Source organism: Dama dama, chromosome 22 (assembly GCF_033118175.1).
Source record: "Dama dama isolate Ldn47 chromosome 22, ASM3311817v1, whole genome shotgun sequence".
In the NCBI taxonomy this organism is placed as follows: Eukaryota; Metazoa; Chordata; class Mammalia; order Artiodactyla; family Cervidae; genus Dama; species Dama dama.
In genome coordinates, this window is record NC_083702.1 from 59,483,076 (window position 1) to 59,627,254 (window position 144,179).

Below are 144,179 nucleotides of genomic sequence, written 5' to 3' on the forward strand. Positions count from 1 at the left end.
TTAAACTATCTTTCTTTCACAAAGGTTACTGAGAGCCAGGTAAGATATTATATTTCTAGATTAGTTTGAGCTTGCTCCTTCGGAACTAAGAGCTTCACTTTATTAACCAGAAAATCATATACCTTTATCCTCTTTATTTGCCTGTTTCACCGAAGTGACTACTGCTCTGATCCCACTTTCTTCTTTTCCTTTCCCTTTTTCTATCGTCTATTTAGTTTTCTGAGAGTCTGACCCACATTCCAGGAAATCTTGGTCTCTAGTTCTGCTGTGCAACTAGTTAAACACTTAGAACAAAGGTACGTTTCTCTGCTACCTTCTCCCATTTCTAGCGCTTCTAACCTAAACAACAAGCCAGTACCAGAGACACTCTTACTCAGTGAAAAAAATCTCACAGTACTACCCGAGTCTCATCCTTTCAGACTCAACATGAATTGACTACGTGGGACTGCCACAGAACCTCTGCCACCGTGTCACCAACCCTCTCCTGAGCGACCTCTTGAACTCTTTGCTTGTCTTCTGGGTGTAACACCTTCTACCAGCACCTGGGACTATGTCACTTTTCTGTTAGGGCCTCATCAACCTCAGGAATAAATTTTCTGCTGGATTTGTCCTTCAGTATGTTCATCTCACTCTACACAACCAGAATAATACTGCCAAATTCCACAAACACACTATGTAAGTATGTCATTGCATAGGAAAATCAAAGCCAGAAACAAACATGTTGAGACGTCTATAAAACACTCCATAAGTAAAGATTCCACACCAACACTCAAATTAAAGCAACAGATTACTTGGGTTTGAACAGTCAAATTGCTACCACATGGGATTATATAATTTAAGTATATTTTTCTCTTCTCACTTCATTTATTTTTCCCATTTTCTAATCAATTTATACTTAGATTAATTAACTTTGCTTGTAAGAATCTATTCTTAAAAGTAATAGATCATTGTTTAACTCAGAAAATAAAAACCTTAGGTTCTGAGTTTGTTTATTTAGGAATATATGCATATTAATTTTTATGACTCTGATCTTTTGGTAAGTTATTAATTATGTAGCCAGAATGACATGAACATTTAAAAATATGGAAAATAACTCTTAAAGACAAATTTCACAATGTTTCATTTTCTGAAAAATCATTATATATGTGGTGATTTAATGAACATTAGAACATTCTATAATATTTTATGTAACTTTTTTACCCATACGATCAAACTCTGAAAAGAAAGTTAACTACATGTGATAAACATATTTTTCTTATACAAACATGATTATTAGTCCTTTCAAGGGACTCACTCAATATTAAAAGGAGAATGATCTAATGATGTAAGTTTTCTAGTCATGGCTTAGACTTGGTTTCAAAAGTGGTGGTAACACTAAGTGGCTAATTTATTGATCCATTATATTATACATTTCTTAAACAAGCAGAGGTTAGAAAAAAGGAATCCTATACTCACTAAATCATGTTTCATGTTTGTATTTACAGACCAGGAAAAAGTAAGCAATAAGAAATGAAAAATCACACCTCTGTGAAAGCATTCATTCTTCTGGGATTAACAGATGATCCAGAGCTAAATGTTTTGATTTTTCTATTTCTATTTTGTACATACATACTGAGCATAAGTGGAAACTTGAAAATAATCACCTTTACTCTGGTAGACTCATAGCTCAAAACACCCATGTATTTCTTCCTTTGGAATTTCTCTTTACTAGAAATCTCATTCATGAAGTTTGTATTCCTAGATTTCTGGTCAGAATTGTAACAGGGGATATGACCATTTCGTATAATTCTTGCATGGCCCAGGACAGTTTCTTCATATTCCTTGGTTCAACAGAATTTTTCCTTTTGACTGTCATGCCCTATGATTGTTATGTGGCTATCTGTAAGCCATTGCATTACACAACAATAATGAACAACAGGCTTTCTTATCTCTCCTAGCTAACAGAAGCAGAAGATATTAAGAAGAGGTGGCAAGAATACACAGAAGAACTGTACAAAAAAGATCTTCATGACCCAGTTAATCACAGTGGTGTGATCACCCACCTAGAGCCAGACATCCTGGAATGTGAAGTCAAGTGGGCCTTAGAAAGCATCACTACGAACAAAGCTACTGGAGGTGCTGGAATTCCAGTTGAGCTATTTTAAATCCTAAAAGATGATGCTGTGAAAGTGCTGCACTCAATATGCCAGCAAATTTGGAAACCTCAGTAGTGGCCACAGGACTGGGAAAGGTCAGTTTTCATTGCAATCCCAGAGAAAGGCAATCTCAAAGAATGCTCAAACTACCACAAGATTGCACTCACCTCACATGCTAGTAAAGTATTGCTCAAAATTCTCCAAGCCAGGCTTCAGCAATACATGAAACATGAACTTCCAGATGTTCAAGCTGGATTTAGAAAAGGCAGAGGAACCAGAGATCAAATTGGCATCTGCTGGATCATTGAAAAAGCAAGAGAATTCCAGAAAAACATCTATTTCTGCTTTATTGACTATGCCAAAGCCTTTGACTGTATGGATCACAATAAACTGTGGAAAATTCTGAAAGAGATGGAAATACGAGACCACCTGATCTGCCTCTTGAGATACCTATATGCAAGTCAGGAAGCAACAGTTAGAACTGGATGTGGAACAGCAGACTGGTTACAAATAGGAAAAGGAGTACATCAAAGCTGTATATTGTCACCCTGCTTATTTAACTTATATGCAGAGTACATCATGAGAAACACTGGGCTGGAAGAAGCACAAACTGGAATCAAGATGTCTGGGAGAAATATCAATAACCTCAGATATGCAGATGACACCACCCTTATGACAGAAAGTGAAGAATAACTAAGTGCCTCTTGATAAAAGTTCAAGAGGAGAGTGAAAAAGTTGGCTTAAAGCTCAACATTCAGAAAACTAAGATCATGGCATCTGGTCCTCTCACTTCATGGCAAATAGATGGGGAAACAATGGAAACAGTGGCTGACTTTATTTTTCTGGGGCTCCAAAACATGGCAGATGGTGACTGCAGCCATGAAATTAAAAGACTTTTGCTCCTTGGAAGAAAAGCTATGACAAGCCTAGACAGCAGGTCAAAAAGCAGAGACATTTCTTTGCCAACAAAGATCTGTCTAGTCAAGGCTATGGTTTTTCCAGTAGTCACGTATGATATGAGAGTTGGACTATAAAGAAAGCTGAGTACCAAAGAATTGATGCTTCTGAACTGTGGTGTTGGAGGACTCTTGAGAGTCCCTTGGACTGCAAGGAGATCCAACCAATCCATTCTAAAGGAGATCAGTCCTGAGTGTTCATTGGAAGGACTGATGCTGAAGCTGAAACTTCAATACTTTGGTCAGCTGATGTGAAAAGCTGACTCATTTGAAAAGAGCATCCCCTGATGCTGGGGAAAATTGAAGGTGGGAGAAGAAGGGGATGACAGAGGATGAAATGGTTGAATGGCATTCCAGACTCAGTGGACATGAGTTTGAATAAACTCCAGGAGTTGGTGATGGACAGGGAAGCCTGGCGTGCTGCAGTCCATGGGGTCATAGAGTTGGACACAACTGAGTAACTGATTTGAACTGAACTGAACTCCTCCAGATAGAGTCATGCTATTAGGTGTTATCTTTGCTTTACCTCTGCCTGATAATATAGCCCTATTTACCATAATCATTACATTCAGCCCTACAAATACTCCTTATCATGCAAAGTAAACAGCTATTATTTTAGCTTGGTAGAGCATAGACCATGTGGTCTGGCATCCTCATGACACCATTAATGAAGCCTAGAAAACATTATGTTAATTAATTTTAACTAAGATTAAAATTAAAACTCCCAATCTTTGGTGACACATTTTATCTGTTCCATTCTAAATTCAAGAATGCAAAATATTACTTTTACAAATCTGGAATACTTTATTAAATCTCTCATTAAAAATGTATGACCTTTTCCAAAGATAACATCAGCTGTATTTGAAAAAGAAAGGAAAAACAAAAACAAAAAACACCTTTTCACCATTATTTGTACTATAGAATCACATAGGTAAGTGATTTCTTCCAGCCTCCACATGAATTTTGACCTCATATTCACTTTTTTTATAGAAATTTGCAAGAGAGTCAATGAGAGTCTCTCTTCTTTTAAAATGATGATCAGAAAAATATTTGAAAAATAACCAAGAAATAATTTTTTTGTCAATTTTTCCTTTTGTTCCAGGCAAACTCCAATATTATAGATAGAATTCTGTAGTCCTTCAATACCTAATGGCTCCCAAAAGAACCTTATTAAAAATTGTAGCTAAAATTAATTGCATTGTAGATGAACTGGCTTTTCTTTCTCCAGAGAAGTTTTCTTTATGTTTCCTTCAAAACAAAACAAACAAAAAACCTCTTCTATAACAGTATACTCAAAATATATTAAATGGGTCAGTTTCTTTTGGAGAAAAGTTTTTTGGAAAACCTATATCATTGAGCAATATCAGAAAAATCATAAAACATATGACATTTAAATTGCAAAAAATATTTTGGAAGTTTGCTTACTGGATTTTCTCATCATCACACATTGGGTATTTGACTGAGAAATGGTTGGTTTATGACTAGGAAAATGCAAACCAAAGATTTAAATTTTTAATAATGAGTGCACAAATGTGAATTATTTTTATAAAATATGTCAAAGTGAAGGAAGTCTTTTCTACCTAAAACATCATGTTTCTATTATAGATAATCAGAACAATATTCAGGTTTAAACCATGACTGGGCTCCATCAACAACTATCATAAAAGTGAGTGTGTTTTTTCTTGCTACATCATTAATTACCTTTTTGAAATCATGTATCTCTAAAAATTACTCTCTTTTTAGAATGCAGCATGAAGGCACTCTGTCAATACTTGCATTATTTTCTCTGCCTATAGCTTTGTAAATTTGTCAGAGTTGAACTCATAAATATGTCACACTTGCCTGAGGAGGGAGTCAGGTAGTATTTTTTCAGCCAATTCCCTCATCTGCATAATGAATCTCTCAAAAGGACCAATCAAAAGCATTTTGGCACAGAGTAAAAGGCTGTTTACATCTTTGTTATAATATGAATAATATTGATAATAACACTAATAATAAAACTCATTATACTTTGTTGCATGATTAATTACTGTTATCATTGCTGTTACTATCTTCCTTCTAATATACTTTCTTTCCCTATTACATCCTCTAAAACTAGTTTAATAAACAATACAGTTATCAAATTATTATTTTTGAAAGCAGAATTTGATAAAGGTTGTCATGCAATAACTTTCTTAAATAAGTATATAATCTTATAGGAAATAATATGATCCCTTTCATTGTTTAATGATTGACTACATTTAAGGAGTCCAACAGGAAATTTTACCCTGTGACTTTGTTTATGGGCTCACATTGGGCTAACAAAGGGCTAATATTGCGCTTGCATCACCTTTAATTAAAAAGGAGTGAATAGAGTTAATTTTGCATAAAGGCAAAAGAGAATTGATTTCAATGAATTGCTCATAAATACAATATTTTCTCTTTAACTTTTTACTATGACTAGACCACAACTTATTTAGAAAAAGAATGCATTCCAAATCAAAAATAAATTTTTGAATAGCAAAATTAGCATGTAGAATTTTACGCACATTATGTTTTCAGAAATACTATATACTCAGTAACTTGTTTAACCTTCCCAATGACCTACTTCCCAATGAAATACCCTAAGCATTTATCATTATTACTCATTTTTATGACTGTGAAAAACAACTTTCTGTGTGTTAATAAGTAATCAAAAATATACAACAGGGAATTATCAAAAGCTGAGATAAACTCTAAGGTTTTTAAACACAGAATAATTTTTTCCTTACTAGACAAATTCTAATATGAATTTGCATTATTCTGATGGATAAAATTTTGTCACTTCTTATTAATGCTTGTTTTATTGTTCTTTGCACAGAATAAGAGCTCTATAAATGTATTTGAAATCACATATGGAGTTGATATCCACTCTTATTTTTACCTACGGAAATGCAGGATTCAGAGTTTAGTCATGCCAAATAAAACATCAATCAGAGAATTCATTCTTCTGGGACATAAAGATGACCCAGAGTTACAAGTTGTAATATTCTTCTTTATGTTGTTCACCTACTTACTGAGTGTAAGTGGAAACATGAACATCATCATGTCAACACTATTCAGTGTTTGTTTGAAGACACCTATGTATTTCTTCCTCAGGAATTTCTCTTTCTTAGAAATTTCATTCACCATGGTCTATATTCCTAGGTTTCTGAGCAGCCCTGCTACAGGAGACACAATCATTTCCTATAATGCTTGCATGACACAAGTGTTTTTTTTTTTTAAACAATGGCCTCCACAGAGTTTTTTCTTCTGGCAGTGATGTCCTATGATCGCAATGTGGCTATCTGCAAACCTCTACATTACACAACCATAATGAGTAACAGAGTCTGCAACCAACTTGTAAGCAGCTCCTGGCTGGCTGGTTTCCTAATTATCTTCCCTTCCCCGGCCCACCCTGATTATGGGCCTCCAGCTGTATTTCTCTGATTCCAACATCATTGATCACTTCACTTGTGACTCTTCTCCTATGCTACTGATTGCTTGCACAGACACAAAGTGTCTAGAACTTATGGCATTTCTCTTAGCAGCATTCACACTCATGGTAACTTTAGCCTTGGTGATTCTCTTTTACACACTTATCCTTTGAACAATTCTGAAGATCCCTTCTGCCCAGCAAAGGAAAAAGGCCTTCTCTACTTGTTCATATGATTGTGGTTCCATTTCTCACAGGAGTTGTGTTTTCATGTACGTCAAGACATCTGTCAAAGAAGGTGTCGCTTTGAGTAAAGGGGTAGCCGTAATTAATACCTCTGTTGCTCCCATGCTGAATCCCTTTATATACACCTTAAAGAAGGTAAGCTAAGCTAAGTCACATCAGTCGTGTCTGACTCTGTGCGACCCCATAGACGGCAGCCCACCAGGCTCCCCCGTCCCTGGGATTCTCCAGGCAAGAACACTGGAGTGGGTTGCCATTTCCTTCTCCAATGCATGAAAGAGAAAAGTGAAAGTGAAGTCTCTCGGTCGTGTCTGACTCTTAGCGACCCCATGGACCGCAGCCTACCAGGCTCCTCCATCCATGGGATTTTCCAGGCAAGAGTACCGGAGTGTGGTGCCATTGCCTTCTCCACACCTTAAGGAATCAGTAGGTAAAACAAGTCCTGAAGGACTTCACCAAAAAAATATTATTATTAATCAAGCACTAATCATTATGAAATCTGTAGCTGAAACCACAAATAAACCACACATAAACACAAACAGTTGATCTAGATGATTGATATACAGAAGGGAACAAAGCAGACAAAACCTCTTGATATTGCAGAGCTTACTTCTAGTGCAGGAACAGACTTCAAACAGCCAACATAATTGAAAATTAAATTATTTTGTGTTTTAGTAAGTAAAAATAATATGAACAAAACTGATATACTGTAAGGAGAGAAGGACATAATTCAAATTAAATAGGGTGGTCAAAGATTTCATAGTTACTTTATAGCTCCTTTTTTATTTCACTTTTCTACTTCCAAAAGTATTTCTCTGTATTTGTTACTTTTTTCCCCCTATTTGTTCCCAGCTCCATGTATTATTTATTCCACAGCTGGCAAATATAGGGAGACTCTGAGGTGTGATTTTAATATTGGTCTTTAATTTCAAAAGACAAGTAGAAAGCTCTAGATAGCTATTCAAATCCTACATGAGGAATAAATGATTCAAGATAAAATTCACAATAACCCACAGTTAATGAATGGAATGGAACCTAAATTCAAGGCTTAGAAAACCATGCTTTATGATTATTTCTACCAAAGCACTCTGTCTCCTCCCTACTCTTATTTCCTTTTCTATTGAGTCAGATATTCAAAATCTGTAAAGGGTGAAAAACGTATTGTAGATACTGTTTGGGATGGACATGTACACACTGCTATGTTTAAAGAAGATAACCACCAAAGACCTACTGTGTACCATAGTGAACTCTGCTCAGTATTCTGCAGTAACCTAAATGGGAAAATAATTTGAAAAAGAATAGATTCATGTATACGTATAACTGAATCACTGTGATGTACACCTGAAACTAACAGAACATTGTTAATCAACTATACTCCAATATAAAATAAAAATTAAAAATAAATTGAATAAACACAAATAAGTTTTGTTAAAAATATTTGATAAAAAAGTATCCCGTACTGTGAAAATGGATTATTTTATGTTGTCCATATCACTTTCTCCCAGCTCTGCTTCATCAGAACTATTTATCTATATTTTTCCAAGTTATGCTGTTCTTGTTAGGCAATAAACTGGAATTGTGAGAGACTGCAGCTGTTTGCTGGGTGATTTCTTCCAATGAGAGATGTCAACAGAAATTATGACTAATATTAAATATTAATTATTAATGAAATTATTATTGCTAAATTTTAGGGATCACTGTTTTTACATCACATGCAGTGTCCTTTGTTTGGCCATATCATAACATCAGAAAATTTTTAACATTGAATAGTCAGAAGTAGGTAATCATAAAAAGCTTAGCCCATAAAATTACTGAAAATCAGTGCAAGATGCTTGCACACCTATTTAACATGCATATGTAAAGATCAGAGAACACAATTATTGGTCCTCAAATAAGGGAAATTCAAAGATAAATCACACACCTTTACTGTTTTCAGTCACTAAGTAGCTCACACCATTTATTAGAAGGAATGGAAATATTGAAATTAAATGTGAAGTTTAATTAAAGATTAAAATTAAAAAAAAAAATCAAATGTGAAACACCAGACCCAGGGTTCGAAGCCAACCCAGGGACTGAACCTATGCCTCCTACATTGGCAGGCATATTCTTTACCACTGAGCTACCAGGGAAGCCCATAGCCAATGGTTAACTATTGCCTAAAATGAAAATTTCCTGTTAATTATCAAGTGCTTGAAGTAACGTACATATCACATGAAGACAAATTCTTTAAAATGGAAAAACATAATTTTGCATTTCTATAATTATATTTATACTTACAGTGGTGATAAAATATCTAATAATTCAACTATTAATTAAGGTTCTGCTTTGAAGTATCATTATTGGTTGCACAAAAGTAATTTAAGTATCTTAGTTTTCACTTATATGATGTATTCAACAACAAGATGCTGTTTTGAAGAAGTTATCTTTTTCCACTTTGTATTTACTCACTGTGGAATGAACTGTGCCCCATTTGCTCATTAGTGAGAGCAGTTTTGGTACACATTAAAGTGTATCTTGGATTCTATACCAGTACATGGGAAATAATACAGAAACATAAAGGTGAAATTCCGGTTGTTTCTAATTTTGGTCTATACTAGTTATTTAGCTCAATTGATGAAAGTAGAAGTACTTCTTAAGGAAATATAGGTGAAATGATGCAACTCAAAGATTTAATAATTTTAAAGTTGTTTTATACACAATGAGACCATGTCTTTCTTCATTAATAGTCTTCTGTTTTGCTTTCATATTTTAAACATATACCATATAGTGTGAAGAAGGATATATCCATCATAAGAATATAGTCAGAAAATGTTAGTTTATTTTCATTACACTTCCCACCTTACCAAATACTTGATCATCACTCTGCTGGATAATTATCTCAATCTTCTCCTGGGACACAGGCCCCATAATATCAATTAAAAGATACCCACCAAAGCTAATCTTGTGCATGATTCATCAGTGCCCTATTGTTATTTTCCCAGAAGTCATTAAGGAATTATCTCAAAGATTATTTCTGAAGCCAAAAAAATATATATGTATTTCTGTAACAAAACACTTTAAATGGGCTAGGTTTACTTTTTTCCTAAGAAAAATAAATGGAAATGGCCTTCTGTGAAATATCAGAAGAGCTTATTGAAAAGCGTTCTCAAATGTTCTTCCTTTTTAGCCTTCACGTGAAAATGTTGCTGCTAAGATGGGATAAGGTGGGATATGTTCAGGATTCCATATTTGGGAAAAATGGTGAAGAAAAGTATGAGAAAACTATTCCATTAGCTGTTTAGCTCCTGAAACTTGAAGGGTTTTATGGAAGAAAAGAGAGATTTATGGAAAGACAGGGAAAATAGTTATTTCTCCATGAAGCATTAGACCACTACTTATCTTTTGATTTATGATAATTGAGCACATTAGTTTGTACTCAATATGTCACATAAATCATCAGTCTTTTCACCATATGTAAGTATTGTTTATTTTAATCTGATGCTTCTATTTATTACAAAGCATTGATTATAACTCTCTGTTGTGATTCTCTTCTTCTTTAATACATATAATTACATACAGTGTATATAATATTATTATAGTATATTATCTTAACATATATATTTAGTAGTTAAACCAATAAATTGAAATGCAAAGATATTTGAAATGGTGATTTCTATCAATTAACAGAAATGTGTAGAACACACCACATTTTCCTTAATTTTCGTATAATCACACTTTACAGAGACTTGATACATATTCTTGGCCTGGATGTCCAAGATAGTTCTAAATGATATATATAAAGTGTTTACATATTTCATATCTTAATTTTATATAAGAGTATTTCTGATCTTCATTAACATATTTGTAAATATATTGTTTAAGCTATTAACTCAATCTGTAAAACTTATTAGAAGCTTTTAAACAATCTATTAAAAATCACTACATTAATTGCATATCATGACAAGTTATATTTTTAGGAAATCAAGAATAAAGGTAAGGGTTAAGAGACTCTAACTTCTGGAAATTGAACGGACTTCTGGGTTTTAAAATATGGATAATATTATATAAACCATAGTTTAATATAAATACAAGTTTATAATATATTACTATGACCTGGTCTCTGTATTTTTTAAAAAGGGCAATAAATAAATTAACAGAGGTAGTAGTCACTACTTCTCCAAAAGAATATTCAGAATTTTCCCTAGGAAATATTAATTAAGTTTAGACTGATAACTGAGTTCCATTATCAGTCAGAATTTTATGCCTGGAAAAGATAACTTGAGAACATAATTTCCTCTATATTTTAGCTTAACAATGAAGCATGAGAAGAGTTCATGTTCAGTCACTAGATTTTCCAGGTAACAGTAGTAATAAATAAAGACGCAATAGATATGCAGTAAGGATCAGAGGACATTACATCCTACAGATGAGACTAATATTAAACAAAAGAAGCACTCCTAAGATGTATAAAAGTCCAGAAAGTTTTTGTGAACATAAAATTATTACTTGAAAAACAGGTGCAGACATTTGTGCGTATCTAATCAATTTATTACTGTCTTGTATCTGCCAGTAAGATTTGTCAAAAATCAGCCTCCAGAAATGAGAAACAGAACATCAGTGACAGAGTTCATCCTTCTAGGTCTGACTGATGATCCCAAAATACAAGCTGTGATTTTTTTCTTTTTGTTTCTCACATATGTGCTGAGTGTTGCTGGAAATCTGACTATCATCATTCTTACACTGCTGGATTCCCATCTGAAGACTCCCATGTATTTTTTCCTCAGGAATTTCTCCTTCTTAGAAATCTCATTTACTTCTGTCTGTAATCCTAGATTTTTGATGAGCATTCTAACTGGAGACAAATCTATTTCCTATAATGCTTGTGCAGCTCAGCTCTTTTTCTTTATCCTTCTTGGTTCAACAGAGTTCTTTCTCCTGGCATCTATGTCCTATGATCGTTACGTGGCTATCTGCAAACCTCTGCATTATACGACCATCATGAATAACAAGATCTGCTACCAGCTTGTAGGTGGCTCTTGGCTGGCTGGATTCTTGGTGATCTTTCCTCCACTGACCATAGGGCTGCGGCTGGATTTCTGTGACTCTAATGTCATTGACCACTTCACCTGTGATTCTGCCCCTTTACTGCAAATCTCCTGCACAGACACCAGCACGCTAGAGCTCATGAGCTTTGTTTTAGCTGTGCTGACTCTCATGTCCACCTTGATGTTAGTAATCCTCTCTTACTCCTACATCCTCAGAACAATTTTGAGAATCCCTTGTGCTCAACAAAGAAAAAAGGCCTTTTCAACCTGCTCCTCCCATATGACTGTTGTCTCAATCTCTTATGGAAGCTGCATCTTCATGTATGTGAAAACCTCAGCGAAGGAAGGGGTTGCTTTGACAAAGGGAGTAGCTATGCTCAACACCTCTGTGGCTCCTATGCTCAATCCGTTTATTTACACCTTACGGAACCGGCAGGTGAAACAAGCGGTTAAGGATGTAGTGAGAAAGATGCTGTTCTCAAAACACTGACCTGACTTAAATTTTAACTAAAACAAATACAATTTTAACTAACGGACCAATGAATAATATCTTTTCTGATATAGCTTCTGCCTTATTCTGTTTCTTTACAGAAACAGCATTATTTAGGCTATTTTGAATTTAATGTTCTTATTGTAAATCTCCCTTGTATGAACTTTACCACAGTAACATTTCAGAATGTTCTTATGCAATTTCATATTATAAACTTAAATTTAGAACTGAAGGCCCTTCATATATTAACATATGTGTGAGTGCTAAGTCGCTTCACTCACGTCCGACTCTTTGCATCCCAGCAAACTGTAGCCCGCCAGACTTCTCTGTTCATGGGATTCTCCATAAAGAATACTGGAGTGGGTTGTCATGCCCTCTTCCAAGGGATCTTCCTGACCCAGGGTTCGAACCCACATCTCTTAAGACTCCTGCATTGGCAGGCAGGTTTTTTTTTTATCACTAGTGGCACATGGGAAGCTCCATTTATTAACTTCAAATAATATGCATGACATTAAACACCACCTAATGGAGAAGGAAATGGCAACCCACTCCAGTGTTCTTGCCTAGAGAATCCCAGGGACGGGGGAGCCTGGTGGGCTGCCGTCCATTGGGTCGCCCAGAGTTGGACATGACTGCTAAGCGACTTAGCAGCAGCAGCAAACACCACCTAAAATACTTGAGCAGAATAAAATTACTATTAATTCATATATGTCTAAATTCAGAAGTACATACTTATGTCTCTAGAAGCCTGCATATATGTATATATGTGTTCTATGTGTATACAATCATATATATGTGTATATATATATATACATATATTTACACATACTTTACATTTAATGGTTTTTATCAAGTGAAATAGAGGAAACTCAGTCATATAGGTGTAGAAATAACTAAGTAATATAGGAGTTAGACAATGTGGAAAAATAATACTTTGAGCACGAAATTTAACTTACTTTTTACTTACATTCTACATAAAAATTTTTAAGTATTCTATGTATTTGTCATCAGGACAACAGATTAGTTATGGAAAAATACTTTTCTATATTTATATTTGTTTTTCGCAATTCATTGTATGAGAATTTAAATAAGAAAAATAATGCAGAAACTATTTATTTAATAAAAATTTCTTGAATACAGAACTTTTATAAAGCTAATACTTAAAGAAATGGCAATACCATGTAAACAGATTTCTAGAAGGTAGTTATATACAGAGATGGCAGTATTTGGCTTGGAAATATTTTCCATTATGAGGATCTTACTTCACACATACAAATACTAGCTAATACATGCAAATACTAGCTTATAGTAATTTTTCTCTATTGGTATCTCTAATAAACTTTGATAAGATTTGGCCAATATATTACATAAGATTATATTGCTTGCCAAATAAACATTAAAAGTAAAATCAGGTTAAGGGGGAAATAGAATTAGAACAAAAAACTCAGGAAGATTTGTAGGATCCCAGAAAATTCTGCTTAACTCAGGAACTGGAAAGATAGAATTGCTTATCCCATGACTATTTATTACTCGTCATTTCTCTCAAATGCTTCCCTTTTTCTCTGTTAAAGATTTTGATCTATCTTCGTATGATTCAGTTTTGTTTCCTTCTTCCAGAATAGATTGTTCTTCATCACATAATAGATAGTACAGTCCCTTGTAGACTTCAGTTCATCCTTTCAGTTCATGATGAAAAGCAAGACTACCTGTCACTCACTTCAATAAAGTATCAGTTGAAAGTTGATTGATGCCCCTATGAGTAGATGTTGGTCAAAGAATCATCTCTTTGATCCCTGACCATGAACTATGTTTCATAGCCATAGGATGCTGCTTAAATATATATATATATATATATAAGCTAGAATTATGTTGTCTAGATTTGCCTCTAGTTTTCCCATTTGTAGCTTGAGTTCTCTTGGTTGCAAATTTTTCACATGCAAAGAAAAGTCAATAATTCTGTTTACTCATAGATTTGTTATGTTACATATAGTTCAAGCATCTAAAACTGCTAGCAAATGAGTAGTGATGCGATAATGTTAACATTTATTATTATTATTGTTATAGTGATTAATTTCAGTCACATAGTCTAGGTCATATTGTCAATTGAGATGTAGGTGCAGATGGCAGAAAATCCTGCTTGACAATGAGAAGGAAGTAGTTTTGGAGTAACTACTCGATTTTATTTCAGCCAACTTCATTTTGCCAGTTTGGTTGTATGGAAAACATGTTTACCTCCAGAGATAGAAGCACTTCCTAAGGTAACAGCCACCAACAGATACTCTTAAAAGGATTAAATAGACCAGATAGATTTATGAAAGCAAAGAATTGGCCCTGTGCCTTGTCCAAGTGTCACGTTTCATCAGACTTGCAATCTTACCAGAGTCAAAAGATATCATGTAGTAAAAGCCAGTGCGAATGAATCCCTTTAAAAAGGTTTCAGGGACTTTCCTGGTGTTCCATTGTTTAAAAATCCATCTGTCAATGCAGAGGACACAGGTTCGAATCCTGGTTCAGGAAGATCCCACTTGCCCTGGAGCCACTAAGCCCCTGCACCACAGCTACTGAGCCCGGGGGCAGTAGCTACTGAAACTCAAGTGCCTAAGGCCTGTGCTCTGTTCAAGAGAAAACATCGTGGTAAGAAGCCGGGACACTGCAACAAAGAGTATTCCCCGCCTGCCCCAGCTAGAGAAAAGCCCACGCTCAGCAACAAAGACCCAGCACAGTCAAAAATAAATAAAAATAAATTAAATTAATTAAAAAAAGTTTTCAGTGGCTGAAATTTTCTTGTAGAGGTAGCCACATTCTTAGCAACCATATCCTAATGAAACTAAGTACTTTTGAAAACAGATTGGTATAGGAAATGAGTATCATTGCTTGTCAGGAAGCATTTAACAAGAGGCTTCCTGTGTGCTGTTTTGGACCTGTCAGGAACCCTCTGGCCCTTATTGATTCCTGAATATTCAGGAATTAAGAGGAGAGGCATGCCTTTCCCGGGGCTGAGGAATCAGGCATTTCTCATTACAGTGATAAGTACCCTCCTCCTTCTTATGAAAAGGTGATTGTTTGCAACTCTCTCTTTGATAGGGATCATCTTATGTTTTGTAAGTCTGGAATTTTAATCTTTGTCTTTGCTGAGAATAACCACCTTTAAGACAGTATATATGCCCACGCCATGTTGATTAAAACACCTTTGCTCCATCAGAGCTTGAGTCCCCGTGTCTTTCTTTCTTTCTCTTCTTTCTTTCTATCTTTCTCTCTCTCTCTCTCTCCTCTATTTCTGGCTAATTCCTTGGAGCGCGGAGGCCCGCTGAGCTCCCTTTCTTGCCCAAGCTTCTAAGACCCTCTGGAGAAGGCGCACTGTGCCTTTACCCACTCGAGAGGGCGCCTGGTGCCTACGTGCAGCAGAGCCAGCCCTAAGAACAGGACTCTATTGGCTTTCCGCGTAAACCAGGAGTTATCAGCCTCTTTGTCTCTCTTACTTTCTTATGGTGGACTCCGAACCACCAGGTTCCGGTCCATTAAAGGACCAACAATTGCTTTTTTTTTTTTTTTTTGCTGCTATGGTTTGCTTTTAACCAGAGAAGTAGATAATATGATGAGGCTGTCCTTCCCCTAAAACCAGCTCTGGCTAACCGATGATGAGCACAAATTTATCTAACTTCTCAATGTCTTGATTTTTATTGAAGAACTACATTTATTTCTTCTCTCTTCCCTTATTTAGTGCTTTATTTCTCAGTTTACCCCTTAGAACTAAATGTTTACGATATTTCTCTTTTTCTGTGTATCTCTTTTTTATCATTTTTTTTCTCAGATTACCATAAAATTCTATTTTACAATAACGAGCTCTAACAGTATGAATAAGCCACTTCTACCAAGTACTTGGGGCCTTATATTTCATATTCTAATTTCATCATGAAGACATGGCTTGGGTAAGCATCACACTGAAGGGTAAACAACCTTAATTAAAATTATGAAATCAATAATATATTACCAAAATAGAATATACATTCAGGAACAAACACCCAGATATTTTTTTTCTTTACAACATTGATATGAATTTAAACTGTCCTGTAGCATTGAGCTTATGGTAAAATAATCATTTTTATAAATATATGAGATAAACACAAACAGTTGTATAGAAATGTGTATGAAAATTTTAAGGAGGAAAAGTAATTTCATTTGCAGAATCTACATACAAAACGAAATAGAACAATTACATGAAAATGTATGTGTGTGGCTTACTCTAATATATGATTTAATTTTAGAAATTTTTGATCATTCATAATACCCCAAAGTAATAATTTGATTGATTATGGAGTTTGAGCAAGTTCCAGGAGATGGTGAAGGACAGGGAAACCTGGCATGCTGCAGTTGCTGGGGTCACAGAGACCAACACAACTGAGCAACTGAACATAAAATGGTTTTCAACTATGTAACTGATATCAATGCGTATGCTCACTTTGAGTGCTTAAATATTACTTTGTGACAAGGGAACTAACAATATATTACTAAGTGCCAAGGGCAAATTTCCAAAATTAGATGTGTTTAAAGATGTATCAACAATTTGTATTATAATTTGTTAAGAGTACTTACCAGTGAAGGTAAATATTTCAAAATAAATATACACTTCAAGATCACATGAAAGCAACAAAAGTTCTTTGAAGTGAAAAGATACACGTTGTGATGTTTTTATTTGTTATATTTGACACTGTGACTGTGATATATTTTAATTACTTATATCGATTAGACTTCTAATACTAAAATGCTATTATTGATTGTAAAAAAAGTTATTGAAATAGATTTTACTTATGTGATATGTTCATTAAGAAGATATCACACTGATGCATATTTCTAACACTGAATTTGGTCACTGTGGGATAAACTCCACTTCATGTGCTCACCTGGAAAGAATAGCGATGTGTCTGTGTGATTACTCACTCAGTGCTGTTCAACTCTTTGTGACCCCGTGAAGAATAGTTTTGATATACATTACATATATATTCTTTATATAAATGTGTCTTGGATTTCATACTCAGAAGTCAGAAGGAATAAGTAAATGTAAAAGTGAAATCTGATGTGCTTCTAATTTTAGTGACTTTGCTCAAGTATTGAATGGCAAATTCATTCTAAAGAAATATTTGCTAGAATGCTCTATCTCAAAAAGTCCTTGTAATTTTAACATTTCACAGCCCATGGAACTTTGTGTTTTTCTTTAATCATTCTGTGCCTTATTTTTTTCACATTAAACAGATTTCTGCACACCATTTAAGAATCATGCTTAGATTATATGAAAATAAAAATCAGAGAATGCCGGTTTGCTCAGCCTCAGTTCTCCTCAAATATTGGCTAACATTCAGCTGCATGATTTCCTCAAACTTCCCCTGCACCATAGGTCCCATGACCAATCAATTAAAACACGATTGCCAAAGCAGATCTTGTATGTTATTCATTAGTGCCCTATTACTGTTTATCCCAAAAGTCATTAAAAATTTGCCTCAAGGAATATTTATGAAGTTATATGTAGCAAAGCACATTAAAGGTGGTAAGTTTACTCCTTTTCAAAGGAAAATAAATGGATATGTCCACTTACCTCAAAATATCAGAGAGGCCTATTAAAGAAATATTCTCAAAGATTTATTTCATTAGTAGAAGCAAACTTCTTTCATCTAGAGATTTATGTCAATATGACAGGTGAAATATTTCAAGATTCCAGGTTTTTGGACAACGTTGGGAAAAGATATGTGGAAAATATTTCATTAGGTATTTGGAGATGGAATAAAAAGATATTTATGAGGGATTTATAGCTCTGTTGGAGGGAAGGAAATATATCTATCACTTCTGATTTAACAGAATCAAATATATCACTTTTAATATCTAAGTCTAACCATCAAGCATTTGAAAATAAGTATTCTCAACTTTTATATTTTATATACCATTGATTCTCTGCTATCTCTCATATGCATGAATATATATGTATACACATATATATACATACATATTAATACCTATATTGATAATCTAAATAGTTGAGAACTTTAAATGGTGATTTATGATCAATTAGTAGAAATAGGTGCAGCATAGGTTGCTTTTCTTAATTTATATTTATACTTTAGAAAGACATGTGCATACTCTTGGTGTGGGTGTCTGGGGTAGGTTTAGACTCTACACATAAACTATTTGTGTATTTCGCATCTAAATGCATTGTTGAAGGATTCTTATATCACTATAATATTTTGTGAAGTGTTGCTTGATGTCCCCATCATTTTGGTATATTTACAAAATAAATTGTTAGGCATTTTGAAACAATCAAGTAAAAAACACTAAATTGAATTTTCATGTTAATGTAATGAACAAGGTAATTTAGCAGTTCAGAAGCCTCATTAATATGTGATAATGAAATAACTATTTGGTTACAAAATATGTTATGCTATTTATATAAGTCATTTTAATATACATAAATATTTGAACACAACACTTGGATAACTCTAATTTTATAAGAAACAGGTAATATTGAACAATTAAGTGTATGATTGGCTATTTTCTCAGAGAGAATTCAGAATGTCGCTGAGAAATATTAATTAGGCTTAGGTTGACCAGTCCTTTACATCATCAGTCAGTACTTTTAATCCTAAAAACTTGAATAAAAAAGAGAGTAATATTCTCTATATATTAGCTCAACATTGAAGCATGAGAAGAGCTCACGTCAGTCACTAGATTTCCCAACTAACAATTGTAAGCAGCAAAGGCAGAGTGAACACGTATCAAGGAATCAGAGGACATATGCAGAGTGATACGACTGAAATTAAACAGAAGACATACCCGTTATGTGTATAATGAAACTGGAAGAAGTGTAGAATGTACATGTAGAATCTCAGGTACTTTTCATTGCCACAAGATTTGTCAAATCAACAAAACGAGAAACAGTTCATCAGTGACAGAGTTCATCCTCCTGGGTTTGACTGATAATCCAGAAATGCAAGTGGTGATTTTCTGCTTTTTACTTCTCACATATGTGCTGAGTGTTAGTGGAAATCTGACTATCATCATTCTTACACTGCTAGATTCCCACTTGAAGACTCCGGTGTATTTTTTCCTCAGGAATTTCTCCTTCTTAGAAATCTCTTTTACTTCTGTCTGTATCTCAGGATTTTTGATGAGCAGTCTAACTGGAGACAAATCTATTTCCTATAATGCTTATGCAGTTCAGCTCTTTTTCTTGATCCTATTTGGATCAACGCAGTTTTTTCTCCTATTGATAGCTTACGGTGAATGGTGTTGTATTCGTGATCTCCAGAAGAGAAGATTTAGCTTCAGGACCAGAGACCAGGCTTGATCACTGAAGAGCTTTTGTGTAGCAGAGTTTTATTAAAGTGAAAAGGACAGAGAAAGTTTCTGACATAGACATCAGAAGGGGGACAGAGAGTGGCCCCCTGCTAGTTTTAGCAAGCTGTTTCATGTCTGTTAGAGAGTTATTAATCAGACAAGGCTGAAGGAGTTTCACCAGGCCCCTCTCCGACAGTATGCATATTTTAGATGGGATGGTACAAGGTGCGTCATCCCCCAGCCATAAAACAATTGATGTGAACACTGATTTGTTGAGCTGCTATTAGCCCAGGGTCTGAGAAAAGAAAAAAAAAGTTTAGTCTTAGGTGGAACCATTTTGAAGAAAGGCAAATTCCAAAGCAAATACATAGTTTCATTAGCATAGCTTAAGAAAACCATTTCCATAAGAACAATGCATTGGTTAGCTCAAGGTTTGAGAAAAGTTAAATTCAGGTGGAACCAGGTGTCATCATAGCAACACAGAATTTTAAGAGACACTTGCAGCCTATTTCCTCCCTTTGGAGACCCTGGCCTTCCTGCCTGTTACCCTCTCACTATCATCTATGTCCTGTGATGGTTTTTTGGCTATCTGCGAAACTCTGCATTATACAACCATCATGAGTTAACAAGATCTGCTACCAGCCTGTAGGCAGCTCTTGGCTGGCTGGATTCCTGGTGATCTTTCCACCACTGATCATGGGGCAGCAGCGGGATTTCTGTGACTCCAATGTCATTGACCACTTCCCCTGTGATTCTGCCCCTTTACTGCAAATCTCCTGCACAGACACTAGCACTCTGGAGCTCGTGAGCTTTGTTTACGCTGTGCTGACTCTAATGTCCACCTTGATGCTAATAATCGTCTCCTACTCCTATATCCTCAGAACAATTCTGAGAATCCCCTCGGCTCAATAAAGAAAAAAAGGCCTTTTCAACCTGCTCCTCTCATGTGATTGTTGTCTCTATGTCTTATGGAAGCTGCATCCTCATGTATGTGAAAACCTCAGCTAAAGAAGAGGTTGCTTTGACAAAAACGGTAACTGCGTTCAGTACTTCTGTAGCTCCTATGCTGAATCCATTTATTTACACCTTAAGGAACCAGCAAGTGAACCAAGCACTTAAAGATGCTGTGAGAAAAATTCTTTCCTCAAAAACATTGATACAACTACAATTTTAACTAAAATATACATGACTTTAACCTGAGAATCAATGAATAATTCAGCATTAAAATCTCTGTCCTGTATTTCTTCTCAGAAATGCAATTGTTTAGGCTATATTATTTAATATTCTTATATTGCAATTATTTCTTTTTTAAAATTTATTTATTTTAATTTGAGGCTAATTACTTTACAGCATTGCAGTGGTTTTCGCCATACACTGACATGAATCAGCCATGGATTTACATGTGTTCCCCATCCCGATCCCCCCTCCCACCTCCCTCCCCATCCCATCCCTCTGGGTCGTCCCAGTGCACCAGCCCTGAGCACCCGTCTCATGCATCCAACCTGGACTGGCGATCTGTTTCACATATAATATATTTGTTTCAATGCTATGCTCTCGGATCATCCCACCCTCGCCTTCTCCCACAGAGTCCAAAATTCTGTTCTACATATCTGTGTCTCTTTTTCTGTCTCGCATATAGGGTTATCGTTGACATCTTTCTAAATTCCATATATATGTGTTAGTGTGCTGTATTGGTGTTTTTCTTTTGATTTATTTCACTCTGTATAATAGGCTCCAGTTTCATTCATCTCATTAGAACTGATTCAAATGTATTCTTTTTAATGGCTGAGTAATATTCCATTGTGTATATGTATCATAGCTTTCTTATCCATTCATCTGCTGATGGGCATCTAGGTTGCTTCCATGTCCTGGCTATTATAAACAGTGCTGCGATGAACATTGAGGTGCACGTGTCTCTTTCAGATCTGGTTTCCTCGGTGTGTATGCCCAGGAGTGGGATTGCTGGGTCATATGGCAGTTCTGGTTCCAGTTTTTTAAGGAATCTCCACACTGTTCTCCATAGTGGCTGTACTAGTTTGCATCCCCACCAACAGTGTAAGAGGGTTCCCTTTTCTCCACAGCTATGGTACATATACACAATGGAATATTACTCAGCCATTAAAAAGAATACATTTGAATCAGTTCTAATGAGATGGATAAAACTGGAGCCCATTATACAGAGTGAAGTAAGCCAGAAAGATAAACACCAATACAGTATACTAATGCATATATATGGAATTTAGAAAGATAGTAACAATAACCCTATATGCAAGGCAGAAAAAGAGATGCAGATGTATAGAACAGACTTTTGGACTCTATGGGAGAAGGCAGGAGTGGGATGATCTGAGAGAATAGCATTGAAACATGTATATTATCAAGTGTGAAACAGATCGCCAATCCAGGTTGGATGCATGAGACAAGTGCTTGGGGCTGGTGCACTGGGATGACCCAGAGGGATGGAATGGGGAGGGAGGTGGGAGGGGGATCAGGATGGGGAACACATGTAAATCCATGGCTGATTCAGGTCAATGTATGGTGAAAACCACTGCAATGCTGTAAAGTAATTAGCCTCCAACTAATAAAAATAAATGAAAAAAAAAATAGCATTTTTATTTGGACCATTTTTTTTTTCTCCTTGAGTTTTAATCATGCTTTACCAATACCTATTGAACATTGTTCCTCTGAGGTGTCCAGAGGCACATCCAATACATTTGCCAGCCCTTCAAACACTATATAGTTGACTCTTTGAACTCATCCTTTAAAAACAATAAATAAATAAACGAGCGAAAGCTGCAGTGGCGCTTGCAGAATACAGCCCTGGTCCCCTGCGGTGAAGGCAGATGGCAGTCGCCGTGGCTTCGATTATGCCCAGGATGCGCTTGGTGCCTTGTCAGTTAATCATGAATTGAATAGTGGATATCTCACATTACTGGGCTGCTCTTGATCTCTAGCTATAAATTGAAGGATAGGTTGCTTGCCTCTGCCAGCTGCCTGCTGTTTTCGCGGATGTTTTCCTAAGCAAGGCCGTTCCCTGCTTTATCTGCCCTCTGTGGTTTGAGGCCTGAGCAGCCCCTTTCTGGATGGTTGAGCTCTGATGTCATGCGTGCTCTCAGCCTCGTGGGTTTGGGGGCTCCCCCCGGCGCCCGGGAAGCGGCCTGTGTGCTGCAGAGCATTCCACTGCCGCGAGACCCAAGCCACCTCATGCTTTGCGGCTGGCGTGACTTGGGGCTGCTTGGAGATGATTTAAAAGGAAGGTTATGGGCGCCTGAAGTGTAGGGTAAAGAAAATGTATCCACTTGGCTCTAGCTTGGACTTTTAACTTTTTTTTCAACATGGAAATTGTTGGCTGAGCTAGCTCACGGGATTTTCCCCATTTTTTGCTCTTTTATTGCTTAGAGCAAAAGAGCTATACTGTCTGTTTCTTATTGGCCTGACCTCAGCATTATTCCTTAAACATGATCGTTTTCATGCTTCAGAAAGCAGGGGACATATGATTTCTCTGCGGGGCTCCTCACGGGGTGGACACGTTGTCTGAGAAGAGGCTTGGCTCTCTCTGATGAGGAGGGAGGCGCCCCGTGTCAAGTGTGGGGGCCGTCAGGGAGGAAAGGGGCAGGTCTAGGTAGCCCTGGGGCCCCACGGGCCGGTGGTCGCAGTGGCAGAACGCACGCTCCCTGGGGAGAGTGCGGAGCTGGCGCCGGCCCACCTGCCAAGGGCGCCTCACCTCCTGATCAGCCGAGGGGCGTGGACGCCCTTTCCAGGCTCCAGCAGCGGTGGGGTGGGCGCGTAGAGCCCTCGGAGGTCCATGCGTCATCCCCGGGGCCCGGCTGCCGTCTCCTGCCTCTCCTCTGTGCCTGCACAAGCTGGCAAGTGAGCCAGCTCTTGTGGCTGAGCGAGTTCCCAACTCTGTCCAGTGTGAGCTTGGAGGAGCCAGTATCTGTTACTTAGCTTGGTGACTCACCCCCGACCTCTTCCAGTGGTCAGGGTACAGGCTGTGGCCCACCGGTCCTCTACAGACCAGCAAGCAGCGCCCGCAGCACCCAGCCTGGGCCGCAGCGGCGGGAGGGCTCCGGGGAAAGGGCGTCCCGGCCCGGGCAGCTCTGGGTCCAGGTCAGAGGGCCATGACCCCGAGGCGGTGGAAGGCTGCGCTTCCTCCAAGCTGGTCTGTTTGAATCTGCACCGAGGGGCTTAAAGGAACGCTTGTGGAGATCAAATTAGTGTGGTTTATGAGAAGAAACAACCAGAGCCCTGGCGAAGCGTCAAGAAGGCAGCAGCGTGTGACGAGACTCACACGACAGCGTTCAGCCAGGGCCACCTTGAGCAAACCGCTTCACGTTGATGGAGCAGTTCGTGACGTCGCCCCGAGTCCTTCAGGGGTGTGCTGTCCTCGGCCTGCCAGGACGAGGCGGAGGCAGCAGGAGCAGAGCGGCCTTGCCCTTTCCTCACTCCAGGGCAAGCAGCGTGCGGCCGGTCCAGTCTGGTCAGACACAGAGCGCCTAGCTTCAAAGCTTGTGCTCCTTCCACGGCTGCAAGTGGACCCCAGACTCTTAACCTCCATGGACTGCACTCTCCTTACTTGCAAAATGAGACATTTGGCCTGGAATATAACGGTCCATTCCAGCTTCAATTCTAGATCTGGTGAATCACTGGCTGGAAGGGACCCTAAGAAGTCACCTAGTCATATTGCTTGCTTCCAGCACGACTCAGTCTAAACTATTTTGAAAAGAAAACATGCCCCCCCACCTCGCTTTATTATTATTATTTTTAACAGTCCCAGAGCCGGAGAGTGTGAGTGCGTTCTGGAGAGAAGGAAGATGAGGGACGACGGCCCAGTGTCGAGGCCCAGGGCTGTGTGTCCGGCCTCTGCTGACAGGAGAGTCCCATCCCGGGGGAGGAGGTGGAACAGGAGAGGTGAGTCCTGGACAGGCTCTGGGCCTGGGGGGCGTCCGGTGGGGAGAGCTCAGCAGGGGTCATTGTGCCAAGAGGCAGAAAGAGCAGAGTGGCTCAGGAAAGACCCTCCAGTCCACTTGGGGCTAGGGAGAGCCGTGACCGCGACTCGGGGCCCGGGGCTCTGCTCAGAGACAGCACAGGCGTGCTCTTTGTCTGTGCGTGTGAGAACTGGCCGCTCGCGCCGCCCTTTACGTGGGGCTGGGAGGACAGGCTCGTCCCTGGGACAGCGCCTGCCGGCCCGCCCGGAGGAGCCCAGCCTGTTCGCCTTCCCAGTGCCAGGTGGGTTCTGGCGGGCTTCCATGGCTCAGGGTCGTTGGAGGAATGACCAATTCAGTCTCCTGTTCCCAAATTACTCAGCTGACTCGGTTGTCACTTTAGAGGATGTGTACACCTCCCACTTTCTCCAGGTTTCTCTCCCGGGGACAGATGTTGGCAGGACAGGAGCAACTGCGGAGCCAGGAGCCTGAGTGATGGCGATCTCAGCTGCTCAGTTGAGGCTCAGCTGCCCTGCTCCTCAGTGTCCCCGCCCTGAAGTGGGGAAGTAACAGCACCCCCTCCTAGAAAGTTCGGCGCTCCCGGGATCTGAGGGAGGAGCGGGGAGAACTGTCCACGTCTGCAGAAGCAGCCCGGCATTAGGTCTTGTCCTTGAGCTGTGAGTCAGCTGTTTCTTTTTTCTCTGCCTTAATTCCATTCGCAGGCCCACCTCAGAATGATGGTAGTTTTTCTGTCCTTACGACGTGTCAGGCACATAATCATGTTTAATCCTCATGAAAATACCATGAAGTGTATCTGTTACCCCCATTTTATTAATTGGAAATGATGTTCTAATGGGGATAAGCATTTTGCCCAAGATCACAGGCTAATAAATAGCAGAAGGAAAACGGAAACCTGGGCAGCCCACCCAGTCCCGTGCGGAGACCCGGGGCCTTCCTTGCCGGGCACATCCCCACCCTTGTGTTCCAGCAGTGACCTGTCAGCTGCACCGGGTCCTCCTCTCTGCTGCTGCCCAACCACAGCCTCCTGCATCTCCAAGTCCAAGCTGGCTCCTTGGCCTCCCTGTGCTCCCTTCCATTTGGGTCTCCTCTCCCCTCCTCCCCCCACCCCAGAACCAGAGGACCCCCTGCAGGGCTGTGCAGCTGGTCTCCAAGCCCAGATCAGGTCCCCGCGCCCACTGCACGAGTCCTGTTTTTGCTTCCTTGGAAGGAAGATGTGTAACATGTTATGAACACAGATGCCACATTCCCCCTGGGCCCACAGAAGGTGACTTTTCACACTGAGGAGGGAGTACCTGGGAGGCTGTCTGGACCATGACCTTACTTTACAGATGTGGAAACGGGGGCCCAGAGAGGTTAACTGCTTGTCCCCAAGCCCAGCTCTGGGCCAGGGCTGATTCTGAAACCACTTGGCACCATCTTCCTTCCGGTTTTCACTGTGGTTTGAGTTGATGTTTCATCACCTCTGCCTGCCCAGGTTGGGCTGGACCCTGGGCCACTGTTGGGAAAGGGGTCTTTTCTTTGCCCTGCAAGCCTGACCACACTTGGGATGCTCATCACAAACCCTGTTTTCTTTTCCTTAACATATACCATCCTGCTGAACTGGCCTCCTCCTCAGGGTGTGCAGAGCCACGGTCACTCTGGATTCTGCCTCTCACCTTGGCTTCTCCTCTGGGTTAAGTGACACCAGATTGCTTTGCTTTTTGTCAGAGTCCTGCTCGCCAGCAGCTACATCATCTTTCTGTCTGTTGAGCTGTGTCCAGCGCCCCAGGCCTCTCAAGCCGTGAGAGGCGTTGCTTAGGGTGTGGCAGCGATCCCGGTCTGACACTGCCTTCCCCCTGGGCCTCGGGGGTACAGCCAGCTCCCCCGGGCTGTGAGTGGCAGCCCACCTCACTGTCGTCATGAGCCGTCTCCTCGCTTGTAGGACGTGGCTGAGCCTGTACATGATGACGATCATCTCCTCCAGTGGTCGTCTGGAGCCTCCCTATGGAGCCCTTCCTTCCTTTGCTCCTGACCACGTCTCCCATTCATCAGCTGCCCTGGGCCTCTGAACCTGCTCTTCCGCTTCTTAGCGCTTAACCCCAGCTACTGTCCCAAGGAGCTTAGCACATCAGATGTCCCTGGGATTCACCCGTGTGGGAGCCGACCCCTGAGACTATTGCCCCTCAAAGCCCTTCTCCCTCATGACTCCAGGATTTGAAAAGCATGGGTCCATCCCACAGCACAGGGCCTTCAAACCGACCACCAGCCAGAGTGGGAAGTGCTGGCTGAAGTGAGTCCTTTGGAGGGCCTTCCAGGAGACCCATAGCCAAGGATCGTCCTCCTTAGGGACATCAGTTCAGAGATAGTGACCGAAACCCGGAGCTGTGTCAGCTACGGGGCTGGAAGCCTGCAAGATTGTACTTGGGCTCAGAAACACGATAATCGCCAACCTTCGCACTGAGAGATTGCACTCTACTCTCCATCAGTTCAAGCACTGTCCTGTGAAGAAGTGCATTGTCCCCACTTTGCAGATGAAGAGCTGAGGCTCATGAAGTCCAGTGATTCCCAGGGTCACACGGCCATGCTTGTAATCAAGCAGGTTTCCTACCTTTAAATTCCTTGTGTTTGAACAGGCTTCAGTGGGCTTAAAGCTTTAGAATTCCTAAAAATCCCACGGTTGGGACATGGTGCAAGGGAGGGGTGTTGCTTGGCACAGACAGATTCCCAGGCTCTGAGTCCAAATGGTGTTGATTCCTGAAGCTCCAGGGGAGCTTTGGAATCTGTATTTCCCAAGCGCTCCTGAGGTGTTGTCTCATCAGAAGAGACTGTCCCTTAAACTCCTTTCTAGGCTTTTTTGGCCACGCCTCCCAGCTTGAGGGACTGTACTTTCTGGCCGTCCTGTTCCCTGCGACAAAGCTGGCACACAGAAGCCAGCCACGGACGCCATACCCTCGGGACCCGGTTGCAGCTCGCAGACTGGCCATCCAGCCCTGGTGCACCCTGCATTCAGGCCCTGCACTTTCCTCACTGAACTCCTGCCTCAAGGACCCTGCCTCAGTGCCCCACTCGGCTCCTGGGGAGCCGTGACCCCAGGTTCTGTCCGCCTCTGCGGCTCCTGATCAGAGAGCCCACCTCCCGGAGCCCGGCCAGGCGCAGACACACGGTGGGCCTGCTTCTGGGTCATCAGGGTCCTGTGATGACACTCCCCACACTGGTCCTTTGGGGACCCCTCCAGTCCTGGGCACCCACTCTGGACATCACTTACTGACCTCTCTGAGAGAAAGCCCAGCAGCTCCCTCAGAAAGAAAACTCCTGGGGTCTTGCCACTCAGAAAGCTCATGCCCTTGTTCCTTGAAAGCCTGGTGAGTCCAGTGGGCCAGCAGGTGACCAGGGAACAGTGTGGTCAGCATCTGCCAGGGCCACAGCCCGCCAGGCACGGCACTGGCACCTCTCCATGACGTGTGTCTCGTGACCCTTCCCTGATCAGACATCAGACGTCCATCTAAGTGGTTGCCCAGGAGTTCGTTTCCCCATGTCTGGGCCCTTGGATCCTCTGCTCATGGCCCTGTTCCTGCCCCCTGGAAGTCACTGAAGGCTTGCGGTTCCCCAATCTGTGGGGTTCCTCCCTAGATCTTTTCATGTGTGCTTAATCACGGAGGAAGAGCAGCCCTGGAGGAAAGGGTTTCTGGGGTCAAAGCAGACTCACTGCGTGGCTGACAGTTTCCATGGGCCCATGGCCTCCCAGGCTCGGGGCAGGGGGTACATGTTCCACTCACTGCCCCCTTCATGACAGGCTGGCTCTTTGCAGATTTCTTAAGAAACACAGAGATTGTGATAGTGACACAGGAAGGACTCAGACACTTTCACAGTCAAGGGCACAATGCAAAGACGGTGTTTTCCCCCAATTGATCCTGGCTGTTGTGTGAACCCCAGGAGGGAAATTTCCAAATAGAAGCTCCTGAGTGATTGTCAGGTGTGTACGTCACCTTGTTGTGAGCAGAGGTGAGAGCTTGTAAGGAGACAGCTCGGTGTTTGGGCTGCAGGGAGACGGAAGTTTGGACCTTCATGGAGTTCCGTTTGGAGCCTTGGAATAGTATCCAAACATGAGAGTCAAAGTTTTGCTGATATAAGCAGTTCCCTTTTATGTTATGTCTTGGCCAGCTATGAAGGAATACTTGTTAAAGGCTCTCAGAGCATTATCGCAGAGTTCTCTTCCCTGTCCTTAATTACGTCAAATTAAACTGAAAAGGAAACAGAGTCTGGTTTGCTAACCGCTGGGGAAGTATTGCTTTTGGGTTGAATTCATACCCAGATTGTCTGACTCGAGGACAATTCACAGGAAACAATTATTTTTTCTTTTGGTTGTGATGTGTAAGCAACCAACAACTTGGAATCCAGAAACTGGCGTTTGTGGTGTTAGTGGTGATGGTGGGGTGATGGCCGGAACGTCCCTGGTCAGGCTCTGGCTCTGTGCCTCGGCTCATTGCAGGCCTGGTCCGGTGTCCAACGCACTCATCCTGGTCATCATCACAGCATGAGGCTCTCCTGAGCCAGGCATCCAGGCCCCCAGCATCCTGCCAGGGCACTAGAAACTCTGTCTGCTGAAAAAGCAAAATTCCCTTCCATGAGCTAGCACATTTAGGAAAACAGACTGGTGAGGAGTGTCAGAGGCAGCCAGGTGACAGCTCAGGGAGGTGCCTGTGTGTAGACGGGAGTGATCTCGTGGAAATCGGGGGGCCGAGCAGAGTTCCCACTGGGCATCTCTGGGGGGTCTCCACTCCCGTGATCCAGTGTGCGCTGAGTCTGTCAGGAGCCGCTGTCCATGCGTCATCTCCCTTACTCTCCCGTGACTGAGGTGCTGTCAGCACCCCATCTGGCCACCGAGGGACCAGAGCTCCGAACTTGCTGACCCTCTGGAGGGAAGGACAGAGCCAGGCCCCCGCCCAGCAGAGCCCTCGCTGCTGGAGGCCAGTCTCCTTTCTGAACCATGTGGTGCCTTCGGAGAGGGTAGTGGTTACGTGAGGGCCGCTGTTGGCTCCCGGTGCTGGGCACGAGCTGGACGGGAGCTCTCTGGATGGTGGTGTCCTTTAGGCCTTGGTGGAGCACCGAGTCTGTCTTGGGGTTCAGACGGGGGGTCCTTGAATCCTCTCCATGGACAGGCTTTTCTGGTGGGTCACCTGTCCTCTCCCACCACCCAGCGTGGCCTCTGGCCATGGGGTGGACGAAGGCTGTTGGTGTTGCAGGACAGGGCTTGGCAGCGTGAGTCCACATGGGACTCCATGCTGGACACCCTTGCTCACGGTCACTCTCCATCACCCCCGGAGCGCTCCTTCTCTGTCACAGAGATAGTATTTCCTTCCGCCAGATAAGGAGTGTCACTCCCGGCGGCCTTGCTGGGGGGCTCCTGAGGAGAAGTGCTGTGGGGGGCCCTGACCACGAGCCCTTTGGTGCCAGAGGGGCCCCACAGTCCGCCACCCTGCAGGACTGCAGCGGGCGTGTGCCCAGGCCGTGGCACCCATGCCAGGAGCACAGGGCTGTCACTCTAAGGCGGTGGCCACCCGTCCCTCCGTGGCCCGTTACCATCCACCCCAAAATGTTCTTCTCTCCAGAGAGCCCCTGCTGACTCCGCAGAGAGATCTGCTTAGACTGGTCTTCAGGCATCACTGGTGAAGTGGTGGACACAGCCTTCCAAGGGTGAATCAAGATCTGGCCTCCGCCACCACGGTGCCAAAGGGCCCTGCTTTCCCCTGATGTCACGGGCATCAGACTGCTGTCCAGAGCTCCAGGCAGAGATTCGAGAAATGGCCACAAGATAAACAGTGTCTTAGCCTTGATGCTTGCAGTACAACATCTCAGGAGGTTAGGGTAATGTCTGCAGGAGTCTCATCATTCAAGAGTATAGTGCTCCATGACATGTAACGTGTATTACAATATAAAAATACAGATACCTTCTGTATATGATAGTCTAAATATGATAGGATCTTAATCCTCAAAAAAAATTGAAGGTATTTAGGTAAATATCACATAAAAGAATACCTATATGTAAAATATTATGAAAAAATAATCTGCTTCTCAATTTATGTAGTCAGAATAGTTTGGGAAAGAAAAAAAGAAACTGGAAAGGTCACCACTGAGAAGCTTGTGGTGTCAATTCTCTCTTGTGGACCCTCTTTTCTTCAGCCAGCTCAGAGGTGCTTTGCTGATCATAAGATATAAAAGGAACTGAACACTGGAGTAGGCTTTAAACATTTTTTAAAAATGTTATGTTGGAATATAGTTGATTAGCAATGTTGTGATAGTTACAGGTGGACTGCAAAGTGATTGTGTTACATATGTGTATGCACCTATTCTTTTTTTCAAATTCTTTTCCCATGTAGGTTATTATAGAATATTGAGCAGATTTACCTGTGCTATGTAGTAGGTCCTTGTGTGTTATCTATTTTATTTGTAGTAGTGTGTGTATGTTAACCCTACACTCCTAATTTATCCCTCCCCCCCAGCCTTTCCCCTTTGGTAGCCATATATATATATATATATATATATATATATATATTTTTTTTTTTTTTTTCCCCTAAGTCTGTGATCTGTTTCTGGTTCGTAAATAAATTCATTTGTATCTTTTTTTAGATTGTACATGTAGGCGGTATCATATGGTATTAGTCTTTGTCTGTCTGTCTTTACTTAGTATGATAATCTCCAGGTCTATCCATGTTGCTACAAATGGTATTATTTCATTCCTTTTATGGCTGAGTAGCATTCCATTGTATATATGTACCCCATCTTCTTTACCCATTCATCTATCGTTGAACTTAGGTTGCTTCCATGTCTTGGGTATCATAACTAGTGCTGCAGTGAACGTTGAGATGCATATATATATATATATGTATGTATGTATATATATTAATTTGTTGGAATATAATTGCTTTACACTGTTGTGTTTCTGCTGTACAACAGTTGTGGATTAACTACATGTATACATATATATGTATACACATATCCCATATATCTTGATCCCTGTACAGTGTCACAAACCTCTGTCCATAGTTCTTCAGGCACTCTGTCTATCAGATCTAATCCCTTGATTCTATTTGTCACTTCTACTGTATAATTGTAAGGGATTTGATTTAGGTCATACATGAATGGTCTAATAGTTTTTCCTACTTTCTTCAATTTAAGCCTGAATTTGGCAATAAGGAGTTCATGATCTGAGCCAGTCAACTCCCAGTCTTGTTTTTGCTGACTGTATGGAGCTTCTCCATCTTTGTCTGCAAAAAATATAATCAATCTGATTTTCATATTGACCATCTGGTGATGTCCATGTGTAGAGTCTTCTCTTGTGTTGTTGGAAGAGGGTGATTTTTGTATGATCAGTGTGTTATCTTGGCAAAACTCTACTAGCCTTTGCCCTGCTTCATTCTGTACCGCAAGGCCTTATTTGCCCATTACTCCAGGTATTTCTTGCCTTCCTACTTTTGCATTCCAGTCCCCCTATAATGAAAAGGACATCTATTTTGGGTGTTAGTTCTAGAAGGTCTTGTAGGTCTTCATAGAACCATTCAACTTCAGCTTCTTCAGCATTACTGTTTGGGGCATAGATTTGGATTAATGTGATATTGAACGGTTTGCCTTGGAAACAAACAGAGATCTTCTATACCTATATCTACTCCTATATCTAATTTAGATCTCCTGTTTGTTATGGTTATGTACAATTTACTCTTCAGGAGATAATTGGAAACATCAAGGGAACATTCCCCCCAAAGATGGGCACAAAAAGGAGAGCTAGAGACCTAGTAAATGCTGAAGAGATCAAGAAGAGATGGAAAGACTACATGGACGTACTGTATAAAAATATCTTAATGAACCAGATTGTGACGATGGTGTGGTTAGTCACCCAGAGCCAGACATTCTGCAGTGTGAAGTCAAATGGACCCTTAGAAGCATAGCTGCTAATAAAGCTAGTGAAATTCCAGCAGAACTAGTCAAATTCTTAAAGGAGGATGCCATCAATGTTTTGCATGCAGTATATCAGCAAATCTGGAAGACCCAGCAGTGGCACAGGCCTGGAAAAGGTCAATCCTCATCCAAATTCCCAAGAAGGGTATTACCAAACAAAGTTCTAACCATCAGATAATTGCACTCATCTCCCATGCTAGTAAGGTCATGGTTTAAGTCTTGCATGTTAGGTTTCAGCATTATGTGATCCAAGAACTTCCAGATGTCCAAGCTGTATTTAGAAAAGGAAGATGAACTAGAGATCAGATTGCCAACATTCACTGGATAATAGAGAAAGCAAGGAAATTTCAGAATTTCTCTCTCTGTTTCATTGACTATGCTAAAGTTTTTGACTGTGTGGATCATGACAAACTGTGGAAAGCTCTTAGAGAAACCTGGATGCGGGTCAAGAAACAACAGTTAGAACCCTGTATGGAGCAACTGATTGGCTCAAGATCAAGAAAGGAGTAGGACAGGGCTGTCTGCTCTCACCCTGTTTGTTTTACCTATACACTGAGCGCATCATGAGAAATGCCGGGCTGGCATTCTTTTTTTTTTTTTTTTTTTTTTAATTTATATTTTAATGTGGTGAGTTTGATGGCATTTTATGCCATTAGAGTGAAATTTAGTCAAGATTTTTCGGTTTTAATTTTTTATTTTATTTTATTTTATTTATTTATTTATTTTTTGAGTACATGCCAAGGCTCACGGGGTCTTAGTTCCTGGGCAATCAAAGTGCCAAGTCCTAACTACTGAACTGTCAGGGATACCAAACCTCAGGAGAAAGTTATAAAAAATTTTTTCTTTGACTCACTGCAAACAGGATCTCATTTCCCTGACCAGGGAGTAAATGTGGGCCTCCGTAGTGAAAATGCCAAATCCTAGACACTAGACCATCAGGGAACTCCCTAAAGTCAAGCTTTTAATGATGAAACTAAGTCGGTCTTACTCATTCTTTTACAAATTTTTAAAAACTCAGTATTTTGGAGTATACTGATACTTTGCCTTTCATTAAAATATGATGTATGAGTTAGTTTTATTTTAGCGTCTTTTGATCATTTATCCCAAGGAAAACTTTGCTTTGGGGTTGTTTAATTATCCTTCCCAGTAGGATCCCTTGTATGTGTAATTAATAAGATGCTAAAACACCTACTCCTTTTTAAAATATAAAATTAGCAGCTATATAGCTCCTCTTTTGGTTTTCCCTGGTGTCTCAGTGGTAAAGAATCTGCCTGCCAATGCAGAAAGGTTCAGGAAGATTCCCTGGAAAAGGAAATGCCAACCCACTCCACTGTTCTTGCCCAGAAAATCCCATGGACAGAGGAACCTGATGGGCTACAGTCCATGGTATTGCAAAAGAGTCAGACATGACTGAGCGACTGAACTGAACTTAGCAATAGAATATTACTCAGCCATAAAAAGAATGAAACAATGCCATTTGCAGCAATGTGAATGTGACTAGAAATTATCATAGTAAATAAGTAAGTAAGAGAAAGACACATACCATTTGATATTACTTAAATGTGGAATCTAAGATATGACCCAAATGAACTTATCTACAAAAGAGAAACAGACTCACAGACATGGGAATAGACTTGTGGTTTTCAAGAGGGGACATGTTGGGGGATGGATGAGTGGGAATTTGTGGTTAGCAGAGGCAAACTAGTGTATATAGAATGGATAAACAACAAGGTCCTACTGTATAGCACAGGGAAATATATTCAATCTCCTGTGATAAGCCATAATGGAAAATAATATAGAAGAGAGTGTGCATGTATTTATAACTGAGCCACTTTGCTGTACAGCAGAAATTAACATAACATTATAACTCAACTATACCTCAATTTTTTTTTTTTAAAAGAAAGGCCCATGAAATATGAAAGCCAAAGAATTATAAATATCTGGGAGGTATTTCTGAAAACTGTCAACAGTAAGTTATCTCCTTACCTTTTCTTTTGATAAAAGATTTTTTTCTCTATTATTATCTGAATAGTGATACAGACACCAACTATTAATCAAATTTTTGCAAAATTAATACATTGGAAAAATTGCCTTTATCATATTACAAATGCCTAACATAATGATGAAATAAGATAACAGAAGGTTGCCTTTTGTCTTGTAATCTGGTACTAATTATTACATTTCTGGCCTCTTCTGATGCTAATGTTATTTACAGGTGCCTCTCTGAAGACATTTTCCCGAGGTCTGTGCTCCCCTCTCTATCCCCAAAGTGCATTACACCAAAGATTCATTAGTAATGCTTAAGATAGGACCACCGAGGACATGTTTGTTTGTTTCACCTAATTAAAAATTAGGTCAATTTTTTAAAGGGGAAATTCTGTCAGTTTAGAAATATGTCCCTGAGCCAGAAATATAAGAATATCAACTTTTATGACTCTGTGCTCCTAAGAATGGACAGAAATCACCCTCTTTTCTCTCCACCACTAGACTCTTCTGGATGACTTTTTTCACCCTTTGCAACTTTGGGGGTCAGCGACCATCAGAGGTTACAACTATTAGAGAACTTTTGGCTTGTTTGTTTTTTTAATATCATTTTCTTTACCTTTTCTGAACTCCAGAATGATGCTTTCCTCTGAGGAAAGTATCTCTATCAAAGTAACTGATATGATTTGTTATTTTAATATTTTGTGACGGTTTCAACAACCACTTCTAAAGTGTGACTTCTCAATGCGAGTGGCAAGTATAGGGCGCTCATTGATAAGCTGTTTTCATGTATCAATGCAATGAAGTTCATGTAAATACAGTGGAATTTTAGACAGACCCTCTGACATATTCTCTGCCATAACTTCACCCTTATTTTAAGCAAAAAATGTGTATAAAATATGTGAATTGTAGGTCCACTGAGTGACTTATTAGCTTGTAATTTATCATTCAGTGACCCCATCCACTAATAGTGTTTCACATTTTAATGGAAACTCGCTTTTTAACAAATATATCAAGGTCAATGTCAGTTAATTTCATAAGTGAGTCCTTACGAAGGTGGAATATGAATGACTGAAGAAAATGGTGGCATTTCGGGAAGGTTAGTCTCCTCAGGACACCCGGGCTGATTGAGGTGCTTGGGGAGAGTTGGACACCTGGAGTTGTGGTGACAGGATTGGGGGGAGGCACCTGGGCCACAGAGACAATTCGTTCCTGTCCCACCACTGGAAACCTGTGCTGCCCCTATATGACCTTTAACCTGGCGTTGAGGTAGGGGAGCTAATGTTTAGGCAAAACACTCCCTGTACGTCCCTTGCTCAGTTTTTCTTTAATCACTTTAGGCTAAACGGTGGGACTAGGCACAGACTAGAAGCTAATATCTGTCTTTCTGAATGATTGCCATTGTTATTGTCTAGTTGCTAAGTCATATCTGACACTTTTTCAATGCCATGGGCTGTAACCCACCAAGTTTCCCTGTCCATGGGATTTTCCAGGCAAGAATACTGGAGTGGGTTGCCATTTCCTCCTCCGGGGGATCTTCCCAAACCAGGGATGGAACCCACGTCTCCTGCATCGCCTGTATTGACAGCTGGATTCTTTACCATTGAGCCACCAGGGAAGCCACAGTCTTTCTTAGTGATTAGGAAGGGAATTTTTAAAGCAGCCAAGTGAAACTTCAAGTAACTGTTTCATTGAAGCCTCTAAGGCAAATGCCTTTTGGTTCAGCAACATATAAATATGACAGGGTATCCAGACAATGCTGGAAGGATAAGAAATATTTGACTTAGCTGTTATGTAAATAATCAGAGAAAAGACCAAATATATAATCTTTTTGATTGAATCAAAATTTTAATTTTTTTTTTCAGTCTAAGACTAAATATGAAAGGTAGCTTTTTAAAGAACTCATTTTTCAAATGAAGGAGAGTGGACAACAGAGATTATATATGGCATATATATTAAGTATGTTCATTTTTATGTCATTTATACCTCATTAAATCTAAAACACAAAAGAATCTAAGTGGCCCTTTGTAGAAGAAAATTGGGGATGCCCCTGTGGGATTACATACTAATATTAAAGAAATCCAAACACTTCCGGTCTTTTTACCATAAAAGAGAAGGAAAATTTCGCTCATTGAGAAAACGAACTGCTTCTTCTGAGTCACATGTACATATAAAATTAGTTAATTTTATAATTAACATATTTCTTGCACTCGCTAAACTTTGAATAGGGTTAGCTATTGTGGAATCTCAATGAACAAAAAGCCCAATGCTAACAAAATTAGACTCACATATTTAGAGGTAGCAAAGCAATAAGCAGAGTAGGCTAGAAAATTTTTTGCAGGAAGTGATAGTAAGCCAAAATGTAAAAATCTACAGGTATCAGTATCAGTTTAGTGAAGGGAAAAACAGCAGTGGGAAACTTGTAATGAACAGAGTTGTATCAGTAAAGAGACTCCACTCAAAGTTGTTGTTTTGGTTTCTGGAACATGAATGAGCCCTTTGGTGGAAATACACTGAAGAGCTCTCTCACAGGTAACATTCCTTTCTAAACATGAACATTCTCACCAGCAGTGTATTATCAGTGGGTAAAAAATTCCAAGTAACTTCAGATTTTATTCAGTTCAGTTCAGTTCAGTCATTCAGTCATGTCTGACTCTTTGTGACCCATGGACTGCAGCACCCCAGGCCTCCTTGTCCATTGCCAACTCCCGAGGTTTATTCAAACTCATGCCCATTGAATCAGTGATGCCATCCAACCATCTCATCCTCTGCCGTCCCCTTCTCCTCCTGTCTTCAATCTTTCCCAGCATTAGGGTCTTTTCCAAGGAGTCAGTTCTTTGGATCAGGTGGCCAAAGTATTGGAGTTTCAGCTTCAGCATCAGTCCTTCCAATGAACACCAGGACTGATCCCCTTTAGGATGGACTGGCTGGATCTCCTTGCAGTCTAAGGGACTCTCAACAGTCTCCTCCAACACCACAGTTCAAAAGCAACAATTTTTCGGTGCTCAGCTTTCTTTATAGTCCAACTCTCACATCCATACATGACTACTGGAAAAAACATAGTTTTGGCTAGATAGACCTTTGTTAGCAAAGTAACATCTCTGCTTTTTAATATGCTATCTAGGTTGGTCATAACTTTCCTTCCAAGGAGTAAGCGTCTTTTAATTTCATGGCTGCAGTCACCATCCGCAGTGATTTTGGAGAACAAGAAAATAAAGTCTATCACTGTTTCCACTGTCTCCCCATCTATTTGCCATAAAGTGATGAGACCAGATGCCATGATCTTCGTTTTCTGAATGTTGAGACCCAAGCCAACTTTTTCACTCTCCTCTTTCACTTTCTTCAAGAGGCTCTTTAGTTCTTCTTCACTTTCTGCCATAAGGGTGGTGTCATCTGAATTTTAGTTAATGCTAAAATTTTGGCTTTAAGTACAGATATAATCCATGCAATTCAGGTATTGCAAATTAATATTAAACTATAATATTAGCTGTAAATGTTGTTTTTAAATGATATCCTATTTACTTATGGAGAGAATAAAATGAATATCACCACAAAATACAGCTGAAGAAGCAGAAACCATTGGGAGAGAAAATATGTTGTACCAAATAAATAATTCATGTGAAGATGTTCCAGAACACTGCCTGACAGATAGAAAGTGCTCAGCCATTGCTGTTGCCTTGATTTGGCTTTCTTTTTTATTTCTATTTGGTAAATTTTTAATTATGAAATAATTTTGCACGGTTGTGTCCAACTCTTTGTGGGCTGCAGCATGCCAGTCTTCTCTGTCCTTCACCATCTCCCAGAGCTTCCTTAAATTTATGTCCGTTGAGTCGGTGATGCCATCCAACCATCTCATCCTCTATCAACCCTTTTCCTCCTGCCTTCAATCTTTCCCAGCATCAGGGTGTTTTCTAATGAATCAGTTCTTCACATAAGGTGGCCAAAGTATTGGACCTTCAGCTTCAGCATCAGTCCTTCCAATGAACATTCAGGACTGATTTCCTTTAGGGTTGACTGGGGTGATATCCTTGATGCCCAAGGGAATATCAAGAGTCTTCTGCAACACCACAGATCAAAAGCATCAATTTTTGGCCCTCAACTTTCTTTATGGTCCAACTCTCACATCGATACATGAGTACCAGAAAAATCATAGTTTTGACTCTACAGACCTTTGTCACCAAATTGATGTCTGTTTTTTAATATGATGTCTAGGTTTGTCACAGCTTTTCTTGCAAGGAGCAAGCGTCTTTTAATATCATGGCTGATTTTGGAGCCCAAAAAAGTAAAGTATGTCACTGTTTCCATTTTTTCCCCATCTATTTGCTGTGAAGTGATGGGACTGGATGCCATGATCTTAGTTTTCTGAATGTTGAGCCTCAAGCCAAGTTTTTCACTCTCCTCTTTCACCTTCATCAAGAGACTCTTTAGTTCCTCTTCACTTTCTGCCATAAGGGTGGTTCATCAGCATACCTGAAATTATTTACATTTCTCCTGGCAATCTTGATTCCTGCTTGTCCTTCATCCAGGCCAGCATTTAGCTTGATGTACTCTGCATATAAGTTAAATAAACAGGGTGACAATATAAAGGCTTAACATACTCCTTTCCCAATTTTGAACTAGTCTGTTTTTCCATGTCTGGTTGCAACTGTTGCTTCTTGACCAGCATACAGCTTTTTCAGGAGGCAAGTAAGGTATTCTAGTATTCCCATCTCTTGAAGAATTTTCCACAGTTTGTTGTGATCCCCACAGTCAAAGGCTTTAGCATAGTCAAGGAAGCAGAAGTAGACGGTTTTTGAAATTTTGCTTTTTTTCTATGATCCATTGGATATTGGTGATTTAATCTCTGGTTCCTCTGCCTTTTCTAAATACAGATTGAACATGTGAAAGTTCTCAGTTCACATACTGTTGAAGCCTGGTTTAGAGAATTTTGAGCGTTACTTTGCTAGCATGTGAAATGAGTGTAATTGTGTGGTAGTTTGAACATTCTTTGGCTTTGCCCTTCTTTGGGACTGGAATGAAAATTCATCTTTTCCAGTCCTGTGGCCACTGTCGAGTTTTCCAAATATGCTGACATATTGAGTGCAACACTTTAACAGCACTGTATACACTGTATACAAATGCTAATAATTAAAATGGAGATTTAAGGATGAATCTGGTTCATGGCCAGGCCAAGGTAGGCACCTAGGTTGCTGCTACTGTTATTGCAGGTCCCTTTTGCTTCCTGGTCACCCACTCCTGCTACCTAAAGCCGGAACTGCATGCCGGCTACTGACTCCTTGTCTGGGATCTCTCAGACTGAGCATGTGAAAAGTGCCTGCCTACCTCATTGGGGCCTGTGAGTCCCTAGAGGCACAGAAGGAGACTGATTAGGACTCAGGATTGCAGGGTCTCAGAGGAAAGAAGTATTACCTGGGAAATAATTTAAGGTAAATTAATAATTTATTTAGTTTGTTTGGGTTTTCCTAATTTTTCCACTGATGTCAATTTCTGTTGCAGGATCCAATGCAAATTACTATTTGAAAAGGAATTGTCATGTGTCCTTGGTCTTCTCCAATCTGTGTCTCATCCTGTCTCCTCTTGTCCTTCGTGACCTTGCAAGTACTAACAATTGAGGTTAAAGTTTTCAGGGTTTTTAGTTTTGGTATGTAATAGTTTCTTTAGCCAATACTTCAGCAGGTAACTTGTTTATGCAGTACTTAACAAACACTGTGTTCTCTCAGAGTGAAAAATGAGGGGAAAGTTGGATATTGATGTAGAAACATCAAGATAAATAGCAAGACTGGAAAGCAATGGGTGTTATTTGAATGACAATTCTGATACCAAAAGTAAAATATATAAAATGAAATAATTTCTTTGGTCATTGCAGTAACAGCAAGCATTCAAATACCGCACGCAAGACATCCAGGCTCTATAAAATGTTAAACTCAGCCATTTATTTGCATTTAACAGGAACCGCACTTCAAAAAAGCATGTACACTCATTCAAACTTGTGAATAGTGAAGAATTACTAGGAGCAAAAGAACATTATAAAATCCACAAAATCATATCACATGGATGACATTTCTAATTCTATAGCTTAATATATTTCAGAGAATGAAGGAAAGAGTTTTGATTAATTGAAAAGTAGAGATGTCAGGGCATGCAAGGTGGTATATGAACTCTAATACAAACTTACTTCAGAAAAACAGGATCATAAGGATTCCTATAAAGCACTTCAAAATAGCTGAGAATTCTGAAGTTTTGACTCATCATTAGCAACTCACAGAAGAAAATAACTACTCCTTGCAGTGACTGGATATTTTCACCCATTTCTGTGGCCTTATGACTTCATGCAAGTTTTCTCAATCCAATGCCACTTGAGTTTCTGAGGAGTTTGAGAAGTACAAGTCAATGATGAGAAACCATTCATCATTACTTACATTCATACTGCTGGGACTGAGAGATGATCTTCCAATGCAGGTTTTGATTTTTATATTTCTGTTTATATCCTACTTACTGAGTGTCACTGGGAATCTGACCATCATTATATTCACTTTAGTTGACTCTCGCCTTAAAAGTGCCATGTACTTTTTCCTCAAACACTTCTCCTTTTTAGAAACCTTATTCACCATGGTGTGCATTCCCAGATTCTTATACAGCTTATCTACTGGGGACAAGACTATTTCCTATAATGCTTGTGTTAGTCAACTATTTTTTGTCTTCCTTTTTGCAATGACAGAATATTTTCTGCTGGCCATCATGTCTTATGACCACTCTGCGGCCATCTGCAAAACCTTACATATGCAACCATGATGACCAGCAGAGTTTGTAGATGGCTTGTCGTCTGCTGTTGGATAGCAGGTTGCCTGGTCATATTTCCACCACTCTGCCTGGGCTTAAACATGGAATTCTGTGATTCTAATGTCATTGATCATTTTCTCTGTGATGCTTCTCCTATGATGAAAATCTCTTGTTCAGACACATGGTTCATAGAGCAGTGTTGACTATAATTGGGATGTTTCTTTCATATATATACATCATCAAGACCATCATAAAGTTCCATTCTGCCCAGCAAAAGATGAAGGCCTTTTCTACCTGTTCTTCTTACATGATTGTGGTTTCTATCAGCTATGGCAGTTGTATCTTCATCTATGTCAAACCTTCAGCAAAGGATGAAGTGACAATTAAAAGTGTGTGTTGTTGCTTACTACTTCAATAGCCCCCATGTTAAACCCATTTATTTACAGCTTGAGGAACAAACAAGTGAAACAAGCTTTTACAGAGTTAATCAAAAGAATTTCATTGATCTCAAAGAAGTAAAGAAATGTTGAAACTAAGCATAAAATATCAATTTAAAAAGAACAGTGGGCCTCAAGGTCACAATCTTCATTTATCAACTATTAAATCCTGGAAATCCTGGTATATTGTCTGTTCATATTAACATGCTCATACCACTGTTTTTATTGAATCTTGGACCAAAGTCATCTTTTCAATGCTTGATGAAGTAGACAACTTGTGTCATTTCAACTCTTGTTGAAAATAAACTTTATCCAAGATGGCATCTCATATGAAGGGAACGAAAAGGGCCTTACTGAAACTCTAACCTTGTTCTGATCAATAAAAGAACTATTAAATGTTACATGGAAAAAAATTGAATTATTGAACTGATAGGAAAATAGTGGAGTCATGGTATCTATTGCTTTTTTTAGTGCAAACATCCAAAACACATCTATAGGATTATAATTACTCTTCTTAAGCAGGAATTAATTATTCAAGATAAGAATGAGTTAGTTTGAGCAAAAAAGAATGCATTTTAACACTGGAAAGGAAAATATATGACTTTAGAACCTGGAAATCCACATCAGCCTTGTAAAAGAAACTTTAAAGCCCAAAGACTTGGAATTTAGATTTATTGGATTCTCTCTAAAGTAAAAGCACAACCTCTATGTTAATTTGTCACCCAGGTGGCCAAGACCTGGTAAAATCTGCTGACATAATAAATCAACTGAGTTCTGAAATATATAATACAATGCAAGTCCTAAATATAGTAAATTAGACCAACAGGAGCCAAAATCTCAGCAAATTAAAGTTCTTGAGATCAAGAAAATTAAGCTAGCAAAATAAAAGAAGCCCTGGGTTATAGACAAGGAATCCAATATGAAGGCATAATTGTTTCCTCAATGATTTTCTTTAACATTCCAAAAACATATGGTATGACCTTCGCTAATATTTTACAAAGGAAGATGTGTTCCTACAAGTATAGTGTGAAAATATCTATTTCAGATCCTTCTTTCAATTTTTTTTTTATATCTGCCCAGAAGACTGCTTGATCATATGGTGCATGCATGAGTAATAAGTTACTCAGTCATGTATGACTCTGTGCGACCCTATGGACTGTAGCTTGTCAGACTCCTCTATCCATGGATTTCTCCAGGCAAGAATACTGAAGTGGGTTGCCATATCCTCCTCCAAGGTATCTTCCAGACCCAGGGATTGAACCCATGTCTCTTATATCTCCTGCATTGGCTGGCAGGATCTTTACCACTAGCACCACCTGGAAAGCCCCTCCTTCTGCTCACCTCTGGGTAATCTGATAAGAAAGCTCAAGCATTCATTTCTTTGGTACTGCAGGATGTTGAAACCACATGCAGGTAATTTCATTCCATCCCTACCTTTTCTGCACCATAGAAACCCCAAGCCAGTTTTCTTTCTCTGTTCTCTCATGCCGTTTTCAGACCAGGTTGGAAAGCAGAGAACTTCTGGTCTTCTCAGAGAACTTCATTATGTGAATAAGTAACTTTACAAACCCTGTTCATGTGAGTATATTGTCGCCCATCTCCACATCCAAACCACATTTTGCATAAAGGCCCATCCTGTCCCTATGAGGGGTGAAGGATGGAGAGAAAACTACCACTTGGCTAAACACTACAGGAAATTCAAAATAATTGTCGTATGGTTCCTGTCTTCAAGAAATTGTCCCATCATGTTTCAAGATGTAATAGCGTCAATCAAGGTTCAGAGATACAAATGTTTTATGGTCACAGACTTAGGCATAATTCTTTATTAGGTCTTTAACTAACTTTTTGGCCTTAGCTAGGGGTCACTCATATCTAATATAAAAGATAAGTTTTCCTGAAGAACCAATCTCTCCTATTTCTCTCTATTCTCAAAGCTCCCAGATATTTTATAAATATGAATTATATTTTCAGCCAGATGCCAAGAGAGTTCCACTTCTATTAGGTCCTCAGAAAGTCATGTCAGAAGGAAGACCATCCTTGTTATAATAGTCAAGTTGCCATGAAATATTTTCAGTATCTTTTTAAAAATCCCATATTTGGCAATGTAGGAAGTGAGGGTGATTTGTTTTTGGTAGATTATTAGCGCCTTATTCTGAGTTCATTTGTCTTTTTTCAGGCATGCCATGCCAATCTTGGAAGGTTCTCTCATGTGGCGACATCCTCAGGAGATTTCAAGTAACAGTGCTCTGATCACCTTGGACATTTGAGTCAACAGTGATTGCTAGCTATCAACACTGTAGGCTAAAAATGGTTTTAAAATATGTAACCAGCAGCAGCCTAATTGAACTTTCTCTGTACCCTATTTGCATGTTGGAAAATCAGAAAACATCCCCAGGCAAGATTTTCTCTCTCTCTCTCTTTTTTTTTTCATTTATTTTTATTAGCTGGAGGCTAATTACAATATTGTAGTGATTTTTTCCATACATTGACATGAATCAGCCATGGATTTATATGTGTTCCCCATCCTGAACCCTCCTCCACCTCCCTCCCCATCCCATCCCTCTGGGTCATCCCGGCGCACCAGCCCCGAACACTTTATTAAACCCATGTTTGCTCAGTCACTTTAGTTGTGTCTGACTCTGTGAAACCCCATGGACTATAACCTGCTGAGCTACTTTGTCCATGGAATTATCCTGGCAAGAATACTGGAGTGGGTTGCTATTTCCTTCTCCAGGGATGAAATCCATGGTGTCCTGCAGCTCCTGCATTGGCAGACAGATTCTTTACTACTGAGCCACCTGGGCTTTGCTTATTAAGTACCACAATTGTCTTATAAAATTAAAGAAGAAAGCTGAGCCTGACTCTGTTTTGGCTTGGAGTCTACTAAATCACTGGCTTTTTTGCTCCCTGAAAATAGTACATGACTAAATAAGCTCTTGTCCTCCAGTAGATACTGATTTTAGAGCATGGGATGTTAGACCTAAATGGTTCTTTAGTTCTAACACAGCTCCCTTTGCTCATAGTTGAAATACGAGCCTGGGAGAGAAAAAGAAATTTGCCCAAAGATTTATTGATTAGAGCTGTTGGAAACTTGGGATGTGCCAACCCTGCCTGCTCAGATGTGTTTGTCTTGACATCATTGTTGTTCAGTCATGCAGTTGTGTCCAACTCTTTGTGATCCCGTGGACTGCAGGATGCCAGGCCTCCCTGTCCCCCACCATCTCCCAAGTTCATGTTCATTGCATTGATGATGCCATCCAGCCATCTCATCTTCTGATGCCCTCTTCTCCTTCTACCCTCCGTCTTTCCCAGCATCAGGGACTTTTCCAAATGAGTTGTCTATGCACATCAGATGACCAAACTACTGGAGCTTCAGCTTCAGCATCAGTCCTTCCAGTGAATATTCAGGGTTGATCTCCCTTAAGATTGACTAGTTTGATCTCCTTGCTGTCCAATTGACTTTCGGGAGTATTCTCCAACACCACAGTTCAAAGGCATCAATTATTTGGCATTCTGCCTTCTGTATGGTCCAGCTCTCACAACCATATGTGACCTCTGGGAAGACCATAGCTTTGACTATACGGACTTTTGCTGACAGAGTAATGTCTTTGCTTTTCAAAGCACTGTCTAGGGTTGTCATCTAGGTTTGTGTATGTCTTAGGTCTCCAAAACAAAACAAGTTTCTCCAAAACAAAACAAGTTACTTATAGATAGAGACCAAACATGTATATATGTATTATTAATAGTTTCTTAAGGCTGCCATACCAAAGTACTAAAAATTGGATGGCTTAAAACAATAAGAGTTTACTGTTTCACAATACTAGAGGCTAAAAGCCTGAAATCAAGGTCTTAGGTGAGCCATGCTCTCTCTGAGAGCTCTAGGGAAGAGCCCTCCTTGCTTCCTATATTTTCTGGTATTTTCCAGTAATCCTTGGCATTTCTTGGTTCATGGATGCATCTCTCTAATCACTGTCTGTCATCATATGCATGGCTTCTGCCTGTCTGTCATTACTTCATCTGTCCTCTATGCATGTCAGTGTCTATGTCCAAGTGTCTCTTCTTATCAGGGCACCAGATATTCTGAAATAGGGCTCATCACAATATCCAACATATTGTTTGGGGAAGCACAGTTCAATTCCTAACAGTGTGCCCAATGACCTCCAGTACTCATGTCTTTCCTATATGCAAAACTGTTCATGAAGTCTGGGGAAAGCATGGACAGACCTTTCTAAAGGAACAGAATATTCACTTACTTTTGTGGAAATTGTCAAGATAAATCTAAATTTTATTTGGAAAATTTAGGAGTGCACAGGACAATTTTGAAGATGACTAGCAAAGCTACAAGAAGGTGGTGCTAGTGGTAAAGAACCCTTCTGTCAATGAAGGAGACATAAGAGATGCAGGTTCTATCTCTGGACTGGGAACATCTCCTGTAAGACGGCATGGCAACACAGACCAGTATTCTTGCCTGGAGAATCCCATTGACAGAGAAGCCTGGAGGTCTACAGTCTGTATGGTCCCAAAGAATCAAACATGACTGACGTGACTTAGCGTGCACACATGGTTATGTACAAAAAAACAATACAAATGAGCAATATTTTCAGAAAAGCTGAAGCATCAGAAACATTGTTTTTTAACCTGGTTAATTTGGTTGTAGTAAACTACAACCAAAACTTGGTTTTGTTTTGGTTGTAGTTTACTACTTGTAGTTTCACCTAGTCAGTCAGTCAGTTAAGTCACTCAGTCATGTCCAATTCTTTGTGACCCCATGAACCACAGCATGCCAGGCCTCCCTGTCCATCACCAACTCCCAGAGTTTACCCAAACTCATGTCCATTGAGTTGGTGATGCCATCCAACCATCTTATCCTCTGTCCTCCCCTTCTCCTCCTGCCTTCAGTATTTCCCAGCATCAGAGTCTTTTCAAACGAGTCACTTCTTTGCATTAGGTGTCCAAAGTATTGGAGTTTCAGCTTCAGCATCAGTCCTTCCGATGAACACTCAGGACTGATCTCCTTTAGGATGGCCTGTTTGGGTCTCTGTGTAGTCTAAGGGACTCTAGAGTCTCCTCCAACACCACAGTTCAAAAGCATCAATTCTTCAGCGCTCAGCTTTCTTTATAGTCCAACTCTCACATCCATACATGACTACTGGAAAAACTATAGCCTTGACGAGATGGACCTTTGTTGGTAAAGTAATGTCTCTGCTTTTTAATATGCTGTCTATGTTCATCATAACTTTCCTTCCAAGGAGTAAGCTTCTTTTAATTTCATGGCTGCAGTCACCATCTATTAGGACATCATATACATTTTATGGATTAAATTCTGAAATATTTATTTATGAAATAAGTAAATACAAGAGAAAATCAGGGCTCTTTGATTTTCAAAATGATTTGGATAATATAAATATAAACATAAAATATTTAGAGCAGTGCATCATCTAATTTTTGTTCTCTATGCACCAATCTCTAAACTGTTTCATCTTCTCTCCTCTGAGGATACTACTCCTCAGAGTTGTATGTTGTAGGCTTTTTGCCAACATTATGACACTAAAGAGCCTATAGGGATTTTATTGAATCTGGGCCTCTAAGGACCCTTTTGTTTATTCATTATGCTGTAAATATGCTAAAGAAAGCAAATGTCAACTTTGTTAATGTGCAAACCTCTCTTTGCCATGAGAAGTCAGAATATAAAGATCTCCAAAGGCTAAGAAAATTCTTAGTAATTCTCAACTCTTGGAACTGCTTTTTATTTTAGGTATAGGCAGAAAGAGAAATTATCTCCTCGGTTTATAATAGCCAGAGTGATTTGTGAGGAAAATTTTTTAATTTTTGGTGATGAATAACAGAAAGACATGCAATAAGAAAACAGCATATAGAGTGAAATTATGAGCAGGAGAGAACAGAAAGGCACAAATGAATTTTAGCCTTAAGAACCAATGTTGCTAAGCAATTACCTGAAATTATGATTGCCTGGCAAAAAAGTAAGTATGATAAAGTTTTTATTTTCAGTGTTCTTTGTAAGAAATGGTCATAGATTACTATGTAAGAAATCCACTATATTTGTCTTTATCAAGTCAGAACTCTTAGTGTACATTTTGATATTTCTTAATGAAACCAAAAGTTGTTTATTATATGTCAGTTGTAAAATTTATTATCCTTCCAAAAATAAAATTATGCACAAATTATTTTAAGCATTAATTGTGATGTACAGTTTGAGATATATCAAGACAATAAGCATCTACCTTATCCTCGATCATAATATAAATAAAAAATATATACACATTAATACGTACAAATAAGATCATCTCTCCCATGGAAAAAGCTCATAAAGTCTGATAAGTTATCATGTATTTTGACACTCCTCTCTTTCTTTAAAAATACTGATTTATTAGAATGTTAAAAAAATGAGAAATTAATCAGTTACATCCTAAGTCAATTACTTTATCAAACTCTGATTTATAACATCTAGGAAAAACCGAGTTTCATGTAATGAACTGTATTCATGATCGAAAAAGACACCATATTGTTTTTTAGAACACTGATAAACTATTTGGAATGCGAAAGGCTGAGTTCAGTATCACAGTGATGTCTTAAGTGCTCACATCTCACTTTGAGCTGTCAAAGTGTTCACAGCATCTCAGATTTATCTGCCATGGTTGTACCCTGGGTAACCCCTCACTTGGAAAAGCTTTCAGCCTTCAAGCGAAGAATAAAGCAAAACTATTTCCTTCTGTATGACAGTAGCTGTAAACCCTGGCGTTTAGCTGGGAACACTATAAATTTGGGCAGAGAGTTGAACCTTACTCCTTGCATCATTAACAAGGAGTATATTTACTCTATTTTTTAAGACACATTTAAAATGTTTGCTGTAAAGACAGGGAAAAAAGTTAAATCACATAAAATAATTCCATTCTGCAGGGGAAATTTCTTAATTGTTGATTGACAAAGGGACATCCCAAGCCCTGGGGGCATGAATAAACCCTGAAAACAATTGAAGTTGGTATTTTTATAATTAATTGGTGAGAGTTGAAGAATAAGCTTAGAAAAAAAATTCCTAGTATTACAAAGTATTTTACCACTAGCTTTCATAATGTCTGGATAGACAGACTGAGCCAAAACTATTAGGAACAAAGATAAAATTATCTGATTGAAATATGAGGCAAGAATGAAAATACAATAGCTATCAACATATGTAAAATAAAATACTGCTCAGGGACAAGATACTCACTTCAAGACAGTCAAGTCAGTTTGCCTTTCATTTATAGCCAGTGTTGAGCACTTATTTAGACTTCATTACACTCTTTTCAAGTATCTCTGCATTTTTCCTGATGACTGGGCAAAAGCAGAAATCCTTGATGAGAAACCACACAATAACAACATTCATCCTGCTGGGACTGACTGATGACCCACGGATGAAAGTTCTAGCTTTCATCTTTCTTTTTTCATCTACATGTTGAGTGTAGCTGGGAACCTGACCATTATCTCCCTCACCCTCACGGATGGCCATCTCAGGACAGCCATGTACTTATTTCTCCAAAATTTCTCTTTCTTGGAAATCTCATTCACAACTGCCTGTATTCCCAGATTTCTGTACAACATACCAACTGGTGACAAGGTCATTACCTACACTGCTTGTGCTGTTCAAGTATTTTTTACTTACCTTTTTGGGATAACAGAATTTTTTCTTTTAGCCACTATGTCCTTTGACCGCTATGTGGCCATTTGCAAACCCCTGCATTATGTGACCATCATGAATAACAGAGTCTGCCACCGGCTTATCATCAGCTGCTGGATGGCTGGTTTGTTAATCATCATTCCCCCACTTAGCCTGGGCCTCAATCTGGAATTCTGTGACTCTAATGTCATTGACCATTTTTTTCTGTGATGCCACTCCCCTCCTAAAGATATCATGCTCAGACACATGGTTCATAGAGAGAATGATTCTGGTGTGTGCTGTCTTGACTTTCATCATGACTCTTGTGTGTGTGGTTCTGTCTTACATGTATATCATCATGACAATTCTAAGATTCTCTTCTTCTCAGCAAAGGAAAAAAGCCTTTTCAACTTGTTCTTCCCACATAGTTGTAGTTTTCATCACTTATGGCAGCTGCATCTTCATCTATATCAAACCTTCATCCAAGAAAGACATGGCTCTTAACAAAGGCGTTTCTCTGCTCATTTCTTCTATTTCACCAATGTTGAACCCATTTATTTATACTCTAAGAAATAAGCAAGTGAAGAAAGCCTTGCAGAACTTGATAAAAAAGATTGAATTCTTCTTAAAGAAGTAAGAAAAAAAAAGTAGTTGCCTGGTCATAATGAAAGAATAAATATTTTCTCAACTTTACTGTTAAAATTTTAATCATAATCAAATGTTCCCTTAATCCAAGTCTATGCCCCAACCACTAATGCTGAAGAAGATAAATTGACTGGTTTTATGAAGACCTATAAGATCTGCTATAACTAGCAACAACAACAACAACAAAAAGATTTTTTTTCATCATAGGGGATTGGAATGCAAAAGTACAAAATCAAGAGATACCTGCCTTGGAGGACAAAATTTCCTATGACAAAGGCTAACAGAGTTTCACAGAGAGAACACACTGGTTAGCACACACCTTCTTCCAACAACACAAGAGATGACTCTACACGTGGACACCACAAAATTATCAAAACTGAAATCAGATTGATTATATTCTTTGCAACTGAAGATTGAAAATGTCTACACAGTCAGAAAAACAAGACATGGAGCTGACTATGGCTCAGATTATCAGTTCCTTATTGGAAAATACAGGCTTAAATTGAAGAAAGTAGGGAAAACCACTAGACCATTCAGATTTTACCTAAATCAAATCCCTTATGATTGTATAGTGGAGGTGATGAATAGATTCAGGGGATTAGATCTGGTACACAAAATGCTTGAAGAACTATGGATAGAGGTTCATAACGTTGTACAGGGGGTGGTGACCAAAACTGTCCCAAAGGAAAAGAAATGCAAAATGGCAAAGTGGTTGTCTGAAGAGATCTTAAAAATAGCTGAGAAAAGAAGAGAAGTGAAAGGCAAAGGAGAAAAGGAAAAAGGTACCCAACTGAATGCAAAGTTCCAGAGAAGAGGGTGGAGAGATAAGAGATCCCTCTTAAGCGAAAAAGGCAAAGAAGTGGAGGAAAACAACAGAATGGGAAACACTAGAGATCTCTTAAGGAAAATTGGAGATGTCAAGGGCATATTTCACGCAAAGTTGGGCACAATAAAGGACAGAAATGGCAAGTACCTAACAAAAGCATAAAAGATTAAGGGGTGGCAAAAATCCACAGAACTCTGTGAATTTATGAGAAAAAAAAAAAGTTCTTAATGACCCAAATAATCACAATGGTGTGGTCACTCACCTACAGCCAAACATCCTGGACTGTGAATTCAAGTGTTCCCTAGGAAATGTTACTACAAACAAAGTTAGTGGAGTTGATGGAATTCCAGCCAAGCTTATTAAAATCCTAAAAGATGAATGTGTTAAAGTGCTCTACTCGATAAACCAGCAAATTTGGAAAACTCAGCAGTGACCACGAGAATGGAAAAGGTCAAGTTTCATTCCAATCCCAAAGAAAGGCAACGCCAAAGAATGTTCAAACTACCATACAATCACACTCATTTCACAGGCTAGCAAGGTAATGCTCAAAATCCTTCAAGCTAGCTTTCAGCAGTTTGTGAACAGAGAACCTGCAGCTGGATTTAGAAAAGGCAAGGAACCAGAGATCAAGTTGCCAAAGTCCATTAGATCATAGAAAAAGCAAGGGGTTCCAGAAAAGCATCTACTTCTGCTTCATTGACTACACTAAAGACTTTGACTCTGTGGATCACAACAAACTGGAAAATTATGAAATAGATAGGAATACCAGACCAGCTTACCTATCTCCTGAGAAACCTGTATGCACATCAAGAAGTAACAGTTAGAACTGGACACAGAACAGACTGTGTAATGCTGGCCTGGACGAATCACAAGCTGGAATTAAGATTGCCAGGAGAAATATAAACAACTACCAATATGCAAATGATACCAATCTAATGACAGAAAGCAAAGAGGAACTAAAGACCTTCTTGAGGTGATGAGAGTGAAAAAGATGGCTTAAAACTTAACATTTGAAAAACTAAGATCATGGCATCCAGTTCCATCACATTATGGCAAATAGATAGTGAAAAAGTAGAAATAGTGACAGTGAATTTTATTTTCCTGGGCTCCCAAATCACTCAGACAGTGATTGCAACCATGAAATGAAAATACACTTTCTCATTTGAAGGAAAGCTATGACAAACATAGTGTATTAGAAAACAGAGACATCACTTTGCTGACAAAGGTTCATATAGTAATACCTACAGATTTTTCTGGTAGTCATGTGGATGTGAGAGTTGGACCCTGAAGAGGCTGAGTGCCAAAGAATTGATGCTTTTGAATTGTGGTGCTAGAGAAGACTCTTGAGAGTCCCTTGGACAACAAGGAGGTCACACCAATCAATCCTAAAGGAAATTAACCCTGAATATATGTTAGAAGGACTGATGCTGATGCTGAAGCTCCAATACTTTGGCCAGCTGATGCAAAACTCTGATTCACTGGAAAAGACCCTGCTGGCTGGGAAAGATTGAGAGCGGGAGGAAAAACAAAACGGATGACAGAGGATGAGATGGAGGTATAGTATCACTGACTCAATGGACATGACTTTGAGAAAGCTCCAGGAGTTAGTGAAGGACAGGGAAACTTGGACTGCTGCAGTCTATAGGGTCACAAAGAGTCAGACATGGCTTAGCAACTGGACAACAGTAATCTCATTTTGAGTTTTTTGTTTGTTTGTTTTTTAACATTTTGCAACTTCTTTAACTTTACTGATTGGGTACTATTTCAGTTTGATTCCTCTGTTTCAAGTTTGTTTAATAATTCCATCCATATGAATATGTTTATAACAATATTTGGGTTAAAAGTTGTAAGTAAGGTGTAATGCAGTAATAAAAAGCAAAAGTTTCAGTTGTTCAGTTGCTGACTCATGTCCAACTCTTTGTGACCAGTGGACTGCATCATGCTAGGCTTCCCTGTCCTTCATTATCTCCCAGAGTTTGCTCAAACTCCTTTCCATTGAGTCAGTGATGCCATCCAACCATCTCATCCTTTGTCACCCCCTTCTCCTGCCCTCAATCTTTCCCAGCATCAGGGTCTTTTGCAGAGAGTCCGGCCTTTGCAACAGGTAACCAAAGTATTGGAGTTTCAGCATCAGCATCGGTCCTTCCAGTGAATATTCAGGGTTGGTTTCCTTTAGGATTGACTGGCTTGCTCTCCTTACTGTGCAAAGAACTCTCAAGAGTCTTCTCTAGCACCACAGTCTGAAAGCATCAATTCTGTGATGCTCAGTCTCCTTTATGGACCAACTCTCACATCTGTACATGACTACCGGAAAAAACCATAGCTTTGACTCTATGGATTTTTGTCAATGTGAATAGACAATTCAAAATATATTCAAACAAAATACATTTAAATACAACACAGAGATGGAATATAAGATCTCAATAGTTGCATGGTCAAAAGAGTTAGAAATGACACAATAACATGAAACTAAGATTACCAAACTGATATACAGTCAATGGAATGCAGAATTATAATTCAATCTATCCAACCACAAATTGAGATCAGTTTAAAAATAAAAAAAGAGAAACAGATTCTCTAATGTATTGAAAATTTGAACCTTGATTGTAAAGCATTGAAGTGGCATTTTAAAGTCTATAAATCAGACATAACATTTTAAATGTAAATATCTAAAATAAACAGTTTAAACCTAAGTACCCAACTTCAATAACAATTAAAAATTTGAGACAATTTAGGGCATACCTAGGGAACAATAGGGCTTCCCAGATGGCTCAGTGGTAAAGAATCTGCCTGCCACTGAAGGAGACCCAGGAGATGTGGTTTAGATCTCTGGGTCAGGAAGATCCCCTGATGTAGGAAGTGGCAACCAGCTCCAGTACTTTTGCCTGGAAAGTTCCATGGACAGAGTAATTTGGTGGGCTAATCCACGGGGTCACAAAAGTCAGCTAGAACTGAGTGACTGAACACAGCAAGCAATACATGATAAATATCTATAGGAAGCACACAGTTATAAAGTTTGTATGTCTAAGACATTTGCATGTATAAATTTGTACTTGACGGTAATTTATGTACTTATTAATCTTTGATAATAACATTTTTCAAAGTAGATTAAAAATAAAGTGGCATACTCACTTTAAGCAATTAGAAAAACTACACAATGAAGCCAGTAGAGTGAACGATGAAAGTTGAAGATAAAAAGCAAAAGCAATTAAGTGTTAAAGTTAAGGCAAATAATTCAGAGATTGATTCTCTGTAAAACTTAAGGGAAAATAATCTTACATACCCAAATACAGAGAAAAAAGACAGAAATTAGTATATTTGAGGTTAAGAATTAGAAACAAGATATAAATATCAATACACAGGAGATTCAAATATATATAAACACATACTTCATTCAATTTTACAATACATTTTACAGAAAAACTGAAAGATAAAAACTTCTTGGTAAAATATGAAAAAAGAAATTATGTATTTAAATATAGCAAAACTCATATAATTTATTGGATAAGTAAAAATTTCAGACTGTAAAGTGGAAAGAGAATAATTAAAAAAAATTCTCACTAACTAAATTAAATTTTCTAAATAATTTCAGCCTAAATGAATCCATTCCAATCCATAAAAAAAATTATTACTTCATTTAAGTGTATAAATAAAGATTTTCTCTATAAATATTTGTAAGTACATGTTAGGAACGTATTAAAAGAAAAAAGAACAAGACCAGCTAGAGTTTAATCTAAAAAGAAAAGCTATACCTCAGTAAAATCAATCTACTTTATCATATCAATTTTTAATGATACACATCAGAAGAGTAGATAAGCAGATGGTGAAAAAACTTTCATAAAATTTAATAATGAAAAATTCACAATTAAATGAGAACATGATAAAATAATTAATAAAACTGTTCATAAAAAATAAAATTTATTTTAAAGAATAAATTGCCAATAGATTATGAGTAGACTTGATCTTCCCTAGTGGCTCCGTTGTTAAAGAAACTGCCTGCAATTCAGGAGACCCAGGTTCCATCCCTGGGTTGGGAAGAAACCCTGGAAAAGGAATTGGCAACTCACTCCAGTACTCTTGCCTGGAGTATTCCATGGATAGAGGAGCGGGACAGTTTACAGTCCATGGGATTGCAAAATGTCGGACACAACTGTGCGACTTTCTTTTTTTTCTTTCAGACTATGAATACAAATCAAGAACCAAATATGGATGCCTAATTTCATCACACAATGAGGACCAGCAGGGACAGCCAGGGCACCAGGCATGTCATCCGGCTACATTGAGTGGCTGAAGGTCATGTCCCTGATAGCTAGGGCCTGACAAAATGTGGTCCACTGGAGATGGGAATGGCAAACCATTTCAGTATTCTTACCTTGAGAACCTCATGAACAGTATGAAAAGGCAAAAAGATATAACACTGAAAGATGAACCCCCCAGGTCAGTAGGTGTCCAATATACTACTGGGGAAGAGCAGAGAAATGACTACAGAAAGAATGAAGAGGCTGAGCCAAAGTGGGAGAGAAGCCAGTCATAACACTCTTCCAACAACACAAGAGATGACAACAATTTCATCCTTGTTATTCAACATTGTTTTATGGTCCTGAAACATCATAACAAAATAGAAGAACTATAATAGAATTCATTATAAATGCTAAGCAGAAGATATAAAAATATAGCTTTTAACAATTTAAAAATGAATATTTTATGCATCATTAACCTGAATATATAATATTTATAATTTATGATAACTTATCATCTATATCATAATATATTTAATTGGTAGCATTTTTTTCTGTATAGCAGTAAAATAAACCATGTCTGTGGATTAATGTTTTAAGTTCATATAAAGGGGTACATAGTAAGAGAAAAAAATATTATATGTTAACACATATATATGGAATCTAGAAAAATGGTACTGATGAACATATTTGTAACTTATAGATAATGGACTATATTATATATATATATTATATAATGGACTATATCCATATAGATAATGGACTTGTGGACACAATGAGGGAAAGAAAGGATAGGATGAGTCGAGAGAGCAGCGCTGACGTATACACTACCATGAGTAAATATTAATAGATAGCTAGTGGAAAACTGTTGTACAACACAGGGTGCTCAACTCAGTGCTCTGTGATCACCTAGATGGGGGGTATGGGAGGGAGGTTCAAGTGGGAAGGAATGTATGTATACTTAAAGCTTCAGCAGAAACTAACACAACACTGCAAAGCAACTGTCAGGAAGCATTTAACAAGAGGCTTCCTGTGTGCTGTTTTGGATCTGTCAGGAAGCCTCTGGCCCTTATTAATTCCTGAATATTCAGGAATTAAGAGGAGAGGCACGTCTTTCCTGGGGCTGAGGAATCCAGGCATTTCTCATTATAGTGATAAGTACCCTCTTCCTTCTTATGAAAAGGTGATTGTTTGCAACTCTCTCTTTGATAGGGATCGTCTTATGTTTTGTAAGTCTGGAATTTTAATCTTTATCTTTGCTGAGAATAACTACCTTATAAGACAATATGTATGCACACACCATGTTGATTAAAACACCTTTGCTCCATCAGAACTTTGGTGCCCGTGTCTTTCTTTCTTTCTTTCTTTCTTTCTTTCTTTCTTTCTTTCTCTCTCTCTCTCTCTATGTCTCTATTTCTGGCTGATTCCCTGGAGCGCGGAAGCTGGTTGCATAACCCAGGGAATGTTAGTCTCTTTCCTTCTTTCACTCTCTCATCGTCGACTCCGGACCACCAGCTTCCAGTCCATTAAAGGACCAACAAGCAACTATTCTCCAATTAAAAAAAAAAAAAAACTTAAAAAGAAGTACACACTCTTCCACTAATGTTATTGAAGGAGGTATAAATTCAAGAAACTTATAGAGAAATAATAAAATTTAGAAGAGAATTTAAGATGGATAAGGATTTTTTTTAAAAAAATCAGTGGTATCTAGGTTGCTTCCATGTCCTGGTAATTATAAACAGAGATGAATGGATAAGGAAGCTATGGTACATATACACCATAGAATATTACTCAGCAATTAAAAAGAATTCATTTGAATCAGTTCTAATGAGATGGATGAAACTGGAGCCCATTATATAGAGTGAAGTAAGCCAGAAAGATAAAGACCAATATAGTATACTAACACATATATGTGGAATTTTAAAAGATGGTAACGATAACCCTATATGCAAAACAGAAAAAGAGACACAGATGTACAGAACAGACTTTTGGACTCTGTGGGAGAAGGCGAGAGGGGGATGTTCTGAGAGAACAGCACTGAAACAAGTATACTATCAAGGATGAAACAGATCAGCAGCCCAGGTTGGATGCATGAGACAAGTGCTCGGGGCTGGTGCACTGGGAAGACCCAGAGGGATGGGATGGGAAGGGAGGCGGGAGAGGGGATAGGGATGGGGAACACATGTAAATCCATGGCTGATTCATGTCAATGTATGGCAAAAATCACTACAATACTGTAAAGTAATTAGCCTCCAACTAATAAAAATAAATGAAAAAAAAAATCAGTGGTATATTTTGTATAAGAATAAATACTTAAAAAGCATAATAAGAAACCAATTTCAATCAAAACAATAAATAAAGGATGCCATTAAGAAATAAAGCTGTTTTCTAAATGAGGAAAGAGACACAACCAATTTAAATATATACAATCATGGAAGCACATAATTTTTAAAGTTATGTTATTCTTGGCTGCAAAGCAACACACCAAAAGTGTAATAATTCACCTAAAACTAACATATAGAATTTAATGTAATTCTCATTAAAATTCCAACAATTATGTTATTAATCACATAAAATTATTTGTAGATGCACCTGGAAGACTAAAACTCACAAACTCCCCACGAATGTATAAGTAAGAGCCATTGAAATAAATTTAAAATGTGTATTGGCCTAGAAATAATTAATGCATAGAACAAAAATATGGAAATGGATTTGTGTAAATAAACTAATGTATTCAATTACAAAAATGCAATTTGAGTTCAGTATGAAAAGAATTAATTAATGAATGTTGTGACTAAAACTTATTCTTCTGCAAGTAAATATGTTAGACTTATTTTTCACAACATACACAATGAATTCGATGACTTAGATACTACCTATTCATCTGTTAGTAGATTGGTAGATTGATTGATGAATGATATATACACACATGTTCAGTGTGCATATGAATTTCTCATAAAAAATATTTAATGCTGTGGTTAAGACATCACAATGAAAAAAGAAAAAAAAACATTAAAATAAAGGAAAGAGATGTCATACTTTTGAAAATACTCATTTTAAAACATTATAATACACAATGTTCTATGTCAATTTATCTTAATCAAACTGGGGAAAAAATCTCTTTTGTAACCTAGAGGTAATACAGCAAACAGATGCATAGAAAAAATTGTTTATCTTTCAGAGTAATCAAGGAACTGCAAGAGAAAAAGTTTTAAAATATCTTTTTGTATCTACTGCAACAGCAAAATTATAGCTTTTTATTACAGTAACTGTCAATGTTGAAATGAAATTATGTATTCATAGTTGATCACAATTATTAATGCAATACTTTTGGAAAAGAATATGGCAATAAAGAACAGTAGTCATAAATATATTTTTAAAAGTAAAAATAAAATATTTTATAAGTAAGATTATACCATACACTAAGTTTAAAAAAAGCATATGCTAGATTAATAGCTAAATTATAAGAGACCTCTTACATATACAAACAGAATGTATAAGTAATTAAATAAAGAATAGGAATACATCATTGCCTACAGGTAAATCAAATTTAGAGGCAAATATATAAATATATGAAAATTTGTTTAAACTCATTTGTAGTCCAATATAAAATTAAGTGACATTGAGATACTAGGGATGTTGAAAAGAGTTCTTAACCTCTTTCTTATTACAACCATTGGGAAATGACTACTCTCACAGTGTCTACTGAAATGTAAGTTGCTATGTAAATGCAATTTATTGATAATTGTAAATAAAATGTAAATGAAATATAAATTACAATATTGCATTACCATATTTACTTAAGCTCCTAAAGGGAACAAACTAATCCATAGTGACAATTTATCAATGGTTACCTGAGGAGTAGGGGGGTGCAGGAAGAGTAGGGCACAAGAGATAATAAAGATGCATCAAGATACTTGGGGATGATGGACATGTTCACTTTTTTATTATGTAAATGTTTTCATTGGAGTGTACATATGTCAAAACTTAAAAATTGTGCAGTTTATTGTATTATGATTTTCCTTCGATAAAGCTCTTAAGAGAAATAAGAAAATGAACAGAATGACCTGATACTTGTCATCCTCTTGTCTCCAAGGACACTGGAGCCAAAACACTTTTTGCTATTTTGCTTTTGCCAAATAAAATTACTCCAAAGATTCATTAGTGACTTTTCAGCACAAGTCACCAAGGACCTTTTTTAAATGCATTTATTTGCAAGGAGAGCAAACTAAAAAAGAAGAAAAAAAAGGCAAGGTTGATATTATTCAAACCTTTGCCTCTGTCCAAAGATACTGAAATACCAGCTCTTGCAAAAGAGGAGGGAGTCTATGGCATTTCACTGCTATTAAGATCATTTTTAAGATTAACTTTTAAAAGTTAATCTATATATAAAACTATTTCTTAGGCTTCTCCTAAGAAAGTCAAACCAATTTTTTAGAGATACAATTTCAGAGAGCTTTCTATATGTTCAAACACCCTGTGAAAGTGATAAACAATGCATGAGCCAAACAGAAGTTTCTATGAAAATCTTCATCGAACCTTCCATTTTCAATTAAATGCCTTTAGGAATTACTATTTTAATAAACTTAAGGAAGTTATGATTGACTGACATAAAAATAAGTGTGATGTTTTGCAACATTAGTAATATTTTTCTTTGTTTAATTTCAGTTGTAATTTTCTCAGAGGAAAAGGAAATTCATGTACTTGCATTAACCTAAGATCTATGAGCTATAATTTCTGTATTTTACAGAGTCTTCAAAAATATGTATTAAATGTCTTAATAGAAATAGGTGGATATATAAAAGAAAATCCAAATATAGTATATATGCAGAAATGACATCAGCTATACTATCAACCACAAATAGGAAAATACACGTGAGTGTGTGTGGTGTGTCTCTGTGTACTTCTTCCTTCATCACTCTAAGAGATTAGTTGCAGTAACATCACTCATTGGAAATCCCTCCTTTAAAATATTTATTGAAAGATAAATGAATCAAAATATTTGTTGCATGTCAAAGTCAATTAGTTTATGGAATTATTTTTTTTTAATTTTTTATGTTTTTTACAGTTGGCCTTTGTTGATTATCCATTTTAAATAATCAGTGTGTACATGTCGACCCCAAAATCCCAATCAAGCCCTACCCCTGCCATCATTTCCCTCTGGGATGGTAAATTAATTCTCTAAGTCTATGAAGTATGTCTTGTAATACTATGCAGCATTTTGTAAGAAAAAATACAGTATTTGAACATTGAGTAATGTCCATACCATATTGAGTAAGGTTACATAGTGATACATATGCATATGTAGCCTGAGAGATTAAAAAAAAAAAAAAAAGGATGAAAAAAAGTAGGTAGATGGCAATAATCATTCCTACTACTTATGAATTAAATCTAATATATATGTTGTATACAACCCAAATTCTCTGGGAGGGTCCTAGTTTTCAAAACTATGAACCTAGGTCAGCACTTCATCCCCATACTGGTGGTTGCCAACACATGGATTTAATCTTATGAATTGGACAAACCATCAGATACAGCTCTTCTCCTACCTCAGTATGAATAAAATACAATTTAAAAACAACGAAGAGAAGCTCTTTTTAATGGATGAGTAATATTCCATAGTGTCTATGTACCATAGCTTCCTTATACAGAGTGAAGTAAGCCAGAAAGATAAAAACCAATACGGTATACTAACACATATATATGGAATTTAAAAAGATGGTAACGATAACCCTATATGCAAAACAGAAAAAGAGACACAGATGTACAGAACAGACTTTTGGACTCTGTGGGAGAAGGCGAGGGTGCGATGTTCTGAGAGAATAGCACTGAAACAAGCATACTATCAAGGGTGAAACAGATCGCCAATCCAGGTTGGATGCATGAGACAAGTGCTCAGGGCTGGTGCACTGGGATGACCCAGAGGGATGGGATGGAGAGGGAGGTGGGAGGGGGGATCGGGATGGGGAACACATGTAAATCCATGGCTGATTCATGTCAATGTATGGCAAAAACCACTACAGTATTGTAAAGTAATTAGCCTCCAACTAATAAAAATAAATGGGAAAAAAATAGAGACACAAGAAAAAAAAAAAAAAAGGGAGAGAGAGAGAAACTCTTCACAGACACATAAACTATGATTTCAAAGGGAATTTTTTCACTCACTGATGTAGTATTACAATCTTTGAGACACTTATTCTAAATTGAAAATGATCAGTTACCCGACTTCAGTAATTAACTTCTGGATGCCTGGAAAAATAACTATGCAGTAGCTTTTAGTATAAACTCAGCATCAATAAAATGCTTGATTTCTGGAATCAACATTGCATTTCTAGATAACTGAGCATAGACACACAGAATCAAGGAAAATACAATCACTTATTTGAAAAACCAGGGTTAGAGGAGAACGACCTTATAGCTTTTGCCACAATTGCAAATATCACAGTACATCTAAATTAATTTTTTTAAATAGATCTTCTTTAAAAAGGAAAAGCAAAATAACCAGAAAATGTCTAACTATAAACTGGTATACAAAAAATTGAATAAAAATATTATCAGAATTTTAGCCCAAATATGAAGAAACACTTTTGTTGTTTTGTTGTTGTACTTTTAAAATCTAGAATACACAAATTTATTAAGAAAATAGTCTTAGGCATTGACAATACAGGTGAAACTACATTAGTTGTTGCTATCAGGGTGAGGAAGTTATGATCCCAGCAAACATATTCTCTAGCTAAGTACTAACATAGTGGCAAGTTTTGCTGTTCGTGGGAACACAAAAGTAGGTATATAGGATAAGGCATCTAGCAGAATTGCACAAAACTTTTCAGAGGAAGTTTTACTTCAACTGAAAATCAATTATTAGGTCTACTCAGTTAAGTTGCTGCATATAGGACAGAGTATATAAGTACTTACAGTAATACCATGCACAGATTGTGTGGTTAATAAATGGAATCTGTGAGTACACAGGAAGGGTGATGAAAGTGACAAACCATGTGGATGATCACGACCTCTGCTTTAGTCACACTGAAACCGACATGAATGGTTTGGTAGTTGGTTCAGTACAGATGTAGATATGGTTGGTGTTCAAGTCAATATATTAAGTCAGAAAAAATCCATTAGTAGAAGCAGAAATGTGTTTATTAACTGAAAAATATTATATAAAATTGCAGCAATTGTGGAGAAAAAAGGGAGAGGCATGTAATCAGAAGTGAAGAGGATTTAAATATGTCCAAGCAATCAAAACAAACAAATAATACAGAAAAATCACATGTGTAATTTTAAAGTTTCTTTATCAAAGTACTTCTTTTTTTTTTTTCTGTTTTTTTTTTTTTCTGTTTTTTTTTATTATTATTTTTTTTTCCCAGTGGGTTTTGTCATACATTGATATGAATCAGCCATGGATTTACATGTATTCCCAATCCCGATCCCCCCTCCCACCTCCCTCTCCACCCGATTCCTCTGGGTCTTCCCAGTGCACCAGGCCCGAGCACTTGTCTCGTGCATCCCACCTGGGCTGGTGATCTGTTTCACCATAGATAGTATACATGCTGTTCTTTTCAAATATCCCACCCTCACATTCTCCCACAAAGTTCAAAAGTCTGTTCTGTGTTTCTGTGTCTCTTTTTCTGTTCTGCATATAGGGTTATCATTATCACCTTTCTAAATTCCATATACATGTGTCAGTATGCTGTAATGTTCTTTATCTTTCTGGCTTACTTCACTCTGTATAATGGGCTCCAGCTTCATCCATCTCATTAGGACTGGTTCAAATGAATTCTTTTTAATGGCTGAGTAATATTCCATGGTGTATATGTACCACAGCTTCCTTATCCATTCATCTGCTGATGGGCATCTAGGTTGCTTCCATGTCCTGGCTATTATAAACAGTGCTGCAATGAACATTGGGGTGCACGTGTCTCTTTCAGATCTGGTTTCCTCAGTGTGTATGCCCAGAAGTGGGATTGCTGGGTCATATGGCAGTTCTATTTCCAGTTTTTTAAGAAATCTCCACACTGTTTTCCATAGCGGCTGTACTAGTTTGCATTCCCACCAACAGTGTAAGAGGGTTCCCTTTTCTCCACACCCTCTCCAGCATTTATTGCTTGTAGACTTTTGGATAGCAGCCATCCTGACTGGCGTGTAATGGTACCTCATTGTGGTTTTGATTTGCATTTCTCTAATAATTTAAAAATGTAATAAAATTGTGTTTAAAATGCAGTATGCTGCACAACAGTTTGCACAATGATACAATTGTTCATGGGAGAAACCACACTTATCCACAGCAGGAAAAACAAATGAACAAACAAAGAGAAAACTCTTATTATAAAGCTGGAACAGAGATTCCACATTCTGGTCAAGATTCTAGAGGGAGTCCAAATTGCAAATCATGTGTTAGTATTTTGGGGGCTTCCCAGGTGGTTCAGTGGGTAAAGAATAGCCCTGCAATGCAGAAGACTCAGGAGGTGCAAGTTCGATCCCTGGGTCAGGAAGATCCCCTGGAGGAGGGCCTGGCAACCCACTCCAGCATGCTTGTCTGCAGAACCCCATGGGCAGAGAAGTCTGGTGGGCTACAGTCCACAGGGCCGCAAAGAGCTGGACACAGCTGAAGAGGCTGAGACTCACGTTTTAGCATTTTGACAAGAATGGAATCGTTAACCAAATGCATGCTTTAATGATGTGTTGTTTCTTTCACTTAGCTCTGAATATGGAAGATTTCGGGGAGTCAAATTACATTTTCCTACTTGTGAAATTACACTGTTTTAGCAATGTATTCAATCATATGCATGTTGTTATCGTTTGCAGTAGCAAAGTTCTGTCCGACTCTTTTGCCACCCGGTGGATTGTAGCCCACCAGGTTCCTCAGTTCATGGGATTTTCCAGGCAAGAATCCTGGAGGGTGCTGCCATTTCCTTCTATAGGGGATCTTCCCCCCTCAGGGACTAAACCCCTGTCTCTTGTATCTCCTGCATTGGTAGGTGGATATTTTTACCACTGAGCCACCAGGTAAGCCAACCGTATGCATATTACGATTTAAAATATAATATGAAAATGTAATGAAGATAGAGATGATTAAATTAGTATTTATACATACAGCAAGTTCCGCATAATAATCTCTGAATAATTGTGCATGCTGTTGGACAAAACTCATCAGTGATGAAAAACTACCATAGCAACCTTTATTCTGCTGGGATTGACAGATGACCCTGCACTGAAGGTTTTGATTTTTATCTTTCTATGTCTCACATACATGCTGAATATCACTGGGAATCTGACCATCATCACATTTATATTTGTGGATTGCCACCTGAGAACACCAGTGTAATTTTTTTTAACAAAATTTCTACTTCCTAGAGATCTCATTTACAACTGCCTGTATTCCCAGATATTTGTAAAACATCGCAACGGGTGACAATGTCATTATCTACAATGCCTGTGCCAGCCAAGTGTTTTTTACTGACCTCTTTGCAATAACATATTTTTTTTCTCCTGGCTACCATGTCTTATGACTGCTATGTGGCCATCTGCAAACCTCTGCATTATGTGACCATTATGAGTAGCAAAATCTGCCAGAGACTTGTTTTTTGCTCTTGATTGGCTGGACTATTGGTCATAACATCACCACTTAGTCTGAGGCTAAATCTGAAATTCTGTGAGTCCAATGTCATTGATCATTTTCTCTGCAAAGCTTCTCCCCTCCTGTAGATATCCTGTTCATACACATGGTTCATGGAACAAATTGTTTTAATCTGTGCGGTGCTTACCCTCATTTTGACTCTTAAATATGTAGTTTTATCCTATACTTATATTGTGAAGACAGTCTTAGGATTCCCTTCTGTCCAGCAAAGAAAAAAGTCTTTTTCCACCTGTTCTCATATGATTGTGGTTTCCGTTATGTATGGCACATTCATGTTCATCTATATGAATCCTAGAGCAGAGGAAGAAGTGCCTATTAATAGAGTGGTTTCACTACTCATGTTTTCCATTTCACCTATGTTAAATCCATTTATTTATGCACTGAGAAATAAATAACATTTTACTGCTCGTTATAAAATTTAGATTAGAATAGTTAGCTATTCTAATTGCAAATTAGAATAACATCACATAGATGCTATAGATGTAATATAGCAACACAACAACAAAAAATACGTGAAGATGTAGTACTAATGAACAAAGTTTTAGCAAGCCAGAATTTTAAAAATTAATTCAAGGTGTGGAAGACAAATATATCAATCTCCATAAGACACTTAGGAAGGCAAATAAAATGCATGTTTAAAGAGATAAACGGACCAGATTACTTTAAAACTAACCATGATAAATCAGTAGATATACTTGTTATGATTTCAATTATATGAACAATATCTCTCCATATTGAATTTTATGAAAATGTCTTCATATTTGACAAAAATATGAATATGTAGTTATAAGATAAACTATAAAATTCACTGATGAATATAGGTAGGCTATTTCAAATAGAACCAAAAAATATTCCAAATTATACTATGATCAAGGTTTATTTCCATAATACAAGAGTAGTGATAGATAATAGAGATATAAATAAATGTATACAGAAATAGAAATGTATATCAATACATACACACATATATAAAATATAGCCCAATTTTGCTGTAACAACAAAATAAAGAAATAACATTATATTTTGGTTTTGATTAATTGATCAAATGATCACTGACTATAAATCAATAATCTCTCCTAATACACTTAGAGTAAAATGAGAATATGATGAACTACAAAAATAAAATAATTTCTAAAGAAATAAAAGTTACATACTTTTATTGTGCTCTATACTCATCTTAATTAAAATCAAGAACAAATGAGAAAAAAGAAACAAGTGAGGGATGCTCACTTTCATCCCTGATAATCAGCACTTCATTGTCATCTTGAAAATGCCATAAGATAAATAATAAAATAGTTGGAATTATTAGAATGAAGTTATGAAACCACTGTAGTTAGAAATTATGAAAACCATGTTTTTTCAAGTTTTTACCTGTTTGGAAAGTGAATGTACCTTACAGTAATTGCCATTTTAACATTTTACATATTTTATTCACTACTTTTTCATTAAAGTACATAAAATAATGACATATATTTAATTAGAGTTGATGAAATCTAAGAGAAAACTTACAGACGTAATAAGAACATTTAGTTATTTGGATGAAGAAAGGATGAATGCAATCAAAAAGTTAGTTTTGACAACATTTATAACAGCAATAAGCTCCTCCATCAAAGCAATCAATATGACTGCTAAAGAATAGATTCTGTTGGGGATTCAATGTGTTACAAAATAAAATACTAATTTGCCCACTCAATAGACAAATTTAACACAACTCCAGTTGGAATCAACTTTTTAAAAATTTTTAGTTGCACACATTATCTCAGTATGAAATAGTTAAATTTCATGAATGTGGAGCACATAAATGAAAAATGATTATTAGTGAATAGAAACTTACTTTAAATAGTATCAAAACATATTATAGATCAGTGAAACCAAATTAATATGGTACTTGCATTAAAAAAGATAAAACATTCAGTAGAACATTTGAGAGCATGAAAATATACACTAAAAAAATAGCCTTTATTTGTATATAAAGTTTTACTTTACTTGTTATATAAAAGTGGGATATTTTCAGTTTGTTAAGAAAATCATTGTTTACATAATAATTGCTTCAGTCACAAGAAAAGCTCAAATGAAAAATTTTATTTTTTATTCACACGAACGGGTTACATTCTAAATGATTAAAAATTTTAAGTGTGAAATTAAAATTTTAAGTGTGAAAATAAGCTGTGAAAACAAGACAAAACAAACAGCAGTAACTGTTTCAGGTAATGAATGCTGATGAGCTTCATTGTTGTGGCTATTTCTCAACGTATATTTATAAGAAACTATCAGATTTTATACCTTATACATACATGTATATTCTCATTCATACCTCAGTAAAGGTGAAAAAATATGTTTTAGAGAAATGAAAAAAATGCATACATATTATATGATTCCATTTATATAATATTTTAGAAAATGCAAACTAATCTGTAATGATAGAGACTGATAGGTATTTGAGAGTAGCAGCAGGGATGGGCAGGATGGAGCGAGTAAACAGGAGCACAAGGAAACTGGAAAATGAAGGATTAGCATGATGGGATGACACTTGGAAGTACACTATGTCAGAATATCAAATTGTACACTTTAAATAGTGAAGTTTATTTTATGTCAATTATATTGCAATAATGCAGTTAAAAATTAAAGAGCAAAAATTACTTGATAGACTTGACTGTATAAAAGTATGAATTATAAGGAAAAACAGTATCAACACTTAAAGACTAAAATCTTTATATTATATATGTATACATATATAATATAAAAGAACAAGACATGAATAGGTATAAGAATTAATTTACCAAATCTAATTATAGTGGCAAATATTTGATATAAACTGATCTCATGATTTCTATAATATTATATAAATTTTCTAAAAGTGAAATATTTTTATTGAGAAATTTCACTTTTATAAATTATTCTCACACATTAAAATACATTTGTATGAGCATCCTTTTGATAGAATAATTGGCAACTTTGGACAATGAAAATAATTTTACACTTGGTTCAGGTATTTTTTTTCTTTTTTTGCATTAGAGCTAGGTTTTATTTGCTCTTCTAAAGTAGCTAGATGACATTCTATTTGGAATAATCTGAAATTGGATTACATATGTGCATATATATTCTGAATTCTGTGATTCATTAAGGAGTTAGAAGAAAAAGTTAAGCCCTCTAATTAAGGAACTAATGTAGCATTTTAATTTTACAGTTGAAAAGAGGATATAGAGAAATAAAATATAAACAACCTTAACTACAGAGAACATTTTGAAAATTGTTAAAGGAAAAACTGAAATTATCAGTATCAATTAAGAATTTTTGGTGTGCCCATTTATTCAACATATTGGGTAACTGTATCATATAAATGCACCATACAGGAATATCAAGTTTTTTTTAAAAAAAACAACAATGAGTATTTAAGAAGGTATTGTGACCTTAATTAAATCCTTAATTCTGAAAGCACTTCAGTAACTTTCAGTGCTTCAAAGTCATGATTATCACTGCACAATCCAGAAGAAGAATCTGTACTATATATGAACAATAATTTCCAGTATGATGCAACAAAACCTTATGTTTTAAACATTTTCTTTTTTCTTTCTGTACAATTAAAAATAAAATAAACAGGGGTACACTTTTTACAAATATTTTGTTTATTTTAATGAAGCTGGTACAGACACTGTCCATTTAAAACCCATATCCCAGGCCAAAAAGTACAAATAAAGTCAAAAAGAGCAGTGTTCTGTTGTATACACTTCCGCATGAATAACTTTAACTGCTAATGAAAATTAGATCTTTTCTGGGATCTTCTGACAAGATTTTTCTTTCATCTGAAAATGCTTTCTCTTCAGTGAAGCCATCTTTGGAATTAGTCATTATTCTCTGTCATTTTGACTCCAACTGGATATTCCTCTTCTTTTGGTCCAGACCCTCAGATTTTAAAAGTAGCTTCAAGTTAAGGAAAGGTCATTTTTCCACAGTTCTGTTTTCCAAAAAACTTCCATCTCCCACTGAAAGTCATAGTCCAGGAGTGAAGCAATCACATGCTAGAACTTCAGGGCCAATTGGAAAGTCATTAGGAACACTTGCTTTAGCTGATCTTATTTATCACAAGCCTGCAAATGCACAGTCCTGGAAAAGGTGGGCTCTCTATGCACACATGCAATTTTTAAAAAGGAGAGAGTGATATGAACGGGGCTGAGGTTTGATCACCAAATCAGCACAATGAAAAGAAACAATAATGAATAATGGGCACTAGAATTCAAATTACCAGATGCTTTAAAGAGATGGGGTGCCAGTTTTCGATTCTGTTTTGAACATCACATTACAAAAGAACTATTTTTACAAATAAAAAATGATTAAGGGGAAAGGAAAAAAAAAAAAAAAGAATATCTAAACCGTTGAATGACCCCCTGTTTGTTCCTGATAAACTTCAATCACATCTTCTTCCTCCATTCCCAGTTCTTTCGGAGTGTGATTATCAACAATTCTCTGACCTTCAAAGAGAAACCTGAGTGAATTCATGGGAACTCCCTGTCTTTGACAGTACGATTCTTTGAGTTTCTTGAGATGTGTCGTCATTTTCACTTTAAAGTGAATCTCACTGCTATCCTGTCCCATGACTTTGAGTTTAATATATTCTCCTTCCCTCTTATCCCCCCAGTCCTCGGTTGAAGGTTTCGCTTCCTGGTCAGACACGGTGAAGGTCGCTTCCCCCGGGGTCTCCGCACACCAGCGGCCTCGGGTGGTAGAACCTCGCTCCCGGGTTTACAAACCCTCTCTCTACCCGACAGCACAACACCGCGGCTGGCCAGGTATTGTTTTAAAACTGGCCAAAATTGCCACTGAGGCCATGTTACTCTGGAAAAAAAAAAAAAAAAAAGATACTCTGAGGTAAACAAGCTATGCTTAAATACATAAAAGTGTGTTACTATTTTCATGAAATACACATAACAAAATTTATCATTTTGACCATTTTTGAGTGTAAAATTCAGTGGCATTAAATGCATTCATATCGCTGTGCATATGTGCGTGGTGCTTAGTTGCTCAGTCTTGTTCGACTCTTTGCGACCCCATGGACTGCAACCCATCAGGCTTTTCTGTCCATGGGATTTCCCAGGCAAGAATACTCTGGCGGGTTGCCATTACTTTCTCCAGAGGACCTTCCTAACCCAGGGATCAAACCCATGTCTCCTGCATCTCCTGCTCTGCAGTTAATTTTTTTAAATGATTTATGTAATTGAAATGATACCGTTGTCCTCCTGACCTGTGTCAAATGCTGCTGTAACATCCTCCTGTCTCCAAAGACACAGTCCCCACTGAAGCCTGTGTGATGTGTTTTTTGCCAAACTTCATTACTCAGAAGATTAAGTAATGACTCTTGATTGTAGGTCAGCAAGGACCATTTGTTTTTATCACTTGTATTTTCTGCAAATTAAAAAGTAAAGTGACATTTGACACTGACTGTAATAGCATTTCTCTCTGTCCTGCTGATTTAACATTATCTCCTCTAGCAGTTGAGAGAGTTCCTCAGCTCTTACTATAATTTATTTTTGTTTCAATAATGGAGATAGTAAGAAAATATTTGGAGGTTTGACTGGAAGATGTAGAAGGGAAGGGAAGATAGATTATCATATGTATCAGCAGTAGAGGTTACATACATGTTCAGTAAAGGTAATGCAAGGAAAAAACATGTGGACTGTGTAGCAGGAGATGGTGGGCAAGCAGCAGGGCTTAGCTTGTTTGTAATAATTAAGCACACTTAACCTAAAAAATGAGTTTGAGCAAGCTCCGGGAGTTGGTGACGGACAGGGAAGCCTGGCATGCTGCTTGGGCTAGCATGGGTTAGCAAAGAGTCGGCCGCGACTGAGCAACTGAAGTGAACAGAACTGAATCTGAGAAGAAACTGGCAGACAAAATTTTCTTTTGGAGCAAAGACCTCAAATTTTGCTCTAGAGTCTATACAGTAAAACCCAGTTATCATAGCACTGTTTTAAAAAGATTCAAGGTGTCAAGAAAAGATATGAATTCAAGGATGCAATTTTCTGATTTCATTTCTAAATAAGGAAAAATCTTGAAAGCCAAAATATATCATTGCAACCCATAAAACTTGTGAGCATTTACTTAGTCACAGTGGAAAATCTTAAACACAAGATAAACATAAGACGAGTTGGTATATATATATGTGTGTGTGTGTGTGTGTATATATATATATAAACATTATTAATACATATAACACATTGCATATAATAAAAGATTAAATAAAAATTTTAAATCAGTTAAAATAGTATATAACAAAAAGAAAATTTCTCTAAATGTCACACACAGACTGGAGAGAAGTCAGAAGTCAGTGATGAGAAATGGTACTGTAACAACATTCATTCTGCTGGGACTGACAGACGACCCTGAGCTGCAGGGTTTAATTTTTATCTTTCTATTCCTCACCTACACACTGAGTTTAACTGGAAACCTGACCATCATCACATTCACCTTTGTGGATTCCCACCTGAAAACACCAATGCACTTTTTCTTAAAAAAATTTCTTCTTCTTGGAGATCTCCTTTACATCTTCTTGTATCCCCAGATAGCTGTATAGCACAGCTACAGATGACAGGGTCATTACCTATAATGCTTGTGTCATTCAAATATCTTTTACTGACCTCTGTGGAGCAACAGAACTTTTTCTGCTGGCCACCATGTCCTATGACTGTTATGTGGCCATCTGCAAACCCTTGCACTATGTGACCATCATGAGCAGCAGTCTGCAGGATTCTCATCATCTTCTGTTGGATGGCTGGTTTGTGTGTATTAATCCCACCACTTAGAAGTGAAGTCGCTCAGTTGTGCCTGACTCTTAGCGACCCCATGGACTGTAGCCTAACAGGATCCTCCATCCATGGGATTTTCCAGGCAAGAATACTGGAGTGGGTTGCCATTTCCTTCTTCAGGGGATCTTCCCGACCCAGGGATCGAACCCAGGTCTCCCGCATTGTAGGCAGCTGCTTTACCGTCTGAGCCACCAGGGAAGTCCCTTAGCCTGAGTTTAAATCTAAAATTTTGTGACTCTAATAACATTGATCATTTTGACTGTGATGCATTTCCTTTAGTGAAAATCTCGTGCTCAGACACATGGTTGATGGAACAGATGGTTATAATCTGTGCTGTGCTGATCCTAAATATGACTCTTACTTGTGTAGTTCTGTCATATTCTTGCATCGTCAAGACAATTTTGAGATTCCTTTCTGCTCAGCAAAGGAAAAAGGCCTTTTTGACCTGCTCTTCTCACATGAAAGTGGTTACCATCACCTATGGTACATGCATTTTCATCTACATGAATCCTACAACAGAGGAAGAAGTGACTGTTAAAAAAGTGGTTTCACTCCTCATTTTTTCTGTTTCACCTATGTTGAACCCATTTAGTTATACCTTGAGAAACAACCAAGTTAAGAAAGCCTTTAAGGAGACATGCGCACCCCAATGTTCATAGCAGTACTGTTTATAATAGCCAGGACATGGAAGCAACCTAGATGCCCATCAGCAGACGAATGGATAAGGAAGCTGTGGTACATATACACCATGGAATATTACTCAGCCATTAAAAAGAATTCATTTGAATCAGTTCTAATGAGATGGATGAAACTGGAGCCCATTATACAGAGTGAAGTAAGCCAGAAAGATAAAGAACATTACAGCATACTAACACATATATATGGAATTAGAAAGATGGTAACGATAACCCTATATACAAAATAGAAAAAGAGACACAGATGTACAGAACAGACTTTTGGACTCTGTGGGAGAAGGCGAGGGTGGGATGTTTTGAGAGAAAAGCATTGAAACATGTATATTATCTATGGTGAAACAGATCACCAGCCCAGGCTGGATTCATGAGACAAGTGCTCGGGCCTGGTGCACTGGGAAGACCCAGAGGAATCGGGTGGAGAGGGGGGTGGGAGGGGGGATCGGGATGGGGAATACGTGTAAATCTATGGCTGATTCATGTCAATGTATGACAAAACCCACTACAATATTGTAAAGTAATTAGCCTCCAACTAATAAAAATAAATGAAAAAAAAAATGAAAGCCTTTAAGGACTCAATGAAAATAATTGCCTTGCTCTCATCTAAGTAAGAAAATAAAAGATCATCTCAAAAGGATAGGAAGGAGACATTTTTGAAGGTTATAATTTACTATTGGCAAAATGCATATTATTGCAATGAACACACATATATATTAGATAAAATTTAATATTCTTTTATTTATTAAAAGTTGTCAATAGAATGTATCAGAAATAATGATTTAACTGAGTATAGTAATAATCTATGAAAGCATGTGGATAATTGGGACAGTATAAGCAGGCATATGGGAACAGAGGTTGCACTATAGATCACAGAGGCTTAAGGCTGAAGTCTCAGGATTACTGTAGTAAGAGCACTTGGGACACAATAGATGCACATTTAATTAAAGTTTGAATTAGTAAACCATACTTATTTTCATGGAAAGATTACATTTTTTCCTGAGAAGTATTATCTGCAGCTTACACAGCTGTGAGTCAAGGGAAAGACATTCCCCAGTACATTTGATACCTGTGCCAACATCTAACACCAAGTAAGCTTTCATATTCCAGATTCTATCATAAAATCTAAATTATTAGATACAACAAGTTGAAAAATCCACACAAATGTAATTCCTTGGAAATTATAGCTTTTACACCAAATCAACTAATTACTATCAGGAAAGCAATGAAATACAGACGTAACATCACAGATTTGGAACACTGAAAAAGCTGTGGTCAACAAGAATTCTGTTAACTTAAATTATTCATTATTTAAAAAAAAAAATGTAAACTAGCCCCAAAGAGGGGAATTTGTACTCATCTGAATAAAATGAAAAGAAAAAAAAATGAAGAATTAACAAAAGTAAATGGAAAATGTAACTTACTGTGGGTAGAAAATGAAGTTAGTTAAGTAAGCTAAAGAGATTAAAATCAGTTCTTTGAAAAGTCCAACAGCATAGCTAAATCCCACTCCAATGAATGTAATGAGTAAAAAACAAATACTGGATACGTAATTGGAAGATCTGGGACAAACAATAACATAAGAAAACAAAATAGTTAGGAAAAATATGAGGGAGAATAAATAAACGATTGCATTTGGTTGATTTCAAAGTCTTATTCAAATTTTGCTTTTCTGAAATGAAGTTATTATATGTCATACAATGAATGATATCAATCATGGTTCAGTTTAATCAGTAACATTTTGTTTTCAACAGTAATACACAGTAAAATTGTATGTCTTAAAGTGATGTCTTAAAATTGATGAAATTTGATATTTTTTTAAAATCTTGAGGAAATTCTTACATATTCAGAAAACTCAAGAAACTCTAATAGAGAAATAGTGCAATTCATGAGGGAATTTGGTTTCTAGATGAAAAAATGAAAATTATTTAAAAATCAGTAGACAATCATAGCAATAAGCAATGGGAAATTTTTAATATGCACATGTACATGTGTATTTACATATTTTGGAATAAGCAATCTATAAGTAATTATAGATTATGTATTGTAGAATCACATATTACTTTATTTGTGTACAGTCATTAAGCAAGTAGAACATTAAAACAAGATAAATTTTAATGCAGGATATCTGAAGCAGAAACTAAGTGATGCAATCAGAAAGAAGAATGGGTAGAAGAAAACAAACAAAAAAATTAAACCTTCATCATAAAATCACATGAAATATGAGAGCTTCAGTAAATATATATGCATATATATACATATATTTGAGTATAAAGAAATTTTTTTTCAAATACATTTGATCCTACAATTGAATGAAAGATCATTAAATATTTGTTGCTAAGTGAAAGAAATGAAGTTGCAGTTTATTTTGTTAATATCAGTTCAATAAAGATATAAATGTGAAAAGATAAACTCTTTGAATGTGTAAATATTGTACATTATACAATGGAATGTTATTCATCCATAAACAGTGGGAAATCATATCACTTGCAACAGCATGACTAGACCTTGAGGGTATTATGTTAAGTGAAATAAGTCAGAAATAGACAAATACTGTATAATCTCATTTTTTTGTGGAATTAAGAAACAAAAACAAAACAAAGAAGTCAACCTCATAGAGAAAGAGATCATATTTGTGGTTATCAGAGGCAAATGAAGGGAGAGCAGAGGCAAATGAAGAACATGATGCTAACACCGTTGTAAGGCATATTTGAAAATTGTTAAGAGAGTGATCCTAAGAGTTTTCATCAAAAAGGAAAAAAACATATTTTGTATCTATATGAGATGGATGTTCACTAAACTTTTGTAGTAATCATTTCACAATATATTTAAGTCTTTACACTGAATGTCATAAACTTGCCATCCAGTGTGGCATATCAACTGTATCTCAATAAAACCAGAAAAAAATTAAATATAAAAATCCCATTAAAAAGAAGAGCACTGCAGACTCAAACAGAGTGGAGGGTATGTGAAAAGACTAAGGTGGAAACTAATAAAATAGAAAAATATTTGAGAAATCATCAAGATTAATGAAGACATGCCAATAGTGTGGCATTGGTGTAAGAATAAACAAATAGATCAGCAGAGAGAATAAACAATGAAGGAATAATATATACAAGTGTGGTAAAATGAGGTATGACAAAGCAATACAGATAGAGTAACATTTTCAAAAATCCTGGGCTGTCAGAAATATTTTAGATTTTTATCCTGGTTATTTTGGTTGTTTATTCTTGGTAAACTTGTGAAAATCAATCTTGAAATTCAGGTATAATATGTAAACTTTTAATATGCATATATTTCAGTACAAATGTTTAAATAAAAAATAGAGTAGAATGAAAAGCATACAGCTAATATTACAATTAATAGCAAAAACAAAAAAATTAAAAAGGGCAATGCTTTCAACCTAAGATCAGGAATAAGAAAAAGAGAGCCATAGCAAAATTTCATAAGAATAAAAATTAAACACATGGAGATTTTTTTTAATAGGTGGAACTATTTTATTGACAAATAACATGCTTGTTTATGTAGACAAGAATACCAAAAATACTGTTAGAACTAAGAAAACATAGCAAGGGCACAGAATGAAAAGTCAGTGAACAAAAATTAACTGTATTTCTACATACTAGCAACAAACAATCTGAAAACAAAATTCTGAAAATTCAAAATAACCTAAAATGCCTTTGGAATGAATTTAACAAAAGGCATCTAATCAAAGACATCACTTTGCCGACAAAGGTCCATACATACAGTAAAAGCTATGGTGTCTCCAGTAGTCATGTATGGATGTGAGAGCTGGATCATAAAGAAGGCTGAGCACCAAAGAACTGATGTTTTCAAATTGTGGTGCTAGAGAAGAGTCCCTTGGACAGCAGGGAGATCAAACCAGTCAATCCTAAAGGAATCAACTCTGAATATTCATTGGAGGGACTGATGCTGGAGCTGAGCTCCAAGACTTTAGCCACCTGATGCAAAGTGCCAATTCATTGGAAAAGACCCTTATTCTGGGAAAGAGTGAAGGCAAAAGGAGAAGAGGGTGGCAGAGAATGACATGGTTAGATTCATGTCCACCAACTCAGTGGACATGAATTTGAGCAAACTCCAGGAGATAGTGAAGGACAGGGAACCCTGGTGTGCTGCAGTTCATGGGGTCGCACAGTCAGACACAATTTAGTGACTGAACAGCAACAAAATCTACACTAAAAATACAAAACATCACTGAGATAAGTCAAACCTAAGAAATAGAGATACAGACCACTTCCTTGGATTGAAAGACTATTTTTTTAACCCATAGATTCAAAGCATCCTCCTTCAAATTCCAAGCAGGATTTTTGTCGAAATTGATGAATTGATATTAAAATTCATACAGAAAATGCAAGGACCTAGTAGAATCAAGATAATTTTAAACATGATTAACATATGTGGAGAATTTACACTACCTGATTGATATGAGCTACAGTAATTTCATCAGGTTTTGCCAGGTGGCTCAGTGGTAAAGAATCTGCCTGCCAATGCAGGAGACATGAGTTCAACCTCTGGGTCAGGAAGATCCCCTGGAGAAGGGAATGACAACCCACTCCAGTATTCTTGCCTGGGAAATTCCATGGACAGAGGAAGCTGGCAGGCTACAGCCCATGGGGTCTCAGAGATTTGGACATGACTTAGTCACTAAACACCAATTTCATAGAAGGTGAGCCTTCCAGAATGGCGGTGTGAAAAGATCAGCAAAAATTCTTCCTGAAAAAGCAAGAATAAACGTGGACAAAAACTGGCAGATTTTTGTCCTACTGATGCGTTTTAAAATATTCATTTCCTAGACATATGTTTAATGAACTATATCTGCAGGGTTCATTATAACCTGAAAATTTGCAGTCACAAAGTAAGGGCTCTGAGAAGGGAGGAGAAAGAGAGTGAGAGAACTCAACATGTTTAAAAAATCAAGAAATCCGAGTGAAGTTACATATTCTTGTAACTTTTCTTGTAAATCTAAAATGATTTCAAAAATTTAAGATTTTCAAAATATTAAAGAAATATATGCCAATTAAATCCAAAGATTGTGAGGCTGGATTGAAAGATAAGATTCAACCATATGCTACTTACAGGAGACAATCTGTAGGAAGAGACAGAAAGAAAAATATAGATAGATAGACCCATGCAAATACCAACAAAAGAAAGCTGATTGAGGTGTATAAATATGAGATAAGGTAGACTTCAAAGACATATTATAATCAATAAAGAGATACTTTTCATAATATACAATGTTAAACTCAAAAAGATTATATAAATTATTTTTTTGCAGTTAACAACATTGAAATACATGAAATTAAAATTGATAGAATAAAAGAAAAACAGAAAGATCCAGAATTATAAAGTTTGAACAAGATTTATAGCTGATGAAGCATACATCTGTACTGAGTTTAGTACAGACATAAGAAGTTTGAAAAACACTAAAACCTATTATGATTGACATTTAGAGAACCCCCTACCAGTAAGAGTATAATATACATTTTTTTTTTCAAATTGCACAAGGAACACTCATAACATAGAATATATGTTGGACCTTTGTCTTAACAAATATCCAAGTATTGAAGTAACTTAGATTACATTATATAGCCAAAATGGAATTGAACTAAAAATTAACATTTCAATAAAAGATTACTAGAAAGCCATGAAATATTTGAAATTATGTAACCACTTACACATAGCTTGTGGGTTAGTAGTAGAAAAGCAGGTGGGAGTTTAGAAAATGTACTGGACTACAAGAAAATTCCATATTTGTAAGAAAATTCAAGTTTTAAATGCATATATTTTCAAAAAGAAATATTAAATACTTAAACTTCCATCAGCATGTACATTGGGGACTACCAATATAACAAACAGTCTACCAGAATTGTCCTCCTGGTGTCTGATATTTAATTATAAAATGAATTCCCTCCTAATTTTGTGTCTGATGTCAACAGTTAATACTCCACACATAAAGATAATTTGAAAGCTTTACTCACTAGGGACTTCTGAGGAGGCCAGGATGAGTTCAAACAGGTACAGTTTGAATTGAATGAGGTAGAAGTGGGTTGGGCTTAGACAGTGTCTAGGGACTGGGGAAAGTCCCTGTGAGTGGGCTTGAGACTGGCAAAGTTTTTGTGTTCGCTTTTGGGATAGCACTTTGCAATACAAAACAAAATCCTAATAATGATGCATGCATAGTGAATGCCATTTGGAAATAATTTATGATACATTTTCATTATATTTTCTAAAGGATTATTTTGTGGAAATTGGATAATTGTTAAAAATAAAGAATAAATTAATAGCAAATAATGAAATAGTGAATAAGTCCATACAATGAATACCTTGTAGTAATTTTAATGAAGAGTAAACAAGTTTTCAAAGCCAAAGATGGTTTTAAATACTAATGAAGTATTCAGAAAATGAACACTATACACCAGGAATTTTTCTGCTAAAACTTGTATGAATTATTGAAGTGATACTTGGTTACTTGTGTTTATAAATCTGAAAAATCACAGTTTATGATTAACTTTTACAAATACTTTCCTACTTTAAATGTCTTTAATAAATGTGCATCAGTTTAGTTCAGTTCAGTCACTCAGTCGTGTCCGACTCTTTGCGACCCCATGAATCACAGCTCGCCAGGCCTCCCTGTCCATCACCAACTCCCGGAGTTTACTCAAACTCATGCCCATCAAGTCGGTGATGCCATCCAGCTATCTCATCCTCTGCCGTCCCCTTCTCATCCTGCCCCCAATCCCTCCAAGCATCAGGATCTTTTTCAAAAAGAGTCTTTTCAACTCTTCACATGAGGTGACCAAAGTACTGGAGTTTCAGCTTCAGCATCAGTCCTTCCAGTGAACACCCAGGACTTATCTCCTTCAGGATGGACTGGTTGGATCTCCTTGCAGTCCAAGGGACTCTCAAGAGTCTTCTCCAACACCATAGTTCAAAAGCATCAATTTTTTGGTGCTCAGCTTTCTTCACAGTCCAACTCTCACATCCATACATGACCACTGGAAAAACAATAGCCTTGACCAGACAGACCTTTGTTGGCAAAGTAATGTCTCTGCTTTTTAATATGCTTTCTAGGTTGATCATAACTTTCCTTCCAAGGAGTAAGCGTCTTTTAATTTCATGGCTGCAATCACCATCTGCAGTGATTTTGGAACCCCGCAAAATAAAGTCTGACACTGTTTCCACTGTCTCCCCATCAGATGCCAGGATCTTAGTTTTCTAAATGTTAAACTTTAAGCCAACTTTTTCACTCTCCTCTTTCACTTTCATCAAGAGGCTTTTTAGTTCCTCTTCACTTTCTGCCAAGGGTGGTGTCATCTGCATATCTGAGGTTATTGATATTTCTCCCAGCAATCTTGATTCCAGCCTGTGCTTCTTCCAGCCCAGCATTTCTCATGATGTACTCTGCATATAAGTTAAATAAGCAGGGTGACAATATACAGCCTTGACGTACTCCTTTTCCTATGGGGAACCAGTCTGTTGTTCCATGTCCAGTTCTAACTGTTGCTTCCTGACTTGCATACAGGTTTCTCAAGAGGCAGGTCAGGTGGCCTGGTATTCCCATCTCCTTCAGAATTTTCCACAGTTTATTGTGATCCATACAGTCGAAGATTTTGGCGTAGTCAATAGAGCAGAAATAGATGGAAATCTCTTGTTTTTTTTTATGATCCAGCGGATATTGGCAATTTGATCTCTGGTTCCTCTGCCTTTTCTAAAACCAGCTTGAACATCTGGAAGTTCTCAGTTCATGCATTGCTGAAGCCTGGCTTGGAGAATTTTTAGCATTACTTTACTAGCAGGTGAGATGAGCGTAATTGTGCGGCAGTATGAGCATTCTTTGGGATTGCCTTTCTTAGGTATTGGTATGAAAACTGGCCTTTCCCAGTCCTGTGGCCACTGCTGAGTTTTCCAAATTTGCTGGCATATTGAGAGTAGCACTTTCATAGCATCATCTTTCAGGATTTGAAATAGCTCAACTGGAATTCCATCATATCCACTAGCATTGTTCGAAATGATGCTTTCTAAGGCCCACTTGACTTCACATTCCAGGATGTCTGGCTGTAGGTGAGTGATCACACCATTGTGATTATCTGGCTCGTGAAGATCTTTTTTGTACAGTTCTTCTGTGTATTCTTGCCACCTCTTCTTACTATCTTCTGCTTCTGTTAGGTCCATACCATTTCTGTCCTTTGTCGAACCCACTTTTGCCTGAAATATTCCCTTGGTATCTCTAATTTTCTTGAAGAGATCTCTAGTCTTTCCCATTCTATTGGTTTCCTCTATTTCTTTTCATTGATCACTGAGGAAGGCTTTCTTATCTTAACTGGCTATTCTTTGGAACTCTGCATTCAAATGGGAATATCTTTCCTTTTCTCCTTTGCTTTTAGCTTCTCTTCATTTCACAGCTATTTGTATGGCCTCCTCAGACAACCATTTTGCCTTTTTTGCATTTCTTTTCCATGGGGATGGTCTTGATCCCTGTCTCCTGTACAATGTCATGAAGCTCCATCAGGCTCTCTGTCTATCAGATCTAGTCCCTTAAATCTATTTCTCACTTCCACTGTATATTCATAAGGGATTTGATTTAGTTCATACCTGAATGGTCTAGTGGTTATCCCAACTCCCTTCAGTTTAAGTCTGAATTTGGCAATAAGGAGTTCATGATCTGAGCTACAGTCAGCTCCCAGTCTTGTTTTTGCTGACTGTATAGAGCTTCTCCATCTTTGGCTGCAAAGAATAGAATCAATCTGATTTTGATGTTGACCATCTGGTGATGTCCATGTGTAGAGTGTTCTCTTGTGTTGTTGGAAGAAGGTGTTTGCTACGACCAGTGTATTCTCTTGGCAAAACTCTATTAGCCTTTGTCCTGCTTCATTCTGTACTCCAAGGCCAAGTTTGCCTGTTACTCCAGGTGTTTCTTAACTTCCTACTTTTGCATTCCAGTCCCCTACAATGAAAAGGACATTTTTTGGCGGTGTTAGTTCTAAAAGGTCTTGTAGGTCTTCATAGAACCATTCAACTTCAGCTTCTTCAGTGTTACTGGTTGGGGCATAGTAATGTGTAAAATAATATATCTAGGTGTATACATACAGATATCAACAATAGCTAACTGTTTACTATGTATGATCATACATGTATTTTCTTTGTGAATATTTATTTTTAAAATTAAAGTCATAAAAACTAATAAATAAGGAAAAGTGTCCCCTATAATTAAAAGGGTCTATGATGAAGTTCATGTTTATTTCTGTCTCTAAGAAAACTGTTCCCATTGTTCCTTCAGGAGTATTTCTTTCCCCCAAAGTAATTACATGCTAAATTCCTTAATGACTTTTGAACCAGTCACCAAGGACCTAAGTGTTTATTCACTTAGTTATGGTACATTAAAAGAATGATAGTATTTCAAAGGAATCATATCATCAAACTCCCTAAAAAACAGAGTGAGATCGTGTACATGCCAGCCTTTTTACTTAGAGTACAAGCAAACATTGTCAGGTTTCAGTGGGACCAAAATCCTGAGGAAATCTCTAAATGTTTTAGAGACAGAAAACTTGGAAACCTCTGCCTGTGAATGTGTGAGTGTTGTTTCCTAAAAAAACAGTGATTGGCAGTGCACCTACCTATTTTTACTCCTTTTAATTTGACACATTCCTGCTCAGCTACCATCACCTTGAGGAATTTGGGAGTGAAATGCGTATCTGAAGCTATGATTACCAGAAGAATAAGTATGTTCATCTTGGTCATTTATCCTCAACTTATCAGAATGACAGACTGACGCTTGCCTCTGAAAGCTAAGATGATTTCATATTTTCTGAAAAGATGTTTTTACAAAGTTAAGACAAGTAATGAAATAAATATATGAAAAGCGTGTTGGCCTGCTTATGCATTGGTAAAACTAAGTTATCTCAATGTAACATTATTTTTTGAACATCCAAAGCAAACTTTCTTGGTATCCCATGCACGTGTGAAAAACTACAGAGAGATAAACATACATGGTAGATGTGTCTTGAGCTCTAACATTTTAGAGCAAAATCTTGGTGAGTGAGAAGAAGCAAAATAGTGAGTTAAAAGTGAATTGAAGAATTATTGGGAAAAAAAGGGCTATCAGACTACCAGTGAAATCACCTACATCAACGATCTCTTCTGCTTCTATGGCTGAGACAGAATTAAACAAGTGTATCACAATGTAAGATAAACTGAAAAAATAACTTGAGAATGTGGAAAGAGTTATAAAAATAAGCTCTCTCATATAGTAAAAGCAATTTTGAGAAAACATTCCCTTAACCAACCATGGAATACATATCAGTTAGAGGTGAAGATAGATATCTGTTCACAATTCATTGTTAAGTTAAGGATGAAAATCTCTGCGAACCACTTTAAGAGAAGTTGCTTGGCTAATACCCATTGATGACACGATTTTGGTACCAGTTTTTCAATATTAATCTCAATTTTATAAACAGACTGGGCTGAAGTCAGGAGCCTGTGATGAGAAACCATACAAGACTAACAACATTCATCCTGATGGGATTGACTGATGACCCACAATTCCAAGTTCTGGTATTTATATTTCTGCTTGAGTTACACTCAAACTGTATGTATGTTGAGTGTAACTGGCAATCTGACAATCATCTCCCTCACCTTAGTGAATTCACAGCTTAAATCTGCCATGTACTTTTTCCTCCAAAATTTCTCTTTCTTAGAGATCTCATTCACTACCATCCGTATTCCCAGATTCCTTTATAGCATGTCTACTGGAGACAAGACCATTACTTACAATGCTTGTGCTAGTCAACTACTTTTTGTCAACATTTTTGGAGCAACTAAATTTTTTCTCCTGGCCTTCATGTCCTATGACCACTATGTGGTCGTCTACAAACCATTGCATTATGTCACCATCATGAGCAGCAAAGTCTGCAGAAGGTTTGTCCTCAGTTGCTGGGCTGGAGGGCTGTTTATCACAACCCTCCCCAATTAGTCTAGGCTCAAATCTGGAGTTCTGTGATTCTAACGTCTTTGATCATTTTCACTGTGATGTGTCTCTTATCTTCAAGATCTCTTGTTCAAACACATGGTTCATAGAGCAGATGGTTATAGCCTGTGCTGTGATGACCTTCATCATGACCCTTGTGTGTGTAGTTCTTTCCTACATGTACATCATAAACACAGCCCTAAAATTTCCCTCTGCCCAGCAAAGGAAAAAGGTTTTTTTCACTTATTCTTCCCACATGATTGTTGTATCCATCACCTATGGCAGCTGCACTTTCACTTACATTAAATCTTCAGCAAAAGAAGTGCACATTAATAAAGGTGTGTCAGTGCTCACCGCTTCCATTGCTGCAATGCTAAACCCCTTTATATACACCCTGAGGAACAAGCAAGTGAAGCAAGCATTCAATGAATAAATCAAAAGAATTGCATTTTTCTCAAAGAAATAGGAAAATATTGAAATTGCAGATTCAGGTTATCAGGACAGTTTGGTGTCATGTTTAGTGTAGGATGAGAGCTGATCAACAAACTATTCTGATGCACAATAAGTACAAAAATAGAAAGTAAACTTTATATACTTTAAAAGCAAAGTGACTTGCAGATGACATGATCCTCTACATAGAAAACCCTAAAGACTCTTCCAGAAAATTACTAGAACTAATCAATGAATATAGCAAAGTTGCAGGATATAAAATTAACACACAGAAATCCCTTGCATTCCTATATACTAACAATGAAAAAACAGAAAGAGAAATTAAGGAAACAATACCATTCACCATTGCAACAAAAAGAATAAAATACTTAGGAGTATATCTACCTAAAGAAACAAAGACCTATACATAGAAAACTATAAAATGCCAATGAAAGAAATCAAAGAGGACACAAACAGATGGAGAAATATACCATGTTCATGGATTGGAAGAATCAATATTGTCAAAATGGCTATTCTACCCAAAGCAATCTGTAGATTCAATGCAATCCCTATCAAGCTACCAATGGTATTTTTCACAGAACTAGAACAAATAATTTCACAATTTGTATGGAAATACAAAAATCCTCGAATAGCCAAAGTAATCTTGAGAAAGAAGAATGGAACTGGAGGAATCAACTTGCCTGACTTCAGACTCTACTACAAAGCCACAGACATCAAGACAGTATGGTACTGGCACAAAGACAGAAATATAGATCAATGGAACAGAATAGAAAGCCCAGAGATAAATCCACGAACCTATGGGCACCTTATCTTTGACAAAGGAGGCAAGGATATACAATGGAAAAAAGACAACCTCTTTAACAAGTGGTGCTGGGAAAACTGGTCAACCACTTGTAAAAGAATGAAACTAGAACACTTCTAATACCACACACAAAAATAAACTCAAAATGGATTAAAGTTCTAAATGTAAGACCAGAAACTATAAAACTCCTAGAGGAGAACATAGGCAAAACCCTCTCCAACATAAATCACAGCAAGATCCTCTATGACCCACCTCCCAGAATATTGGAAATAAAAGCAAAACTAAACAAATGGGACCTAATGAAACTTAAAAGCTTTTGCACAACAAAGGAAACTATAAGTAAGGTGAAAAGACAGCCCTCAGATTGGGAGAAAATAATAGCAAATGAAGAAACAGACAAAGGATTAATCTCAAAAATATACAAGCAACTCCTGCAGTTCAATTCCAGAAAAATAAATGACCCAATCAAAAAATGGGCCAAAGAACTAAACAGACATTTCTCCAAAGAAGACATACAGATGGCTAACAAACACATGAAAAGATGTTCAATATCACTCATTATTAGAGAAATGCAAATCAAAACCACAATGAGGTACCATTACACGCCAGTCAGGATGGCTGCTATCCAAAAGTCTACAAGTAATAAATACTGGAGAGGGTGTGGAGAAAAGGGAATCCTCTTACACTGTTGGTGGGAATGCAAACTGGTACAGCCACTATGGAAAACAATGTGGAGATTTCTTAAAAAACTGGAAATAGAACTGCCATATGACCCAGCAATCCCACTTCTGGGCATACACACTGAGGAAACCAGATCTGAAAGAGACACGTGCACCCCAATGTTCATTGCAGCACTGTTTATAATAGCCAGGACATGGAAGCAACCTAGATGCCCATCGGCAGACGAATGGATAAGGAAGCTGTGGTACATATACACCATGGAATATTACTCAGCCATTAAAAAAAATTCATTTGAATCAGTTCTGATGAGATGGATGAAACTGGAGCCCATTATACAGAGTGAAGTAAGCCAGAAAGATAAAGAACATTACAGCATACTAACACATATATATGGAATTTAGAAAGATGGTAATGATAACCCTATATGCAGAACAGAAAAAGAGACACAGAAGTACAGAACAGACTTTTGAACTCTGTGGGAAAAGGTGAGGGTGGGATGTTTTGAAAGAACAGCATGTATATTATCTATGGTGAAACGGATCACCAGCCCATGTGGGATGCATGAGACAAGTGCTTGGGCCTGGTGCACTGGGAAGACCCAGAGGAATGGGGTGGAGAGGGAGGTGGGAGGGGGGATCGGGATGGGGAATACGTGTAAATCTATGGCTGATTCATATCAATGTATGACAAAACCCACTGAAATGTTGTGAAGTAATTAGCCTCCAACTAATAAAAATAAATAAATAAAAGCAAAGTGACAAAATTATTAGTGAATCTAACAATAAAAAATTTGAACCAGTATGTTATGCCATTTTATATTTTTACTGTTTTTACAAAAATATGAGTATGCATCACATTGAAGGTAAATGCTGGTACTTCACCATAAATAATTATGGAAACACTAGATTAATGGGTCTTAAGTTTCTAAATGATTCTGTATCTTGTGGTCATCACAGTAGTCACACTAAGTGCCTAAAAGCATTTTTGGCCCTGCAGCCTTAACAGCTCATAACTAGTTCATTTCCCCCCCTGTTGCAAAATACATGTGCAAGGTACCATCTCTCATTAAAGAGATTGTCTAGAAAAACAAGCAGAATTATACCTTCAGACCAGTGTCACCTATTCAACAAACAGTTCAACTATACAAGTGCATGAGAGTTGATGATAATGATAGAGAACAAGAGAGAGATGTTGTCATCTGCATAACTATCAGGACCATTATTCAAATAAGTATAAAAAGACTTTCTAAAATTTTGAGAATTCTCATTACACAAAAAAATTCTATTATTATGTATGGTGACAGATATTAATTACACTTACTGTGGTGATCACTTCACATTATATACAAATGTCAAATCATCATGTTGTACACCTGAAACTAGTGCAGGGTTTTATCTCAATTATACCTCAATAAAAAGTGATTTGCATATACAAACTACTATGTATATTGGGTTAGCCAAATTGGTTCTTTGGGTTTTTGCATAGGATAATAATAAAATAAACAACAAGGTCCTAACATAAGCATAGGGAACTATATCCAATATTCTGTAACAAGCTATAATGGAAAAGAATATGAAAAACAATATATATATATATGTATGTGTAATTGCATCACTTTGCTGTACACTTGAAACTAACACAACTTTGCAAACCAATTGTACTTCAATAAAAAAAAATTTTAAATGTTTGCTAAAAATAAAAAAAATATAGTCCGTATAAAAAATAAATGTACTTTGTTATCAAGGAGGAAGGCTAACATTCCAGAACTGAAGGTAGCTTCTTGAATGGAAATTTATAATAAAAATGGAAATTAAAAAAATTAAAAAAAACTTTTAGGAAAAGGCAGATTAAGTACTGAAATACATACAGAAACACCAGTTATAAAGGTAGGTCTTGCACAAAGACCAAATTTCAATAAAACTCAACTGAAAAAATTGATGGAAAACTCAGGTTATTTATTGATCAGAGGTCGGTAATGTACAGTGAGAAAGAATAAAAAAGATGAACCTTCATATGAGTTCTCAAGGAAAATTAATACTCTTAGATATTAAGTTCTTCATTACCTCTCATGTATCTCTCCCTAGTCTTCTGTGTCTGAACACATATAATACATTTGTCTCTGTAGTATTTTATTTATAGATCCTTGTTTATTCTTGAAATATGTTCTTCAGTCTTGGCACTGTCCTTTAGATAAATCCCGTTCATCCTTCATATCTCAACATAATGTCACTGCCTTGGGAAATCAGTCCTCGGCCTCTTCCCAAATCACCCTTTCTTTCCATTTTCCCCACCTTTTATCTCACTCCCCCACATCCTGTTCTTTCTATTCTTCTTTATTCCTCTCAATGAAAGAAAAACGCTTTTTGCCTAACACTTGACATGCTTGCAGCCTTTATGGTCACAATATTCACTTTTCCTCTCTGCTTCAGTTTACTTAACTTTTACTGTTACAACTAAGTTTTTTGGTTTTTTTTTTAATTCTTCATTCTCTACAATTCTATTACTGTCATCCAGTAAATTTCTCATTTCAGGTATTGTATTTCATTTCTCAGAGCTAACCCTTTGGTTTGTGTGTATTTCTGAAGAAGAAATTTCTCTTCTGGAATATTTAGCTAAAGTACAAAAGTATTTTTACTAAAATAATGCTCTCCAAAAATTACAAAAAAAGGAATTTTTAAAAATTAATATATAAATTTGTTGTATCAAATATATAGTTATATGGGCTTCCCTTGTGGCTCAGCTGGTAAAGAAACTGCCTGCAACGCTGGAGACCTGGGTTCAATCCCTGGGTTGGGAAGATCCCCTGGAGAAGGGAAAGGCTACCTGCTCCAGTATTCTGGCCTGGAGAATTCCATGGACTGTATAATCCATGGGATCACAAAGAGTCGGACATGACTGAACAACTTTCACTGTGTCTCACCCTGCTTATATACATATATTCATTTTGATAATGTGAAAAAACAAAGTTATAAATTTATACAATGTGCTTATAAATTTTGGTTTGATATTATAGTAACAAAATATTATATATTAAATTTAATTAAAGCTGAAGTGTTAAATAGATCTCTAAAGCTGTTTACATTTATATTTACAATTGTTTCAGCAAATTATACAGGTGATGATTGTTGTTCATATATTTTTGAATATTACATACAATATATTCAGATAAAGTTGCTGATTTATAATCTGAGAAGATCTTTTCCAAAGTGTTTACATTAGTTATCTCCAGATTATGATACTATGTACATTTTATCTGATTAACTTTTCAAAACAATTTTATTATTCATACAAAAGGTAAATTCAATAGAAAATTGAGTTTCCCAGGTGACACAGTGGTAAAGAATCTGCCTGCCAATGCCAAAGACATAGAAGACGAGAGTTCAATCCCTGGGTTGGAAAGATCCCCTGGAATAGTAAATGGCAACCCACCAAAATATTCTTGCAGGGAATATTACAAAGATTGAGGAGCCTGGCAGACTACAAGTCCATGGAGTCACAAAGAGTTGGACACAGCACCACCACCAAAAGAAAATCAGGGCTCTTTGATCTTCAGAGTAATTTGAATGACATAATAAATATTTAGAGCAGTGCATCATCTCACTCTTGCTCCTTGTGCTCCAGTCTCTAAGCTGTTTCTACTTATTTCTTCTGAGGATACTCCTCAGAGTTGCATGTTTTAGGCTTTTTGCCCGCACTATGACACAAAAGATTCCATGATTTCATTGAACCTGGATCTCTAAGGACCCTTCTATTAATTCATTAAGTTGTAAGTCTGCTAAATAAAAAAAAAAAAACACCAGTCTTGTTAATGTATAAGACCTTCAAAAGAATGTCAAGACCTTCAAAATCTGAGAGAATCCTTGGTAATTCTCAATCTTAGAATTGCCTTTTATTTTCAGCTATAAGCAATAAAAGAAAATACTTTTTAGGTTTGGGACATCTATCATTTATGCAGAAAATTTTATAATATTTGATGATGAATAGCAGAAATAATTATGCATTTCAAGCTGCACATTAATATAGAGTGAAATTATGAGCAATAGACAACAGAAAGATACATATTTTAACCTTAAGAGCTAATGTTGCTAAGCATTCACTTGAAGTTATGATTGACTGGCAAAAAAGTATATAGTTGTTTTTTTTTTAAATTTTTCAGTGTCTTTGTAAGATATATCCATAAATTCCTATGTAAAAAATGCTTTATATTCATCTTTATCAACTAAGAGCTATTAATGTAAATTTTGACATTTCATAATGAAACTAAATATTATAAGATATAGATCATTTTTAAATAATTAACTTTGAAAAGATAAAAATCATGGGACAGTTTGATTTTTATGCATTAGTTGGTATAGTATGAGAGATATTAAGACAATAAATTCCTACTTTATCTTCAATCATAACATAAAAAATATATATACACACAAGAAGATCACCACTCCTATGTAAAACACAGTGTGATGATTTATCATCTCATTTGGCATCCCTCCTTCAATACAAATACTTATTCTTGAGAATATTAAAGTAAACAGAAATGAACATAAGGTCGATTACCTTCTCAATACTTGATTTGTAACACCTAGGAGAAACTGAGTTTCATCGGTGAACTTTAATTTTGAAAAAGGACACGTTATTCCAGAACACTGAAAACTGCCTGGAATGTGAAAAGCTGAGTTCACTAGCACAGTGATGCCCTAAGTGTCCACGACTAAGAGAAGGGAAGAAAGTTTTAACTGTTGAGTGTTTTCACACCATCCCAAATTCACCTAACATTGGACCCAGGGAAGCCCCTAATTTGGGGGAAAGCTTTCAGTCCTCAAGCAAAGAATGAAATCAAAACTGTTTCTTTCTGTCTAGTAGTGTTTGTAAAATGTAAAGCTTACTTGGGGACATTATAAAGTTTTTTGTTAGATTTGAGCCTGCTCTCAGATGAGTATGAAGAATATTTTTTAAATAAAGACAGTAAAATGTAAAATTACATAAAATAACTCCATTATGCAGGGTAATTTCCTAATAGTTTGTTAACATAGGGAAATCCAAGCCCTGGAGGCACTGAATGAAGGCTGAAAACAGTTGAAGTTGGTGTCTTTGTAATAGATGAAAGCTGAGGAATAACCTTAGGAAAATTATCCAAGTATTATAAAGTATTTGACCACTAGTTTCCACAACTCATGAATAGACAGACTAAGCCAAAAGTATTAGGAACAAAGATAAAATTATCTGATTGAAAGATGAAGTAAGAATGAAAATACAGTAACTATTTATATATACAATAAAATACTACTCATGGACAAGATATTCACTTCAAGACAGTCAAGTCAGTTTGCCTTTCATTTACAGCCAGTGTTGAGCACTTATTTAGACTTCATTACACTCTTTTCAAGTATCTCTGCATTTTTCCTGATGACTGGGCAAAAGCAGAAATCCTTGATGAGAAACCACACAATAACAACATTCATCCTGCTGGGACTGACTGATGACCCACGAATGAAAGTTCTAGCTTTCATCTTTCTTTTTTCATCTACATGTTGAGTGTAGCTGGGAACCTGACCATTATCTCCCTCACCCTCACGGATGGCCATCTCAGGACAGCCATGTACTTATTTCTCCAAAATTTCTCTTTCTTGGAAATCTCATTCACAACTGCCTGTATTCCCAGATTTCTGTACAACATACCAACTGGTGACAAGGTCATTACCTACACTGCTTGTGCTGTTCAAGTATTTTTTACTTACCTTTTCGGGATAACAGAATTTTTTCTTCTAGCCACTATGTCCTTTGACAGCTATGTGGCCATTTGCAAACCCCTGCATTATGTGACCATCATGAATAACAGAGTCTGCCACCGGCTTATCATCAGCTGCTGGATGGCTGGTTTGTTAATCATCATTCCCCCACGTAGCCTGGGCCTCGATCTGGAATTCTGTGACTCTAATGTCATTGACCATTTTTTCTGTGATGCCACTCCCCTCCTAAAGATATCATGCTCAGACACATGGTTCATAGAGAGAATGATTCTGGTGTGTGCTGTCTTGACTTTCATCATGACTGTTGTGTGTGTGGTTCTGTCCTACATGTATATCATCACGACAATTCTAAGATTCTCTTCTTCTCAGCAAAGGAAAAAAGCCTTTTCAACTTGTTCTTCCCACATAGTTGTAGTTTCCATCACTTATGGCAGCTGTATCTTCATCTATACCAAACCTTCATCCAAGAAAGACATGGCTCTTAACAAAGGAGTTTCTCTGCTCATTTCTTCTATTTCACCCATACCTGGAAAATTATCAATAGTTTAATAATTATTATTTTCATTGTTTAGATTATCTTATAACAAAAAGATATTGAAAATAGAATAGCATATGTCTGTGATCCTACACTAAGTGCTGCATAGGGTGAAGATGAGTGAACAAACATATTTAAAAATATACCCAAGCAGAATGAATGTAAACACCACAAAGATATGTAATATGCAATCTCAGCAGTCACATGATGAAAAAAATTAGAAATGGTGTAATAACATGAACATAACCCTATTAATGCACATTCAATGGAATGGAGAATTAAAACATAATGTAGCCAACCACAAAAGGATAAGTTTGAGCATTTTTACCCATCAGATAAAACATAAATAGAAGGAGAAAAACAAATTCTCTAACGTAATTTAAACTCTCATTATAACAGCAAACGAGCAGAGTTTTTAAAGCCCACAGATCAGATGTAAAATTCAGATTCTTTAAAGTTAAAATATATCTTTTAAAATAAGTCAAATGTCAATTAACAATAGATTAAAATTTTGAGACCGAAATTACAGCATACCTGGCAAACAATGGCATGCCAATAATCCATATTTAAATAATGTATAATTATAAAATTTGTACATATATTGCATATTTGCATGTATAAAGTTGTAGCTGAGAGTAATTCATGTCTTTACACTTTCTTGATATTAAAATATTTTTAAGTAGCTTAAGAATAAAGGGACTGATATGCAATTTAATTAGGAGAGCTATAATACAAGAGGAAACAAAATGGAACAATGAAAGTTTAAGATAAAAAGCAAAAACAATTATCAGTAAAATTTATGGTAAATATTTCACAGACTGATTCTTTATGATACTCAGGAAAAGAATCTTACACACTCAGATATGGGGAGGAAAAACAGAAAGCAACATATTGAAGATTAAGAGTTAGAAACAAGATATAAATATAAACAGTTAAGAGATTCAAATAGATATAAATGCAATGCTGCATCTGATTTTACAACAAAAGATACAAAAATTGAAAAAGATTTAAAAAATTCTTGATAAAATATGAAAAAAGGAATTACAAATTTGAATACAGCAAGGTCTCTAAAATTTCTTGGGAAAGTGAATGAATTTCTGCCTGTAAAATAAAAGAGAATGAAATCATTAAAAAAAAATTCTCAAGAACTCTTAAAATATCCTAAATAATTTCAGCCTAAATTAAACCAATCCAAGCCACTGAAAAAGAAAACATCACAATTTCATTAAGTATATAAACAGAAATGTTCTATATAAACTCTATGTAAGTACATTTTGCTGCTGCTGCTGCTAAATCACTTCAGTCGTGTCCGACTCTGTGCGGCCCCATAGATGGCAGCCCACCAGGCTCCCCCGTCGCTCGGATTCTCCAGGCAAGAATGCTGGAATGTGTTTCCATTTCCTTCTCCAATGCAGGAAAGTGAAAAGTGAGCGTGAGGTCGCTCAGTCATGTCCGACTCTTCGTGACCACAGGGACTGCGGCCTACCAGGCTCCTCTGTCCTTGGGATTCTCCAGGCAAGTGCACTGGAGTGGGCTGCCACTGCCTTCTCCAACCTAACACCATACACAAAGATAAATTAAAAATTGATTAAAGACCTAAATGTAAGACCAGAAACTATAAAACTTTTAGTGGAAAACATAGGCAGAACACTCGATGACATAAATCAAAGCAAGATCCACTGTGACCTACCTCTTAGAGTAATGGAAATAAAGAAAAGTAAACAAGTGGGACCCGATTAAACTTAAAATCTTTTGCACAACAAAGGAAACTATAAGCAAAGTGAAAGGAAAACTTTAGAGGAGAAAATAATAGCAAATGAAACAACTGACAAAGGATTAATTTCCAAAATATACAAGCAGCTCATACAACTCAATGCCAGAAAAACAAACAATCCAATCAGAAAGTGGGAAAAAGACCTAAACAGACATTTCCCCGAAGAAGACATACAGATGTCTAACAAACACATGAAAAGATGCTCAACATCACTCATCATTAGTCACAGTTCAGTTGCTCAGTCGTGTCCGACTCTTTGCGACCCCATGAATCACAGCATGCCAGGCCTCCCTGTCCATCACCAAATCCCAGAGTCTACCCAAACCCATGCCCATAGAGTTGGTGATGCCATCCAGCCATCTCGTCCTCTGTCGTCCCCTTCTCCTCCTGCCCCCAATCCCTCCCAGCATCAGAGTCTTTTCTAATGAGTCAGCTCTTCTCATGAGGTGGCCAAAGTACTGGAGTTTCAGCTTCAGCATCAGTCCTTCCAATGAATACTCAGGACTGATCTCCTGCAAATCAAAACCACAATGAGATGTCACCTCACAGAGAATGGTCATCATCAAAAAGTCTACAAACAATAAACACTGGAGAGGGTGTGGAGAAAAGGGAATGCTCTTGCACAGTTGGTGGGAATGTACATTGATACCTCCACTTTGGAAACAGTATGGAGATTCCTTAAAGAACTAGAAATAAAACCACCACATGACCCAGCAATCCCACTCCGAGGCATATACCCTGAGGAAACCAGGGTTGAAAAAGATACTTGCATCCCATTGTTCATTGCAGCACTACTTACAATAGCTAAGAACATGGAAGCAATCTATATGTCCATCAACAGATGAATAGATAAAGAAGTTGTGGTACATATGCACAATGGAATATTACTCAGTCATATAAAAGAATGCATCTGAGTCAGTTCTGATGAGATGGATGAACCTAGAACCTATTATACAGAGTGAAATGAGTCAGAAAGAGAAAGATAAATGTTATATTCTAATGCACATATATGGAATATAGAAAAATGGTACTGAAGAACTTATTTAGAGGACAACAAGACTTCCCTTGTGGCTCAGATGGTAAAGTGTCTGCCTATAATGCAGGAGACCTGGGTTCAATCTCTGGGTTGGGAAGATCTCCTGGAGAAGGAAATAGCAACCCACTCCAGTATACTTGCCTGGAAAATCCCATGGTTGGAGGAGGTTGGTAGGCTACAGTCAATGGGGTCACAAAGAGTCAGAAACAACTGAGCAATTTTACAAAAAAAAGGAGAAACAGACATAGACAATAGACTTATGGACATGGGGAGAGGGGAGGAGAGGGTGAGATGTATGGAAAGAGTAACATGGAAACTTACATTACCATATGTAAAATAGATAGCCAACAGGAATTTGCTGTATGGCTCAAGAAACTCAAACAGGGGTTCTGTATCAACCTAGGGGGGTGTGATGGGGAGGGATGTGGGAGGGAGGTTCAAAAAGGATGGGATATTTGTATATCTATGGCTGATTCATGTTGAGGTTTGACAGAAAACAATAAAATTCTGTAAAGCAATTATCTTTTGATTAAAAAAATAAAGCTTTAAAAAAGACAATCAATTGGAAGCACAAAGTATATCAGGTGGAAATTAAAAAAATGCTATATAAAAAAAAGCAAAAAAAAATTAAAAATGGAACTGCCATTTGATTCAGCATTTCTACTTCTGAGAATTTATCCAGATAAAACAAAAACATGAACTTGAAAAGATACATGCACCCTCACATTCATTGCAGGATCATTTACAATAGCCAAGACATGGAAACAATCTAAGTGTCCATTAAAGGAGGAATAGGTAAAGAAAATGTGACATAAGACTATTTCGTCATAAAAAAGAAATGAAATCTTGCCATTTGTAACAACATGGATGGACCTTGAGGCCATTATGCTAAGTAAAATAAATGAGACATAGGAAGTGAAATATATGATCTCACATATACTTAAATTCTAAAAAATAAAACAACAAAGCTAATAGATACAGAGAACAGACTGTTGATTGCCAGTGGTGAGGGGTGGAGGTGGGCAAAGTGGGTGAAGGTGGCGATAGGTACAAACTTCCAGTTATAAAATTAAAAAGTCATGAAGATGTAAAAAAATTTAAAAAATAAGGTAGTCTTTCTAAGGCTAATTTTGGTACTTGGTTTCTGACATCACCTATTCTCCCTCTATTAAACAATCCATTAAAATGGACTGATGGATACAAACTCCTATATATAAAATACATAAGCTACAAGGATTCATGTTGTCACCCTGTTTATTTAACTTGTATGCAGAGTACATCATGAGAAATGCTGGACTAGATGAAGCACAAGCTTGAATCAAGATTGCCGGGAGAAATATCAATAACCTCAGATATGCAGATGACACCACCCTTATGGCAGAAAGTGAAGAAGAACTAAAGAGCCTCTTGATGAAAGTGAAAGAGAAGAGTGAAAAATTTGGCTTAAAGCTCAACATTCAGAAAACTGAGATCATGGCATCCGCTCCCATCATTTCATGGCAAATAGATGGGGAAACAGTGGAAACAGTGGCTGGCTTTACTTTTCTGGGCTCCAAAATCACTGCAGATGGTGATTGCAGCCATGAAATTAAAAGACGCTTATTCCTTGGAAGGAAAGTTATGAACAATCTAGACAGCGTATTAAAAAACAGAGACATTACCTTGTCAACAAAGGTCCATCTAGTCAAAGCTATAGTTTTTCCAGTGGTCATGTATGGATGTGAGAGTTGGACTATAGAGAAAGCTGAGCACTGAGGAATTGGTGCTTTTGAACTGTGGTGTTGGAGAAGACTCTTGAAAGTCCCTTGGACTGCATGGAGATCCAACCCGTCCATCCTAAAGCAGATCAGTCCTGAATATTCATTGGTATGACTTTTGTTGAAGTTGAAACTCCAATACTTTGGCCACCTGATGGGAAGAGCTGACTCATTTGAAAATACCCTGATGCTGGGGAAGATTTAGGGCAGGAGGAGAAGGGGACAACAGAGGACGAGATGGTTAGATGGCATCAACGTCTCAATGGACATAGGTTTGGGTGGACTCTGGGAGCTGGTGATGGACAGGTTCACGGGGTCACAAAGAGTCATACCCGACTGAGCAACTAAACTGTACTGAACTGAAATAATCTTTAATGGAAAATAATTTATATACATACATATATATATATATATATATATATATATATATAAAACTGAATCATTATTTATATACCTGAAACTAAAACAGTATTGTAAATCAACTGTACTTCAACATGAAAAATCACCCTAAAGTAACCTAATGAATAAATTCCTACTTGATTTCACAAAATTCTTGTTTGTTTGAAACTACTAGTGTAACATGTATATGTAATAAATTACCTTCTTTTAGTAACTCTAAAAAATACATTGCCTAATTAAGAAGTTCCATTGAGTCTTTCTTTTGAAAAATGAAAATTCCATCAGACAAAATATTTAAAGACAGAATATTAACAATTCAAAACTCTGTAAATTGTTCTTACTTGATCAACCAGGACCTGGGCTAGAATAAACTCTACTCACTAATAACTGTAGATTTTGACCATGTCTTTCTTGGACAATTGTTCTCATGCACAATATGCTGAATAATGATCCATCTAAAGATATTCTAATCCCTGAAACCTTTGAAGGTTACTTTAAATGGCAGAAGGAATTTGATAGACATGATAAAGTTATGGATCTTAAAATAAGTTTTTCTTGGATTATCTGAATGGGCACCATTTAATCAGAAGGAAAAAGAATCAAATAAGAAGTTGGAGTTGTGACAATTGAAACAATAGGCTGGAATGATACAAGGAAAGAAACAGGAGTCAAAGAATCAATGCAGCCTTTAGAAGCTGAAAGAAAGTAGTTTTCCTCCTAAAGGGTACAGAAAAAATGCACATGCATATGTGCAGTGCATATTCAGCCACTGAAAAGAAAGAAATTCTGTTTTTTTAAGACAACATGGATTGAACTTGGGGGCATTAAGTTAAGTGAGAGAAGTCAGACAAAGTTAAATACTGCATGGTATCACTTATATAGGTATATGGTATCACTAAAAAATAAAATAAAACTCAGACATAGTAGAAAAGTGGTCACCAAAAATTAGGGGGTGGAGGGAATAAGGAGAGTTCGGTTATTTTAAAAAGCACAAACTTTTAGATATAAGGATATCTGAGGATCTACTGTATAGCACGGTGACTATGTGCCAAAGAACTGATGCTTTTTTTCTGTGGCATTGCAGAAGATTCTTGAGAGTCCCTTGGATGGAAAGGAGGTCAAACCAATCAATCCTAAAGAAAATCAGTCCTGAATATTCATTGGAAGAACTGATGCTGAAGCTCTAATACTTTGGCCACCTGATGCGAAGAACTGACTCATTGGAAAAGACCCTGATACTGGGAAAGACTGAAGGCAAGAGGAGCAGGAGATGACAGAGGATGAGATGATCAGATGGTATCAGCAAATCTATGGACATGAGTTTGAGAAAGTTCCAGGTGTTGGTGATGGACAAGGAAGCCTGGCGTGCTACAGTCCCAGGGGTCACAAAGAGCTGGACATGACTGAGTGACTGAACTAAACTGAACTGATGTGCGGATGATTTTTAGTTTGATGAGGTCCCGCTTGTCTATTTTTGCTTTTGTTGCCTTTGGTTTTGGTGTCAAATTCAAGAAAATATCACTAAGCCCAAAGTCAAGGAACTTACTGCCAGTATTTTCTACTGAGAACTTTATAGTTTCAGGTTTTACATTCAAGTGTAATGTACATTTGAGTTAATTTTGGTGCAATGTGTAGGGTAGCACTAATCCAGTTTTATACTATTTTATTTATTTATTGCATGTGGCTGTCCAGTTTTCCCAGGCTTCCCAGGTGGCTCAGTGCTAAAGAATCCACCTGCCAATACAGGAGACATGGGTTCAATCCCTGGATGGGTAAGATCCCCTGAGGAGGAAATGGCAACCTACTCCAGTGGTCTTGCAAGGAAAACCCCATGGACAGCAGAACCTGGCAGGCTATAGTTCATGGGGTCACAAAGAGTCAGACACAACTAAGCACACACACACAATGTCCAGTTTTCCCAGCTCCATTTATCAGACACTGTCCTGTCACATTTCATATTTTTGCCTCCTTTGTCATAAATTAGTTGACCATAGGAGCATGGAAAATTTTGAAGAACATGAATTTATAGTACTTTGATTTTAATATCTGAAGGAACATTAAGATATTAAGATGTTGAACATGAATTAATAAGAGTAAATAATATATAATTATATGTATATTAATTTAAACTATGTTTGGAAGATTAAGAACATTGACTTATGTATCCAATTATATATAATCTGTTGTTAATGCTTATTTTTAGTAGTCTTATAAATATGTGGATACATTTGAAGAAACAAGTCTATATGGGTTATATGATTTTACATATTTTAAAATTTCTTATCTAATTAAAATTTCCTAAAGATAATAAGTGATTCATGATATAGACTAGTAAATCAGAGATGTGGTTTTTTTATGGTCTTCCCATACCATGTGTATTAGTTTATTCCATGTGACAGTAAGAAAGTTAAACTTTTGTTTTACAACCAGACTCTTCTGTTGTTCTGTATGCATGCACGCTAAATCACTTCAGTCATGTTCGACTCTTTGTGACCTATGGACTGGAGCCCGCCAGGCTCCTCTGTCCATAGGATTCTCCAGACAAGAATGCTGGAGTGAGTTGCCATGCCCTTCTCCAGGGGATCTTCCTGACCCAGGGATCAAACCCGTGTCTCCTGTGGCTCCTGCATTGCAGGCCAATTCTTTGCCACTGATCCACTGGGGAATCCCCTTCTGTTTTCCTACTGACCTTTATCTGCAGCATCCTCCTGTCTCCAAGGAAACTATATCCAAAGAAGTTATAGTTACCATGTTTTTTTTTACCACAAATTTTACTACTCACAAGATTCATTAGTGACTTTGTTCTTGGGTCACCAGGGAATCTTTGTTTATTCACTTGGTTGTATTTTTATCAAATAAAGCAAAATGTCAAGCTAGATATAGTCAATGTGTTCATAGCCCTGAGAAGTCAGCATAGAAATTTTCCTCAAACTGGAGAAGATTTCTGACATTCCATTGCCTTCATATAATATTATATTTCTTTTTTTGAGAGAAGTTATAAGAATACAACAAGGAAATCCATGTAATTGTTTGAAGATGGATGCTTCAGAAAGATACCTCTAAGAAGCATCTTAGATTTGTTTGAACATGACAGTGGATTCATAAGCAAAAGTAACCAAAAGTTCATATGAAAATCTCCGTTCTAGCTATCATTTTCAACTTAGGAATTTTAAGACTGCATATGTTTCAACAAACAACAGAAACCAAGATTGATAGTCATAATAGTAAGTGAGATTGGTCATTTCAATTTTATTCAGGCTTGTGTGATTTAGGTCTTGCTATGCTTTGGAAAATATATTTTACCTGTCTTTTAAAAATTGAAAATGTGAGTGTTAAATTTCTATACTTGATAAAATACACTTTTTCATGTTTTTAGAATACAGTTCCTTTGGATATATCAGATATTTTTATTCACTAAAATATACTGGCATCTAACAGGATTAAAATTTGATGACCATCCAGAAATATATTAAATTCACATCAAAAAATAAGAAGTATATTCATTTAATTGTGTAAATATACTCCTCAGCTTCCCCACAGAATTACGTGACTGAAATTGCATCCTCATTAGAGATTCTTGCCCTCATTTCAAACATTTCTCTTGAAAAAGCAGGATAAACAAAAACCAGTTAGCCACATATCACTGAGTCTTCTTTTAAATCTTGTTTTATTAAACTTTGTGTAACTTTAAAAGGAAATAAACAGACTTTTTAGAACATTGGATGATATCCAATGGTAGTGATGGGGCTAAGTTCATTCAGTGACATGATGCATGTGTTGCCTGAGATTTAGAAAAAGAGTTGGAGGAAGGTAGGCAATGAGCAGCAGAAATATTTCTTACATATCAACTTACTCTAATTTAGTTGCTGATATATTTCCAATCCTTTTAGGCTGTTCTGTAAGACAAACCATGAACCTCATTCATTTCTTCTTCTTCATGTCGGGTACTGTAACCCTGAGGCCTTAGCTGCATTTTCTACTGAGACAGTCAGAGCTGACCCTGTCCCACATCAGTAAAGCAATACATTAGTTCACACAACAAAGTGAGTCCACATACACATGAATTGAGGGGTCCAGAGGGAACTTAATACATAAATAAGTGTTCTTTCTTAAGTGTTAAAATGGTAGCAAGCACTGTTTTCTATGGGAATGCAGAGGCTGGGATGAGAGATAGCATAGTGATCACACTTTCAGGAAACTTTCCAGAGGGCTTCAAGGTGAAACTGAAAATCAGTAGAAGTTATTCAAGTGAGTTGAAGACAGAAAGCATATGATGTATGAGAAGTATTTACCAAAAAAATCTGTCACATGGAATGTGCTCAGTAAGTGCAATCTATTATCATTATTGAAAGGAACATATCAAGAGGAGAAGGGAGAGAGATAAAGAGCATGTGTTTTATTTGTGACATAGTTTATATGAATGTTAAAATAGATATGTCAAATTTCATCTAAGAATCAACTATTACAAAACAAAGATATTGATTTACAAATGACCATCTGAAAGACATAGCAAAACATAAGAATTAATGAAAATAAAAAGGGGATATTAGTATGGTGAGATGTGAAAGAAGTGAAGAGAATACTAACAGACAGATAAAAGAGTCAGAAAAATACATCATCTGTATTATCTTTGAAGTTTATTTACCAGAGCATTTCAGGAAAATATAAACATATATTATGCATAAGTACAACTATATTGTGCATTAAGACATTCTATATTTTGCATCACAGTGGGTCATAAGTGATTACTTAGTAAAAGATAAACATTGATGGAAGCAGTATCAGGTGGGGAGCTGAAAAAGTTGTGTGTGTGTGTTTGTGTTTACATGCACATATGATAGAGTTTAGAGGAGTTGAGGGGAAGTGTATGCAATGAACAAAAATAGAAAAGCCAAATTCTAATACCAAATTCTTTAATCATAGAGCTCAAACAGAGATTTCAAGTGACTACAGAATGTGTGCACAGTGATCTCAACTGATCTTACATATCTTAATACTTTAATAAAGAAAAAAACATCAAGTAATAACATCAAACAGAAAACTCTTTTTTTTCATTTACTTTTATTAGTTGGAGGCTAGGAGGGAGGTGGGAGGGGGGATTGGAATGGGGGACACATGCAAACAGAGAACTCCTGAATATCACAAGACATCTTTGCTCCTACAAAACGACAGACCCACCACAGTCAAAAGTAGTCCTTTACAGAGTGAATATTTCAATTGTAAATATTTTAAAATAGTGATAAATAAGGAAAACCTTGAATATGATACCTTCCATACTGTTAAAATAATCTAAAATGAAACATTTCAACATTAACATGCAGATTTAACAGAACTCAGCAATCAGCAATGAGAAACAGTACAGTAACCACATTCATTCTGCTGGGACTGACAGATGACCCTCAACTGCAGGTTTTGCTTCTTATCTTTCTCTTTCTCACCTACATGTTAAGCATAACTGGGAATCTGACCACCATCTTCCTCATCTTACTGGATTCCCACCTTAAGACAGCCATGTACTATTTCCTACAAAATTTCTCCTTCTTGGAGATCTCATTCACATCAGCTTGTATTCCCAGATATCTGTATAGCATCATGACAGGTGACAAGGTCATTACCTACAATGCCTGTGTCAGCCAAGTATTTTTTACTGACCTGTTTGGTGTAACTGAATTTTTTCTCCTAGCTGCTATGTCCTATGACCGCTATGTGGCCATCTGCAAACCCCTGCATTATGTGACCATCATGAGTAGCATGGTCTGCAGAAGACTTGTCTTTTGTTGTTGGGTAGCAGGTCTATTCATTATAATCCCCCCACTTAGCCTAGGCCTGGAATTGGAATTTTGTGATTCTAATACCATTGATCATTTTGTCTGTGATGCATCTCCCCTCCTGAAAATCTCGTGTTCAAATACTTGGTACATGGAACAGACTGTTATCATCTGTGCTGTGCTGACCCTCCTTATGACAATGATGTGTGTGGCTCTGTCCTATATTTATATCATCAAGACAATTTTAGGATTCCCTTCTGCCCAACAGAAGAAAAAGGCCTTTTCTACTTGCTCTTCCCACATGATTGTGGTTTCAATCACCTACGGTAGCTGCATCTTCATCTACATTAAACCTTCAGCGAAGGACTCAGTGGCCGTTAACAAGGGTGTGACCATGCTCACTACTTCCATCGCTCCAGTGCTGAACCCTTTCATTTACATACTGAGGAACAAGCAAGTCAAACACGCCTTCAATAACTCAATCAAAAGACTTGCTATATTAAAAAAAATAAGAGAATGTAAAGCCAAATAAACACATACTGAACTTACGAAGTTTTGCCATCAGGGCAATTTACTCAAAACACTCTCATTCATTCTGGTCTAGTGAGAGCTTCTTCAGAAACATCGTTTATGAGCAGGTTAGCAATTTTTTAAAATTTAAATCCTAGCTTCACCTCCAAATTAAAAGTATCAAAAATGAAACACAACAGGTAAAACAGAAGCATATCACCAAATTAGACCTACCAAGAGAGAACAGTAAGTTGATAAATTTTTACATTTTCCAGAGAAAGAATAAGTAATGATTGCCATTAGTTTTTCAAATTACTTTCAAATGAAAAACTTTTAAATGATTTATTTATTGATTCACATAACAAATATGTATTAGGTAATTTCTTTGGGGTAGGTACAACAGAGAACAACTAGCAAAATTTTATTCCCATGTACTTTTGGGAGTGAACAGAAGCAATACTATGTTAAATAAAGCAAAAGTTAACTTGCAGAAAATAAGCACTTTTATGAAGTAGAATAATAAACCATTATAATTATGGAAATAATAAATAGCATTTTGCTAAATACTAATACTAAATACTAAAAGCTAAACAGAACAGTTTGGTACAGGCACAAAAACTGACACATTGATCAAGGGAAGAGAGTAGAGAGCCCAGAAAGAAACTCAGGCACCTATTATCAATTAATCTATAGTAAAACTAAATACTAAACATTAAAACAAAAATTACAAAAAATGCATGTTGAATTTTTAATAACAAAACTTTTAAACATTATGGTAATAATAGTAACACATACAGGCTCAGTCATGTCTAACTCTTTGTGACCCCATGGACTCTAGCCCATCAGGCTCCTCTGTCCACAGGATTTTCCAGGCAAGAATACTGTAGTGGGTTGCCATTTCCTACTCCAGGATATCTTCCCAATCCAGGGATCGAACTGGTGTCTCTTGTGTCTTCTGCATTGACAGGCAGAGTCTTTACCACTGCACCTCCTGGGAAGCCTCTTAAATGTTATAAGCTTTTCTAAAAAAAAAAAAAAAAAGAAAGAAAGAAATGAAAGGGAAAATTGGGAGAACGGATAACAACTATTTTGAGGAATTTAAGTATTTTGGTATTGCAAAAACCTGCCAGGTGCAGACACATATATTGAAATGCCAACACACAATGTCTCTAAAATAGGCAAGCACACATCAAAAATTAAGTAAAAGAAATAAAGAATGTAAAACCAGCCAGATGTATGAAATCTTGGAAAGTTACAAACATTTTCTAAAGAAATATGAAAAGCTGTACATAAAGGTATTGCATTTTTTAATGATATGAATGGTTATACATTGGAGGAACAGAAACTATTTACTACATTTCCTGGAAAAAGAAGCTTACACAGATCATCATCTGAAACCACTTCCTCTATTCACTACAATTTATGCTATATGCTCTTGAACCTACAGGCCTCTCTGTGTTCACATTTAGTCTTTTACAACTTCTATTTTTCTGTATTTTATATATATTCTCATTATTTATTGGATCACTCTTTTTTTCCTTCAGTTTTTTTGTTTGTTTGTTTGTTTGTTTTTTTATTTAATAGTCACTCAGTTTCCTTAAAAAATAAAACATAGCACTACTCTGTGATTCAACCAACCCACTTCCTGGTATATATCCAAAAGTACTGAAAAGGATCTCAAAGAGATGTGTGCACACTCATGTTCATTGTAGCAATATTCACAATAACTAATATGTAGAAACAACCTAAATGTCTTCCTACTGATTAATGGATAAGTTAAATGTGGTATATACACACAATGGAATACTACTTGGCCTTCAAAAAGAAGAAGATTCAGCAACATGTGAAAATATGGATGGACCTCGAAGAGAGTATCCTAAGTGAAATAAACCAGATACAGAAAGACAAAAACTTCATGATTTCATTTACATGAAATTTCTAAAATAGTCAATAAAATTAAAAACTGGAATAGTGATTACCAGGGAACAGGGTTGAAAGGGTCAGGGGAATGGAGAATTATTAATGAAAAGGCATAAAATTTTAGTTAAGTAAAATCCATAAACTCTAGAGACTTGCTTTACAACATTGTACCTATAATCAACAATAATGTATTCTACACTAAGAATTTGTTAAAAGGGTAGATCTCACAAAGTGTTCTTACCACAATAAAATCTTTTCAGAAAATATACACACATATACATTTTTCAGATAAGAGACAAGCTTTTATCAATATGATTTCAGTGAATAGCTAGATCTAAACCTTGATGCTAGTTAATATTCCTGTACATGATAATCAACCCATCATTCATCCGTACCTACTGTTATTAAAAGGGCTATTCCTTTCAGATTTTACATTTTTACAACATGTCTATGCTTCACCCTTGAAATTTTATGAATCATCAGAATATCCATTGTATATTTTCCAAAAAACAAAATGGGCTCAGAAATCAACACAGTAATCATAGCACTGGTACTGTTACCTTATCATGAACTATAAAGATCACTGGGCTGTGTGATTTTGTGACTTATTTAAAAAAATTACCTATATGTCATCATCCAGTTCATGACAGGATGCTCCTACAACACTTGGAATTTCTTAAGGGATGAGAGCAATAAAGGTATCTTACCTTATGTTAATGAGAAGATAAGGGAAGTCCTTAAATCACCTTCGGATGAAGCCTGGTTGCCAGGGAAATCAATCAATTGATTAGAGGATTGGAATTTACAGTCCCCAAATTGGAAAAGAACCTGATGCTAGGAAACACTGAAGGCAGGAGGAGAAGGGGACGACAGAGGATGAGATGGTTGGATGGCATTATCGACTCGATGGACATGAGTTTGAGCAGGCTCCAGGATTTGGTGATGGACAGGGAGGGCTGGTGTGCTGCGGTCCATGGGGTCGCAAACAGTCGGACATGACTGGGCGACTGAGCTGAACTGAACTGAAATCCCTCACCTCAGTGAAGAGAGAGGGTGCTCGCTGGAGATTTAGTTCAATGTACAGAGACCAATGATTTAAACAATAATCACTACATAATAAAGCCTCCATAAAACCCCAAAAAGATGGGTTTCAGACAGCTTCTGGGCTGGAGAACATCTGGTGGGGCTGAAACGGCAAACGGGATTCTGTTCAGGAGGCAGAGAATGAATTTCACAAACTCGCAAACACTCACGCAGGCAAAGTTTATGTTTAAAAGGATAGAGACACAAAGCCCTCAGCATAGACACTGAGAAGGGGTAAAGAGCCCCCAAAGATGGGAATAACAGCAGCTTTTATATCTTTATTAGAATTGATCTGTTCGTTATTGGTTGGCTCGGGCCCAGATATGTGTAATTTTTCATCAATCAGTTTAAATGTTGCAATGTCCAGTTTGTCATTTTTATGGCTTTCTTGGATCTCCCAGTTTCTCAGTTTATCTAGACATATCGACGCCATCACTTGACCCTTTCTCAAGACCCCCAGACCATTATTTAGGGGCTAGATGGCAACCCACTCCAGTGTTCTTGCCTGGAGAATCCCCACGGACAGAGGAGCCTGGGGGACTGCAGTCCATGAAGCCGCAGAGTCGGACACTACTGAGCGACTAAGCCCAGCATAGCACAGATGTGTGTTTAGGAGTGAATTGTCTGCCCAGAATGTTTCTCCTTGATAAACTAGACAGGCGTCAACGATTGTCTTGTCCTGGATCTGAATGTTTTATGATCCTCCGGACCAGGAAGACATTCCTCTGAATACGTGGAAACTGGGACAAATACAGATTTAGGCTAGTGGAGCCAAAACACTTGTGTGTGAGAATTAAAATTGAAATTAGAAAAAGAACAACGACTCTGACTTCTACACTGACTGCCTAACAATATCTACCTCAGTGCTTTCTCATAGAAATCCTTTTTCAAATATGTGTATTGTGACTATTTTCTTCTGGTCTGTGATTTGCATTTTTGTTTTCTTAACGATGTCTTTTGAAGAGCAGTTTTAATTTTGATGAAATCCAGTTTATCAATTTTTCCTTTTATGGTTTGTGCTGGATTGTGTGTCCCAAGAAATCTTTGCCTACATGTTGAATTACTCCAGTGCCTTTGTCAAAATCAGGAGGCCATGTATCTGTGAATTTGGCTGATCCATTTTATGTTATTTATCTGTGTGTTGTTGATCTTTTCACCAGTACCTCACTGTTTTTGTCACTGTAGCTTTAAAGTGCCTTTAATCTACGTACTGTAAATTCTGCAGCATTTTCAAGATTGGTTTGACTTGATATCAGCTGCTTCCCTTTCCCATAACAATTTTACATATAGCTTGTCAGTTTTTCTTAAAAAAAAAAAAAAAAATCCATCTGGGATAGTGATTGAAATTGCATTTGAATTTAGAAATCAATTTGGGAAGAACCGATAAATAACACTGAATCTGCCAACCCAGATGTGACATATTTCCACACTTATTTGAGTCTTTTAAAATGTATCTCAAAATAAATAAATAAAATGTACCTCAGCAATTTTTTTAGTGAAGAAGCTTTACACATATTTTCTCAAATATATTTCTAAATATTTTCTGATTTTTATGCTATTATAAATGGTATTTAAAATTTCATTTTCAAGTTTGTCTTGAGTGTATAGAAATGCAATTTTTTTCTCATGCATTTTCCTTTTTTATTATTCTTTTTTATTTAATTAATTAATTTACTTATTTTACTTTACAACATTGTATTGGTTTTGCCATACAATTTATTTTTGTACATTGATTTTGCATCTGAAATCTTATTAAATTCACATATTAGTTCAGTAGTCTTTTTTATTTTTTTATAAATGCCCTAGAATTTCCTGTGTACATAACCATGTATGAAATAAAGCATTTCTACCTCCTTACTCCAAATCTTTTTATGTATTAATTCTTCTTGCTTTATTGAAATAGCTGGAAACTTCAACTAGTACTGAACTGAAGTTATGTGAGTGAATATCCTGTCCTGTTCCTAACAATAGAGGAGAGCATCCAATTTTTTTACTGTTAAAATATGATGTTAATTGTAGGCTTTTCTTGCATGTTTCTCATCAGATTGGAAAATTTCCCTTTTAATTCTAGTTTCTGAGGATATGTGTATGTGTGCTGAATTTTGAGAAATGCTTTTTCTGCATGTATTGAGATGATTTTTCTCTCCTTTATTTTGTTAATGTGGTTTGTTACATTGACTGACTAATATTAAGCTAAACTTGCACTTCTTGTCCAAACTCTGCTTGGTCATGATGTATCATTCTTTTTATATAGTTCTGGATTCAATATTTTGTTTCATTTTTGTATCTACACTCATGAGAAAAAGTAACCTGTGATTTTCCACTCTTATAAATTCTATCTTGTTTTGGTGTCAGGTCTTGTTTATTTTGGGTGCATTTATAAGAATATACATTTTCAACATAAAAGTAAATATACTGTACACAGTGAAAACAAAACAAAAAGAGGGAAAAAAGAAACATTCCGCTACAGAAAGTCATCAAATGACAAAAGAAGAGGGCAAAAGAAAAAGAAAGGAAAAAATGAATTACAAAACGTAAAAAAAACTATTAACAAAGTGGCAATATGTCTAAATCATGAATATTTCTCAGTAATGTAAGTGAACTACTTATATATGCAATAGTAAAATTGAATATTAAAAAATTATAAGGGAAGAATGCCATGATTATTCCATTCAAGTGAAACACAAGTAAAAGGTAAATCAAATCTGATTTAGAATGACAGAAAGATCACTGGCTGCCTAGAAATAAAAAGTTTACTAGCAAAGGATATGCCAGAAATTTGTGGGAATATGGAAATGTTTATTGTCTTTACAGTGAAAGTAAATGCTTAAGGAAGTACATATTTTGAAAATTCACTAGTTAAAATATTTTAAAGGTTCCACCTGTTGTATGTAAATTTTACTTCAATCTGCAACCCAGCCTTGACCTACATTGGTCCACAAATGAATAAAGGTAATAGTTATTTAGAGGAAAAGCAATATCGAGTGTATGCATAAAGATACTCTTATATACATGACTTGAAGGAACATACTAGTTATTAGTTATTAGTAGATTATAGTTCTAAGTATGTATCTCAGTATCTCAGAGAAATTTTACTTTGATCCAGTTTTCCAGACAATATACATAAATATTTTTTAAAAACTTCTTGTCATATTTTTATAATTGTAGAAAATATAAAAGAAGCTAAAATGATTAAAGGTAATTAGAAACATCATAATTATCTATAGAGTGATATTTTACAATGGTAAAACTGGAAGCAACATTTATTTACAACAATGATAAATTTGAATTTAAATGCTGTTGTTACAGTAATATAGTGAACTGAAATTAAATAGGTTTAAAATGATGCATGCAAATAATTATTGAGACATAAATAGGCTCACAAATATCTAAGTGTAGTCTTGTTGTTGTTTAGTCACTCTGTCATCACCAACTCTTTGCAACCCCATGGATTGTAGCTCAGCAGGTTCCTCAGTTCATGGGATTTCCCAGGCAATAGTACTGGAGTAGGCTGTCATTTCCTTCTCCAGGGGATTTTTCCAACTCAGGGACTGAACCTACGACTATGACATTGCAGGTTCATTCTTTACCACTGAGCCACCTGGGAAGCCCAAGTTTAAAATAACTGTGACAATCTGAGTACCACAGCGTGGAAGCATTTTTAATAATGTTCATGCATTTGTAATTATTACATGTGATACACACGGATATATCTGCAGGAGTATAGAAAAGTATGGAAGGACATGCTCCAAATTGTTACCTTTCATTTCCTCTATTACCTCTTCCTTTATTCTTTTTCACTTTAATTTTTCATTGTCATATGTCTCATCAAATGTCAATATATAATATATTCATTTTATAACAAATAGAAAAGTAGAGAGAGAGATCTATCTTCTTTACCTTACACAAGAATTAGTTAAAAGAAACTGGACTATGTTTTGTTTTTAATTAAAGTCAGTTGTCCTCCCAGTCTGTAAAGTGATTCTGTTGTTTTTCCTGTCTCTAAAGGTTGTTTTCCCTCTGTTGCTATACTAGTTTGCTTGTTTCATTTACCGAAAGGTCACACGATACAAGATGATTACACAGATGCTTCATTAGTAGTTTTTGATCCTGAGTCACCAAGGACTCTCTTATTTATTAATTTTTGTGGCAGATTCAACAAATGAAATAAATATTAAGGGTGACACTGGAAAAATCCTCTCTCTGAGCATAATAGTTCAGAACATCAGCTTGTCCAAAACTACTAGGAGTTCCTTTGAGCCTGCTTTTCTTCTCACTTATTGAAAGTTTTTATTTTCTTTTTTTTAAAGCTGTTTCCTAGATTTGTCTTAGCACTACATCTATTGTGAGGAAGTTGATGTATTTGAAGACAAAAAAAATTAACGAAATTATGCATTCCCAAGTTGCTGTTACTGTAGAAGTGACCAGATTCAATCAGTGTTGTTGTTGGTGTTCAGTCACCAAGTCATGTCTGACTCTTATTGACCCCATGGACTGCAGCATGCCAGCCTACCTTCTTCCTCACCATCTCCTAGGGTTTGCCCAAGTTTAAGTCCATTGAATCGGGGAAACCATCCAACCATCTCACCCTCTGTTTCCCATTCAATCAATAGTAACCAGAAATTCTCATACTTCTAATACTATTTGCATTATATTCATTTTCAAGTTGTAGCTATAAGAATAGTTGTAATTAAGTAACTAGTAGAGAGAGGCTGTGATTAACAGTCAGAATGTAAGTGTTATAAATTATGCACTTCATTTACATTTTTTGAGGCTTGGGTAATATTTGTCTCAAGTAAATTAGTCTTTCCTGATTGTACAAAATTTATCAGTGGAAATTCTAATGTGGGTATCAGTTAAATATCATTTTCAGAGCACTTTAATCGTGGATGGTATATATTTGTTGATAAGATTATTTTGAGCTACAAATAAATAATAGATCATCTAAAAATAACTTAATTTGTATACCATGACAAATTAATACACCTGGAAACTAAAAAATGAAAACAAGTGGCTGAGTATGTGCTTGTCCAGCAAAATTCAAGACTGGGAACAGAGATGGCGTTGGGAAACAATGAGCCTGGAGGGAAGACTATTCCAGACCAATAGTCTATGTGAAGTATCTATTTCAACATCAAGTATATAACAAAGGTCCAAGAAGTATAAAGTACCAGTTTGGTTATTAAAAAATAAGAGGAGAGTGTGAAAAGTCAAGAGTTTCATTTTGGAAGTTTCATATTTGCAGTGCATTTGGGTATATACTGAAGATCAATCATTTTGGAGATAAGTTCAAGAAAACACTCAAAATGAGTATATATGTTAAGAAGTAAAGCTTTGGGTAAAAACTTGCAATGAGTAGTAAGTAAATCAAAGAGATCTAATGTACATATTGATAGCAATATTATATTATAATATATAAGGTGATAAGTATCCACTACATGAACAATCATGTTGCAATTATAAATGCATCAGAGTAACACCCTATACACTTTAAACTTACACAATGTTACATGTCAAATGTATTCAATTAAAAAAAAAATCAGGAAAATAGTAAAGAAATGCTAAGAACTATCACCATAGAGTTCAGGGGAAAAAAAAAGTGTCTAGATATTAGAAAGCCAAAAGATGACAGGAAAACATGTTGGGATTAATGTGAGTTATGAGATAATTCTATAACTACTGTGTGGTTAAAACTAGACAATTCTTGTGAAGTTTCCTGAACTCTAGCAGCCAAAAGAAGATGAACTTTGGCATAAATTGCTTCATTAGATTTATTGTGACAAAATGTGATTACAATGTATTGATGATTGAATGTATGGTCTCTAAAAGGAAAACCGTTGTTGACAAGGTCACTGAAATAGTTAAAATTTGTTTATTACTCATTTTCTGCCAGGCACTTTTTATAAGTACTCTAAATGTTAACATTTTATTTTTCAGCATTACATATATATATATATGTAAAGGATAATAATATTATTTCCACTTTGTAAATGACATAACTGAGTCAGTGAAAGCAAGCCATGCTTGAAGAATATGCTTAAGAATTTAACCTGAATTATTTGTAGTTAGTAATATTAATAATAGCACTTTGGAATGTGTCTTAACCTTAACAGATTGAAAACCAAAAAAATTGTAGTAATTTTTTACATCCCTATATGTTTACACCCAACACATAGTTATTCTACATCATGTATTTGTCATCAAAATATTCCTTGTCTTCTGTACCACAATAGGAAATTAGTGTAATTTTAAACTATGAGATAATTATGAGATAAACTATGAGAAAATTATGAGGTAGAGTCAGGGGCATAGGTAAGTAAGAAAGAAGTTGTTTAAAGGAAACATAGACTTTTAAAATTGTAATCCTAGAGCTCAACATACTCAGTACTGGATGTGGAATGCATTTAATGAGACAAACTAGTTGTGATCAACTGTTTCAATAACAAAATTTTAAGGAAACACATGAAGGTAAAAATGAAAGTTTAAAATTCAGCTTTATGAGTCAGTCTGTGAACAAGAAAAAACTCTTACTCTCACAAAACATTAGCAGCTAAATCCAAATATAAAGGGAAAATCAAATCCAAGACATAGACAAAATATAAAGTGGAAACAAAACATAAAATGTAATGAAGAAGAAGCACCAATAATATTTCATAGTATGTTATAGATAAAGCAATTCTGATTTTTTAATCTCCCCTGAAATGATCAATAATACACAATTGTGGAACCCAGGATACCAGCATACTGAAAATATTTGCGAACACGAATTTTTAATGGCTGTGAGTTTGTTTGCATAGTTTTGCCTTCATTAATAACCACTCTATGCATATTAAATATTTCTGAATTGTAAATGCAGATTGAGTAGAAGTCAGGATTCAGTGATGAGAAACCACACAACTTTTATCCAGCTGGGACTACTGATGATCCACAGCTGAACATTGTGATTTTCATCTTTTTATTTCTCACCTACATGTTGAGTGTAACTGGGAACCTGACAATCATCTCCCTCATCTTCACAGACTCTCACCTGAAAACTGCCATGTACTTTTTCCTGTAAAATTTCTCCTTCTTAGAAATCTCATTTATATCTGCTTGTATTCCCAGACAATTCCAGGTGACAAGACAATAGCATATAATAACTGTATCAGTCAAATATTTTTTGCTGATCTTTTTGGTGTAACTGAATTTTTTCTCCTGGCTACCATGTCCTATAATTGATACATGGCCATCTGCAATCCCCTGCATTACGTGACTATCATGAACAACATGGTCTGTAGAAGACTCATCCTTTGTTGCTGGATGGCTGGCTTGTTGATCATAATCCCTCCACTTAGCCTGGGCCCACACCTGGAGTTCTGTGACTCCAATGTTATTGACCATTTTTTCTGTGATGCAGTCCCCCTTCTAAAAATCTCATGCTCAGAAATGTGGCTTAAAAAGCAAATGATCATAGTCTGTGCAGTGTTGACCTTTATCATGACCCTCCTGTGTGTTGTTCTATCATATATACACATCATCAAGACCATTTTACGATTCTCTTCTGCCCAGCAAAGGAAAAACGCATTTTTCACATGTTCTTCCCATTTGATTGTGGTCTCTGTCACCTATGGAAGCAGTATTTTCATCTATGTTAAGCCTTCAGCAAAGGACTCAGCTATTAATAAGGACTCAGGTATTAATAAGAGTGTTACAATGCTCACTACTTCAATTGTTCCTATGCTGAACCCCTTCATTTACACCTTGAGAAACAAGCAAGTTAAACAAGCCTTTGGTGATGCAATCAAAAGAATTGCATTATTCTCAAAGATCTAATGGAATTTGCTAATGTAAAGAAATAAATGTTTCATAGAATGATCATTTGTTCCTAAGTATGTATCTTTAGGCTTTTGAGTCATTTCTTTCCTGGTATGGAAACTGTTTCAGGCAGCTCTCTTAAAAAGACAGTATTATACATTTCTGGGAAACAGAAGAATGACGTTACACACTGACAAGACTACCAAAGGCCTAACAATGAAATGAAAGAAGGAAAACCTACAAGTTCATTATGCATTTTGAACAGGGTGATTGTATGATTATTTTTGCCTTTTTCTAGATTTCAAGACAGTTTTTTGATACCATTTCAAGTATTAGAATAGAAAAGCTAAAAATGTATTGCCCTTACATTTTTATAGTTTAGAAGGGATACATGACCAGGGCATTAAAAAAAACATAACCATCACAAGGAGCAACAATAAAAATATTATTTTTAAGTTAACAAAAGAAACTATTAAACCAGCTCTTCAACAAATGCTAAAGGATCTTCTCTAGACAGGAAATGCAGAAAGGTTGTATAAATGTGAACCCAAAACAACAAAGTAAATGGCAACGGGACCACACCTATCAATAATTACCCTAAATGTAAATGGGTTGAATGCCCCAACCAAAAGACAAAGATTGGCTGAATGGATACAAAAACAAGACCCCTATATATGCTGTCTACAAGAGACCCATCTCAAAACAAGAGACACATACAGACTAAAAGTGAAGGGCTGGAAAAAAATATTTCATGCAAACGGAGACCAAAAGAAAGCAGGAGTCGCAATACTCATATCAGATAAAATAGACTTTCAAATAAAGGAAGTGAAAAGAGACAAAGAAGGACACTACATAATGATCAAAGGATCAATCAAAAAAGAAGATATAACAATTATAAATATATATGCACCCAACATAGGAGCACCGCAATATGTACGGCAAACGCTAACAAGTATGAAAGAGGAAATTAATAGTAACACAATAATAGTGGGAGACTTTAATACCCCACTCACAACTATGGATAGATCAACTAAACAGAAAATTAACAAGGAAACACAAACCTTAAATGACACAATGGACCAGCTAGACCTAATTGATATCTATAGGACATTTCACCCCAAAACAATCAACTTCACCTTTTTCTCAAGTGCACACGGAACATTCTCCAGAATAGATCACATCCTGGGCCATAAATCTGGTCTTGGAAAATTCAAAAAAATTGAAATCATTCCAGTCATCTTTTCTGACCACAGTGCAGTAAGATTAGATCTCAATTACAGGGAAAAAATTGTTAAAACTTCAAACATATGGAGGCTAAATAACACGCTTCTGAATAACCAACAAATCATAGAAGAAATCAAAAAAGAAATCAAAATATGTATAGAAATGAATGAAAATGAAAACACAACAACCCAAAACCTATGGGACACTGTAAAAGCAGTGCTAAGGGGAAGGTTCATAGCATTACAGGCTTACATCAAAAAACAGGAAAAAAACCAATTAAATAACCTAACTCTACACCTAAAGCAATTAGAGAAGGAAGAAATGAAGAACCCCAGGGTTAGCAGAAGGAAAGAAATCTTAAAAATCAGGGCAGAAATAAATGCAAAAGAAACTAAAGAGACCATAGCAAAAATCAACAAAGCTAAAAGCTGGTTTTATGAAAAAATAAACAAAATTGACAAACCATTAGCAAGACTCATTAAGAAACAAAGAGAGAAGAATCAAATTAACAAAATTAGAAATGAAAATGGAGAGATCACAACAGACAACACTGAAATACAAAGGATCATAAGAGACTACTACCAGCAGCTCTATGCCAATAAAATGGACAACTTGGATGAAATGGACAAATTCTTAGAAAAGTATAACTTTCCAAAACTGAACCAGGAAGAAATAGAAGATCTTAACAGACCCATCACAAGCAAGGAAATCGAAACTGTCATCAAAAATCTTCCAGCAAACAAAAGCCCAGGACCAGATGGCTTCACAGCTGAATTCTACCAAAAATTTAGAGAAGAGCTAACACCTATCTTACTCAAACTCTTCCAGAAAATTGCAGAAGAAGGTAAGCTTCCAAACTCATTCTATGAGGCCACCATCACCCTAATTCCAAAACCAGACAAAGATGCCACAAAAAAAGAAAACTACAGGCCAATATCACTGATGAACATAGATGCAAAAATCCTTAACAAAATTCTAGCAAACAGAATCCAACAACATATTAAAAAAATCATACACCATGACCAAGTGGGCTTTATCCCAGGAATGCAAGGATTCTTTAATATCCGCAAATCAATCAATGTAATACACCACATTAACAAATTGAAAGATAAAAACCATATGATTATCTCAATAGATGCAGAGAAAGCCTTTGACAAAATTCAACACTCATTTATGATTAAAACTCTCCAAAAAGCAGGAATAGAAGGAACATACCTCAACATAATAAAAGCTATATATGACAAACCCACAGCAAGCATCACCCTCAATGGTGAAAAATTGAAGGCATTTCCCCTGAAATCAGGAACAAGACAAGGGTGCCCACTCTCACCACTACTATTCAACATAGTGTTGGAAGTTCTGGCCACAGCAATCAGAGCAGAAAAAGAAGTAAAAGGAATCCAGATAGGAAAAGAAGAAGTAAAACTCTCACTGTTTGCAGATGACATGATCCTCTACATAGAAAACCCTAAAGATTCTACCAGAAAATTACTAGAGCTAATCAATGAATATAGTAAAGTTGCAGGATATAAAATTAACACACAGAAATCCCTTGCATTCCTATATACTAACAATGAAAAAACAGACAGAGAAATTAAGGAAACAATACCATTCACCATTGCAACAAAAAGAATAAAATACTTAGGAGTATATCTACCTAAAGAAACAAAGGACCTATACATAGAAAACTATAAAACACTGATGAAAGAAATCAAAGAGGACACAAACAGATGGAGAAACATACCGTGTTCATGGATTGGAAGATTTAATATTGTCAAAATGGCTATTCTACCCAAAGCAGTCTATAGATTCAATGCAATCCCTATCAAGCTACCAACGGTATTTTTCACAGAACTAGACCAAAGAATTTCACAATTTGTATGGAAATACAAAAAACCTCGAATAGCCAAAGTAATCTTGAGAAAGAAGAATGGAACTGGAGGAATCAACCTGCCTGACTTCAGACTCTACTACAAAGCCACAGTCATCAAGACAGTATGGTACTGGCACAAAGACAGAAATATAGATCAATGGAACAGAATAGAAAGCCCAGAGATAAATCCACGAACCTATGGACACCTTATCTTTGACAAAGGAGGCAAGGATATACAATGGAAAAAAGACAACCTCTTTAACAAGTGGTGCTGGGAAAACTGGTCAACCACTTGTAAAAGAATGAAACTAGAACACTTTCTAACACCATACACAAAAATAAACTCAAAATGGATTAAAGATCTAAATGTAAGACCAGAAACTATAAAACTCCTAGAGGAGAACATAGGCAAAACACTCTCCGACATAAATCAAAGCAAGATCCTCTATGACCCACCTCCCAGAATATTGGAAATAAAAGCAAAACTAAACAAATGGGACCTAATGAAACTTAAAAGCTTTTGCACTACAAAGGAAACTATAAGTAAGGTGAAAAGACAGCCCTCAGATTGGGAGAAAATAATAGCAAATGAAGAAACAGACAAAGGATTAATCTCAAAAATATACAAGCAACTCCTGCAGTTCAATTCCAGAAAAATAAATGACCCAATCAAAAAATGGGCCAAAGAACTAAACAGACACTTCTCCAAAGAAGACATACAGATGGCTAACAAACACATGAAAAGATGCTCAACATCACTCATTATTAGAGAAATGCAAATCAAAACCACAATGAGGTACCATTACACGCCAGCCAGGATGGCTGCTATCCAAAAGTCTACAAGCAATAAATGCTGGAGAGGGTGTGGAGAAAAGGGAACCCTCTTACACTGTTGGTGGGAATGCAAACTAGTACAGCCGCTATGGAAAACAGTGTGGAGATTTCTTAAAAAACTGGACATAGAACTGCCATGTGACCCAGCAATCCCACTTCTGGGCATACACAGAGAGGAAACCAGATCTGAAAGAGACACGTGCACCCCAATGTTCATCGCAGCACTGTTTATAATAGCCAGGACATGGAAGCAACCTAGATGCCCATCAGCAGATGAATGGATAAGGAAGCTGTGGTACATATACACCATGGAATATTACTCAGCCATTAAAAAGAATTCATTTGAACCAGTCCTAATGAGATGGATGAAGCTGGAGCCCATTTTACAGAGTGAAGTAAGCCAGAAAGATAAAGAACATTACAGCATACTGACACATGTATATGGAATTTAGAAAGGTGATAACGATAACCCTATATGCAGAACAGAAAAAGAGACACAGAAATACAGAACAGACTTTTGAACTTTGTGGGAGAATGTGAGGGTGGGATATTTCAAAAGAACAGCATGTATACTATCTATGGTGAAACAGATCACCAGCCCAGGAGGGATGCACGAGACAAGTGCTCCGGCCTGGTGCACTGGGAAGACCCAGAGGAATCGGGTGGAGAGGGAGGTGGGAGGGGGGATCGGGATTGGGAATACATGTAAATAAAAAAAAAAAAAAAAGGAAGAAAAAAAAAAAAAAAGAAACTATTACAAACGGTAATATCTTAAGGTAGAAACTGAGTAATAAAAATAGTCTCCTACAATATTGAATACTCTAAAAATTCCAGAATAACAGATGAATTTAAACAGAAAACTTGTGAAATTAAAGTGCTAACAATTTTTCCGTGTGAATTTTTGAGGAAAAAGATTATTTATATATTAGATTGGCCAAAAAAGTTCTGTCAAGTTTTTCCATAACATCTCACAGAAAACTCTGAATGAACTTTTGGGCCAATCCAACACAAAAATATTTGTCTCTATACATTAATCTTTAACAGTATGCATTGGCTGGTAAGAAAATGATTCGAAGAGGGACTTCCGTGTACTTTCAGCTTTGTTAAGCCATCAGTAAAAGAATCAGTGACTATTGAAAAAGGTATGATTGGGCTCACTGCCTCCTATGATGAATCTCTTCGTTTTGCTTACTTAAAAAGATTGCCAGTTACTTCTCCCGCAGGGGGGAAAAAAAAGTGTTTATTCAAGATCAAAAAGAATTGTTATTTGTAGCCTGTTTCTATGGTGAGCCATATAGAAGTCCTCACACTAGAATGAGGACTCTTTTAAAGTGGGGAAAGGAAGTTGGGAGGGCCATAGTAAATAAAGAGTATATGACTTTGCATTGGCTGAGTGGTGACAATCACTCATAGGCTGAACTCTCACCAAGGAAAAAGAGGAAGTCCTTCTTCCTGTTAGGCTCTGCTGCTGTCCTAGGGCATAAGAGACCCCATTCAGGCCTCTTGACCCTATATTAGTTGAAATTGCAGTTATTAACTCTCACAATTTACACCTTGAGAAACAAGCAGGTCAAATAAGACATCAATCACATTTCAAGGAACTTGACTGTGACATATCTCAAAAATAATTTTATATTGACATCAAGTTGAAATAATATTTTGATGCACTGGATTTAAGATTACCAAGTGGCTCAGTGGTAATGAATCCATTTGCCAATGAGTAGATGCAGGAGATGCACATTTGATCCCTGGGTTGGGAAGATCCCCTGGAGGAGGAAATGGCAATCCACTCCAGTATTCTTGCTTGGAAAATCCCATGGACACAGGAACCTGGTGGCTTATAGTCTGTAGAGTCACAAAGAGTCAGACACAACTGAGTACATCCTGGAGTTATTAAAAGTTTCATTTTTATTTTATAATATGGCTACTAGAAAATTCTAAATTGCACATGTGTCTCATGCTATATTTATATTAAAAGACCAGATTAACCAAACTGGTTAGTAGCAGATCCAGAATTCAAATTCTATGTGTTTGACCAAAAATTTTGTTTTTAACTTAGGGAAGCCTTACCAGAGAAACACTTTCAATAAGTTATTTTCAAATAACGCCTCAAGAAAAACCTACATGTATTAAAATCACTATAAGTAATACATAATAAAAATGCTCACAGCAAGCTTGAACTACAAAATATAATACATCTTTTTAATAGAAGACTGATGATGAATAAATAAAATCAATCTGTGAAATAAAAATTAAAAGAGCTATTGAATGAAAATATAAATGTTGGGCCTACTAGCATAACTCTAATTTTCCTTTTTAAAAAGAGTTGAGCTGTTAAATATAGATAAATTAACATAGATAATGAAAATCTGCATATTTAAACCATGTGGCTTCTTAGAGCAACACTCCTATTTGAGGGGTTAGTAAGAGCAGCAGGTTGAAAAGAGTTCAGGAAACTTGGGAAGCTCTTTTTAGCACAGGCAAAGCTTTTTGGCAACTCAGTGTTTCAATTTTCCACAGCATTTACTCCAGTTCATTCTGCTACAAAAACTGATTTTCTGGTGACTCATGTTTTTCCACAGCATTTTTGCACCTTTGCCCAATTTTCTCACACTTCCTTTATTGGACTCATCCATGCCCTCACCCTCAGGTTGACAAAGTTGTTATCATTCAGTCACTAAATCATGTCCAACTCTTTGTGACCCCATGAACTGCAGCATGCCAGGCTTTCCTGTCTTTCACTATCTCCCAGACTTTGCTCAAACTCATGTCCATTGAGTCAGTGATACCATCCAGCCATCTCATCTTCTGCTGCCCACTTCTCCTCCTGCCCTCTATCTTTCTCACGATCAGAGTCTTTTCCAATGAGTCAACTCTTTATTGTTAAGTTCATTGATCACTGCTTGGAAACAACTAATGTTTGTCAGATCAGGGATTCAGGACAAGGAGAATATGATTCATAGTATTGAACTGCGGTGCTGGAGAAGACTCTTGAGAGTTCCTTGGGCAGCAAGGAGAACCAGTCATTCCTAAAGGAAATCAATGCTGAATATTCGCCAGAAGGACTGATGCTGAAGCTCCAATATTTTGGCCATCTGATGTGAAGATCTGACTCATTGTAAAAGAATTTGATGTTGGGAAAGATTGAAGACATCAGCCCCAATCAGAAGTAGTCTCCTAAGTTCTTTGAAATGTCCAAAAGTGTTTAAAAAAAAAAAAAAAACTTTAATAAACATATATTTTGAGGTGCTTATTCTGTGCCAAGCCATGTGCTATGTACTTTATTTCTCTTAATTTTAAGCTTTTATAAATACACAACATTTCATAATGCTCACTGCCATATGCATCACTGTTTCAAGCATCAATTTATAGCTGATATTGTCCCATCTACAAAGTGGTCCATTCCTCTCAACCCCTACTTGATTATCTGAAACAGATATGCATATTACTTCATCTATAATATTTCAGTATGTCTCTCTAAAACCACAAATATTTTTTAAACATTCAGGTGTAATGTTAAGAAAACAATTCACTGTGTGCAGTTTCATGAATTATTGTAAGTATAGATACCCACGTAAACATTTGTTGTTGTTCAGTCACTAAGTCACGTCCAACTCTTTGCAACCCCATGGACTGCAGCGCACCAGGCCTTCCTGTCCTTCACCATCTCCTGGAGCTTGCTCAAACTCATTGAGTCGGTGATGCCCTCCAACTATCTCATCCTCTGTTGTCCCCTTCTTCTCCTGCCTTCAGTCTTTCCCAGGATCAGGGTCGTTTCCAATAAGTCGGCTCTTCACATCAGGTGGTCAAAGTATTGGAGCTTCAGCTTCATCATCAGTCCTTCTGATGAATATTCAGGATTGATTTCCTTTAGGATTAACTGGTTTGATCTAAACATTACACAAATGCAAATATAGCATATTTTCAAAATCATAGAAATCTCTTTCATGCCTCTCCAGATCAATATACTCCCAAATGAATCTGCTATACTGCCTCACAAGGCTGAACATAATTAGTTTTGTATATTCATGATTATCATATGAATAGAAATGCACGGAATGAACTGTTTTGAGTCTGGCTTTGTTTGCTCAACATTATGTCTGTACAGTTGTCCAAGCTTTATGTCAGCAATGATTTATTCTTTTAATTTATAAGTTGTAGTCAATAATAGAAATGGCACAATTCATTAATCATTCATCATTTTCTCAATAGAAACTTAGGTTTTTCTCATATATGACTTATAAACAAAGCTGCTAAGAATTTTCTTATATTGCTTTTTGGCAGAAGTATGCATTCATATGTTTAGCATATAGAACTAGAAATGGAATTGACAGGCTAGATGATAGCTGTGTGTTCAACTGTCAAATATTTATTTATTGAACTTATTGTGCCAATTTACTCTCCTATCAGCAATGGATAAAGGTTACCATTGCTCCACATTTTTGCCAGTGTGTAACTTTGTCAAACCTACTTATTTTAGTCATAACTAGTGATATTGAACACTTTACCATATGCTTTTTGAATATTGGACATCCTTTGTGTAAAGTGCCTACCAAAATAATTTGCCTTTTTATTAGATTTCTTTTTTTTTAATTTATTTTTGAAAGTTTTATGAATCTTCTGTCCATCAGTCTCTTGTCAAAAGTATGCATTATAGTTTTTTTTATCCTCTATTATGTCTTGATCTTTATGCTGTTTTTTATGTGAGTTAAAAAGCAAAAGTTCTTAATTTTTATGAACACCAGTTCATGATTTTACGTCTGTTTTTGATTGATAGGGCTCTTGGTTTTCTTTTTTTTATTTCAGAAATTTTTGCATAACCTAATACATGAAAGTAGGTAACAGTGTTCTAATCTATAACTTCTCTCATCTGTCTCCAAAATTAAGGCTAATTGCCCATCTGATGTTAACTTATGTCTATGGTTTGAGATAAGAAACAATATTTTTGTGTGTGAGTAGCTAAGTTAATCAGCATTATTTATGGAAAAGATTTGCATTCAGTGGCAACCCTGTCATAATCAATTGTTTCATAAGTGAATCTTTTTCAGATTTCATCATTTAATTCCATTAATTGTTGTTGTTGTGGTTCAGTAGATCAGTCCTGTCTGACTCTTTGCAACACCATAGACTGCAGCATACTAGGCCTCCCTGTCCTTCACCATCTCCCAGAGCTTACTCAAACTCATGTCCACTGAGTTGGTGATGCCATCCAACCATCTCATCCTCTGTGGTCCCCATCTCCTGCCTTCAATCTTTCCCAGCATCAGGGTCTTTTCTAAAGAAACGGCTCTTTAAATCAGATGGCCAAAGTACAGGAGCTTCAGCTTCAGCATCGGCCCTTCCAAGGAATATTCAGGACTGATTTCCTTTAGGATGGACTGGTTGGATCTCCTTGCAGTCCAAGGGACTCTCAAGAGTCTTCACAGTTCAAAAGCATCAATTCTTTGGTTCTCAGCCTTCTTTATGGTACAAATCTCACATCCATACCTGACTGCTGGAAAAACCGTGTGTGTTAGTCACTGAGTCGTGTCCCACTCTTTGTGACCCTGCCATGCTTCTCTGTCCATGGAATTCTCCAGGTGAGAATACTGGAGTGGATTGCCATTCCCTTCTCCAGAGGATCTTCCCGACCCAGGGATGGAACCCTGGTCTCCTGCATCGCAGGCAGATTCTTTCACTTTTTGAGCTACAGGGAAGTCATATCTTTGACCATAAGGACCTTGGTCGGCAAAATAATGCCTCTGCTTTTTAATGTGATGTCTAAGTTTGTCATAGCTCTTCTTCCGGGGAGCAAGTGTCTTTTAATTTCACGGCTGCAGTCACCATCTGCAGTGATTTTGGAGACCAAGAAACTAAGTCTGTCACTGTTTCTATTGTTTCCCCATCTATTTGCCATTGATATTGTCTCTGAGTCAATACTGTACTGTATTATTTACAGTAGCTTTAAAATTAGTTTTCATATTAAGTATTGTTACTCAAGGTCTTCCCAGGTGGCACAGTGGTAAAGAATCCACCTGCCAATGCAGGAAAAAAAAAGATGTGGATTCTATCCCTGGTTTGGGAAGATTCCATGGAGTAGGAAATGACAAACTACTCCAGTATTTTTGCTTGGAAAAATCCTGGACAGAGGAGCCGGGCAGGCTACAATCCATGCAGTCACAAAGAGTTTGACACAATTGAGCGAGTGAGCATGGATACTTACATAGTTATTCAAACAGCTTGCTCTGCTTCCTAAATGTGACTGTGGTTCTTTTCAGCCCATTGTCTTTCATAAAGCTTTAAAAGTGTTGGAGATTTCTGTAAACAAAAATTATCATTAGTGATTTTAAGATTGCATTGAATATATAGGCCAATTTGTTGGAAATGAATGCCTTAACAACATTGAGAGTTACAATACATTAAAACATGGTATAAAGCCAACCCATTGGTGTCTTCATTATTTAAAAAAAAATTTCACAGTTTTAAGTGTATAGAGGCCTTGCACAATATTCATAGACTTTTCACAGGATATTTTGGTAGGTTTATTCCTATGTATTTAATAACAGGCTTTTTATATGAATTTTGGATTTTTATTTTCTAACTGTTTCTGGCTATTGTGTAGAGCTACTATGTTTTTGCATGTTGATTTTTGTCAGGCAACTTTTCTAAGTTTTATTGTTGTTCAACCACAAAGTAATTTCTGATTCTGTGACCGCATGGACAGCAACACACCAGGCTTCTCTGTTCTTCACTATATTCCAGAGTTTGCTCAAACTCATGTCCATTGAGTCAGTGATGCCATCCAACCATTTCATCCTCTGATGCTGGGAAAGATTGAGGGCAGGAGAAGGGGACAACAAAGAAAGCCTGGAGTGCTGCAATCCATGCAGTCTCAAAGAGTTGGATACAACTGAGAGACTGAACGACAATAGCTTAAATAAAGCTGATATGAACAGTTGTTCATGTAAACAGCAACTAAAGTTTGCTTTGTCTGATAACAGTTTAATTACTAAAGCTTTTTAAAAAATGTTACACAATATATCTCTCCTTTTATCCTTTAATACCAATGTGTGTACCTATATAAAATGTCACATAAGCAAACAATTTATTATGAGTGTCTTATTAAAAGTTTATGATTGGGTTTGATTTCTGTTTAATCTGACAATGTTTAATGCATTTGCATTTCCCATAATTACTGCTAAAATAGTGTTTAATTCTTTTCACTTACTATTTGCTTTCTTATTTGACATGTTATTTGCTCTCTCTCTTGTTTGTTCTCTCTCTTCATCCCTCTTTATGTAAGATGCAAGAAAAATTAGCATTTCCAGCCAACAGGTCAAGAAATTACTAGTGTATATACTATAGTTTTTTTTTTTTTTTTTAAAGTACACAGGATTAATCCAAGAAAATAATATGAAGACTAAAAAGCAGTCACAAACACCCACACCAGTGTTTATTATGAAAAGAGAATATAAGTATCTTAATGTAAAAAGTATATATGAAAGCATCCACAATTAAATTTATTGTGAAAAGAAAGCATATCTTTATTTGAATTAAAAGAAAACTATCTTCACATGAACCTGTATAGCCACATCATAGGAGTGCTCAAAGGGGAGATAAAAGTGGTATTTTTAAAATATTCATGTTTATATTTTTAGAATATTAAGAAGAGTTATCACCTACCTTGAGTTCTCTAATATTTTCCAAACTGGCAATCTTACTTAATGATTGAGACAAAAGTAGCAGGTGGGATAAAGCTGTGAAGTTGTGATCGTCCATACGTAAGGAAAGAAAGCAGGAAAGAAAACTACTTCTTCTTCCTGTTCTTTTCTTTTCTTTTTTTTAACTTTACAATGTTGTATTGGTTTTGCCGTACATTGGCATGAATCCTCCACAGGTGTACACGTGTCCCCATCCTGAACCCCCTCCCACCTCCCTCCCCATCCCGGCCCTCTGGGTCATCCCGGTGCACCAGCCCCGAGCACCCTGTGTCATATATCGAACCTGGACTGGGGACCTATTTCACATATGATAATACACATGTGTCAGTGCTGTTCTCCCAAATCATCCTGCCCTCGCCCTCTCCCACAGAGTCCAAGAGACAGTTCCATACACCTGTGTCTCTTTTGCTGTCTCGCATTCAGGGTCATCATCACCATCTTCCTATTTCTTGACCATCTGTAGTTTTTACTATTTTGTCTTCACCTGTGCCTGTTGCTATTGTTGCATCTTTGTGTCTCTGAGGACACTGCCCACACTACTGCATCTCTCAGGATGTGTGCCCAAGTTCATTACAAAGGAGACTCACTAGTCATATTTGAATCTGAGCCACCAAGGATCAAGTTGCTTATTATTTACTTGGAGGTTTAGCAAATAAATCAAATATAAATCTTAATAGTGTAATCACTATTCAGTGATTTCAGAGCAAGAGGGGGAGATAGCTGAACAGTGTTTTACTTTCAGTCAAGTCAGAGATAGAATATATTTGCTAGGCATAAAGGTAACCAAAGTATTCAGGTTGAAAATTTCTCAGTGTGTCGGAGAGATGAAAAAACTCAATTCTAGATACCCTGATCTTCCCACAGCACCAGTCAGGGTAAGTACAGTAATAAGCTGAAAAACAAAGTCTCACACAAACTTTTTCTAATTGATTCTCTTCATCACATTAGGCTATTAGACTATTTTTGTTAAAGAATCAGCTGAAGTTATTATTAACTCTCAGAAGAGTAAGTATAATAGACATCGCATTTACTTTCATCTTCAGTGAATCTGATTATTTCTTCTCTTATTTTCTACCAAATCAGATATAGCATGTTTTAATTATTACATGAAGATTCCGAGATCTTTCTGCATTGTATATTTGAATGCTGATTTTTTAATAGCTTACATAAATTTAATGTGAATTTCTATGCAATGAAAAATTATCTCTGCCATACTCACTTTTCTTTTTAAAGAGAAAAAAAAATGTGTATCTATGTTAAAATCACCTAATATGAATATTTAGACCATAATATTGACAAAACTGCTCATCCTTGCACTTTTTAAAAATATGAAGGTTTTTGAAAGATGCAAAGCATTTTCTTGAACTTTGTCTCTCAAACATTTCTTATTAATGACTAATAATTGAAGAATGTTTTGAAATAAGGATTAGCCCCGGAGAGTACAGAAAGAGCATACTGTCCTGTGAAACTCTAGATGTCACTGGTTGGAGGATAATGGATTAGGAATACTGAAAAGAGAATCTTTTCCTTTAATTAAAAGTATCTATTGCAGTTATTTTGGTGTGTCTCTATAGTTCCTAGGAATGTCAAAGTTCTTTTAGAAAAACCGTTGTCATCTGTCCTTTCCAATGATGATTACAATAAACCTTCAGGCTTTACTATAATAACTGGTCATAAAGTAAGAGATTATCCTGTCCTAACCTCTGGAGAAAGGTAATATTTTAACAGAACAAATGTGAGCCAATCATATAACTAATCGAATCTCACCAGGAAATTGAAAAGCAAATTGCCTTCTATTCAGTTTGATAAGAGGTCCAAATCCTAGAATTACTAGATTAAACCTAAGAAATAGTTGAGTATATTAATCAAGCATTGGTGTGATAGTTGAGGAACAACTACTAAACCAAATCAAGAATTAGAAATTCCTTAAACTCTGCTTTTCTTTTTTTTTTAACATTCCATAGCTTTATTTATTTTACTTTCAATTTTTTAAATTAATTAATCTATTTATTTTACTTTACAACATTGTATTGGTTTTGCCATACATTGACTTGAATCCACCATGGGTGTACATGTGTTTTCCATCTTGAACACCCTGCCCACCTCCCTCCCCATCCCATCGCTCTGGGTCATCCCAGTGCACCAGCCCCAAGCATCTTGTATCATGCATCCAACCTGGTCTGGCGATTCATTTCACATATGATAATTTGCATGTTTCAATGCCATTCTCCCATATCATCCCACCCTCGCCCTCTCCCACAGAGTCCAAAAGACTGTCAATATATCTGTGTCTCTCTTGCTCTCTCGCATACAGGGTTATCGTTACCATCTTTCTACATTCCATATATATATGCGTTTGTATACTGTATTGTTGTTTTTCTTTCTGGCTTACTTCACTCTGTATAATAGGCTCCAGTTTCATCCGCCTCATTAGAACTGATTTAAATGTATTCTTTTTAATGGCTGAGTAATATTCCATTGTGTATATGTACCACAGCTTTAAAATAGTATGCAAATAAGCATTGAAGAATCAGAAATTTCAGAGGGAAGAAAAATCTTAATCTGTGAAAGACAAGGATGAAAGCTTTAAATGCAGACTGGACAAAAGAATATTCCATGGTATAAAATGCATGAGTTAAGACCCAATGACCAAAGCCTGTATCAAATACATGTGTCAATAATCCTAAAAAAAAAGGCACATGATACTTTGTAGTAATCAGAGTAGATACAATTACATAGTTCACATAGTGAGTTGAAAGAAAAAGTGATACATAGTTTATAGATGATAACTTGTTCAATGTGTACAAAAGTATCTCCTTTTTCCTTAAAAGATTATTTTCAGAAATTATTGTGAAATCATGCAATAATGTCTATAAAAAGATGCCTTTTGCAGACATTTTATCAGTTAGAGAAAACAAAGACCCATAAAAGTTTGCTGGAAACTGATTTAAAACTGTGGTGCACTCATAAAGCTATTTTATATAGGTGAGATTTCTAAATAGTAAGAATTTATCCAAAATAAAGACAGATTGAAAGATTGGAGTTACACAAATATGGTGATTTGAAATTAAATAGGTGTAAATTGTGTATTTATCTTCTAAAGATGTGAAAATATTTATTATTTATTTTAAGGTGAATAGCTTGTGAAAATTGTGTATTCATCTATACAAATATCTTGACCTTCAGTTTAAGTATCTTACTACCAGATTCAACAAAAAAGCAAAAATAGTCACCAAGAAGGATGCAACTATTCATCTGCTTGACAGCTAAAGCAGTGAAGAGATGCCAGTTCAGAATGGCCAGCATGGAAAATAATAACATAGACAAAGAGGGTGTTAAATTTATGGTATGCATAACTTTATTCACTAACAAACTTTATTCACTAGCATAATTTTATTCAAAACTAATGTTTCAAATGTAAAAAAAGAAAAAAAAATCCTCCATTTTAAATAGAAGGACATATAAAATTAAAACAATCAAAACCAGTGACAGAGCAGTTTCAAGATAGAATCCAAATAGTACAGAAGATAGGTTTGAATGCATAAGCAAATGAATAAGTATATATTTATGCAACAGTGTATCTTACCATTGACTGTAAGTCTAGAATTGTGTTAGTTTGGATAGTTAACCTAGTAAAAAAGACAACAGTCCCTGATTAACTTAACAGACAATTTTTCTGAGGAAATGTTAAGATGGAAGTAGCAATTATTTGTTATGGGAGAACAAATAAGGTCCAGTTAACATAGGCAATAATTTTTAGAAGACTTTTCAGATGAGATCTACACATTCAGGGTGGTATGGACATAGACTAGAAGACTTTTAGGTAGAAGTGATACTCGGAGTGAAAAATCACAAATGAATAGTTGAGGCCAGGTTGTTTGGGAGACTGGGAAGTAAGGATCAGTGTGTAAGCAGAGAAACAAAAGTGGAGATTTTTTTCAAACATAAAATCATTGTGAAGTGCTTACTTTCAATACCCATCCCATGACAATTTCTCACTAAATAGAATCTCTTCTCTTGATTATAGGGAACATGGAATAGAAAGAAGATACGAGCTTCCCTGGTGGCTCAGAGGGTAAAGTGTCTGCCTGCAATGCGGGAGACCTGGGTTCATCCCTGGGTAGGGAAGATTCCCTGGAGAAGAATACGACAACTCACTCCAGTACACTTGTCTGGAAAATTCCATGGACGGAGGAGCTTGGTATGCTACAGTGAATGGGATCGCAGAGTTGTACCCGACTGAGCAATTTAACTTCTCATGAGTCACACAGAGCAAAAGTACCACATTGGATTTGTGTGTCTTACATCACATTATTATCTGTAAGAGTCCAGAAAATGACAGCTGATATTTATGAAGCACAGACCAACTTTATTATAAATGTATTACTTCTTCTAGTCATTTTCAGTATATATGGCAGAGATTATTATTATTCCCATTTTATTTTTTAATGACTTTATGTTTAATGACTTTTTAAATTTTAATTGGAGTCTAATTACTTTACAATAGTATAGTGGTTTTGCCATACAATGACATGAATCAGCCATGGGTATACATGTGCTCTCCATTCTGAACCCCCCTTCCACCTCCCTCCCCATCCCATCCCTGTGGGTCTACCCAGTGCACCAGCCCCAAGCAACCTGTATCATGCATCGAACCTGGACTGGCGATCTGTCTCGCATAAGATAATATGCATGTTTCAATGCTATTCTTTCAGATCATCACACCCTTGCTTTTCCCTACAGAATCCAAAAGACTGTTCTATACATCTGGATCTCTTGCTGTCTCGCATATAGGGTTACTGTTGCCATCTTTCTAAATTCCATATATATGTGTTAGTATACTGTATTGGTGTTTTTCTTTCTGACTTACTTCACTCTATATAATAGGCTCCAGTTTCATCCACCTCATTAGAACTGATTAAAATGTATTATTTTTAATGGCTGAGTAATATTCCAATGTGTACATGTACCACAACTTTCTTATCCGCTTGTCTACTGATGGACAACAAGGTTGCTTCCATGTCCTGGCTATTATAAACAGTGCTGCGATGAATGTTGGGATATACGTGTCTCTTTCAGTTTTGGTTTCCTCAGTGTGCATGCCAAGTAGTGGGACTGCTGGGTCTTATTGCAGTTCTATTTCCAGTTTCTTAAGGAATCTCCTCTCTGTTCTCCATAGTGACTGTACTAGTTTGCATTCCCACCAACAGTGTAAGAGGGTTCCCTTTGCTCCATACCCTCTCCAGCATTTATTATTTGTAGACTTTTGGATAGCAGCCATTCTGACTGGCGTGAGATGGTACCTCATTGTGGTTTTGATTTGCATGTCTCTGATAATGAGTGATGTTGAGCATCTTTTCATGTGTTTGTTAGACATTTGTTTGTATTCTTTGGAGACGTGTCTCTTTAGTTCTTTGGCCCATGTTTTGATTGGGTCATTTATTTTTCTGGAATTGAGCTCCTTGTATATTTTTGAGATTAATTCTTTGTCAGTTGCTTTGTTTGCTATTATTTTCTCCCATTCTGAAGGCTGTGTCTTCACATTGCTTATAGTTTCCTTCATTGTGCAAAAGCTTTCAAGCTTAGTTAGGTCCCATTTGTTTATATTTGCTTTTATTTCCATTACTCTGGAGGTGGGTCATAGAGTATCCTGCTGTGATTTGTCAGAGAGTGTTTTGCCTATGTTTTCCTCCAGGAGTTTTATAGTTTCTCATCTTAAGTTTAGATATTTAATTCATTTTGAGTTTATTTTTGTGTATGGTGTTAGAAAGTGTTCTAGTTTCATTCTTTTACAAGTGGTTGACCAGTTTTCCCAGCACCACTTGTTAAAGAGGTTGTCTTTTCTCCATTGTATATTCTTGCCTCCTTTGTCAAAGATAAGATGTCCATAGGTGTGTGGATTTATCTCTGGGCTTTCTATTTTGTTCCATTGATCTATGTTTCTGTCTTTGTGCCAGTACCATGCTCTCTTGATGACTATAGCTTTGTAGTAGAGTCTGAAGTCAGGCAGGTTGATTCCTCCAGTTCCATTTTTCTTTCTCAAGATTGCTTTGTCTACTCAAGGTTGTTTGTATTTCCATACAAATTGTGAAGTTGTTTGTTCTAATTCTCTGAAAAATACCGTTGGTAGCTTGATAGGGATTGCATTGAATCTATAGACTGCTTTGGGTCATATACTCATTTTCACTATATTGATTCTTCCAATCCATGAACACTGTATATTTCTCCATCTATTTGTGTCCTTTGATTTCTTTCATCAGTGTTTTATAGTTTTCTATACATAGGTCTTTTGTTTCTTTAGGTAGATATATTCCTAAATATTTTATTCTTTTCGTTGCAATGGTGAATGGAATTGTTTCTTTAATTTCTTTTTCTGTTTTCTCATTGTTAGTGTATAGGAATGCAAGGGATTTCTGTGTGTTAATTTTATATCCTGCAACTTTACTATATTCATTGATTAGCTCTAGTGATTTTCTGGTGGAGTCTTTAGGGTTTTCTAGGTAGAGGATCATGTCATCTTCAAACAGTGAGAGATTTACTTCTTCTTTTCCAATCTGGATTCCTTTCATTTCTTTTTCTTCTCTAATTGCTGTGGCTAAAGCTTCCAAAACTATGTTGAATAACAATGGTGAGAGTGGGCACCCTTTACTTTAGGGGAAATGCTTTCAATTTTTCACCATTTTGGTTTGTCATATATAGCTCTTAATATGTCGAGGTATGTTCCTTCCATTCCTGCTTTCTGGAGGTTTTTTTTTTTTTTTTATCATAAATGGATGATAAATTTTGTTAAAGGCTTTCTCTGAATCTTTTGAGATAATCATATGGTTTTTATTTTTCAATTTGTTAATGTGGTGTATTACTTTGATTGATTTGCAGATATTGAAGAATCCTTGCATCCCTGGGATAAAGGCCACTTGGTCATGATGTATGATCTTTTTAATATGTTGTTGGATTCTGTTTGCTAGAATTTTGTTGAGGATTTTTTCATCTATGTTCATCAGTGACAGTGGCCTGTAGTTTTCTTTTATTGTGGCATCTTTGTCTGGTTTTGGCATTAGGGTGATAGTGGTCTCATAGAATGAGTTTGGAAGTTTACTTTCCTCTGCAGTTTTCTGGAAGAGTTTGAGTAGGATGGTGTTAGCTCTTCTCTAAATTTTTGGTAGAATTTAGCTGTGAAGTCGTCTGGTCCTGGGCTTTTATTTGCTGGAAGATTTCTGATTACGGTTTTGATTTCTGTGCTTCTGATGGGTCTATTAAGATTTTCTATTTCTTCCTGGTTCAGTTTTGGAAAGTTATACTTTTCTAAGAATTTGTCCATTTCTTTCAAGTTGTCCATTTTATTGGCATAGTGCTGCTGGTAGTAGTCTCTTATGATCCTTTGTATTTCTGTGTTGTCTGTTGGGATTTCTCCATTTTCATTTCTAATTTTGTTGATTTGATTCTTCTCCCTTTGTTTCTGTTGAGTCTGGCTACTGGCTTGTCAATTTTATTTACCTTCTTAAAGAACCGGCTTTTAGTTTTGTTGATTTTTGCTATGGTCTCTTTTGTTTCTTTTGCATTTATTTCTGCCCTAATTTTTAAGATTTATCTCCTTCTACTAACCCTGGGATTCTTCATTTCTTCCATTTCTTGTTGCTTTAGTTGTAGAGTTAGGTTGTTTATTTGACTTTTTTCTTGTTTCATGAAGTAAGGCTGTATTGCTATGAACCTTCCCCTTAGCACTGCTTTTACAATGTCCCATAGGTTTTGAGTTGTTGTGTTTTCATTTTCATTCCTTTATATGCATATTTTTATTTCTTTTTAAATTTCTTCTGTGATTTGTTGGTTATTCAGAAGCGTGTTGTTCATCCTCCATATGCTGAAATTTTTAATTTTCTCCTGTAATTGAGATCTAATCTTACTGCATTGTGGTCATAAAAGATGCTTGGAATGATTTAATTTTTTTTCTTTTTTTAATTTTCCAAGGCTAGATTTATGGCCCAGGATGTGATCTACCCTGGAGAAGAATCCATGTGCACTTGAGAAAAAGGTGAAATTCATTGTTTTGGGTTGAAATGTGCTATAGATATCAATTAGGTCTAACCAGTCCATTGTATCATTTAAAGTTTGTGTTTCCTTGTTAATTGTCTGTTTAGTTGATCTATCCATAGGTGTGAGTGGGGTATTAAAGTCTCCCACTGTTATTGTAATTGTTAATTTCCCTTATCATACTTGTTAGCATTTGCCTTACATATTGTGGTGCTCCTATGTTGGGTACATATATATTTATAATTGTTATATCTTCTTGGATTGATCCTTTGATCATTATGTAGTGTCCTTCTTTGTCTCTTTTCAAAGCCTTTATTTTAAAGTCTATTTTATCTGTAATGAGTATTGCTACCCTTGCTTTCTTTTGATCTCTATTTGTGTGGAATATCTTTTTCCAGCCCTTCACTTTCAGTCTGTATGTGTCCCTTGTTTTGAGGTGGGTCTCTTGAAGACAACATATATAGGGGTCTTGTTTTTGTATCCATTCACATTCAGCCAGTTTTTGTCTTTTGGTTGGGGCATTAAACTCATTTACATTTAAGGTAATTATTGAAAAGTATGATCCCGTTGCAATTTAATTTGTTGTTTTGAGTTTGAGTTTATACACCCTTTCTGTGTTTCCTGTCTAGAGAAGATCCTTTAGCATTTGTTGAAGAGCTGGTTTGGTGGTGCTGAATTCTCTCAGCTTTTGCTTGTCTGTAAAGCTTTTGATTTCTCCTTCATATCTGAATGAGATCCTTTCTGAGTATGGTAATCTGGGTTGTAGGTTTTTCTCTTTCATCACTTTATCACTTTTTTTTTTTTTTTTTTTCATCACTTTCATCACTCTTGCCATTCCCTTCTGGCCTGAAGAGTTTCTTTTGAAAGATCAGCTGTTATCCTTATGGGAATAGCCTTGTGTGTTATTTGTTGTTTATTCCTTGCTGCTTTTAATATTTGTTATTTGTGTTTGATCTTTGTTAATTTGATTAATATGTGTCTTGGGGTTTTTGCCTTGGGTTTATCCTGTTTGGGACTCTCTGGGTTTCTTGGACTTGGGTGACTATTTCCTTCCCCATTTTAGGGAAGTTTCAACTATTATCTCTCAAATATTTTCTCATGGCTTTTCTTTTTGTCTTCTTCTTCTTCTGGGACTCCTATGATTCAAATGTTGGGGTGTTTAACATTGTTCCAGAGGTCTCTGAGGTTGTTCTCATTCCTTTTAATTCTTTTTTCTTTTTTCCTGTCTGCTTCATTTATTTCCACCATTCTATCTTCTACCTCACTTATCCTATCTTCTGCCTCCATTATTCTACTGTTGGTTCCCTCCAGAGTGTTTTTGATCTCTTTTATTGCATTATTCATTATTGACTGACTCTTTTTTATTTCTTCTAGGTCCTTGTTAAACATTTCTTGCATCTTCTCAATCCTTGTCTCCAGGTTATTTATCTGTAGCTCCATTTTGTTTTCAAGATTTTGGATCATTTTTACTATCATTATTCTGAATTCCTTTTCAGGTAGACTCCCTATCTCCTCCTCTTTTGTTTGGTTTGGTGGGCATTTACCTTGTTCCTTTACCTGATGAATATTTCTCTGCCTTTTTGTCTTGTTTAGATCTCTGTGCTTGGGGTGGCTTTTCTGTATTCTGGCAGTTTGTGGTTCCTCTTTATTGTGGAGGTTCCTCACCATGGGTGGAGTTGGACGGGTAGCTTGTCAAGGTTGCCTTGTTAGGGAAGCTTGCATTGGTGTTCTGGTGGGTGTAGGTGGATTTCTTCTCTCTGGAGTGCAACGAAGTGTCGAGTAGTGAGTTTTGATATATCTATGGGTTTGGTGTTACTTTGAGCAGCCTGTATATTGAAGCTCAAGGCTATGTTCCTGCATTGCTGGAGAATTTGCATGGTATGTCTTGCTCTGGAATCATTGGCCCTTGGGTGGTGCTTGGTTTCAGTGTAGGTAGGGAGGCTTTTGGATGAACTCTTATTGATTAATGTTCCCTGGAGTCAGGAATTCTCTGGTATTCTCAGGTTTCGGACTTAAGCCTCCTGCCTCTGGCTTTCAGTCTTATTCTTACAGTAGCCTCAAGATTTCTCCATCTATATAGCACTGATGATAAAACATCTAGGTTAATGATGAAAAGTTTCTCCACAGTGAGGGACACCTGGAGAGGTTCACAGAGTTACATGGAGAAGAGAAGAGGGAAGTGGGAGATAGAGGTGACCAGGAGGAGAAGAGGCGGAATCAAAAGGGGAGAGAGCAAGCTAGCCAGTAATTGCTTCCCTATGTGCTCTCCACAGTCTGAATACCTCAGATATGTTCACAGACTTACACAGAGAAGAGAAGAGGGGGAAGGAGACGGAGGTGACTAGGAGGGGGAAAGGGGGGATCAAAAGGAGAGAGAGAGATCCAGCCAGTAATCAGTTCCTAAGTGTTCTCCACAGCCCGGAACACACAAAGAGATTCAAAGAGTTGGGCAGAGAAGAGAAGGGGGAGGGAGAAGATAGAGGTGACCTGGCGGAGAAAAAGGAGAGTCAAAGGGGGAGAGAGCAATCAAGCCAGTAATCACACTCTCAAGTAAAATTGGGTACTGAAGATTGGGTTCTTAAAAGTACAAAATTGATTAAAAAAATATCAAAAGCAAAGATGAAAAATCTAGAGTAGAAGTTAGATTCTCAAGAATACAATATTAAAAAAAAATCACAAACATTAAAAAATATACATATTAAGTGTCCTTTAAAAATAGGGTCATTTTTTTGGCAAAGTAATAGTAGGTTATAAAAATGAAAATTAAAGGAGTAATAGAGGACTTGGACATGGAACAGCAGACTGGTTCCCGATAGGAGAAGGAGTACATCAAGGCTGTATATTGTCACCCTGCTTATTTAACTTATAGGCAGAGGACATCATGAGAAACTCTGGGCTGGAAGAAGCACAAGCTGGAATCAAGATTGCCGGGAAAAATATCAACAACCTCAGTTATGCAGATGACACCACCCTTATGGCAGAAAATGAAGAGGAACTAAAAAGCCTCTTGATGAAAGTGAAAGAGGAGAGTGAAAAAGTTGGCTTAAAGCTTACCATTCAGAAAACTAAGATCATGGCATCTGGTCCCATCACTTCATGGGAAATAGATGGGGAGACAGTGGAAACAGTGTCAGACTTTAATTTTTTGGACTCCAAAATCACTGCAGATGGTGACTGCAGCCATGAAATTAAAAGAAGCTTACTCCTTGGAAGGAAAGTTATGACCAATTTAGATAGCATATTAAAACGCAGAGACAATATTTTGCCAACAAAATCTGGTCAAGGCTATGGTTTTTCCAGTGGTCATGTATGGATGTGAGAGTTGGACTGTGAAGAAAACCAAGTGCTGAAAAATTGATGCTTTTGAACTGAGGTGTTGGAGAAGACTCTTGAGAGTCCCTTGGACTGCAAGGAGATCCAACCAGTCCATCCTAAAGGAGATCAGTCCTGGGTGTTCATTGGAAGAACTGATGCTGAAGCTGAAACTCCAATACTTTGGCCACCTCATGCGAAGAGTTGACTCACTGGAAAAGACCCTGATGCTTGGAGGGATTGGGGGCAGGAGGAGAAGGGGACGACAGAGGATGAGATGGTTGGATGGCATCACCTACCCGATGCACATGGGTCTGAGTAAATTCTGGGAGTTGGTGATGGACAGGGAGGCCTGGCATGCTGCGATTCATGGGGTTGCAAAGTGTTGGACACGACTGAGAGCCTGAACTGAACTGAACTGAGAGGACTTAAAAATATTATTTTTTATTAAAAGAAAATGGTAATAGTAAAAATATATCTAGGAATTTCTCTGGCTTGTTGCGGGCAGTGTGGGGTCAGTTCAGTTTCAGAGATTTCCTTGATCTGGCTTATACTTTTCAAGATCTATAGGCCCCTTCCAATGTAGTTGGTGCTGACTCCAGGGTTTTAATCTGTTGCACCTGTCACTTCCAAAGAGGTTCCCTCTTTTTTAGCTTCTTCTGTTTGCTGGTCTCTTCAATGTCTAATTTCCACCCTGACGCCAGGGGGCAAAGTGGTCACTTTTTCAGGCTCACTTGTTCAGTCGTGCTGTAGGGAGGGAGGAGCACTGCAAACAAATATCACTGGCGTGTGTGGGGAGTTCTTGCGGTGTCTTGGCTGCACTGGCTTTGCCCCTGCTCACGGCGCATGTGCTTTCCCAGTCTACACTTCTCAGGCTCTAGGTTGCTCTGCCGGTGAACTGTCTGAGGTGGGCCCTGGGTTGCGTGCACTTCCCAGGTCTAAGTCGCTCAGGTTCATGTTCTCAGGTATTCCACAAAGGTGCAGACTTGGTTGGGCCTGCGTGGCCCACCATCTTAGGAATAAGATTCTAAAGAATAAACAATTGAAGGACTGAGAATTCAAGACACGTCCCTAGTTTATATCAACATAGGCTGGAAAACCAGATGTTGAATGATGAAAATCTTGCCCCAGATCTATTCTTATTGCCGAACTGCTGCCACTACCACTAAGACTTATGGAGAAAATCAAGACAGGTGTGTGGAGAGCACTAGTATTAAATGCGATTGGGATCCTAGTGACAGTGATAGCAAGGTGTTAGAGTGCTACCATACTTAACGGACTGGAAGCATAAGAGAAATATACAGGGTTTTTTCTAGTTCTATATCATTGGACCAAACACTTCTTCACATGTAACAAATAAATTGTGCATTAAATTTTTCTCTGAATTGTGTATCCAGTGAATACTAAGTGAAAATTTCACACTAGCAGAGTAACATAAGGAGAGTCAGAGCAGTCATCCAATAATGTGGAAGTTGCATGTTAAAACACAGAATAAAGCAACATAAATGTATTTGGTCTTAGCAGAAAACTGTAAAATGCAAGTCATAGATATATTGGCAGAACCTGTGTATAGGGCCTTAGCTGTTACATATCATTCTATCATGACCAAATCTTCTATAAAAGACATGAAACAAATGATTATATTTAAATATTCATCCTCAAAATAGAAAACAATTTTAGCGGTAAGAAAAATCATGTTTGTTAAATCACAACACATTGTGGATCAAATCTAATTATATGAGAAAATTCTGTCTTGGATATAGATTACAAATGTGAAATTAAAGATGAAAATTGGATTGTAGAACAATTTTTAAAATATGTTTAATATCTATCACAAACTGCCAAAGCAACAGAAAAAACAATTGAGTAATATAACCACCAGAGTACTGACAATACCAATTACTACCTTAGAGAAGAAACTGCCTGTGAATTAATTTCTAGTAGTCATTGATTACTGCTCTCTGACTTTAATCCCACTTTATTCAAAGAAATGTCAGATAAAATATTTTAAATTTTATACAAATTGAATTGAATTCAGTAGTCAGTGATGAAAAACCACACATTCACAGCCTTTATCTTGGCAGGACTGATGGATGACCCTCACCTTCAGATTCCAATTTTCATCTTTCTATTTCTTACATATATGTTGAGTATAAATGGGAATATGACCCTCATATTCCTCATTTTAGTGGATCCCCACCTTAAAACAGCCATGTGCTATTTCCTACAAAATTTTACCTTCATAGAAATTTGATTATCCATAGATATTTGTACAACATAGCAACAGATGGCAGGTCAATTAGATATACTATTTGTATTATTCAAGTGTTTTTTACTGATCGCTCTAGAGTAACAGAGTTTTTTCTCCTGGTCACCATGCCCTGTGACTGTTTTATGGCCATCTGCAAACCCCTACATTATGTGACCATCACGAACAGCAGAGTCTGCCAGAGGCTTGTCCCCTGCTGTTGGGTATCTGGCATGTTGATCATATTACCACCACTTACTCTGTTCCTAAATTTGAAATGCTGTGATTCAAATGTCATTGATTATTTTTTCTGTGATGCATCTCCTATATTGAAGATTTCATGCTAAGACACATGGCTCATTGTGCAGTTGGTTATTGTCTCTGCTGTGCTGGCCTTCATTTTGACCCGTGTGTGTTGTTCTAGCCTACATTTATATCATCAAAACCATTCTAAGTTTCTCCTCTGCTCAGCAAAGAAAAAGAGCTTTTCCTACCTGTTCTTTTCATATGATTGTTGTTTCCATCACCTATGGAAGCTGTATCTTCATCTATGTCAAACATTCAGTGAAAGAATCAGTAGCTATTAATAAGGGTGTGACAGTGCTAATGACATCTATTGCTCCCATGTTGAACCCATTCACTGACACTGAGAAACAGACAAGTGAGACAAGCCTTCAGTGATTCTTTCAAAAACTTGGCATTGGTCTCCAAGTGAAAGAGTGCTTAAGTCCAAAATAAAATATCAAGTCAAGCATAAGCCATTAAACCCCTAAATCTGTCAGTCTGTTTTTGATCTGATCTCTATTCAGGTTAATTTTCTCAAAGTTTTCTTACACCCAGAATGAACATTGTCTGCTACATGAGTTCACTCCTTTAATCTGTCTGCAAACAAGTCTTCCTAGAAAAATATCTGAATCAGAAGGCATGATAATAATTATCTAGTAAAAATCAGCCTGATTCTATTCTAATCCAGCAAATAAAGTTTAAGGAAAGAAAAAAATTTAGTGCAAATCAAATAGGGAAATTATTTTTTATTGGACTTGCAAAAAATGATTTAAAAGTGCTCTTCCTATCTTCCAACATAAATGTTGCTGAAATATTTAACTGATTAAAATTTTTTGAGTGCTTATCTCTTGGCAGTTCATCACCCAGACTTCTTTTAAATTGGCAATATCTCAAGCATGTTTAGCTCACCAATCATCCTACAGTACTAAAAAAGTTTTAAACCACATTAAGCAAGGAGTAACATGATTCCATTGAAAAGTAAAGAAAATTAAAATCAATGCATGTCCAAATAAATCCCATTTTAAATGGCAGCAGAATTTGATATCTAGTATCCCCACAGTTTATTCAAAAGTAAATGAACATGCACAATGTTGAAATTAAAAATTAAGATGCACAGATTATATAGAATAAAGAGTATCTTGAACAAATATAAGGAAAAACTGTTTTCTAAATAAATACGCAATTATTTTAAGTACTATGTCAAAATATTAATTGCAGTTGAGGAATTAAAGAATATATTACTATTATCAAAGTGCTCAGTTGCCAAAATGAAATATATTGAAGCCTCTAAATGTACACAAATTAAGTAATAAATTTTTGTATATCATTGAAACAAAAAATTTTAAGAAAAATCAAGGAAACCAAACCAGCAATAATCATGGAAATCTAAGATAACTGAAAAGGAAATCTGAAGGAAAATTTTAAAAATAAGTTAATTTTTTTCATGAAATCAATGGTTTGTAGATTGGAAGATGACAAAATGTCAATTTTTCTGAAAGAATTCTTAAAACTACTAAGTAATCTTTCATACTAAGTTTTCTGCAGCTCTTCTGAGAAGAAGAATTCATGACCATCCTTTGGACTTTCTCCTGTCATCTCTACAATTTTGCATTTGCTGTTGCTTCTATAAAAAAATAAATGTTCTTTCCCTCATCCTTCCATTTCACTTCTAGTTTTCATTTAGGTTTCAATTTACATTTCATTTCTACCTAAAGACCATTTCTTCTCCTCCACCCCAACCAAAATCACACAAACTTACAAACCAGGTCTGAAGAAATTATCTAGTCAGCCTGCTGTTTTGAACTAAGCTTTCTCTTCTATAGCAGCAATGCCACTAATTTTTTTTTATATTGCGTATTTAAAATCTGCCATAATGGCAAAAACTGTATACGTAATTCATGTATATAAAGCAGTAAACAAATTATACTGAAAACATTCCCTTCAAATATACTAAAAGAAGAAATCTCACAACCCCTGAAAAAAAGAATTATTTATTAAGGAAAAATGCCAATCTTATAAAAGAATCAAATGGGTGGGATTACGGATTAAGGTGACAGACCAGGAAGATCCTGAGTTTCCTTCCTCTCTTGGACATATCAACACTGCAGCTGTATACAGAACAGTGGCCACTGAGAATGATTCTGAGACTAGGAGAAAAGACTTTGTACAAGAAAGGAAATTTTCGAAAGGCCACATCAACATTGGTGAGAGAGACAGAAATGCAGTCCAATCAGATCGCACACCCATGACATGGGGACCCACAAGCAGGATGGATACCACAACTACTGCGGTACTCACTAAAGAGCAAGGAGTCTGAAGCTCCCTGCACTTTTGAAGGAACTTCGAAACTTCTGGCTTTGAAAACTAACAGGGCTTATGTTAGGGAGAGCCAGAGGGCTGTGGAAAACTGAGACTCCACTCTTGAAAGGTCTTGCACACACTCATTCTAAGTCCTAGTGCAGAGACAGCTTAACAAGAACTTGGGTGACAGGACAAGGAGATTTACTGACTAATTTTAGGGCATGTACCAGATGGGCAGGGATCTGCAGGAAATTTCTCCTGTATGGAAGTGCTGGCAGACGTCACTGCTTTACTCCTCACCACACAGCTAACCCATCACTGGCAGGTGCCATTTCTGTCATTCTCCATCAATCTAGCTAACATAAGCATACCTTTCTTCCGTAGCCAGGTTGTTGAGTAATTTTAATCATGAAATGGTTTCAATTTATGAAAAGCATTTTCTGCATCTAATGACATGGTCATGTTGTTTATATCCTTCATTCTGCTTGTTGTCGTTGTTCAGTCTTTCAGTCATGTCAGACTCATTGCGACCCCATAGACTGCAGCAAGCTGGCTTCCCTGTCTTTCACCATCTCCTGAAGTTTGCTCAAACTCATGTCTGCTGAGTCAGTGATGCCATCCAACCATCTCATCCTCTGTTGCCCCCTTCTCCTCCTGCCTTCAGTCTTGCCAGCATCAGGGTCTTTTCCAATGAGTTGGCTCTTGACATCAGGTGGCCAAATTATTGGAGCTTCAGCTTCAGCATCAGTCCTTCCAATGAATACTCAGGATTGATTTCCTTTAAGGTTGACTGGTTTGATCTCCTTGATGTCCAAGGGAATCTCAAGAGTCTTCTCCAGCAACACATTTGAAAGCATAAATTCTTCACTGCTCGGCCTTCTTTATGGTCAAACTCTCACATCCATACATGACTATGGGAAAAATCATATGTGGACCTTTGTTAGCAATTGATGCCTCTTCTTTTTAATACACTGTCTAGGTTTCTCATAGCTTTTCTTCCAAGGAGCAAGTATCTTTTAATTTCATGGTTGCAATCACCATCTGCAGTGATTTTGGAGCCCAAGAAAATAAAATCTGTCACTGTTTCCATTTTTCCCCATCTATTTGCCATAAAGTGGTGGTGCCAGATGTCATGATCTTAATTTTTTGAATACTGAGTTTTAAGCCAACTTTTTCACTCTCCTCTTTCACCTTCATCAAAAAGCTCTTATGTTCTTCTTCACTTTCTGCCATTAGGGTGGTATCATCCACACATCTGAGGTTATTCCTCCCAGCAATAGTGACTCCAGTTTGAGCTCCATCCAGCCTGGTATGTCACTTCATGTGCTTTGCATGTGCGGGCTTCCCTGGTGGCTCAGTGATAAAGAATCCACCACCAATGCAGGAGCTGCAGGTGACAAGGGTTCAGTCCCTGGGTCAGGAAGATTCCCTAGAGGAAAAGCATAACAACCCACTGCAGTATTCTTGCCTGGAGAATTCCATGGACAGAGGAGCCTGGTGGGCTACAGTTCAATGGGTTGCAAAGAGTCAGATATGACTGAAGTGACTTGGATGCACTCACTCTGCATATAAGTTAAGTAAGCAAGGTAACAATATATATCATTGATGCACGCCTTTCCCAATTTGGAACCAGTCTTTTGTTACACATCCGTTCTAAACGTTGCTTCTTGACCTGAACACAGGTTTCTCAGGAGACAGGTAAGGTGGTCTGGTATTCTCATCTCTTAAAGAAGTTTCTACAGTTTGTTGTGATCTACACAGTCAAAGGCTTCAGCATAGTCAATAAAGAAGAAGTGCACATATATTTTTAATTCCCTTGCTTTCTCTGTGATCCAACTGATATTGGCAATTTGATCTCTGGTTCCTCTGCCTTTTCTAATCCAGCTTGAACATCTGGAAGTTCACAGTTCATGTACTATTGAAGCCTAGCTTGAAGGATTTGAGCATTACCTTGCTAGCATCTTAAATGTGTGCAATTGTGCGGTAGTTTGAACATTCTTTGGCATTGCCCTTCTTTGGTATAGGAAGGAAAACTGACCTTTTCCAGTCCTATGTCCACTGCTGAGTTTTCCAAATTTTCTGGCATACTGAATTCCACACTTTCCCAACATCATCTTTTAGGATTGAAATAGCTCAACTGAAATTCCATCATCTCCACAAACTTTGTTCAATGTAATTCTTCCTAAGACCCACTTGACTTCCCACTCCAGTATGTCTGGCTCTAGTTGGGTGATCACATCATTGTGATTATCTCGGTCATTAAGATATTTTTTGTACAGTTCTGTGTATGCTTGCCACCTCTTCTTAATATCTTCTGCTTCTGTTAGGTCCACACCATTTCTGTCCTTTATTATGCCCATCTTTGCAAGAAATGTTCCCTTCTATCTTCAATTTTCTCGAAGAGATCTCTAGTCTTTCCCATTCTATTGTTTTCCTCTATTTGTTTGCACAGTTCACTTAAGAAGGCTTTCTTATCTCTCCCTGCTTTTCTTTGGCACTCTGTATTCAGTTGGGTATATCTCTGCCTTTCTCCTTTGCCTTTCACTTCTCTTTTCTCAACTATTTGTAAGTTCTCCTAGACAACCACTTTGCCATCTTACATTTCTTTTTCTTGGGGATGGTTTTGGTCAGCACCTGCTGAACAATGTGATGAACCATCATCCATAGTTCTTCAGGCATGCTATCTACCAAATCTAATCCCTTGAATCTATTTGCCCTTCCTTTTTTTTTTTTTTTCTTCTTCACCAATGCATGTAATTATATAAAGAGTTTCATAAACAGAAAATAGTTATTATGAATATCTTTTTAAAATTGTATGATTGGGTTTGATTTTCATTTAATGTGGCAATATTTAATATGTTTGAATTTTCAATAAGTACTGCTAAAATCATGTTTAAATCTACCCTCTCACTATTTGCTTTCTTATTTGATTCATATATTATTTGCTCTCTCTCTTGTTTGTTCTC

At 36.8% G+C, this 144,179-nt stretch overlaps 3 protein-coding genes and 10 pseudogenes across 3 annotated transcripts; 12 read left to right on the forward strand and 1 right to left on the reverse strand.

The window, feature by feature from the left end:
• Positions 1-1,509: 1,509 nt before the first annotated feature.
• On the forward strand, positions 1,510-11,287 carry LOC133043161 (olfactory receptor 6C65-like; annotated as a pseudogene).
• Positions 11,288-11,345: 58 nt separating this feature from the next.
• Positions 11,346-12,281, forward strand: LOC133043162 (olfactory receptor 6C76). Its single transcript, XM_061124003.1, has one exon. The coding sequence runs from the start codon at positions 11,346-11,348 to the stop codon at positions 12,279-12,281; it is 936 nt and encodes a 311-aa protein (XP_060979986.1).
• Positions 12,282-16,201: 3,920 nt separating this feature from the next.
• On the forward strand, positions 16,202-20,778 carry LOC133043163 (olfactory receptor 6C76-like; annotated as a pseudogene).
• A 20,077-nt stretch (positions 20,779-40,855) lies between these two features.
• On the forward strand, positions 40,856-41,761 carry LOC133043385 (olfactory receptor 6C2-like; annotated as a pseudogene).
• Positions 41,762-49,034: 7,273 nt separating this feature from the next.
• Positions 49,035-49,970, forward strand: LOC133043387 (olfactory receptor 6C2-like; annotated as a pseudogene).
• A 12,049-nt stretch (positions 49,971-62,019) lies between these two features.
• LOC133043164 (olfactory receptor 6C2-like) lies at positions 62,020-65,074 on the forward strand (annotated as a pseudogene).
• Positions 65,075-68,842: 3,768 nt separating this feature from the next.
• On the reverse strand, positions 68,843-69,942 carry LOC133043166 (small ubiquitin-related modifier 1-like). Its single transcript, XM_061124004.1, has 2 exons — positions 69,919-69,942; positions 68,843-69,410 (listed from the first exon to the last, which is right to left on the reverse strand). Exons 1-2 carry the CDS (start codon positions 69,940-69,942, stop codon positions 69,045-69,047), a joined length of 390 nt encoding a protein of 129 aa, XP_060979987.1. The 3' UTR covers positions 68,843-69,044.
• Positions 69,943-71,004: 1,062 nt separating this feature from the next.
• LOC133043167 (olfactory receptor 6C2-like) lies at positions 71,005-72,138 on the forward strand (annotated as a pseudogene).
• A 10,530-nt stretch (positions 72,139-82,668) lies between these two features.
• LOC133043388 (olfactory receptor 6C2-like) lies at positions 82,669-83,618 on the forward strand (annotated as a pseudogene).
• A 6,897-nt stretch (positions 83,619-90,515) lies between these two features.
• Positions 90,516-91,381, forward strand: LOC133043168 (olfactory receptor 6C2-like; annotated as a pseudogene).
• A 10,298-nt stretch (positions 91,382-101,679) lies between these two features.
• LOC133043169 (olfactory receptor 6C2-like) lies at positions 101,680-102,633 on the forward strand. Its single transcript, XM_061124006.1, has one exon. The coding sequence runs from the start codon at positions 101,680-101,682 to the stop codon at positions 102,631-102,633; it is 954 nt and encodes a 317-aa protein (XP_060979989.1).
• A 9,862-nt stretch (positions 102,634-112,495) lies between these two features.
• Positions 112,496-113,426, forward strand: LOC133043389 (olfactory receptor 6C2-like; annotated as a pseudogene).
• Positions 113,427-138,426: 25,000 nt separating this feature from the next.
• LOC133043170 (olfactory receptor 6C2-like) lies at positions 138,427-139,342 on the forward strand (annotated as a pseudogene).
• The last annotated feature ends 4,837 nt before the right edge of the window (positions 139,343-144,179 follow it).

Coding starts and splice junctions, on each gene's coding strand:
- LOC133043162 (XM_061124003.1), top strand. CDS start 11,346: ATGAGAAACAGAACATCAGTGACAGAGTTCATCCTTCTAGGTCTGACT.
- LOC133043166 (XM_061124004.1), bottom strand. CDS start 69,942: ATGTTACAGCAGCATTTGACACAG. Junction 69,411..69,918: donor TACAGCAGCATTTGACACAG/GTCAGGAGGACA, acceptor TAAACCCGGGAG/CGAGGTTCTACCACCCGAGG.
- LOC133043169 (XM_061124006.1), top strand. CDS start 101,680: ATGAGAAACAGTACAGTAACCACATTCATTCTGCTGGGACTGACAGAT.